At 42.4% G+C, this 139,878-nt stretch overlaps 1 protein-coding gene across 1 annotated transcript; it reads right to left on the bottom strand.

Moving 5' to 3' along the window:
- Positions 1-54,781: 54,781 nt before the first annotated feature.
- On the bottom strand, positions 54,782-123,037 carry LOC149435309 (transient receptor potential cation channel subfamily V member 6-like). Its single transcript, XM_089662804.1, has 16 exons — positions 122,820-123,037; positions 110,880-110,987; positions 105,928-106,025; positions 97,168-97,290; positions 93,199-93,339; positions 90,891-90,989; positions 84,342-84,514; positions 77,181-77,327; positions 72,748-72,960; positions 72,375-72,461; positions 70,475-70,551; positions 66,661-66,826; positions 63,808-63,874; positions 61,588-61,856; positions 60,856-60,962; positions 54,782-55,849 (listed from the first exon to the last, which is right to left on the bottom strand). Exons 2-16 carry the CDS (start codon positions 110,972-110,974, stop codon positions 55,600-55,602), a joined length of 2,112 nt encoding a protein of 703 aa, XP_089518930.1. The 5' UTR covers positions 110,975-110,987; positions 122,820-123,037; the 3' UTR covers positions 54,782-55,599.
- Positions 123,038-139,878: the final 16,841 nt, after the last annotated feature.

Below are 139,878 nucleotides of genomic sequence, written 5' to 3'. Positions count from 1 at the left end.
CTTCTATCTCTTCTCTCCTCTCTCTTCTCTCCTTTCTCTCTCTCCTCTCTTCTCTGGGTCTCTCTCTTCTATCTCTTCTCTACTCTCTCTCTCTCTCTTCTATCTCCTCTCTCTTCTCTCCTTTCTCTCTTCTCTCTCTCTCTCTCCTCTCCTTTCTCTCTCCACTCTCTCTCTTCCTCTCTCTTTCTTCTCTCTTTCCTTGCTCTCTTCTCTATTCCCTCTCTCTCTCTTTCTCTCTTCCCTCTCCTCTGCCCCTTTCTCTCTTCTCCCTCTCTCTTCCCTCTCTCTCTCTCTCTCTCTTCTCTCTCTCTCTCCCCCCTCTCTTCCCTCTCTCTCTTCTCTCCTCTCTTCTCTCCTTTCTCTCTTCTCTCTCTTCTCCCCTCTCTCTTCTCTCCTCTTCTCTTCTCTGCTCTCTCTCTTCTCTCCCTTTCCTCTTTCTCTTCTCCCCTCTCTCTCTTCTCTCCTCTCTCTTTTCTCTGCTCTCTCTCTTCTATCTCTTCTCTCCTCTCTCGCATCTCTCTTCTATCCTCTCCCTCTCTTCTATCTCTTCTCTCCTCTCTCTCTCGTCACTCCTCTCTCTCTCTCCGCTCTCTCTCCTCTCTCTTTTCTCCTCTCTCTCTTAGCTCATCTCTCTTCGCTCTCTTCCCTCTATCTCTCTTCTCTCTCCCCTCTCTCTTTCTTCCATCTCTCTCTCGTCTCTCCTTTCTCTCTCTTCCTCTCTCTCTTCTCCCACCTCTCTCCTCTGCTCTCTCTTCTATCTCCTCTCTCCTCTCTCTTCTATCCTCTCTCTCTCTCTCTTCTATCTCTTATCTCCTTTCTTTCTTCTCTCCCCTCTCTCTCCTCTCTCTCTCTCTTCTCCCCTCTCTCTCTCTCTCCTCTCTTTCTTCTCTGCTCTCTCTCGTCTATCTCTTCTCTCCTCTCTCTCATCTCTCTTCTATCCTCTCTCTCTCTCTTCTATCTCTTCTCTCCTCTCTCTCTCGTCTATCTCTTCTCTGCTCTCCTCTCTCTTCTATCCTCTCTCTCTCTTCTATCCTCTCTCTCTCTCTTCACTCCTCTCTCTTCTCTCCCCTCTCTTCTTTCCCCTCTCTTATCTCCTCTCTCTTCTCTCTCTCTTTGCTGTCTTGCCCCTCTCTTTCCTCGCTCTCTTCTCTATTTCCTCTCTCTCCTCCCTCTCTCTTCTCTCTCTCTCCCGTCTCTCTGCCTTCTCTATTTTACTTCTCTCTCTCTTCTCTCCTCCCTCTCTCTCTTCTTTCTCTCCTCTCCTCTCTTTCTTCTCTCTCTTCTCTCCTTTCTCTCTCTTTTCTCTCTCTCTCTTCTCCACTCTCTCTCTCTCCTCTCCTCTCTCTCTTCTCTGCTCTCTCTCTTCTCTCCTCTCTCTCATCTCTCTTCTATCCTCTCTCTCTTCCATCTCTCCTCTCTGTTCTCCCCCCTCCTCTCTCTTCTATCTCTTCTCTCCTCTCTCTTCGCTCTCTTCTATCTCTTCTCTCCTCTCTCTCTTCTCTGCTCTCTCTCTTCTATCTCTACTCTCCTTTCTCTCATCTCTCTTCTATCCTCTTTCTGTCTCTTCTCTCCTCTCTCTTCACTCCTCTCTCTTCTCTCTCTCTCTTCTCTCTCTCTCCTCTCTCTTATCTCCTCTCTCTTCTCTCTCCGCTCTCTCTTTCTTCTCTCTTTCCTCGCTCTCATCTCTATTCCCTCTCTCTCTTCTCTCTTCCTTTTCTCTCTTCTCTCTTCTTCCATCTCTCTCTTCTCCCTCTTTCTCTTCCCTCTCTCTCTTCCCTCTTTTCCCTCTTTCTCTTCCCTCTCTCTCTTCCCTCTTTTCCTTCTCTCTCTCATCTCTCTCTTTCTCTCTTCTCCCTCTTTCTCTTCCCTCTCTCTTCCCTCTTTTCCTTCTCTCTCTCATCTCTCTCTTCTCTCTTCTCCCTCTTTCTCTTCCCTCTCTCTTCCCTCTTTTCCTTCTCTCTCTCTTCCTTCTCTTTCTCATCTCTCGTCCCCCTCTCTCTCTTCTCTCTTCTTTCTCTTCTCTCTTCTTTCTCTTCTCTCCTCTCTTCTCTAGGCCTGGAACAGCTCCAGGCTGTTCCCTGGTCCTGGCTCATCAGCATCAAGAGGGAGAGGTACAGGAGCATCGCTCTGCAACTGCCCTCCCCCACATCAATCCTCTTGCTGTCCAGGCCACTGCAACAGTACCGAAGGTACCCCTCTGATGGCGGCCCTGCATGGCTCTGTCTGCCACTGCTCAAAAAGTCCCTTCTTCTAGGGGGCGGTGCCGCCCCCCTAAAAATTGCCACCCTAGGCAAACGCCTTGTTTGCCTCGCGGTAGATTCGCCCCGGCTCTTAGTCCAAATCCAATGCTTTTAGATGTATTATTAAACTGACTGATTGGCGTAGCTTTTTCTACTCTGGACTTTGATGGTTTTTCATTGTCAGTTTGGATAAGCGCTCCTATTATGGTTTGTTCTTTTTGGAGTTCAGTTGTCTGTAGGATGTATGCTGGTCAGCGAACGGATGTTAGCTGTAAGGGGCCTCCTGCATTTTAGCAACCTGGGTTGCTAGTTGGCAGGGGGACAGCTAACTGCAGAATTTTTACTGAACCGGGTCTAATCCCGATCAGCTTCTGATGCAGCACACATATCTCTCCATCGTTCACTGACGTATTCGAATCCATTGATGACTTGAGGATAACGTCTGGCGATACGATAAAAATCCTGTTTGATTTCTGCCAGCAAATCCTTCACGTCTATCTTGTTTTGCAGGTCCACCTTCGGTCTCTGGAGAGAGAAAAAAACACATTAGAGAGAGGAAAAAATTGATTTCAGATCATGCTTTATTATCACTATATTGAATATTAATATTGGGCAGCTTCTATTATTTGCTATGTGCTGCATGAATATATGAAAGAGAATCCAATTTAAATGGACCAGTCATGATTAGACATATTCATCAATATGAATCATCATTATATTGTTATAACTATACAGACATGTTTATAAATGATCTTTATATATTGCACTGATCCTAAATTCTGTGCTGGAACTTGTCAGTTGATAGGTTTCATGCTTCATAGATGCATGACTTGTAAATGATCCACTGTGGATTGTCTTTCCATCATAAAAAGTACACCTTCTTGAACAGCACTCATGCAACCCAAAAAGGAATGCGCATCCTACTATATGCCAGTAGGGGGCAGAACAGAGACTGCAAAACAGCAGGCATAGCAAAAATTACAGATGTGACCCCATTTCCCAGTCCAATACTTACAGCCTCCATGGTGTGTGGTGGACGCAAATTCCCAGCTTCGAGCTCATCCCAGTTTATTCCTGTGAAGAATGGGTGTTCTCGCAAACCGTCAGTTGAATGTTGACTCTGTGGGTTAAAAAAAAAATTATATTAAAAAGATAGATCATTAATATCAACAAACAATTTAATCTAATTTTTTTATCTAATTTTTATCTAATTTTATAGCGCAAATAGAAAAAGTAAACCTTTTCTGTCTCTGGCTAAAGGAAATCAATTCCTTACCTTTAAAAAGAGGTCCTTGATATGGGCGTAGTTTCCAGTACATTCTTGTGTGTCGCGGCATCTTCCCAAGTAAGAAAGTGCGCTGCGAAAAAACGTGTAGTCCTCTGAAATGGCTGAAAGCCTTTCCTCGATGGCCTGGAGAAATTAAAAAAAAATGTATTAGCTCATAATAAAATAAATACAAAAATACAATACATTTCTTATAGCAACCAAAGCGGAATTAAACCCATCACGGTAACAGTTTCCCATAATGTTTACATTCAAGGCACGCCCTGAGTGATGACTCTCAGAGTCAAGTGAACTGTCAAGCCGGCAAATGGCTGGTGGCATAACTGATCACATGTGCAGCACCGTGGCAACAACAGATCAAACAGAGGCTAAGATGGCAACTTCCTTGGCTGTAAATGAATAGGAGGGTTTAGTTCCCCTTTAATATGTATACACAGGGTTTTTATCAGTGGATACACAGTTCTGGCACCTCCAGAACTGAATATATGTAATGACAAGGGGTGGTGGGATGTGCTGGAGGAACTATTGATGCTGGCTGCTGGGGAATCTATTGTTACTGGGGGGGGGGGGAATTTTCTGATATGGGGGAATCTATTGTTGCTGGGGGGTCTATGTTGCTGGGAGGGTCTGTTGATGCTGGCTGCTGAGAGATCTATTGTTGCTGGCGGGGGAATATTGTTGTTGGAGTGGATCTGTTTTTGCTGGTGGATCTATTGTTGGGGGGGGGGGTCTGTTTTATTGCTTTTCTTGTTATTATTAACAAAATCCTTACAATTGCTTAGCACCACTCAATGATACTTGGTTCTGTATTCCCTAAAGGGGGCAGTACTGGGAGGCAAGTAGGAGCAGAACCAAGGAATGGAGTTTGAAGGTGGGTATCAGGGCGGAGATATGGAATGAAGCTCAGAGGTGGGTATGGGGGTGTAACCAAGGAATGGTGCTTGGAGGTGGATATGGGGGTGGAGACAAGGAATGGTGCTTGGAGGTGGGTATGGGGGTGGAGACAAGGAATGGTGCTTGGAGGTGGGTATGGGGGTGGAGACAAGGAATGGTGCTTGGAGGTGGGTATGGGGGTGGAGACAAGGAATGGTGCTTGGAGGTGGGTATGGGGGTGGAGACAAGGAATGGTGCTTGGAGGTGGGTATGGGGTGTAACCAAGGAATGATGCTTGGAGGTGGGTATGGGGGTGGAGACAAGGGGTGTCTTAGGAGGGGGGGATACCTGCACCTATTCTCTAAGATAAAAAGCAGCTCTGTGTATACATCACAACAGCAGTTGGCTATGTCATCATTTTGCAACACCAATCAGAGGTCCAAGCCCATTTTGTGGGTCGAGCCAAATTTCACCACCTTTTATTGCATTAATCTATTCAGCCCTTTTGGATCTATCTGGTACGTCCAAAGCCTGAAGAAGTTAAGCTCACCGCTGTTTCTGGTTTTAAGAAACCGGCTCCGGGCTTTACTATAGGAGTGATCTGGGTGGCTGTAGACCTACCTGCCCGATCACTTTTTCTGACTCATGGGTGATCCCCCCCCCCTACCAATGCTCTCCCTCAGTGGTTCCCTTGCTCTACCGCACCTCCCGGGAGACCCCTGAGGACCCCGTTAGGAGAACCTGTTACTTGTCCAATGATATCTCGCAGGGGGCTTATTAGCCCCCTTGTACCAGCAATAATGTTAAATACAAAAACAATTATAATAAAAAAGTTTAAAAGATGTGAAAAAGTTTAAAACACACACACAGATGTGTAGGGCGTGCACATGTAAGTAAATGTCAATTGCACAACCCAAATTGGGCCAGGCCACGTGCTCACCCTAGAGCAATAATTCTAGGTGCCTCATTTACATGTAGCCCGGGTTCAGACTGGATCCGCCTTTGAAATCGTAGGAGCTACGAGCAAGCAGATACACTGACAGGTCTGCAGGAGACCTGCATGGCATCAGCAATCTGGTGATCACTGGTGCAATGCTTTACAGGCTCCTAACACAAAAAAATAGTAAATGCGTTTTTTTTTTTAACATGCAAAAAAATGTGCTTTTGTTATTTTTTGTGAAAAGGTGAATTTAGCCTTTAAATCATTTCCAATCTGTAAAAATGCGAAAAAAAATGCTCTAGAGGGAAGGTGGTTAAAAACCTTTTTGGTGCCAATAGAACACTACATAACAGACAATAAATGGATATTGATTATCCTACCATTCGGTGACGTTCATTTCTGCCAGGTGGAATGTCTATCTTCTTTGCCAAACCAAAATCGATGATCTTGACATGTCCGGCGCTGTCCACGAGGATGTTGTTTGCATGTAAATCACTATAAAGAAGAAGAAGAAAAAGATTAGGTGGCGGTTATCAACTACAACAGGGGTCTTCAAACCTTCTAAACAAGGGGCCAGACTACTGCCATTCAGACTTTGGAGGACGGTGGGTGGACTGTGGCCAGTGGGAGTAGAAAATCCCCTGGTGTCAGTAGGAGAAAATAATGCTGCAGGCTTGGTGGTCAATGACAGTAAAGGCTGGTATACACAGACCGAAAACCTGAACCGGACGAATTTCGCTCTGTGCTGTGTGTACTGCTAGCTGTTCAACAGAAGTCGGTCATTGTATCAGCTTCTGTCAAACAGTCCTGTTGGAAAGCAAGTATTCGACCAGCACTTGCAGCCAATGGCTGCAGTGCTGATCTGTGTATTCTGATGGCAGGGAGTCCCCATTATCAGGACACAATAGCATGGTGGAGGAGAGCACTGTATCCACATCTCTTGTGTGGATGTGGGAATCTGTCAGTTTTTTTTTTGTGCAATCTACTGTTTGTACAACAAAAACCCCCAAAAAACTGTCCGTGTGTACCCTGCTGAATATTACATGGCACTTGTGATCAGTAGGAAGAGGAATAGTGCCCCATTATTGGTATCAGTGACAGAAAGGGTTCCCCATTGTTAGTGTCAGTGGGAGGAATAGTGGCCCATCGTTGGTATTAATGGGAGGAATAATGCCCTGTCATTGGTACTAGTGGGAGGAATAGGGTTCATGGCTGGTGTCAGTAGAAGGAATAGTGCCCTATCACTGGTGTCAGTGGGAAGAATAGTGGCCTATCGTTGGTATTAATGAGAGGAATAGTGCCCTGTCATTGATACTACTGGGAGGAATAGGGTCCATTGCTGGTGTGTCAGTGGAAGGAATAGTGCCCTATCACTGGTGTCAGTGGGAGGAATAGTGACCCATCATTGGTGTCAGTGGGAGGAATAGTGCCCCATCATTGGTATCAGTGGGAGGAATAGTGTCCCATCATTGGTATCAGTGGGAGGAATAGTGTCCCATCATTGGTATCAGTGGGAGGAATAGGGTCCATTGCTGGTGTCAGTGGAAGGAATAGAGCCCTATCACTGGTGTCAGTGGGAGGAATAGTGACCCATTGTTGATATCAGTGGGAGGAATAGTGTCCCATCATTGGTATTAGTGGGAGGAATAGTGTCCCATCATTGGTATTAGTGGAAGGAATAATGCCTTGGGATTGGTAGTAGTGGGAGGGATAGGGCCCCTTGCTGGTGTCAGTGGAAGGAATAATGCCCTATCACAGGTCTCAATGAGAGGGATAGTGACCCATCGTTGTTGTCAGTGGGAAGAATAGTGACCCATCGTTGATGTCAGTGGGAGGAATAATGCCTCTTCATTGGTATCAGTGGGAGGAAGTGCCCCACTGTTGGTGTCAGTGGGAGGAATAGCGCCCCAAGGGCTGAATAAAGGCAATCAAAGGGCTACATCTGGGCCCAATGGGCCAAGGGCTGCAGATTGGAGACCAATGAGCCAGTACAGTAAAATATGATGAAACGGTTACTTACCAATGCGCGATGTCTCTGGAATGAAGAACTTGTATGGCACACAGCAGCTCCGCAGCAATGAATCTGATAGAAAAAAAACCAAACATTTTAATTGAAAAACCTGTCCTATAGTAACCTAGGTCCACTATTAATATTACCCCATCCTAATGCTACTAGAAATTGCTATTTCTTTAAAGACGTGTTACAAATTGCCAAATCATTTTTAAAAACTTTTGCCATAGAGGAATTTAATTGTTTATATGCATATTGCCTTTTTATTTAGCTATAAACAAACCCTCCTGTATTTTCATTATGGATTTCAAAGTACCAAAGAAATGACTGCTGTCCACTTTAGGGCTATCAGCTAAGAGCACAACTAGGAATGTCTTCATTATACCAATCTCTTATTAGATCTTCCTAGATCCTATCCCATAATAGGTCATGTCAGTCTAAAGCTACCCATGGATTTTAGAGTATACTTTTGAAAAGATTGCTCTACAATCTCAGGTCTGATGAGTCCCTCCCATGGCTTTTGGCAGACGCCATTCAGGGTATGAATTCTGGCCCAATAGTTACCGTTGCTTCCCCCTGTAAGAGATATAGGCAATGTTTGGCATCTCAGCTATCCTCCTTCCCCATTCCCTCTGCATTTTCTAATTAAAATGCAGAATCAATACAAATATAGGAGCAAGGCTTCTAACTAGTGTACCTGGGGGCAGGGGCGGACGGACCATTTGGAAACTCGGGCAATGCCCGAGGGCCCGGGGTCAGTAGGGGGCCCCATGAGATGCCCCTGGTACCTTTTTCATAGGCTTTTTTGAGTTTGGGCAAGGACACAGGGGCCCCATGATCCCCTATTGCCCGGGGGCCCCATGAGTTGTCAGTCCGCCCCTGCCTGGGGGTGGTTAGATAAAGCAAGCTCCTCCCATCGCCACCTAAATACGAAGGCCCCCATAGCTTAAAAGTGATCTATCTACAATTGTACATTTTATTTCCCACCCCACTCCCAATGAGCCTCATGGCCAAGTACTTACCTTATGGTGTCAATACTCAGAGGGCATTTGCTCTCTATGAATTTGTTCAGGGTCACGCCGTCCACATACTCCATGACGTAGAAAAGGAAATCCTAAAAGAAGATAAAATAGAAAAACATTAGAATATATTCATTATTCACTTTGGGAGTCCATATTCAACCCTTCACCTTTATCTTCTCTCACTTGGAGGCTTCCAGTGAAAAATTTAGCAGCATGTCTGTGAAGAGTCTCATTTATACTGGTTATTATTTAGCTAGAAATTCACATTTATTGGGCTTGTTCTGTGATGATGAAGAGGTTATGGACCTTTTACAAGCAGCAAGAACCGAAGAACCTGCTTGGATGACCATCAAAAGCTCTTCAAGGCTACAGAACCCTCCCAATAACTGAAAGATAAAGATGCTTACCATTGTCTGGAAAGTTGCAAATAATTGCGGGAAGAACCTGCAACCCTCCGTCGCTATCATGGCGTGACGCTCTATAAACATTTTTTTGATCCGGGTAGGTTTTCTGGTAATTTTCATTGCCAGCATCTGATCGGTGACAGGATGTGATGTAAGGAAGACCTGAAAGGAGAAAAAACAATAGGATATTAGTATTATCAACTAAAGGTTGGCTCACCCACCCTTGATGTTTGTTTTTGGGTTAGATGTAAATATGCCAATCACCCGATGGCTCTTTACATCTCACATGGTCTCCAGTGGTGAAATATATCCCTTGAAGTTCCCATCTTCGCCCTCTTTTCTGAAAGCTTACCCGTTCCCTGCAATGTAAATTCAATTGTATATCCACCAGGGAGATTGAAACCCCTTTCCACCCATCCATCCCTATCCCGTGTTACATTAAAACATGGCATCAGGGCTTTTGGCTGGATTCACACTGTTTTAGTCTATTATCATGCATGCATTTTTTTAATGGGCTGCATAATGCACCATAGACACCAAAGTGGTGCATGCATTATTTTTTAGGAGTTGCGGTGTCCTGAAGCTCCATTGGAATGAATGACACCACAGTGCCCAAATGCAAATAGAATGTAAATAAGTCTTAATAAAGATACTTCATCTTAATAAAGCTATTAATTTGAACTCATTCACACACTGAGGCAACTTCAAAGTGCAAAAACATGTTATGTGCGTTTGTGAGCTGCAGATCATTCTTAAAGTAGAATTCCATCATAAACCTCACTGGCCTTAAAAATGTTCCCTGATTTTATGGGAAGTTGTAGCACTGTAGCATCCTACATATGCTGACTAACTTGTGTATACTAAACCATTTCAGTCCGCTCTGCTCTGGTCATGATATGGCTCCCCTATGTCATCCAGTGGGGGCTGCAGGGGAGAGGAGGGAGCGCTGACAGCAGCTGGAAGATGGAAGCCTATGGGAGGCATCACTGGTCCCAGGCATTGCCAGCCATTGTCGAGCGCTCCCTCCTCTCCCTTGCAGCTGCCGCTGGCTGACACAGGGGATCAGATAACAGGAGCAGGCAGAAAATAGGTAATTATACACATTTGTAAGACTAGTTAGATTTAAGCTGGAATTCTACTTCAATGGCACCCAACACACCCTAATAATACACCTGTTATGAGTAACCGTGGAGCATTAGGCTGACCATGTAAAGGAATGGGCTGCCTGAACACGGTGCACATTATGTCACAACTATAACGGGCATCAAAGCCCCACGCCGGTGTGAATCCAGCTTTAGGGTCAGTTCACACCACATGCAGTTCCAGTGCGTTCCAGTTCCAGAAATAAAAGTAGAGCATGCTGCATTTTGTCTGCACTGAACTGTACTGGAAAGTAGTAAAACACATACAAAATGTACCAAAAATGCACCGGGATGCACCTAAACGCACTGGAACACAAATGTCCCTATTTAAATTGAAGAAGAGGAGAGGGAAAAAATGAACCAGAACGCATCCAAAACGCACAGGAAAGCGTCAAAAGCGCAGTAAAAAGGCACCGGAACGCACCAACAATGCACATGCAGAAACGCATCTGGAACGCATCTGGACTGTGTTTCTATGGTGTGAACTGACAGTGCACTATCACTCCCCCCTTCTATATAGGGTCCCTATCTGTTATATGGCTATAAATTAAAGAAACTGTAAATCTGATCACTTACCTTTCCATACATTCCCTGTCCGAGCATTTTATAATAATCAAAGCTTTCTGGAGTCGGAGGAGGAGGATCATCTAAAGAGAAAAAAAAGAGATTAGTTTACCTCCACCTACATTTGTTTACATTATTGTTTTCCAAGTACAAATAAAGTTAACTGAACAAAAGTGTCCGTTTATGAACCAGCGGTAATAGATCGCTGCTCAGTTCTCCGGCATTCTCGGAGAACACAGTTCTCCTGTGAATGCAGTTTATGAAACAGTTCTCCAAACGAAGGGAGAACGATCTCCAAACGCTGGAGAACGGTCTACAAACTCTGAAAAACGGCTCATTTTACTATAATCTCGCGAGATTACAGTAAGAGATCAGTTTACTAAGCAGAGGTAAATTATCTCTGCTTAGTTTGCGGTCCCTCTGATTCTCCAGCTTTGGGCTGGAGAATCTGGAGGGAGAACACAGATCTCCAGAGAAGGGCTGACATGATCTCCTGAGTGTCATAAACTGTGAATGACCAGAGAATAGCTGAGATCCGTTGAATCGCAGCTATTCTCTGTGTCATAAAAGGACACCAAAGTGACTTCATACTCCTCCATTATTCCTATGTGTGAGCCGTATTCTGCAAGACAGTATTAAACATGGGGGCTGCACTCAAGGGGCTGGGGGGAGCTAATACCAGACATGCTCTTTCAAAGTTATTCTTTAAGGGCATTGTCCACTAACAGCCCCTGCAATAGAAAATAGAAAATTGGGGAATTTTTCACCAAGGCCCAATGTGAAGGAGGCCTTTAAAAGAGGCGGCTCTGAAAACTCTAAAAGTTAAAAGGGACTCATATTAAGGGGCACCAAACAGCCACCAGCAATGCAGGGTTACAGTAGATACTGCAGGGTGACCATTGAGGCAGGTGGTATATTATATGTCACTGTCCAACACTGGCAATAAAGGTTATAATTAAGGCAGTGGCGTCCCGAGGCAGGTGCGGGGAGTGCGGTCCGCACGGGGTGACAAAGGACCCGCTCCACAAAAAGGTAAGTTGTAAAGAAAGCCGACGATCCCCGCAGGATGCATCGGTTCCATCCTATGGGGATCGTCGGCTTTCTTTACAATTTACCTTTTCTTGGAGTAGGTCCGGTGTCACCCCGTATAGGTTGGCATGCAACCTATACGGGGTGACACCAGTGTAGCGGCAAGATGTGACTCCCATGTAGATGTCCCCCCTGAAGCAACTGCGAATGTCCCGGTTTCAGGCACGATCAGTCAATGATAGAACTACTGTTATCATCGATTGATCGCACCTGAAACCGGGACATTCGCAGTTGCTTCAGGGGGGACATATCTACATTGGAGACACATCTTGCCGCTACACCCGGACCCGCTCCAAGAAAAGGTAAGTTGTAAAGAAAGCCGACGATCCCCGCAGGATGGATCGGATCTGCGGACTGAGCATAATGGATCGGAGTCCGATCTATTATGCTCAATCCGCAGATTCAATTCATTCTGCGGGGATCGTTGGAGGGGGTGTCACCAAGTGTTACCGCACCGGGTGACACCAACCCTAGGGACGCCTCTGAATTAAGGTATGCTATATATATTGCTGGTCATCAATTAGATGAAAAACATCAAAAATTTTCTGTTGGGGCCCCGTGATTTGTAGATCATTTCTGGTCTATTCAGGCCCCACCAATATGGAACATCTCTAAATAAAATGGATCTTGTTCAGCCAACTTTTATATCATATTGTTCATGATTCTTACCATTCGTATCCTTTCCTCTCATTGTATTTATACAAGCCCGGACCTTTCTAAAGAATGACTGACCTATGCGCACAGAGATGTTAATCTGCTGGGCAGGTAGGACAGCTTCTTTGCTGTGTAGGGGCTTGTCCTCTTCAGGTTTCTTTTGGATGATTCGAGTCAAAGCCTTTCTTCTAAATGCTCCTTTACGAAGGTTTGGAGCTTTGTATTTGCCTCTGGTAACCACAGGCTTGATTTCTGAGGCAGACACATTAGCTGTAGTGGTGGTGATCTCAGCCTTGTGTTCTTGGATAGGTACGGCCTCTGTAGGGATGCTGTTCTTTATCCCATCTTTTGGCTCAGCCTCAGTCTCTGCAGAATGGGTGAACTTCAACTCATCTGCTGAAACATGGACCCTGTCCAAGCTGCTCGTGGTCTCAGTCTGGCCTACAAAGATGGACTTCTTCCCCTCAGTGATGGTGGACACCGTACCATCTCTGGGGGCAGGCACAGTCTCTACAATAGTGGTGGGATTGGTGTCCTTTTCTGAGGCATAGATATTCTCTGAAATGCCTAAGACTGTGATGCATTTGGTAGCTGCAGCATCCTCAGTCTTGTCTATCGGGGGGGCAACACTGGCTTTTAAATCATTCTTATGTGTACATTCTCCATCGACTTTTGTACGACAACAGAATGGACAGAACAAAGCCTTGCCCCGACCAAAGAATAGACGACGTTTGCCCTTAGTGGTGGAGCTCTGCTGGACAAACTCTCTGCTGGGGGGAGGCCCGTCCCCTGCAGGTTCCTCTTGGGTGGTCAGTTGAGGAACATTCGTCTTCTTTACAAGTCTGTACTGCCCTCTTGGAAGAACAGCACGATTTGCAGCACAATCTGTGCCGCTGGTAGCCTCAGTCTTCTTTTCTGAAGCGGGTACAATGTCCTTGACGCCGGTAGTCTCGATGTTGTGTACCAAGGCGGTCACATTGTCTCCGATGACGGCAGAAGGGATATCTGGAGAAAAAAAAATAAAAATTCAATTACTTTCCTTTCATATACTTGTTTTTCTAGACCATCAATTAGTACAGAACTAACCAAATGCATCACAAGACTGGCTGAACAGAAATAAATCCCAACTGGCCTTTTTTAAAAATCAATTTCTACATTTTTTTAATTTTTTTTCAGTAAAGTGTATGTATAGCCAAAACTAGAGCAGGAAAGAGTTAAAACCCCTGACAGGTTATTTTTTGCCATCTGTGTCCCCCTAAGGAAATTTTACTTCTCTTCCTGTTCTGGCCATGCAACAGGAAGTGAGAGGAAATCCCTCCAAAGTGAGGAGAAATTCCCATCTTGTGTAGAGGTTCCTAGAATAGGAGTCCCTAATGGAAGACCTACCCTGATCCTGGGCTCTGGTGACAAATCTAAAGGTTAGGATCACACCTGACTTCCTGTATCTGTTGCATCAGCACAAACATACATGTGACATCCCCAACAATAATCATCTGGCAGGGCTCCTAACCCATCACCACTCTTTCTTATTAATAAAAAAAATAAGTTTTGGCTCCAAATAAGACTAAACCTGTCCAATCCAACAATCCTACATGTAATACGACGCTGTCAGAGCTTCAAATAGTAAAGGCAGCAGATGGGACGCTGTCAGCCATCCCTTCTGTGCTGCCTTTCCCACATTCTGACAGTCAGTGTGGACATCCTCGCCAGAAGCCTGATTTGAACTTTCAGCCGATGTGCAGAGGATGCTGTGAATTGAATGTAAAGAAGTGCTGCAGCAGCTTACAGTATACAGATTTTGGATGTTTTCTTATAATGTGAATGCAAAACAAACTACTTGAAAGGTAAATGTACTTCCAATTGTCACTTCCCTTTTAAATGTTTAGGAAGGCTGTGATTGGTTGCTGCTGGAAGGTGTGGTCTCAGCTCTGGCACCTGCACCCCCCCCCCCCTTATGGAACAGAGTAGTTCTAACACTTCTGCTAGTTTGGATGACACCCCACTTTCTATATCTGGGGTAACGGCCACCAGGACACATACAGGGGTCGGCCAGTAAAGATCTGACAGGGCTTCTAACCCCTCAACATGCTTTCTTATCCTAAAAAATTAATTTGGGTGAGTATGAGCCGGTAAGACTCCTTCATTCCCATCTGACTGACAATTACTCCGCCATGCAGCACTGTGCACAAGTCATTTTATATCATGACATGAGACAGATATGCCTTGTTTACACAGGTGGCAGGGGGATTGGTAAAAATAGGCAATTGAGCTGTAGTTTAACCCCCCCCCCCCCCCCCCAACCACTGAGCTGCAAATTAACATGGCCATCTGGCAGGAAAAATTCATAGAATGAGTTGCATTTGGCAGATGGTGCCATTGCCAGACATAACCCATTAAATGGCACCAGGTGGGGGATTCAACAGGGGAGCTCAGATAGAAGAGATCACCAGCCCTGGACTGATGGGTTATCTGATACTTCTGGTGCCAGTGATTGGATGTAATATAAGCCACTGGCCACCAATAGGAATGGTGGGGCTATAATTAGGGGTGTGGTCTGTAAGCTGCAGTTCACCAAAAAGAAATTGGCATGGGGAGATTTACTAAAACTGGAGCACTCAGAATCTGGTGCAGCTGTGCATGGGAGCCAATCAGCTTCTAGCTTCAGCTTGTTCAATTAAGCTTTGGCAATAAAACCTGGAAGCTGATTGGTTACTCTGCAGAACTGCACCAGATTTTGTGTACAGCAGTTTGATTAAATTTCTCCCTCCATATAAAACGGATCGTGTTCAGCCAGCTTGTATATTGTACGGATCATAAATCTTACCTTCTAGATCCCTATCTGCTCTCTTCTTCTTCTTCTTTTGATGACGAAACAGATGATGGAAAAAAGCCCCAACCCGGCCAATAAATGGCCGACGCTTGCCCTCAGGGGTGGGATTCTGATGGGCAGGCTGGGCAGAAACTCTGCTGGGGTTGAGCTTAATTTCCATATCTTGTCTACTCTCTGCAGGTTCCTCTCTGATGATAAATGGAGGTACAAATGTATTCCGTGTAATCTTGTGGCTCATCATCTCCAAAGAACAAAAGTCTCTGGAAACACAAAACACACAACCTGCTCCTTCCTCTGTAGTCTGTAGACTGACAGACACTCCCCTGCAGCCTGCACTGTGATGTCATCACCTGGCCAGGCTGGCTAGCCGCACACGTTTCCGCATCATGGATTTGAATTTCCTAGGAGAGTGCTGATTGGCTGATCAGTTGCTCTGGCTCTATTGCTCAGGTCTGCCAAATTTAAACAGACCACTGTGCAGAGCAGTTAGCTTCACCTAACACTGTTATGATGTCATCACCTTTCCGGGCATGCTCAGTGCACACTTTTCCGTTGGAAGGATTTGAATTTCTTAGGAGAGTGCTGACTGGCTGATCAGTTGCTCTGGCTCGATTGCTCAGGTCTGCCAAATTCAAACAGTCCACTGTGCAGAGCAGCTCGCTTCACCTAACTGCCACCCGCCTATTACTGATAGAGATCATTCCTCTCCAGGTAAATAGGGGCTTCTTGCCGGGATATTTTTTTGCAAAATAAAGATTTTTTTTTAATGAAATCTAATGACAAGAGTAAGAAAAAATGTTTTTTTTTTTATTTTTTATTTTTTTTCCCCCCTATATTGGCCTGTATTAGTTTTCAGGGCCAAGGTTGGGATTTAGTGACCAGAGCAGCCTGGATAGGAGGACATAGGATGGGCTGTGTGTTTACTCACATTCATGTTTAAGGCGTACGCCACAAGTCCTAATAGTAATCATATTCCCCACAAAGAAGTCCATTTACATCTCATTTTTCATATTTCTCTCTCTGTGGGGGATATGATCATTATATATATGTATTGTACATTCAGCCTGGTGTATACTGCGAGAAGATTTGTGTTTTTCTGTTGTTGCTATGGAAATTGCAAGGTTGCTATAGACTTTCCCGATTGCTATGGGCTGTCTATGGGCATCTAGATGTGGTTTTGTGGTTATGGATTGGTGGTATATACTGTACACTGGGCTGTGTTGTTCATATATATTATATATATATACATAGTGTGTGTGTATTGTACACTGGGACTACGTTGTACACTATAATATATATATGTATTGTACACTGGGGCTACGTTGTACACTATTATATATATATGTATTGTACACTGGGGCTACGTTGTACACTATTATATATATATGTATTGTACACTGGGGCTACGTTGTACACTATTATATATATATGTATTGTACACTGGGGCTACGTTGTACACTATTATATATATATGTATTGTACACTGGGGCTACGTTGTACACTATTATATATATATATGTATTGTACACTGGGGCTACGTTGTACACTATTATATATATGTATTGTACACTGGGCTACGTTGTACACTATTATATATATATATGTATTGTACACTGGGACTACGTTGTACACTATTATATATATATGTATTGTACACTGGGGCTACGTTGTACACTATTATATATATATGTATTGTACACTGGGGCTACGTTGTACACTATTATATATATATGTATTGTACACTGGGGCTACGTTGTACACTATTATATATATATGTATTGTACACTGGGGCTACGTTGTACACTATTATATATATGTATTGTACACTGGGGCTACGTTGTACACTATTATATATATATATGTATTGTACACTGGGGCTACGTTGTACACTATAATATATATGTATTGTACACTGGGGCTACGTTGTACACTATTATATATATATGTATTGTACACTGGGGCTACGTTGTACACTATTATATATATATGTATTGTACACTGGGACTACGTTGTACACTATTATATATATATGTATTGTACACTGGGGGTACGTTGTACACTATTATATATATATGTATTGTACACTGGGGCTACGTTGTAGGGCTATGTTACACCATAATGTAGTGATATATATTGTACACTGGGGGTATGTTGTACACTATTTTATATATATATATATATATATATATATATATATATATATACATGCATTTTGCATTCAGTCTGTTGTATAATCAGGGGCGGACTTACCATTTGGAAACTCAGACACTGCTCAAGGGCCCGGGGTCAGTAGGGGGCCCCATGAGATGCCCCTGGTACCTTTTTCATAAGCTTTTTTGAGTTTGGGCAAGGACACAGGGGCCCCATGATCCCCTATTGCCCGGGGGCCCCATGAGTTGTCAGTCTGCCCCTGTTTTATATATATATATACACATAGTGTGTGTGTATTGTACACTGGGGCTATATTGTAGGGTTATGTTATGCCATAATGTGTGTGTATATATATATATATATATATAGTGATATATATTGTACAGTGGGGGTATGTTGTACACTATTATGATGTCATTACCTTTCCGGGCATGCTCAGTGCCAGGGTGGATTTGATTTAAATCAAACTGATTTAAATCACAATTTAAATCCCTATTTAAATCACTAGTCAGTAAGGCTTGATGTAAATCCTAGTTTTCTACATAAAGACTAATTCTTGCTGGTATAACTTTAATATACAAGTAGATGAAGATTTTTAGAATAACAACTTTTCATATTAGTTTTTTATCCCCAGTTTAATAGGTTAATCATTCATATTTGGACAACTTTTCTGTTGTATTTAGGAAGGAGAAAAATAATCATTACCTTAATAATAACAATTTAAATAGATTTATTCATCTGAAACAATAACATTCCAGCATATGGTATTTGCTTAAACATCCATGTTTGGTAACTAATTTGGCTAAACAAAATATATATATTTTAAGAAACTTAGACTGTCAGCCCCTTCCTCCTCACACTTAGTTTCACTTTCTTCTTGTGCAGATCTATTCCACTCCAAACAATCAGAAAAATATTGTTTCTATTCTATTCACTGAACTTCTTGAAACTTAGCACTGAAGGGGTTGATTCTGTATTCATAGGTTTGTAGAAGTTAGGATGAAGGTCTTTTTCTTAACTCTGTTCATGTTATAACATTTTTGCTGTGAAGAAGAGGCATGTGATCTCCGCTGAGTCACATTCAGTTTTGAGAACTGCAAAAGTAAACCAAACATCTGTGATAATATCTTGTAGGCAGAGAAACTGCCCAATAATCTTACAAAAACCTCTGGAAGAGCGACATTGTGAATGGAGTCATGGAATTTATTTACCAAAAAAATTAAACATAAACAGCCTTATTCTACATAATTAAAAAACTAATCTTTATTTCATGATGGAATAACCTTTGGATGGTAGTATTTCCCTCAAAAAGCATTTTATTAAAAAAAATCCGATTTAAATCAAAAAAATCTGATTTAAATAAAAAAATCCGATTTTTTAAAATTTTTTTTTAAAAAAATCATTGATTTTTATCCACCCTGCCTGGCAGTACTAGGGTCGCTGGTTCTAATCCCAACCACGGCACCACCTGCCTGGAGTTTGCATGTTCACCCTGTGCTTGTGTGGGGGTACTCCGGTTTCCTCCCACACTCCAAAGACATGCTGGTAGGTTAATTGGCCCTTTTTAAATTGTCCCTAGTATGTGTATGTATGAATGCAAGTTAGGGACCTTAGATTGTACGCCCCTTGAGGGTTAGGGACTGATGTGAATGTACAATATATATGTAAAGTGCTGCTTAACTTCTTGCCGACCGCGCATAGCCGAATGACGGCTTCACCGCGGCCGGCCAGTTCTGAGTGGACGTCATATGACGTCCTCCCAGAACGCGCTCTCCTGCGCGCCCCAGGGGGCGCGCACCCGGTGATCTCCGTGATCGCTGTGTGCTACGGACACAGCTGATCACGTGATGTGGTGAAAGGCCGATCCCACCGGCCTTTTACCACGTGATCAGCGGTGTCCAATGACACGCTGATCGCAGGGAAATGCAAGTGCCGGTTCTCGGCTGCACTTTCCTCACGCTGTCAGATCGTGAGGAAAGTACTGCCGAGAACCGGCAGTTGTCAGAGCGGGGATCGGCACCGATCATCAGGGCACTGATGATCAGTGCCCTGATGATCGGTGCCCAGCAGTGACACCCGCAAGTTCCGACCAGCAGTGCGCCCACTAGCCCCGCCCACCCGTTCCCAGCAGTGCCCCCACCTGTGCCCAGCAGTGCATCCACCTGTGCCCAGCAGTGCCCCCACCTGTGCCCAGCAGTGCCCCCACCTGTGCCACTCTGCAGTGCCACCTACCTGTGCCCAGAAGTGCCACCTACATGTGCCCAGCAGTGCCACCCACCTGTGCCCACCCACCAGTGCCACCCACCTGTGCCCACCAGTGCCACCCACCTGTGCCCACCCACCAGTGCTGCCCACCAGTGCCACCCACCAGTGCAGCCCAGCAGTGCTGCCAGTCAGTGCCACCAGTCAGTGCCCAGGGGTTGTGCCAGTCAGTGCCGCCAGTCAGTGCCCAGAAGTGATGCCAGTCAGTGCCGTCTATCAGTACCCATCATCAGTGTCACCTATCAGTGCCGCCTATCAGTGCTGCATATCAGTGCCGCCTATCCGTGACCCCTAATTAGTGCTGTCTATCAGTGCCGCCTATCCGTGCCACCTCATTAGTACTGCCTATCAGTGCCCTTTAGTGCTGCCTATCAGTGCCCATCAGTGCCGCCTATCAGTGCCCATCAGTGCCGCCTCATCAACGCAAATCAGTGAAGGAGAAAAAATACCTGTTTGAAAAATTTTATAAAAGAAACAAATAAACTTTTTTTTTTTTTTCAAATTTTTTGCACTTTTTTTAATTTATAGCGCAAAAAGTAAAGCGCCCAGTGGCGATTAAATACCACCAAAAGAAAGCTCTATTTGTGAGAAAAAAATGATCAAAATTTCATATGGGTACAATGTTGCATGACCGCGCAATTGTCAATCAAAGTGCGGCAGCGCTGAAAGCTGAAAATTGGCCTGGTAAGGAAGGGGGTATAAGTGCCTGGTAGGCAAGTGGTTAAAAAATTGACAGCGCTATATAAGTACCTGAAATAAATAATGACAAGAGTAAGAAAAAATGTTTTTTTTTATTTTTGAATTTCCCCCCTATATTGGTCTGTATTAGTTTTCAGGGCCAAGTTGGGATTTAGTGACCAGAGCAGCCTGGATAGGAGGACATAGGATGGGCTGTGTGTTTACTCACATTCATGTTTAAGGCGTACGCCACAAGTCCTAATAGTAATCATATTCCCCACAAAGAAGTCCATTTACATCTCATTTTTCATATTTATCTCTCTGTGGGGGATATGATCATTATGTATATGTATTGTACATTCAGCCTGGTGTATACTGCGAGAAGATTTGTGTTTTTCTGTTGTTGCTATGGAAATTACAAGGTTGCTATAGACTTTCCCGATTGCTATGGGCCGTCTATGGGCATCTAGATGTGGTTTTGTGGTTATGGATTGGTGGTATATACTGTACACTGGGCTGTGTTGTTCATATATATTATATATATATACATAGTGTGTGTGTATTGTACACTGGGGCTACGTTGTACACTATTATATATATATGTATTGTACACTGGGGCTACGTTGTACACTATTATATATATATATGTATTGTACACTGGGACTACGTTGTACACTATTATATATATATGTATTGTACACTGGGGCTACGTTGTACACTATTATATATATATATGTATTGTACACTGGGGCTACGTTGTACACTATTATATATATATGTATTGTACACTGGGGCTACGTTGTACACTATTATATATATATATATGTATTGTACACTGGGGCTACGTTGTACACTATTATATATATATATGTATTGTACACTGGGGTTACGTTGTACACTATTATATATATATGTATTGTACACTGGGGCTACGTTGTACACTATTATATATATATATGTATTGTACACTGGGGCTACGTTGTACACTATTATATATATATGTATTGTACACTGGGGCTACGTTGTACACTATTATATATATATATGTATTGTACACTGGGGCTACGTTGTACACTATTATATATATGTATTGTACACTGGGGCTACGTTGTACACTATTATATATATATATGTATTGTACACTGGGGCTACGTTGTACACTATTATATATATATGTATTGTACACTGGGGCTACGTTGTACACTATTATATATATATATGTATTGTACACTGGGACTACGTTTTACACTATTATATATATATGTATTGTACACTGGGGCTACGTTGTACACTATTATATATATATGTATTGTACACTGGGGCTACGTTGTACACTATTATATATATATATGTATTGTACACTGGGACTACGTTGTACACTATTATATATATATGTATTGTACACTGGGGCTACGTTGTACACTATTATATATATATATGTATTGTACACTGGGGCTACGTTGTACACTATTATATATATATGTATTGTACACTGGGGCTACGTTGTACACTATTATATATATATATGTATTGTACACTGGGGCTACGTTGTACACTATTATATATATATATGTATTGTACACTGGGGCTACGTTGTACACTATTATATATATATATGTATTGTACACTGGGGCTACGTTGTACACTATTATATATATATATGTATTGTACACTGGGGCTACGTTGTACACTATTATATATATATGTATTGTACACTGGGGTTACGTTGTACACTATTATATATATATGTATTGTACACTGGGGCTACGTTGTACACTATTATATATATATATGTATTGTACACTGGGGCTACGTTGTACACTATTATATATATATGTATTGTACACTGGGGCTACGTTGTACACTATTATATATATATATGTATTGTACACTGGGGCTACGTTGTACACTATTATATATATGTATTGTACACTGGGGCTACGTTGTACACTATTATATATATATATGTATTGTACACTGGGGCTACGTTGTACACTATTATATATATATGTATTGTACACTGGGGCTACGTTGTACACTATTATATACTGTATATATATGTATTGTACACTGGGACTACGTTTTACACTATTATATATATATGTATTGTACACTGGGGCTACGTTGTACACTATTATATATATATATGTATTGTACACTGGGGCTACGTTGTACACTATTATATATATATGTATTGTACACTGGGGCTACGTTGTACACTATTATATATATATGTATTGTACACTGGGGCTACGTTGTACACTATTATATATATATATGTATTGTACACTGGGGTTACGTTGTACACTATTATATATATATGTATTGTACACTGGGGCTACGTTGTACACTATTATATATATATATGTATTGTACACTGGGGCTACGTTGTACACTATTATATATATATGTATTGTACACTGGGGCTACGTTGTACACTATTATATATATATGTATTGTACACTGGGGCTACGTTGTACACTATTATATATATATATGTATTGTACACTGGGACTACGTTTTACACTATTATATATATATGTATTGTACACTGGGGCTACGTTGTACACTATTATATATATATATGTATTGTACACTGGGGCTACGTTGTACACTATTATATATATATGTATTGTACACTGGGGCTACGTTGTACACTATTATATATATATATGTATTGTACACTGGGGTTACGTTGTACACTATTATATATATATGTATTGTACACTGGGGCTACGTTGTACACTATTATATATATATATGTATTGTACACTGGGGCTACGTTGTACACTATTATATATATATGTATTGTACACTGGGGCTACGTTGTACACTATTATATACAGTATATATGTATTGTACACTGGGGCTACGTTGTACACTATTATATATATATATGTATATGTATTGTACACTGGGACTACGTTGTACACTATTATATATATATATGTATTGTACACTGGGGCTACGTTGTACACTATTATATATATATGTATTGTACACTGGGGCTACGTTGTACACTATTATATATATATGTATTGTACACTGGGGCTACGTTGTACACTATTATATATATGTATTGTACACTGGGGCTACGTTGTACACTATTATATATATATGTATTGTACACTGGGGCTACGTTGTACACTATTATATATATATATGTATTGTACACTGGGGCTACGTTGTACACTATTATATATATATATATGTATTGTACACTGGGGCTACGTTGTACACTATTATATATATATATATGTATTGTACACTGGGGCTACGTTGTACACTATTATATATATATATGTATTGTACACTGGGGCTACGTTGTACACTATTATATATATATGTATTGTACACTGGGGCTACGTTGTACACTATTATATATATGTATTGTACACTGGGGCTACGTTGTACACTATTATATATATATATGTATTGTACACTGGGACTACGTTTTACACTATTATATATATATATGTATTGTACACTGGGGCTACGTTGTACACTATTATATATATATATGTATTGTACACTGGGGTTACGTTGTACACTATTATATATATATGTATTGTACACTGGGGCTACGTTGTACACTATTATATATATGTATTGTACACTGGGGCTACGTTGTACACTATTATATATATATGTATTGTACACTGGGGCTACGTTGTACACTATTATATATATGTATTGTACACTGTGGCTACGTTGTACACTATTATATATATATATGTATTGTACACTGGGGCTACGTTGTACACTATTATATATATATATGTATTGTACACTGGGGCTACGTTGTACACTATTATATATATATATGTATTGTACACTGGGGCTACGTTGTACACTATTATATATATATATGTATTGTACACTGGGGCTACGTTGTACACTATTATATATATGTATTGTACACTGGGGCTACGTTGTACACTATTATATATATATGTATTGTACACTGGGACTACGTTTTACACTATTATATATATATGTATTGTACACTGGGGCTACGTTGTACACTATTATATATATATATGTATTGTACACTGGGGTTACGTTGTACACTATTATATATATATATGTATTGTACACTGGGGTTACGTTGTACACTATTATATATATGTATGTATTGTACACTGGGGCTACGTTGTACACTATTATATATATATGTATTGTACACTGGGGCTACGTTGTACACTATTATATATATATGTATTGTACACTGGGGCTACGTTGTACACTATTATATATATATGTATTGTACACTGGGGCTACGTTGTACACTATTATATATATATGTATTGTACACTGGGACTACGTTTTACACTATTATATATATATGTATTGTACACTGGGACTACGTTTTACACTATTATATATATATGTATTGTACACTGGGGCTACGTTGTACACTATTATATATATATGTATTGTACACTGGGGCTATGTTGTACACTATTATATATATATGTATTGTACACTGGGACTACGTTGTACACTATTATATATATATGTATTGTACACTGGGGCTACGTTGTACACTATTATATATATATGTATTGTACACTGGGGCTACGTTGTACACTATTATATATATGTATGTATTGTACACTGGGGCTACGTTGTACACTATTATATATATATGTATTGTACACTGGGGCTACGTTGTACACTATTATATATATGTATTGTACACTGGGGCTACGTTGTACACTATTATATATATATGTATTGTACACTGGGGCTACGTTGTACACTATTATATATATATGTATTGTACACTGGGGCTACGTTGTACACTATTATATATATGTATTGTACACTGGGGCTACGTTGTACACTATTATATATATATGTATTGTACACTGGGGCTACGTTGTACACTATTATATATATATATGTATTGTACACTGGGGCTACGTTGTACACTATTATATATATATATGTATTGTACACTGGGGCTACGTTGTACACTATTATATATATATATATGTATTGTACACTGGGGGTACGTTGTACACTATTATATATATATATGTATTGTACACTGGGGCTACGTTGTACACTATTATATATATATATATGTATTGTACACTGGGGCTACGTTGTACACTATTATATATATATATGTATTGTACACTGGGGCTACGTTGTACACTATTATATATATATGTATTGTACACTGGGGCTACGTTGTACACTATTATATATATGTATTGTACACTGGGGCTACGTTGTACACTATTATATATATATGTATTGTACACTGGGGCTACGTTGTACACTATTATATATATATATGTATTGTACACTGGGGTTACGTTGTACACTATTATATATATATGTATTGTACACTGGGGCTACGTTGTACACTATTATATATATGTATTGTACACTGGGGCTACGTTGTACACTATTATATATATATGTATTGTACACTGGGGCTACGTTGTACACTATTATATATATATATGTATTGTACACTGGGGCTACGTTGTACACTATTATATATATATATGTATTGTACACTGGGGTTACGTTGTACACTGTTATATATATATGTATTGTACACTGGGGCTACGTTGTACACTATTATATATATGTATTGTACACTGGGGCTACGTTGTACACTATTATATATATGTATTGTACACTGGGGCTACGTTGTACACTATTATATATATGTATTGTACACTGGGGCTACGTTGTACACTATTATATATATGTATTGTACACTGGGGCTACGTTGTACACTATTATATATATATGTATTGTACACTGGGACTACGTTGTACACTATTATATATATATGTATTGTACACTGGGGCTACGTTGTACACTATTATATATATATGTATTGTACACTGGGGCTACGTTGTACACTATTATATATATATATATGTATTGTACACTGGGACTACGTTGTACACTATTATATATATATGTATTGTACACTGGGGCTACGTTGTACACTATTATATATATATATGTATTGTACACTGGGGCTACGTTGTACACTATATATATATATGTATTGTACACTGGGGCTACGTTGTACACTATTATATATATATATGTATTGTACACTGGGGTTACGTTGTACACTATTATATATATATATGTATTGTACACTGGGGCTACGTTGTATACTATTATATATATATATGTATTGTACACTGGGACTACGTTGTACACTATTATATATATATGTATTGTACACTGGGACTACGTTGTACACTATTATATATATATGTATTGTACACTGGGACTACGTTGTACACTATTATATATATATATGTATTGTACACTGGGGCTACGTTGTACACTATTATATATATATGTATTGTACACTGGGGCTACGTTGTACACTATTATATATATATGTATTGTACACTGGGGCTACGTTGTACACTATTATATATATATGTATTGTACACTGGGGCTACGTTGTACACTATTATATATATATGTATTGTACACTGGGGCTACGTTGTACACTATTATATATATATGTATTGTACACTGGGGCTACGTTGTACACTATTATATATATATGTATTGTACACTGGGGTTACGTTGTACACTATTATATATATATGTATTGTACACTGGGGCTACGTTGTACACTATTATATATATATGTATTGTACACTGGGGCTACGTTGTACACTATTATATATATATGTATTGTACACTGGGGCTACGTTGTACACTATTATATATATATGTATTGTACACTGGGGCTACGTTGTACACTATTATATATATATGTATTGTACACTGGGGGTACGTTGTACACTATTATATATATATATGTATTGTACACTGGGGCTACGTTGTACACTATTATATATATATGTATTGTACACTGGGGCTACGTTGTACACTATTATATATATATGTATTGTACACTGGGGCTACGTTGTACACTATTATATATATATGTATTGTACACTGGGGCTACGTTGTACACTATTATATATATATGTATTGTACACTGGGGCTACGTTGTACACTATTATATATATATGTATTGTACACTGGGGCTACGTTGTACACTATTATATATATATGTATTGTACACTGGGGCTACGTTGTACACTATTATATATATATGTATTGTACACTGGGGTTACGTTGTACACTATTATATATATATGTATTGTACACTGGGGCTACGTTGTACACTATTATATATATATGTATTGTACACTGGGGCTACGTTGTACACTATTATATATATATGTATTGTACACTGGGGCTACGTTGTACACTATTATATATATATGTATTGTACACTGGGGCTACGTTGTACACTATTATATATATATGTATTGTACACTGGGGGTACGTTGTACACTATTATATATATATGTATTGTACACTGGGGCTACGTTGTACACTATTATATATATATGTATTGTACACTGGGGCTACGTTGTACACTATTATATATATATGTATTGTACACTGGGGCTACGTTGTACACTATTATATATATATATGTATTGTACACTGGGGCTACGTTGTACACTATTATATATATATGTATTGTACACTGGGGGTACGTTGTACACTATTATATATATATATGTATTGTACACTGGGACTACGTTGTACACTATTATATATATGTATTGTACACTGGGACTACGTTGTACACTATTATATATATATATGTATTGTACACTGGGGCTACGTTGTACACTATTATATCTATGTATTGTACACTGGGGCTACGTTGTACACTATAATATATATATATGTATTGTACACTGGGACTACGTTGTACACTATTATATATATATATGTATTGTACACTGGGGCTACGTTGTACACTATTATATATATATGTATTGTACACTGGGGCTACGTTGTACACTATTATATATATATGTATTGTACACTGGGGCTACGTTGTACACTATTATATATATGTATTGTACACTGGGGCTACGTTGTACACTATTATATATATATGTATTGTACACTGGGGCTACGTTGTACACTATTATATATATATGTATTGTACACTGGGGCTACGTTGTACACTATTATATATATGTATTGTACACTGGGGCTACGTTGTACACTATTATATATATATGTATTGTACACTGGGGCTACGTTGTACACTATTATATATATATATGTATTGTACACTGGGGCTACGTTGTACACTATTATATATATATATGTATTGTACACTGGGGCTACGTTGTACACTATTATATATATATATATGTATTGTACACTGGGGGTACGTTGTACACTATTATATATATATATGTATTGTACACTGGGGCTACGTTGTACACTATTATATATATATATATGTATTGTACACTGGGGCTACGTTGTACACTATTATATATATATGTATTGTACACTGGGGCTACGTTGTACACTATTATATATATGTATTGTACACTGGGGCTACGTTGTACACTATTATATATATATGTATTGTACACTGGGGCTACGTTGTACACTATTATATATATATATGTATTGTACACTGGGGTTACGTTGTACACTATTATATATATATGTATTGTACACTGGGGCTACGTTGTACACTATTATATATATGTATTGTACACTGGGGCTACGTTGTACACTATTATATATATGTATTGTACACTGGGGCTACGTTGTACACTATTATATATATATGTATTGTACACTGGGACTACGTTGTACACTATTATATATATATGTATTGTACACTGGGGCTACGTTGTACACTATTATATATATATGTATTGTACACTGGGGCTACGTTGTACACTATTATATATATATATATGTATTGTACACTGGGACTACGTTGTACACTATTATATATATATGTATTGTACACTGGGGCTACGTTGTACACTATTATATATATATATGTATTGTACACTGGGGCTACGTTGTACACTATTATATATATATGTATTGTACACTGGGGCTACGTTGTACACTATATATATATATGTATTGTACACTGGGGCTACGTTGTACACTATTATATATATATATGTATTGTACACTGGGGCTACGTTGTACACTATATATATATATGTATTGTACACTGGGGCTACGTTGTACACTATTATATATATATATGTATTGTACACTGGGGCTACGTTGTACACTATTATATATATATGTATTGTACACTGGGGCTACGTTGTACACTATTATATATATATATGTATTGTACACTGGGGCTACGTTGTACACTATTATATATATGTGTATTGTACACTGGGGCTACGTTGTACACTATTATATATATATATGTATTGTACACTGGGGTTACGTTGTACACTATTATATATATATATGTATTGTACACTGGGGCTACGTTGTACACTATTATATATATATATGTATTGTACACTGGGACTACGTTGTACACTATTATATATATATGTATTGTACACTGGGGCTACGGTGTACACTATTATATATATATGTATTGTACACTGGGACTACGTTGTATACTATTATATATATATGTATTGTACACTGGGACTACTTTGTACACTATTATATATATATATGTATTGTACACTGGGGCTACGTTGTACACTATTATATATATATGTATTGTACACTGGGGCTACGTTGTACACTATTATATATATATGTATTGTACACTGGGGCTACGTTGTACACTATTATATATATATGTATTGTACACTGGGGCTACGTTGTACACTATTATATATATATGTATTGTACACTGGGGCTACGTTGTACACTATTATATATATATGTATTGTACACTGGGGTTACGTTGTACACTATTATATATATATGTATTGTACACTGGGGCTACGTTGTACACTATTATATATATATGTATTGTACACTGGGGCTACGTTGTACACTATTATATATATATGTATTGTACACTGGGGCTACGTTGTACACTATTATATATATATGTATTGTACACTGGGGCTACGTTGTACACTATTATATATATATGTATTGTACACTGGGGGTACGTTGTACACTATTATATATATATATGTATTGTACACTGGGGCTACGTTGTACACTATTATATATATATATGTATTGTACACTGGGGCTACGTTGTACACTATTATATATATATGTATTGTACACTGGGGCTACGTTGTACACTATTATATATATATGTATTGTACACTGGGGCTACGTTGTACACTATTATATATATATGTATTGTACACTGGGGCTACGTTGTACACTATTATATATATATGTATTGTACACTGGGGCTACGTTGTACACTATTATATATATATGTATTGTACACTGGGGGTACGTTGTACACTATTATATATATATATGTATTGTACACTGGGACTACGTTGTACACTATTATATATATGTATTGTACACTGGGACTACGTTGTACACTATTATATATATATATGTATTGTACACTGGGGCTACGTTGTACACTATTATATCTATGTATTGTACACTGGGGCTACGTTGTACACTATAATATATATATATGTATTGTACACTGGGACTACGTTGTACACTATTATATATATATATGTATTGTACACTGGGGCTACGTTGTACACTATTATATATATATGTATTGTACACTGGGGCTACGTTGTACACTATTATATATATATGTATTGTACACTGGGGCTACGTTGTACACTATTATATATATATGTATTGTACACTGGGGCTACGTTGTACACTATTATATATATATGTATTGTACACTGGGGGTACGTTGTACACTATTATATATATATATGTATTGTACACTGGGGCTACGTTGTACACTATTATATATATATATGTATTGTACACTGGGGCTACGTTGTACACTATAATATATATATATGTATTGTACACTGGGGCTACGTTGTACACTATTATATATATATGTATTGTACACTGGGGCTACGTTGTACACTATTATATATATATGTATTGTACACTGGGGCTACGTTGTACACTATTATATATACAGTTGCAAGAAAAAGTATGTGAACCCCTTGGGATTACGTGGAGTTTTGCATGAATTGGGCATAAAATGTGCTCTGAACGTCATCTAAGTCACAACAATAGAAGAACACAGTCTGCTGAACATAATACTACACAAACATTAGATGTTGCCATGGTTTAATTGCACATAACATGTAAACATTCACAGTGCAGGGAGGAAAAAGTATGTGAACCTTTGGACTTAATAACTGGTTGACCCTCCTTTGGCAGCAATAACCTCAACCAAACGTTTCCTGTAGTTGCAGATCAGACCTGAACAACGATCTGGAGTAATTTTGGACCACTCCTCTTCACAAAACTGTCTCAGTGTAGCAATATTCTTGGGATGTGTGGTGTGAATCGCTCTCTTAAGGTCATGCCACAGCATTTCAATTGGGTTGAGGTCAGGACTCTGACTGGGCCACTCCAGAAGGCGTATTCTGTGCTGTTGCAGCCATTGTTTTGTTGAATTACTTGTATGCTTTGGGTCATTGTCCTGTTGCATCACCCATCCTCTGCGGAGCTTCAGTTGGCGGACAGATGGTCGTACGTTTTCCTGCAAAATGTCTTGATAAACTCTGGAATTCATTTTCCCATCAATGATAACAATCCGTCCAGGCCCTGAGGCAGCAAAGCAGTCCCAAACCATGATGCTCCCTCCGCCATGTTTTACAGTGGGGATGAGGTTTTGATGTTGGTGTGCTGTGCCTTTTTTTCTCCACACATAGTGTTGTGTGTTCTTCCCAAACAACTCAATCTTGGTTTCATCTGTCCACAGTATATTTTGCCAGTAGTGCTGTGGAACATTCAGGTGCTCTTTTGCAAACTTCAAACGTGCTGCAATATTCTTTTTGGACAGCAATGGCTTCCTCCGTGGTGTCCTCCCATGTACTCCATTCTTGTTTAATGTTTTCCTTATTGTAGATGTGTCAACAAAAATGTTAGAATGTGCCAGAGATTTCTGTAGGTCTTTAGCTGACACTCTGGGATTCTTCTTCACCTCATGCAGCATTCTGCACTGTGCTCTTGTAGTCATTTTTACAGGACGACCATGCCTAGGGAGAGTAGCAACAGTGCTAAACTTTCTCTATTTGTAGACAGTCTGTCTTACCGTGGACACATGAACATCAAGGCTTTTGGAGATACTTTTGTAACCCTTTCCAGCTTCATGCAAGTCAACAATTCTTGATCGTAGGTCTTCTGAGAGCTCTTTTCTGCAAGGCATGGTTCACATCAGACAGTGCTTCTTGAAATCAGTAAACTTAAAACAGGTGTGTGTTTTTTAAGGGCAGGACAGCTGTCAGCAACACATCCAATATCATCACACTGATTGGAGTCAAGGTTGGCTCACTCCTGGCTCCAATTAGCTCTGGGAGAAGTCATTAAGCTAGGGCCTCACATACTTTTTCCTCCCTGCACTGTGAATGTTTACATGTTATGTGCAATTAAACCATGGCAACATCTAATGTTTGTGTAGTATTATGTTCAGCAGACTGTGTTCTTCTATTGTTGTGACTTAGATGATGTTCAGAGCACATTTTATGCCCAATTCATGCAAAACTCCACGTAATCCCAAGGGGTTCACATACTTTTTCTTGCAACTGTATATGTATTGTACACTGGGGCTACGTTGTACACTATTATATATATATGTATTGTACACTGGGCTACGTTGTACACTATTATATATATATGTATTGTACACTGGGGCTACGTTGTACACTATTATATATATATGTATTGTACACTGGGGCTACGTTGTACACTATTATATATATATGTATTGTACACTGGGGCTACATTGTACACTATTATATATATGTATTGTACACTGGGGCTACGTTGTACACTATTATATATATATATGTATTGTACACTGGGGGTACGTTGTACACTATTATATATATATGTATTGTACACTGGGCTACGTTGTACACTATTATATATATATGTATTGTACACTGGGGCTACGTTGTACACTATTATATATATATGTATTGTACACTGGGACTACGTTGTACACTATTATATATATATGTATTGTACACTGGGGCTACGTTGTACACTATTATATATATATGTATTGTACACTGGGGCTACGTTGTACACTATTATATATATATGTATTGTACACTGGGGCTACGTTGTACACTATTATATATATATATGTATTGTACACTGGGCCTACGTTGTACACTATAATATATATATATGTATTGTACACTGGGGCTACGTTGTACACTATTATATATATATGTATTGTACACTGGGGCTACGTTGTACACTATTATATATATATGTATTGTACACTGGGGCTACGTTGTACACTATTATATATATGTATTGTACACTGGGACTACGTTGTACACTATTATATATATATGTATTGTACACTGGGGCTACGTTGTACACTATTATATATACAGTTGCAAGAAAAAGTATGTGAACCCCTTGGGATTACGTGGAGTTTTGCATGAATTGGGCATAAAATGTGCTCTGAACGTCATCTAAGTCACAACAATAGAAGAACACAGTCTGCTGAACATAATACTACACAAACATTAGATGTTGCCATGGTTTAATTGCACATAACATGTAAACATTCACAGTGCAGGGAGGAAAAAGTATGTGAACCTTTGGACTTAATAACTGGTTGACCCTCCTTTGGCAGCAATAACCTCAACCAAACGTTTCCTGTAGTTGCAGATCAGACCTGCACAACGATCTGGAGTAATTTTGGACCACTCCTCTTCACAAAACTGTCTCAGTGTAGCAATATTCTTGGGATGTGTGGTGTGAATCGCTCTCTTAAGGTCATGCCACAGCATTTCAATTGGGTTGAGGTCAGGACTCTGACTGGGCCACTCCAGAAGGCGTATTCTGTGCTGTTGCAGCCATTGTTTTGTTGAATTACTTGTATGCTTTGGGTCATTGTCCTGTTGCATCACCCATCCTCTGCGGAGCTTCAGTTGGCGGACAGATGGTCGTACGTTTTCCTGCAAAATGTCTTGATAAACTCTGAAATTCATTTTCCCATCAATGATAACAATCCGTCCAGGCCCTGAGGCAGCAAAGCAGTCCCAAACCATGATGCTCCCTCCGCCATGTTTTACAGTGGGGATGAGGTTTTGATGTTGGTGTGCTGTGCCTTTTTTTCTCCACACATAGTGTTGTGTGTTCTTCCCAAACAACTCAATCTTGGTTTCATCTGTCCACAGTATATTTTGCCAGTAGTGCTGTGGAACATTCAGGTGCTCTTTTGCAAACTTCAAACGTGCTGCAATATTCTTTTTGGACAGCAATGGCTTCCTCCGTGGTGTCCTCCCATGTACTCCATTCTTGTTTAATGTTTTCCTTATTGTAGATGTGTCAACAAAAATGTTAGAATGTGCCAGAAATTTCTGTAGGTCTTTAGCTGACACTCTGGGATTCTTCTTCACCTCATGCAGCATTCTGCACTGTGCTCTTGTAGTCATTTTTACAGGACGACCATGCCTAGGGAGAGTAGCAACAGTGCTAAACTTTCTCTATTTGTAGACAGTCTGTCTTACCGTGGACACATGAACATCAAGGCTTTTGGAGATACTTTTGTAACCCTTTCCAGCTTCATGCAAGTCAACAATTCTTGATCGTAGGTCTTCTGAGAGCTCTTTTCTGCAAGGCATGGTTCACATCAGACAGTGCTTCTTGAAATCAGTAAACTTAAAACAGGTGTGTGTTTTTTAAGGGCAGGACAGCTGTCAGCAACACATCCAATATCATCACACTGATTGGAGTCAAGGTTGGCTCACTCCTGGCTCCAATTAGCTCTGGGAGAAGTCATTAAGCTAGGGCCTCACATACTTTTTCCTCCCTGCACTGTGAATGTTTACATGTTATGTGCAATTAAACCATGGCAACATCTAATGTTTGTGTAGTATTATGTTCAGCAGACTGTGTTCTTCTATTGTTGTGACTTAGATGATGTTCAGAGCACATTTTATGCCCAATTCATGCAAAACTCCACGTAATCCCAAGGGGTTCACATACTTTTTCTTGCAACTGTATATGTATTGTACACTGGGGCTACGTTGTACACTATTATATATATATGTATTGTACACTGGGCTACGTTGTACACTATTATATATATATGTATTGTACACTGGGGCTACGTTGTACACTATTATATATATATGTATTGTACACTGGGGCTACGTTGTACACTATTATATATATATATGTATTGTACACTGGGCCTACGTTGTACACTATAATATATATATATGTATTGTACACTGGGGCTACGTTGTACACTATTATATATATATGTATTGTACACTGGGGCTACGTTGTACACTATTATATATATATGTATTGTACACTGGGGCTACGTTGTACACTATTATATATATGTATTGTACACTGGGACTACGTTGTACACTATTATATATATATGTATTGTACACTGGGGCTACGTTGTACACTATTATATATACAGTTGCAAGAAAAAGTATGTGAACCCCTTGGGATTACGTGGAGTTTTGCATGAATTGGGCATAAAATGTGCTCTGAACGTCATCTAAGTCACAACAATAGAAGAACACAGTCTGCTGAACATAATACTACACAAACATTAGATGTTGCCATGGTTTAATTGCACATAACATGTAAACATTCACAGTGCAGGGAGGAAAAAGTATGTGAACCTTTGGACTTAATAACTGGTTGACCCTCCTTTGGCAGCAATAACCTCAACCAAACGTTTCCTGTAGTTGCAGATCAGACCTGCACAACGATCTGGAGTAATTTTGGACCACTCCTCTTCACAAAACTGTCTCAGTGTAGCAATATTCTTGGGATGTGTGGTGTGAATCGCTCTCTTAAGGTCATGCCACAGCATTTCAATTGGGTTGAGGTCAGGACTCTGACTGGGCCACTCCAGAAGGCGTATTCTGTGCTGTTGCAGCCATTGTTTTGTTGAATTACTTGTATGCTTTGGGTCATTGTCCTGTTGCATCACCCATCCTCTGCGGAGCTTCAGTTGGCGGACAGATGGTCGTACGTTTTCCTGCAAAATGTCTTGATAAACTCTGAAATTCATTTTCCCATCAATGACAACAAGCCGTCCAGGCCCTGAGGCAGCAAAGCAGTCCCAAACCATGATGCTCCCTCCGCCATGTTTTACAGTGGGGATGAGGTTTTGATGTTGGTGTGCTGTGCCTTTTTTTCTCCACACATAGTGTTGTGTGTTCTTCCCAAACAACTCAATCTTGGTTTCATCTGTCCACAGTATATTTTGCCAGTAGTGCTGTGGAACATTCAGGTGCTCTTTTGCAAACTTCAAACGTGCTGCAATATTCTTTTTGGACAGCAATGGCTTCCTCCGTGGTGTCCTCCCATGTACTCCATTCTTGTTTAATGTTTTCCTTATTGTAGATGTGTCAACAAAAATGTTAGAATGTGCCAGAAATTTCTGTAGGTCTTTAGCTGACACTCTGGGATTCTTCTTCACCTCATGCAGCATTCTGCACTGTGCTCTTGTAGTCATTTTTACAGGACGACCATGCCTAGGGAGAGTAGCAACAGTGCTAAACTTTCTCTATTTGTAGACAGTCTGTCTTACCGTGGACACATGAACATCAAGGCTTTTGGAGATACTTTTGTAACCCTTTCCAGCTTCATGCAAGTCAACAATTCTTGTTCGTAGGTCTTCTGAGAGCTCTTTTCTGCAAGGCATGGTTCACATCAGACAGTGCTTCTTGAAATCAGTAAACTTAAAACAGGTGTGTGTTTTTTAAGGGCAGGACAGCTGTCAGCAACACATCCAATATCATCACACTGATTGGAGTCAAGGTTGGCTCACTCCTGGCTCCAATTAGCTCTGGGAGAAGTCATTAAGCTAGGGCCTCACATACTTTTTCCTCCCTGCACTGTGAATGTTTACATGTTATGTGCAATTAAACCATGGCAACATCTAATGTTTGTGTAGTATTATGTTCAGCAGACTGTGTTCTTCTATTGTTGTGACTTAGATGATGTTCAGAGCACATTTTATGCCCAATTCATGCAAAACTCCACGTAATCCCAAGGGGTTCACATACTTTTTCTTGCAACTGTATATGTATTGTACACTGGGGCTACGTTGTACACTATTATATATATATGTATTGTACACTGGGCTACGTTGTACACTATTATATATATATGTATTGTACACTGGGGCTACGTTGTACACTATTATATATATATGTATTGTACACTGGGGCTACGTTGTACACTATTATATATATATATGTATTGTACACTGGGCCTACGTTGTACACTATAATATATATATATGTATTGTACACTGGGGCTACGTTGTACACTATTATATATATATGTATTGTACACTGGGGCTACGTTGTACACTATTATATATATATGTATTGTACACTGGGGCTACGTTGTACACTATTATATATATGTATTGTACACTGGGACTACGTTGTACACTATTATATATATATGTATTGTACACTGGGGCTACGTTGTACACTATTATATATATGTATTGTACACTGGGGCTACGTTGTACACTATTATATATACAGTTGCAAGAAAAAGTATGTGAACCCCTTGGGATTACGTGGAGTTTTGCATGAATTGGGCATAAAATGTGCTCTGAACGTCATCTAAGTCACAACAATAGAAGAACACAGTCTGCTGAACATAATACTACACAAACATTAGATGTTGCCATGGTTTAATTGCACATAACATGTAAACATTCACAGTGCAGGGAGGAAAAAGTATGTGAACCTTTGGACTTAATAACTGGTTGACCCTCCTTTGGCAGCAATAACCTCAACCAAACGTTTCCTGTAGTTGCAGATCAGACCTGCACAACGATCTGGAGTAATTTTGGACCACTCCTCTTCACAAAACTGTCTCAGTGTAGCAATATTCTTGGGATGTGTGGTGTGAATCGCTCTCTTAAGGTCATGCCACAGCATTTCAATTGGGTTGAGGTCAGGACTCTGACTGGGCCACTCCAGAAGGCGTATTCTGTGCTGTTGCAGCCATTGTTTTGTTGAATTACTTGTATGCTTTGGGTCATTGTCCTGTTGCATCACCCATCCTCTGCGGAGCTTCAGTTGGCGGACAGATGGTCGTACGTTTTCCTGCAAAATGTCTTGATAAACTCTGAAATTCATTTTCCCATCAATGACAACAATCCGTCCAGGCCCTGAGGCAGCAAAGCAGTCCCAAACCATGATGCTCCCTCCGCCATGTTTTACAGTGGGGATGAGGTTTTGATGTTGGTGTGCTGTGCCTTTTTTTCTCCACACATAGTGTTGTGTGTTCTTCCCAAACAACTCAATCTTGGTTTCATCTGTCCACAGTATATTTTGCCAGTAGTGCTGTGGAACATTCAGGTGCTCTTTTGCAAACTTCAAACGTGCTGCAATATTCTTTTTGGACAGCAATGGCTTCCTCCGTGGTGTCCTCCCATGTACTCCATTCTTGTTTAATGTTTTCCTTATTGTAGATGTGTCAACAAAAATGTTAGAATGTGCCAGAAATTTCTGTAGGTCTTTAGCTGACACTCTGGGATTCTTCTTCACCTCATGCAGCATTCTGCACTGTGCTCTTGTAGTCATTTTTACAGGACGACCATGCCTAGGGAGAGTAGCAACAGTGCTAAACTTTCTCTATTTGTAGACAGTCTGTCTTACCGTGGACACATGAACATCAAGGCTTTTGGAGATACTTTTGTAACCCTTTCCAGCTTCATGCAAGTCAACAATTCTTGATCGTAGGTCTTCTGAGAGCTCTTTTCTGCAAGGCATGGTTCACATCAGACAGTGCTTCTTGAAATCAGTAAACTTAAAACAGGTGTGTGTTTTTTAAGGGCAGGACAGCTGTGAGCAACACATCCAATATCATCACACTGATTGGAGTCAAGGTTGGCTCACTCCTGGCTCCAATTAGCTCTGGGAGAAGTCATTAAGCTAGGGCCTCACATACTTTTTCCTCCCTGCACTGTGAATATTTACATGTTATGTGCAATTAAACCATGGCAACATCTAATGTTTGTGTAGTATTATGTTCAGCAGACTGTGTTCTTCTATTGTTGTGACTTAGATGATGTTCAGAGCACATTTTATGCCCAATTCATGCAAAACTCCACGTAATCCCAAGGGGTTCACATACTTTTTCTTGCAACTGTATATGTATTGTACACTGGGGCTACGTTGTACACTATTATATATATATGTATTGTACACTGGGGCTACGTTGTACACTATTATATATATATGTATTGTACACTGGGGCTACGTTGTACACTATTATATATATGTATTGTACACTGGGACTACGTTGTACACTATTATATATATATGTATTGTACACTGGGGCTACGTTGTACACTATTATATATACAGTTGCAAGAAAAAGTATGTGAACCCCTTGGGATTACGTGGAGTTTTGCATGAATTGGGCATAAAATGTGCTCTGAACGTCATCTAAGTCACAACAATAGAAGAACACAGTCTGCTGAACATAATACTACACAAACATTAGATGTTGCCATGGTTTAATTGCACATAACATGTAAACATTCACAGTGCAGGGAGGAAAAAGTATGTGAACCTTTGGACTTAATAACTGGTTGACCCTCCTTTGGCAGCAATAACCTCAACCAAACGTTTCCTGTAGTTGCAGATCAGACCTGCACAACGATCTGGAGTAATTTTGGACCACTCCTCTTCACAAAACTGTCTCAGTGTAGCAATATTCTTGGGATGTGTGGTGTGAATCGCTCTCTTAAGGTCATGCCACAGCATTTCAATTGGGTTGAGGTCAGGACTCTGACTGGGCCACTCCAGAAGGCGTATTCTGTGCTGTTGCAGCCATTGTTTTGTTGAATTACTTGTATGCTTTGGGTCATTGTCCTGTTGCATCACCCATCCTCTGCGGAGCTTCAGTTGGCGGACAGATGGTCGTACGTTTTCCTGCAAAATGTCTTGATAAACTCTGAAATTCATTTTCCCATCAATGATAACAATCCGTCCAGGCCCTGAGGCAGCAAAGCAGCCCCAAACCATGATGCTCCCTCCGCCATGTTTTACAGTGGGGATGAGGTTTTGATGTTGGTGTGCTGTGCCTTTTTTTCTCCACACATAGTGTTGTGTGTTCTTCCCAAACAACTCAATCTTGGTTTCATCTGTCCACAGTATATTTTGCCAGTAGTGCTGTGGAACATTCAGGTGCTCTTTTGCAAACTTCAAACGTGCTGCAATATTCTTTTTGGACAGCAATGGCTTCCTCCGTGGTGTCCTCCCATGTACTCCATTCTTGTTTAATGTTTTCCTTATTGTAGATGTGTCAACAAAAATGTTAGAATGTGCCAGAAATTTCTGTAGGTCTTTAGCTGACACTCTGGGATTCTTCTTCACCTCATGCAGCATTCTGCACTGTGCTCTTGTAGTCATTTTTACAGGACGACCATGCCTAGGGAGAGTAGCAACAGTGCTAAACTTTCTCTATTTGTAGACAGTCTGTCTTACCGTGGACACATGAACATCAAGGCTTTTGGAGATACTTTTGTAACCCTTTCCAGCTTCATGCAAGTCAACAATTCTTGATCGTAGGTCTTCTGAGAGCTCTTTTCTGCAAGGCATGGTTCACATCAGACAGTGCTTCTTGAAATCAGTAAACTTAAAACAGGTGTGTGTTTTTTAAGGGCAGGACAGCTGTCAGCAACACATCCAATATCATCACACTGATTGGAGTCAAGGTTGGCTCACTCCTGGCTCCAATTAGCTCTGGGAGAAGTCATTAAGCTAGGGCCTCACATACTTTTTCCTCCCTGCACTGTGAATGTTTACATGTTATGTGCAATTAAACCATGGCAACATCTAATGTTTGTGTAGTATTATGTTCAGCAGACTGTGTTCTTCTATTGTTGTGACTTAGATGATGTTCAGAGCACATTTTATGCCCAATTCATGCAAAACTCCACGTAATCCCAAGGGGTTCACATACTTTTTCTTGCAACTGTATATGTATTGTACACTGGGGCTACGTTGTACACTATTATATATATATGTATTGTACACTGGGGCTACGTTGTACACTATTATATATATATGTATTGTACACTGGGACTACGTTGTACACTATTATATATATATGTATTGTACACTGGGGTTACGTTGTACACTATTATATATATATGTATTGTACACTGGGGCTACATTGTACACTATTATATATATGTATTGTACACTGGGGCTACGTTGTACACTATTATATATATATATGTATTGTACACTGGGGGTACGTTGTACACTATTATATATATATATGTATTGTACACTGGGGCTACGTTGTACACTATTATATATATATATGTATTGTACACTGGGACTACGTTGTACACTATTATATATATATATATGTATTGTACACTGGGGGTACGTTGTACACTATTATATATATATATGTATTGTACACTGGGGCTACGTTGTACACTATTATATATATATATGTATTGTACACTGGGACTATATTGTAGGGCTATGTTACACCATAATGTGTGTGTGTATATATATATATAGTGATATATATTGTACACTGGCGGTATGTCTTACACTAATATATATATGTGTGTTATATACTGGGGCTATATTGAAGGGCTATGTTACACTATAATGTGTATATATATATATATATATATATATATATATATATATATATATTGTGAGCTGGTGGTATGTTGTACACTATTTTATATATATATATACATGCATTTGGCATTGAGTCTGGTGTATACATTGTGCATTCAGTTTGGTGTATAATCAGAGGCGGACTGACCATTTGGAAACTCGGGCAGTGCCCGAGGGCCCGGGGTCAGTATGGGGCCCCATGAGATGCCCCTGGTACCTTTTTCATAGGCTTTTTTCAGTTTGGGCAAGGACACAGGGGTCCCATGATCCCCTATTGCCCGGGGGCCCCATGAGTTGTCAGTCCGCCCCTGTTATATATACATATACACATAGTGTGTGTGTATTGTACACTGGGGCTATATTGTAGGGTTATGTTACGCCATAATGTGTGTGTGTGGATATATCTATATATATATATATATATATATATATATACTGTATATGTATATAGTGATATATATAGTACACTGGGGATATGTTGTACACTATTATGATGTCATCACCTTTCCGGGCATGCTCAGTGCACACTTTTCTGCTGCAATGCTTTGAATTGTCTAGGAGAGCACAGATTGGCTGATCGGTTACTCTGGCTCGATTGCTCAGATCTGCCAACTTCCTGTGATCCCTGATGGACAGGAGAAAGCCTCACACAGAACTGACATCTGCCTATTGATTTGCCAATCACAATCTCATACAGAGATCATTCCTTTCCAGACATTAAGGATATTTTTATGTACATTAAAGATTGTTTTAATGAAATCTAATGACAAGAGTAAGAAAAAATGTTTTTTGTTTTGATTTTTGATTTTTTTTTTCCTCCCTTATATTGGCCTGCAAGGATTTGAATTGTCTAGGAGAGTGCTGATTGGCTGATCAGTTGCTCTGGCTCTATTGCTCAGGCCTGCCAAATTCAAATGCACCACTGTGCAGAGCAGCTCGCTTCACCTAACTGCCACCCGCCTATTACTGATAGAGATCATTCCTCTCCAGGTAAATAGGGGCTTCTTGCCATGATATTGTCACACAAAATAAAGATTTTTTTTTAATGCAATCTAATGACAAGAGTAAGAAAAAAATGTTTTTTTTTTAATTTTTGAATTTCCCCCCTATATTGGTCTGTATTAGTTTTCAGGGCCAAGGTTGGGATTTAGTGACCAGAGCAGCCTGGATAGGAGGACATAGGATGGGCTGTGTGTTTACTCACATTTATGTTTAAGGCGTACGCCACAAGTCCTAATAGTAATCATATTCCCCACAAAGAAGTCCATTTACATCTCATTTTTCATATTTATTTCTCTGTGGGGGATATGATCATTATATATATGTTTTGTACATTCAGCCTGGTGTATACTGCGAGAAGATTTGTGTTTTTCTGTTGTTGCTATGGAAATTACAAGGTTGCTATAGACTTTCTCGATTGCTATGGGCCGTCTATGATTGGATTGGTGGTATATACTGTACACTGGGGCTGTGTTGTTCATATGTATTATATATATATGTATTGTGCACTGGGACTATGTTGAGCACTATTTCATTTAAAAAAAAAAAAAAAATTATAATAATAAAAAAAATTATTCACACACACACACGTATTGTGCATTAGGGTCCATGTACACGGGGCATTTGGAAAACACTTCTAAACAATGGAAACTGACTGCTGGAAAATGTAGGTTAAAAAACATCAGTTTAGCCGCGTTTGCATACCGCGTTTATGCTTGTTTGCGTTTAGAAGCGTTTTTAAAAAATAAACTGAGGAGACCTTCCGAAATGCCCAGAATGCACTGAAATATAGTAAAAAATGAACTATTTCAGACATTCTGAGAGAGCAGAAGCAGAGAGAGCAGTATGTGTTGAGATGATCGGTCTTTTCAGGTTGTATTCACTATGGATCCCATCATGAGCATAATGCGGCGCGTTCTACCAGTTTTTCCTTCACGCGAAACCTGGAACTGACTGCGCTGGTGTACCGGGTCCATTTGAGTACATGGAAAACGCTTTGCATGCATTTCTGATGATGAAAAAAGGATCTGGACAGCATCTGGACATGGAACAGTTAAAAAACGCTTTTAAACTCAAATGCTTATAAACGCGGTTAGCCGCGTTTACAAGCATTTGGCATTTGAATTGCCAGTAAACTCTACTCCTGAGCGCAAGTTTGGAGCGTTCAAAAAAACTGCCTGTAAATGACTGTAAACGACGATGTGTACATGGACACATAGGAAAACATTAGGGAGAGTTCAGGGGCTGCTGAAAAAAACACAGAACAGCTCCTGAAAGTCAGTTTATTAGCTGCAGTACATGGAGCCCTTAAGCCCTGGTTCACATATATGCGGCCGTGGGGGCCACGTTTTGCGCAGGCACAAGAATGGACTCCCGTGCCCTGTGACACGCAGGGAAGAAATCTCTGCTCTTCTTTGGAAACTCGGTTCCCAGTGCGGTTGCGATTTGCAGTGCGGGCGGCGTGCCATTAGAACTAATGGTAGCCACCCGCGGGTCCGCATTCCTCTGTGCGGGTGGTGTGCCTGTTTGGATTTTTGTGCGGATCTGCAGCGGCACCACCCACACAGATGTGAACCTAGGGTTAGTGTATACTATGGAGAAAAGACTTGTGTTTTCTTGTTGCTGCTATGGACTCTCCTGGTTGCTATGGATTGTCCATGGATATCTACATGAGGATTTATGGGTATGGATTGGTTGTACATTCTGTATACTGGGGCTGTGCTGTTCATGTGTAATATATATATATATATATATATATATAGATATATATATATATATATAGATATATATATATATACATACATATAGCACACCTGGACTATATTGTGCACTATTTCATATATATATATATATATATATATATATATATATATATATATATATATATATATTGTACACTGGGGCTATGTTGTACACTATTATTTATATTTATTTCTGTGGTTACTATGGACTCTCCCGGTTGCTATGGGTTTTGCATGGACATCTAGATGTGGTTTTATGGTGATGTGTTCATGTCTCTGTAATTGTATAATTAGATATACATACATAATATGAATGTTATACAGTAATATATATATATACACACACATGCTGTACACTAGGACGATGTTATACATGTTGTACTCTATAATACATACATATCACACTATAGACTACACATGGTTGCTATGGGTTACCATAGTCCTCTAGAGGTGGGTGGTGACAACGCTAAGCTGCTGCCTCATCATTTGTTATAGATTTTATTTATTTATGATATGAAGCGAGGCATCCCATAATCGGGGTGTATACAGTATATGTGGTTCAGGCGTCACTGATAATAAATGATCTGCGTACCAAGTGGGATCATTGCATGCAATCCTGACTTTCAGTGCAGAGTATGACGTGGAGGAGAACTTTTCCAGACTGCGGACAATTATCCTGACGCTGCGTCATAATTAATAAGGAGGGTTTTGATGCGTTCCGTCCAATAAATGAATGAGCCGCCATAACACAACACACAACACTGGATGGACTTTTGTCTTTTTCAGCCAGACTAACTATGTAACTATGTAACACAAGGCATGTAATTGAGGGGGTGTGAAGGGGCCGGATCTGTGGAGGATGAGGTCAGGAATCAGCGATATGACGCTCAGGGTAAAACTCTGGCAATGCTGATTGGCTGGCCTCCCACACATGCACAGGAGTGACAGCATCTTGGGCCGGCCAATTAAAATGGCCGCGATCGATACCTGGAAGCCGAGGGGAGCTTCTAAGGATCACACCGGTGGAGAACAAGGTGAGAATAGTTCCGCTTTAGGCTGCTTTCACACTGATGCGATTTTACTTCACTCTTACTATGCTAAAAGTGCAGAAAAACGCAATCCCATTAAATCCTATGAGGCGCTTCACACCATTGCATTGCAGGTGCGGTGCATTTTGAAAAGTCCTGCATGCTGCAAATGCAGGTCCCCATTGAAATGAACAGAAAATATATTCAAAAAAGTAACAAATGCATCAAAAATAAACCTCCGTTGCGTTTTTAGTCAGTTTTTTGAGTAGCATGTGGCCCCGTGCCATGTTCAATATCCCTGTTTTTGTTTTTTGTTTTTACATTTGCTAATTTCTTTTGAATGGTACAATGCCAAATTTGTCTGTTTTTCAGGTTTAGATTTTATTTACATGACAACATAGACCCTTTATTTGGAAATATGTTAAAAGACCGGAAAAAATTGCACCATCTTGATCAGAAAACAGTCTGATTTGTTAGATTGGGAATGTTTAAAACATTTGTAATAAATATTTTCATATTGAAATTAAATTATGAATTTAAAGCAAAAAAATAAAAGTGATTGAAAATAAATGAAATTGATTTTTTTTCCTATGTATAGAATTAGGTAACAAGGCTAAAAAGTACTTAATACCACAACTCCTATGCATGAGAACACCACATAATTATATTTTAGGCCTCATTCCCACATGGGGGGAGGTAAAACAAGGCAGCTGAGCAGTTTTACTGCTTCCCCCTCAGCTTCCCACCTAAACACTAGCCTGCATCCGCCAAATGCAACTAATGCAGGTCTATTTATGGGTTAAACAGTCATTCATTTCTATGGGTGGCTGCATGCATCACCTAGCTTCTAGGATGCAGAAAACCATCCAAATTTTATGTTATGTGGATGTGTGTGTATATATATATATATGTGTGTGTGTGTATATATATATATATGTGTGTGTGTGTATATATATATATATATGTGTGTGTGTATATATATATATATGTGTGTGTGTGTGTGTATATATATATGTGTGTGTGTGTATATATATATATATGTGTGTGTGTGTATATATATATATATGTGTGTGTGTGTATATATATATATATATGTGTGTGTGTGTATATATATATATATATATATGTGTGTGTGTGTATATATATATATATATATATGTGTGTGTGTGTGTATATATATATATATATAAATATGTGTGTGTGTGTGTGTGTGTGTATATATAGATATATATATATGTGGATGTGTGTGTATATATATAGATATATATCTATATATATATGGTGTGTGTGTATATATATATATATATATGGTGTGTGTGTATATATATATATATATGGTGTGTGTGTATATATATATATATATGGTGTGTGTGTATATATATATATATATATATATATATGTGTGTGTGTGTGTATATATATATATATATATATATGTGTGTGTGTGTGTGTGTGTATATATATATATATGTGTGTGTGTGTATATATATATATATGTGTGTGTGTGTGTGTGTATATATATATATATGGTGTGTGTGTATATATATATATATACTATATATCAGCCAAAGCATTGTGACCACTCACCATAAGCCTTCAAGGCATGGTTTCCCCTACTCCTCTGAACGTACACTGCTGTCAGTAGCAGATCCTTTAAGTCCTGTGAGGTGTGGCCTTCATGGATCGGAATTGTTTTTCCAGCACATCTCACAGATGCTCAATTGAACTTATACCTGGAGAATTTGGAGGCCAAGTCAATGCCTCAAACTCCTTGTGCTCCTCAAATTATTCTTGAAATGATTAGACCAGGCCACCTTCTTCCATTGCTCCGTGGCCCAGTTCTGATGCTCACGTGCCCAGGGGTGGACTGACAACTCATGGGGCCCCCAGGCAATAGGGGATCACGGGGCCCCTGTGTCCTTGCCTACACTCAAAGCACACCCAAAAAAACCTATAAAAGGTACCGGGGGCATTTCATGGGGCCCCCTACTGACCCCGGGCCCTCGGGCAGTGCCCGAGTGCTCGAATGGTCAGTCCGCCCCTGCACGTGCCCATTGTAGGCACTTTTGGCTGTGGACAAAGGACAGCATGGGTTCCTGACCGGTCTGCGGCTACAAAGCCCCATACACAACAAACTCTTATGCTCTTTGTGTTCTGACACCTTTCTATCTGAACCAGCATTCACTTTTTCAGCAATCTGAGTAGCTCTTCTATTGAATTGGACTACACAGGCCAGCCTTCACTCCCACCTCCATCAATGATCCTTGCCCGCCATGTCCCTGTCACCTGCTTGCTGGATTTCCTTCCATGGACCACTTTTGGTCGGTCCTGACCACTGCAGGCTGGGAACATCCCACAAGAGCTGCAGTTTTGCAATTGCTCTGACCCAGTCATCTATAGATATTACAATCTGGCCAAAGCCATGCAAATCCTTACACCTGTCCATTTTTTCTGATTTCACCACATCAACTTCAGGGACAACATGTTCACTTGCTGCCTAATATATCCCACCCACTTTTAGATGCCATTGTAGCTAGATAATGTTTATGTCACTTTACCTGTCAGTGGTCATAATGGTACGGCTGATTGATGTATCTACGAATATATATATATATATATATATATATATATGTGGCTTTTTTTCTCAGAGAATAGGTGCAGGAACTCCCCCCTTCCAAAACCCCCCGTGTCTCCGCCCCTTCTCATTATTATTCATTTGGGTGCAGCATTGCATCACCACGCAATTGTCAGTTAAACTAACGCAGCACCGAATTTTAAAAAAATGGCCTCGTCAGGAAGGGGGGGGGGGGATCCTCTGGAGGGCAAGTGGTTAAAGAATTATTATTATTATTATACAGGATTTATATAGCGCCAACAGTTTGCACAGCACTTTACAATATAAGGGAGGCAGTACAATTACAATACATTTCAGTACAGAAGGAATAGGAGGGCCCGGCTCGTGGAGCTTACAATCTAAAGGAAGGGGGAGGGGATACAAAAGGTGATAGCTGCGGGGGATGATCTGGTGGAGGTGACTCCAGTACAGTTCTTAGGTGGAGGTGGGGTAGGCTTCCCTGAAGAAGTGAGTTTTCAAAGTTTTCTCATCTCCAAGCACTGTTCCTTGGTTCCTCCCTCTACCCACCTCCCCGTACCGCCTGTTTTAGAGAATACAGAATCATGTATCATTTTGTGGTACTAAGTAAATTGTATGAAATTTGTTAATGATAACAAAGGCAGTAAAATAGATCTGACCCCCCCAAGCGACAATAGATCCATCACGGCAGTAATAGGCCCCCAAAAGCCAGCATCAATAGACCCTCCAGCAACCAACAACAATAGACCCCTCTCAAAAGTAAATCCCTCCCAGCAAGAATTGACCCCCCAGAAACATAAAACCCATTCCAAAGAACAATAGATCCCCCTCGAGCAACAATAGATCCCCCAGCAGCCATTATCAATATACACCCCAGAACCCTTTGCTAAGACTTATTAGTGCATTCCCCCTCATCCCCCCTGAAAAAAGCCATATATATCTATTTATATTTATTTATGTTTGTGTATGTGTATATTTTCTTTTTGTGTATTCATTTACCTAGAGTATTTTTTCATTTTTTTTCCATTTTACTTTCACTTTACTTTTCTTCTTGGGGAGCGTGGACCTGATCTGGAGATTTGATCCAGAGCCTCTCATGCAGCTTTGCACCAGCAGATCACTGCTATAAATAATCTATTGATCAAGAATTTATGATAAGAAAGCGCCAACATTATAATGTGTAAAAAACCCGATCAATCAATATATAAAGTAACAGACTCAATTCATCAAGGCAGCTGTGCTGGCCGTTTAAACGTCTTCACCATAAAATTCGATGTGCAAAGAAATGATGCAGCCATGTACAATACATCACATACGGTGTAACTACACTACGCGGTGTACATATTTAAAGGGCCAGCACCTTCTTTTGTACACGTATTGAATCATCTATTGATGGCTGCAATCAGCCTGCAACTGGTGCCTATAGCAGTGACCTGTATGGACGGCCTGGGCAGACCTCTGACCCCCTGTAGCCAATGGCATCACTTGTGACATTGCCAACAGGAAGTGCTGATTACTTTTGAACAAGACTGTGGGGTTGATTTACTAAAAGCAAATAGACTTTGCAGGTATATTTGCTCCAGAGCTTAGTAAATGAGAGGAAAGCTTCACTTAGTAAAGATTACCCAATAACGTGCAAGGAGGAAAAAACAGCATTTTTGCTTGTACATGATTGGACGATGGAAGTCAGCAGAGCTTCCCCTCATTTACTAAGCTCTGGAGCAACTGCAGTTGTAAAGTGCACAGTCTACTTGCCTTTAGTAAATCATCCCCAGTGAGTTGTTTATTCTGTATAGGGCTGCATTAAAGACAATGGGGTTGATTTAATAAAGGCAAATAGACTGCAGTTGCTCCAGAGCTTGGCAAATGAGCAGACGCTCTTCTGACTTTCAGCATCCAATCACGTGCAAGCAAAAATGCTGTTTTTTTTATTTCCTTGCACATGATTGGGTATTCTTTGCAAAATGGAGCATTACCTAATTTACCAAGGTCATTCTCGCAGCCACTGAGAAATACAGCGAGAGCTGTGATTGGTCACAGCTTGTCACATGGTACAAGGCTGTTGTGAATAGCCCTGTACCATGTGACCTCTGTGACCATTCACAGACTTCACAAGTAGTAAGCAATGATGTCAGGAATTGACATCTTGTTTACTACTGCTCATGTGATCACTGATTGTCCAATCAGTGATCACATGAATCGGGACCTCACACAGAGCACGCACAGGCAGTGAATACGGGTGACGTTTAGAAACGTCAACCCGCTTCGGCAGTATTATAGACATGGGCCGGACGGGAAGTGGTTAAGAGAGGAACACGACTTCCTTTTGGTACAGAGTTCGCCTCCAGTTCACACAAACATGTATAAAAAAAATAAAGGGCCAAAACCATGACATGGAGTAAATCCATTGAGAAATACTTTATTCAAATCACTTTAATTAATCACTTAAAGCGGAGTTCCACCCAAAAGGGGAAGTTCCGCTTTAAGGACTGCTCCCCCGCTCCCCATTAAGTATTGGGGAGCGGGGACGGGGGAGCAGGTACCCAAATTTGACAGGTACCGGCTTCCACTTCGGGTCCGATCGCCTAGGCGATTGGAAGCAGAAGGTGCCCTCCCTCCCCGTAGTCTTTTGGGACACGTGACAGGTCCCAGAAGACTACAGAACCATTCATGAAGCGCAGCGCGACTCGCACATGCGCAGTGGGTACCCGGCTATGAAGCCACAAGCAGTCACAGCCGGGTGCCCACACTGAAGATGTTGGCGCCTGGAATACAGAACGGCCGGTGAAACGGGCTGCGGGGGACACACCACGGGACCGAGGGACAGGTAAGTGGCTGTTTTTTTAAAAGTCAGCAGCTACAGTTTTTGTAGCTGCTGACTTATTTTTTGACAGGTGAGTGGAACTCCGCTTTAAGTAAAATGTATGACAGCGCTCTATGTAACAAAACTGGTCCCAACATAGCACAAGCCACTTCCAGGTTTTCGAGGTGTGGTGATGGAGCCGACATATGTGACGTCACCACGCATTGAGAACCTCTTGAGAAGTCTTGTTATACTTTTTAGTTATGAGAATAAGAGTGATTTTAATAAATTATTTCTCAATGGTTGTACGCAATGCAGCGGCTTTGGCCTTTCATTTTTGTATACATTTATGGAAACCGGAGGCGATCTCTGTACCAGAAGGAAATGGTGTTAGCCATTAAAGGCATACCAGACTCCAGATGATTAGAGCAAGCGCTTTATGACTTTTCTGAGTCTAGTCTTTATTTAGTCGGTAAGCCTTCTGCTATGGCATTGGGTGGAGGAATACACACAAAGTGTTTTTAATGGATTGAAGAGGCCCATTATTTGCACACATCTTCATGCAGGAGTAGGAGGTTCAATGGAAGATTTGCATGTGCAGTGTGGACTTTCATGTATGATAACATGGATATTGTCACTTTTGTTTTTTGTCATACGTTTTGATATAGTTTAAAATTTGATTCTTAGGTTTCATGTTTGTTTTCTCACTTTGGGGTTGAAGGCACATAGACTGTGCACTTTGCAAGTTCATTTGTTCCAGAGCTTAGTAAATGAGGGGAAGCTCTGCTGACTTCCATCAACCAATCACATGTAAGCAAAAATGCTGTTTTTTTATTCTCCTTGCATGGGATTGGGAATTCTTTGCAAAGTGAAGCTTTACCTCATTTACTAACCTCTGGAGCAACTGCACTTGCAGTGTGCAGTCAAGTGTGCAGTCAAATTTGCCTTTAATAAATGAATCCCTTTGCTGGTAGTGCAGTGCTGGTCATTATATAGCTATCTGCTCCCTGCTCAAATCTATGATCACAGGGCTTTGGGAGGTCTCCCATCATTGGCTTCCTATGAGATGTTATTTGACAAAACTTTGAAATGTGTTGTTCTCATGTGTTGAATAATGAAAACAAATATTTGTTACATAGTTAGTCTGGCTGAAAAAAGACAAAAGTCCATCCAGTTCAACCATTAAAAAAAAAAGTTATAATCCTATACCCACAGTTGATCCAGAGGAAGACAAGAAAACCCAGCAAAGCACGATCCAATTTGCTGCTGCAGGGGAAAAAATTCCTTCCTGATCCCCCGAGAGGCAATCGGATATTCCCTGGATCAACTTTACCTATAAATGTTATATCCAGTTATATTCTGTGTATCCAAGAAATAATCCAGGACTTTTTAAAGCAATCCATTGAGCTGGCCAGAACCAACTCTTGAGGGAGTCTATTCCACATTTTCACAGCTCTTACTGTGAAGAAACCTTTCCGTGTTTGGAGATTAAATTCCTTTTCCTCCAGATGTAAAGAGTGCCCCTTGTCCTCTGTGATGACCTCAGGGGGAATAACTACACCGAGTTCACTATATGAACCACTGATGTATTTATACATGGAGATCATATCCCCCCCTTATGTATTATACATGGAGATCATATCCCCCCTTATGTATTATACATGGAGATCATATCCCCCTTATGTATTATACATGGAGATCATATCCCCCCTTATGTATTATACATGGTGATCATATCCCCCTTATGTATTATACATGGAGAGCATATCCCCCCTTATGTATTATACATGGTGATCATATCCCCCCTTATGTATTATACATGGTGATCATATACCCCCTTATGTATTATACATGGTGATCATATCCCCCCTTATGTATTATACATGGAGATCATATCCCCCCTTATGTATTATACATGGAGATCATATCCCCCCTTATGTGTTATATATGGCGATCATATCCCCTCTTATGTATTATACATGGTGATCATATCCCCCTTATGTATTATACATGGTGATCATATCCTCCCTTATGTATTATACATGGAGATCATATCCCCCCTTATGTATTATACATGGAGATCATATCCCCCCTTATGTGTTATATATGGCGATCATATCCCCTCTTATGTATTATACATGGTGATCATATCCCCCTTATGTATTATACATGGTGATCATATCCCCCTTATGTATTATACATGGAGATCATATCCCCCCTTATGTATTATACACGGAGATCATATCCCCCCTTATGTATTATACATGGTGATCATATCCCCTCTTATGTATTATACATGGAGATCATATCCCCCCTTATGTGTTATACATGGAGATCATATCCCCCCTTATGTGTTATATATGGCGATCATATCCCCTCTTATGTATTATACATGGTGATCATATCCCCCTTATGTATTATACATGGTGATCATATCCCCCTTATGTATTATACATGGAGATCATATCCCCCCTTATGTATTATACACGGAGATCATATCCCCCCTTATGTATTATACATGGTGATCATATCCCCTCTTATGTATTATACATGGAGATCATATCCCCCTTATGTATTATACATGGAGATCATATCCCCTCTTATGTATTATACATGGAGATCATATCCCCTCTTATGTATTATACATGGAGATCATATCCCCTCTTATGTATTATACATGGTGATCATATCCCCCTTATGTATTATACATGGAGATCATATCCCCCTTATGTATTATACATGGAGATCATATCCCCCTTATGTATTATACATGGAGATCATATCCCCCCCCTTATGTATTATACATGGAGATCATATCCCCCCTTATGTATTACACATGGAGATCATATCCCCCTTATGTATTACACATGGAGATCATATCCCCCCTTATGTATTATACATGGAGATCATATCCCCCTTATGTATTATACATGGAGATCATATCCCCCCTTATGTATTATACATGGAGATCATATCCCCCTTATGTATTACACATGGAGATCATATCCCCCCTTATGTATTATACATGGTGATCATATCCCCCCTTATATATTATACATGGAGATCATATCCCCCCTTATGTATTATACATGGTGATCATATCCCCCCTTTATGTATTATACATGGAGATCATATCCCCCCTTATGTATTATACATGGTGATCATATCCCCCCTTATGTATTATACATGGAGATCATATCCCCCCTTATGTATTATACATGGTGATCATATCCCCCCTTATGTATTATACATGGAGATCATATCCCCCCTTATGTATTATACATGGAGATCATATCCCCCTTATGTATTATACATGGTGATCATATCCCCCCTTATGTATTATACATGGAGATCATATCCCCCCTTATGTATTATACATGGAGATCATACCCCCCCTTATGTATTATACATGGAGATCATATCCCCCCTTATGTATTATACATGGAGATCATATCCCCCCTTATGTATTATACATGGTGATCATATCCCCCCTTATGTATTATACATGGAGATCATATCCCCCTTATGTTCCTCTAATCTCTCCTCATAGCTGAGCTCCTCCATGCCTCTTATCAGTTTGGTTGCCCTTCTCTGTACTTCCTCCAGTTCCCCAATGTTCTTTTTGTGAATTGGTACCCAAAACTGAACTGCATATTCCAGATGAGGTCTTACTAATGATTTGTACCGGGGGAAATGATATCTCTCTCTCTGGAGTCTATACCTCTTCTAATACAAGAGAGGATTTTGCTCGCTTTAGAAACCACAAATTTGTGATAATGGCAGAGTATTTTATTTAGATAAGTCTATATAATTTTCATGGAAGAGCAGTCATCTTGTACAGTTCATAGAGTACGTCATCATTTACAATTCCCTTTTTTAGCATATATTATGGAAAAGGTATATTACAATAAGGTATATTCTCTTTTCACCAATCATTGCAGCACTGCAGTCCACATTCAGGGGAGATTTACTAAAACTGGAGCTCTCAGAATCTGGTGCAGCTGTACATGGGAGCCAATCAGATTCTAGCTTCAGCTTGTTCAATTAAGCTTTGGCAATAAAATCTGGAAGCTGATTGGTTTCTATGCAGAGTTGCACCAGATTCTGCACACTCCACTTTTAGTAAATAACCCCCACGGTGTGTTGCACTTTCTTTAGCCAAAAGGAAACCCCCCTCTACCATGAAAGGACCAGTTGGTTGTGCTTGCCTCTCTGGCCAAATGTTCCAAGTTTTCTACTGATACAAAGTGACCTTCTTTTCCATTTAAAAAAGTTGACAGGTTTGCAAGTTCAAAAGCCATCCTTAAAAATGAAATGGTTTGCCAAGGGATAACCTTGTTCTTCCTCGATGGGTTGAGCATTCTGTGTTCCTGCATGGTCCTGCCCCACGAAGGGTGTTTTCAGTAGTCCTGGAAAGGCACTTGAGGCCAAATGCTTGGACATAATAAAATCCATTGTCTTCGGCAGTGTGTGCTCAAACCAGCACCCTACATGAGAAAAAGTCCATGTGCATTCTACATTTGGGGTGTATTCAAGTGCATTTTCCCATCTAACGGGGCCTCTGGTTAGAATGAATCTGGACACACTAAATGTAGTAAACTTCTGGTTCTGAGTCTCTGTGGAGGGTAGAAGTGCCTTGTAAATGATCGATGGTGGCTTTACGAAGGATTTGCCAGCCCCGACTCGATCTTCTCATAGCTTGGGGATTTTGATCCTCCCCACTCTTCTTGCTGCTGCTTCTGGTAGAATTATCCTTGATGGCCTCAGTCTCTGACGATACACTGCCCTGTATAGGAAGGGTCTCCAAATTCCGCTCTTCCTGGGAGTTCTTCACACTAAAAGAAAAATCAAATGACAGGATGGCTAGATAACAGTGGAAATACATATAAACCAAAGAATTGTAAAATAAAACTCCCACTCTTGAGAGCTACTAACACTGAGGTACTATGGAGGAGATTTACTAAAACTGGAGCATTCAGAATCTGGTGTAGCTGTGCAAGGTAGCCAATCAGCTCCTAACTTCAGCTTGTTCAATTAGGTTTTGGCAATAAAAGCTGGAATCTGATTGGTTTCTATGCAGAGTTAAACCAGATCTTGCACTCTCCAGTTTTAGTACATAACCCCCTATGTGTTAGCGCGGGGGGGGGTCATCATTCTGTAGACTAGGTGACACTGCACCAATTCTTTCTTGTCTTTGGACTACTAGGCAGCATCACCACAGCTCTTACACCAACCCTGCACTTACCTCCTGTAAGTCCAGCCAGGTATTTTCTTCTGCTGTCCACAAGCCTACAGCAGGTTTTCTCAGCCTCCTTTACCGCAGAGGAACTCTTACAATAATTTTTAGGTCTTGGTTACAACATTAGGGTCGGGTCTTATATCGCTTGAGACGTTACAAACACTTTTCGATATCCCACTTTGTGAATACTATCGTTATCGGCAAGTAAGACATTTTTTCAACTCACATTTTGGTTTGATACCTTCGTCCCCGATTACGTTTTTCGAACGTATAAGCCGTGCCTCTCCTAGAGGTAGGGGTCTTATCTCAGATTTGTACCGTCTTTTTTGGCATCTATCTTTCTCTCACTCCCTTTATATAGACAGAAATGGGAAGTTGATAGTGGTGTCACCTTCTCAATGGAGGATTGGGACTCCATGGTAGATGACAAACGTAAGAGCTCAAGGTCCCTATCTGTCCGTGAGATGGCCCTTAAAGTATTAACCCGCTGGTATTATACCCCCTCTAGACTGCACATCATGTTCCCAGAGACATCCCATCTTTGCTTCCGGGGTTGTGGCCTAACTGGCACCCTTGTACATACATTTTGGGCCTGTCCAGGCCTTTCACTGATATGAAGTAAGATCTCTGCTGTGGCTGATGCCCCGGTGCAGTTGTCTATGCAGACTTGCCTACTGGGAGCCCATATCCTGGGAATACGGACTGAGGATATGAGGCTGATTCACACCATCTGTGTCTCAGCCCTATGGGCCATTGCCCTTCACTGGAAATGACCTACGGTACCACTGGCCTCAATTTCACGAAGAATCGATGCGGTGATGCTCATGGAACGTATTCACTTTATGTTACTGGATAGGATGCACTTATTTGATAAAAAATGGGATGTTTGGAAAACTCATAGACATTTACTGTCTGACCAATGCTTATTCATGCTTTAATTGATGGTGTGTTTTTGTTGGTGGCGTTATTGCTCTGCCTACTTCCCTGCCTACCTTGCTCATGTACTTAACTTTTATGTTCTACATAACTCTACTTATTTCAAATGAATATTACAGATGTGCCTTCTGTTGTATGTTATACTTTATGCTGTGAAGCTGTCTTTGCAGCCTATTTCTTGATAAATAAAAACATTAGGGTCATTGGGTCATGCCGCTGGTTTTGCCAAGTAGTCTTGGTCTTAGAACTATGCAGGTACCCAGATCAACTTGATTTTGTTCCGGGAGCAGGACAGGAAGTCCTTGTAGTGCTGCAGAACACAGCGCTGTATACTGTATGTAGCTGAGGCATCATGCAGTTCATACAGCGCTGACAGCCGCTGCATGTGTTAATGAAGGGAATAGTTTGTCTGGATCGGCTTGGTCTAAACAAGCTACCATATTTTTTGCTCCATAAGACGCACCTAGGTTGTAGAGAAGGAAAACAAGAAAAAAAATATTCTGAACCAATGGACTGCAGACATAGTACAGGAAATGACCAGAGACTGCGGACATAGTACAGGGAATGACCAGAGACTGCGGACACAGTACAGGAGATGACCAGAGACTGCGGACACAGTACAGGGGATGACCAGAGACTGCGGACACAGTACAGGGGATGACCAGAGACTGCGGACACAGTACAGGGGATGACCAGAGACTGCGGGCACGGTACAGGAGATGACCAGAGACTGCGGACACAGTACAGGGAATGACCAGAGACTGCGGACACAGTACAGGAGATGACCAGAGACTGCAGACACAGTACAGGAGATGACCAGAGACTGCAGACACAGTACAGGAGATGACCAGAGACTGCAGACACAGTACAGGAGATGACCAGAGACTGCGGACAGTACAGGGAATGACCAGAGACTGCGGACACAGTACAGGAGATGACCAGAGACTGCGGACACAGTACAGGGGATGACCAGAGACTGCGGACACAGTACAGGAGATGACCAGAGACTGCGGACACGGTACAGGGGATGACCAGAGACTGCGGACACGGTACAGGGGATGACCAGAGACTGCGGACACGGTACAGGAGATGACCAGAGACTGCGGACACAGTACAGGAGATGACCAGAGACTGCAGACACAGTACAGGAGATGACCAGAGACTGCAGACACAGTACAGGAGATGACCAGAGACTGCAGACACAGTACAGGAGATGACCAGAGACTGCGGACAGTACAGGGAATGACCAGAGACTGCGGACACAGTACAGGAGATGACCAGAGACTGCGGACACAGTACAGGGGATGACCAGAGACTGCGGACACAGTACAGGAGATGACCAGAGACTGCGGACACGGTACAGGGGATGACCAGAGACTGCGGACACGGTACAGGAGATGACCAGAGACTGCGGACACGGTACAGGAGATGACCAGAGACTGCGGACACGGTACAGGAGATGACCAGAGACTGCGGACACGGTACAGGAGATGACCAGAGACTGCGGACACGGTACAGGAGATGACCACAGACTGCGGACAGTACAGGAGATGACCAGAGACTGCGGACACAGTACAGGGGATGACCAGAGACTGCGGACACAGTACAGGAGATGACCAGAGACTGCTGACACAGTACAGGAGATGACCAGAGACTGCGGACACGGTACAGGAGATGACCACAGACTGCGGACAGTACAGGAGATGACCAGAGACTGCGGACACAGTACAGGGGATGACCAGAGACTGCGGGGACAGTACAGGGGATGACCAGAGACTGCGGGGACAGTACAGGGGATGACCAGAGACTGCGGACACAGTACAGGGGATGACCAGAGACTGCGGACACAGTACAGGGGATGACCAGAGACTGCGGACACAGTACAGGGGATGACCAGAGACTGCGGACACAGTACAGGGGATGACCAGAGACTGCGGACACAGTACAGGGGATGACCAGAGACTGCGGACACAGTACAGGAGATGACCAGAGACTGCGGACGTAGTACAGGAGATAACCACAGACTGCGGACAGTACAGGAGATGACCAGAGACTGCGGACACAGTACAGGGGATGATCAGAGACTGCGGACACAGTACAGGGGATGATCAGAGACTGCGGACACAGTACAGGGGAAGACCAAAGACTGCGGACACAGTACAGGGAATGATCAGAGACTGCGGACACAGTACAGGGGATGACCAGAGACTGCGGACACAGTACAGGGGATGACCAGAGACTGCGGACACGGTGCAGGAGATGACCAGAGACTGCGGACACGGTACAGGAGATGACCAGAGACTGCGGACACGGTACAGGAGATGACCAGAGACTGCGGACACGGTACAGGAGATGACCAGAGACTGCGGACACGGTACAGGAGATGACCAGAGACTGCGGACACGGTACAGGAGATGGCCAGAGACTGCGGACACGGTACGGGAGATGGCCAGAGACTGCGGACACGGTACGGGAGATGGCCAGAGACTGCGGACACGGTACGGGAGATGGCCAGAGACTGCGGACACGGTACGGGAGATGGCCAGAGACTGCGGACACGGTACGGGAGATGACCAGAGACTGCGGACACGGTACGGGGGATGACCAGAGACTGCGGACACGGTACGGGGGATGACCAGAGACTGCGAACACGGTACGGGAGATGACCAGAAACTGCGGACACGGTACGGGAGATGACCAGAGACTGCGGACACGGTACGGGAGATGACCAGAGACTGCAGACACGGTACGGGAGATGATCAGAGACTGCGGACACGGTACGGGAGATGACCAGAGACTGCGGACACGGTACGGGAGATGACCAGAGACTGCGGACACGGTACATGAGATGACCAGAGACTGTGGACACGGTACAGGAGATGACCAGAGACTGCGGACATAGTACTGGAGATGACCAGAGACTGCGAACATAGTACTGGAGATGACCAGAGACTGCGGACATAGTACAGGGGATGACCAAACACTGCAGACCTTTGGGGAGCAGAGGGGGGGGAGGGGGGAACCCGAATTTGACAGGTACCAGCTACCACTTCCATGGAGTTGCCCTCATTCCCCGTCGTCTGGGACACGTGACAGGTCCCAGAAGACTGCCGGACCATTCACAAAGCGCAACGCTTCTTGTGCATGCGCAGTGGGCACCCGGCTGTGAAGCCGCAAGCTGTTACAGCTGGGTGCCCACACTAAAGATGCCGGCGCCAGGGAGAGAAGACGGTGAGAACAGCGCTGGACTGAGGAACAGGTAGGACTGAGGAGCACAGAAGAGCCAAGCGGCTGGCCCGGTATTCTAACATGGCGGCTGTGAAAATTCCGGACCAGCCGCTCTATGTTCGCTCCATAAAATGCACAGACATTTTCTCCCGTTTTTGGGGGGGAAAAGCGCATCTTATGGAGCGAAAAATATGGTATTTAAAAGTCACTAAAGAGCCATCCACACATAAACTGACAGCTGCTGGACAGCAAACTGGAGCGGTTTACTGTCTGGTGGCTGTCTGTTCCAGCTGCAGTGAGGCGGCGGTATGGGGCGAGTGTAGTGAGCGATGTGATGGCTTTAACGGAAGATTCACCTTAACATCTGATGGCTGCAGACAAATAAAAAATCAAAACAAGATAAATATATGTAAAATGAAATAAAATGTATACATTTACCTAAAATACCAGCGGTCCCCAAGCCCGTATTCAGATCCACAAACACCGAGACGAGGTATAAAGTACTGAGGAAGTTTACTCTCCAGCATCACTGTGGTTGCAGCAAGCTGTGTGTTAGAAATAAATATACCAGTTAGTAAAGGTGTTACAAAACGTAAACTAAACCGGAGCCCCACCAAATTTGTCGTCCCCCCCCCTCCTCCCTGTAGTCTTCTGGGACACGTGACAGGTCCCAGAAGACTACAGGACCATTCAGAAACCGCAGCGCTTCTCGCACATGTGCAGTGGGCACCCAGTGTGAAGCCGCAAGCTGTCACAGCCGAGTACCCACACTGAAGATGCAAAAAGACAAAGAGGGCGCACAGGCCTAGTGCATTACCTTTCAAATTTGGTTTATTGTATAAAATGTGATCTACTCACAAAAGAATAAAAGTCAAAGGCACATCATAAGAAATACAGCAAGGTCCAATCTCCCTGGAAGGTGTCTGGTCGGGGACTATAGACCTCCAAATAACTGACGCGTTTCGAGGCAATGCCTCTTCCTCAGAGCCACTACCAACATGTGTTTCTTATGATTTGCCTTTGACTTTTATTCTTTTGTGAGTCTTATCGTCAAAGCTTAATTGAACAAGCTGAAGTTCAAAGCTGATTGGCTACCATGCTCAATTGCAGCAGATTCTGAGTGCACCAGTTTTAGTAAATCTCCCCCATAATGTCTTCTTTTCAACTGACCTGGGCCCTCCACAGCTCATCTCGTTCCTGCGCCAACCTCCAGTGTGTATCCCCCATCATGGCAATTAATAGGTTTAGCATCATGACGTTGGAGATTAAGGTGAATGGGAAATAAATCACACCATACATGACTGGGAGGTCTACGGCGTAGTTGGCTGGTGAGTTGATGACGTTGATGAAGAGTTGGTACGTGCTGTAAAGTGACATAGGATAGCTGTAAAACACCCCCAACTGTCTTGGATCCTCTGTCTGGAATGCTATGTACAATGCTATAATGAAAACAAGAATATGACTGTTAATTGAACAATACAAGGGACATTGTGAGTCCCATACAACCCCCAAATCAAGAGCTCTTTTTGGTAAACCATCCTTCCTTCATTGATGTCCTCTTGCCTCTCCTTTACCCGAAGCAAAGATGACTTCCTGCACCTTCCAGTGTGAAGCCTTCCTTCCCCTATGATGGTGCCTCAAATATATATTCCACATTTTCTATTTCCTTCAAAACACATGCTATTCTATAGGTTAAAATCCCATCTATGCTCACATGGATCTACTATATATCAGGGTGGATTTGATTTAAATCACGATTTAAATCACGATTTAAATCACTAGTCAGTAAGGCTGGATGTAAATCCTAGTTTTCTACATAAAGACTAATTCTTGCTGGTATAACTTTAATATACAAGTAGATGAAGATTTTTAGAATAACAACTTTTCATATTAGTTTTTTTATCCCCAGTTTAATAGGTTAATCATTCATATTTGGACAACTTTTCTGTTGTATTTAGGAAGGAGAAAAATAATCATTACCTTAATAATAACAATTTAAATAGATTTATTCATCTGAAACAATAACATTCCAGCATATGGTATTTGCTTAAACATCCATGTTTGGTAACTAATTTGGCTAAACAAAATATATATATTTTAAGAAACTTAGACTGTCAGCCCCTTCCTCCTCACACTTAGCTTCACTTTCTTCTTGTCCAGATCTATTCCACTCCAAACAATCAGAAAAATATTGTTTCTATTCTATTCACTGAACTTCTTGAACCTTAGCACTGAAGGGGTTGATTCTGTATTCATAGGTTTGTAGAAGTTAGGATGAAGGTCTTTTTCTTAACTCTGTTCATGTTATAACATTTTTGCTGTGAAGAAGAGGCCTGTGATCTCCGCTGAGTCACATTCAGTTTTGAGAACTGCAAAAGTAAACCAAACATCTGTGATAATATCTTGTAGGCAGAGAAACTGCCCAATAATCTTACAAAAACCTCTGGAAGAGCCTGACATTGTGAATGGAGTCATGGAATTTATTTACCAAAAAAATTAAACATATACAGCCTTATTCTACATAATTAAAAAACTAATCTTTATTTCATGATGGAATAACCTTTGGATGGTAATATATTTTCCTCAAAAAGCATTTTATTTAAAAAAAATCCGATTTAAATCAAAAAAATCCGATTTAAATAAAAAAAAATCAGATTTTTTTAAAAAATCATTTATTTTTATCCACCCTGCTATACATGTCCTTTAGTAACTGCCCACTCCACCCCTAATACCTTTCTGGTCTGCAATCCCATCTCCCATCTGCACCATCACAGTCATGCTACTACCCTGTAGACTACTGTCTACCATACCTGAACCTATCCTGCTCGACCCCCTTGCTGCCCACCTCCCAGTGGGTAGGTGCAGCGTGGTGGAGCATTGTAACTACACAGAGTCCAGTTGCAGATAATAACTTGTATTGAAAGAATGGCCCAACTTTACAAACAGCCCAGCGGGAGAGCACCATGCCAAGAAACACTCACAGCCCTTTATATTATTATTTATGTTTTTTTTAAAACATACTTTCACCTTAGCAGTACAGTGTCACCATGATGACACTGTACTACTTGTGGGGGGTGATGAAGATTTTTTTTTTTTTTTTTTTTTTTTTAACACTGATTGCTTTTACACCCATAAAGGCTGTAAAAGCAACAATTTCTCCTTCTCTCTGGTTGCATTCTTGCAGCCATTGAGAAATACTGTGTGAGCTGTGATTTGTCACATGGTACAAGGCTGCTGTGAATTCTAATGGCACGCCGCCTGCACTGGAAATCGTAACTGCACTGGGAACCGAGGTTCCCGTGCGGGCTGCGGTTTCCAAAGACGCAAAACGCGGCCCACTCATATATGTAAACCAGGGCTTAGTCAGGATTTGTGGAACAAATTTATAACCTGTGCCGAAGCCGATAATGACCACTAGCATGAGCCAGCAAAATCTCAGGAGGTCACCAAATATGATCTGAAAAGAAAAACAAAATGCACTTGTTAGGTGACTCCATTACAGAAACATCTGATAGAACCGAAAGACACACATAGGGGTTGATTTACTAAAACTGGAGAGTGCAGAATCTGATGCAGCTGTACATGGGAGCCAATCAGCTTCTAACTCTAGCTTGTTCAATTGAGCATTGGCTGGAAAAAACTGGAAGCTGGTTGGTTTCTGTGTAGATCTGCACCAGATTTTTCACCCTCCAGTTTTAGTAAATCAACCCCATAGTTATCATGTTCTATACCAAAGTGGTAGTCCAGCCAGGTCAGAGCAAACGCCCCACAATGAGGGAAATCTCAAAATCCGATACTCTTCACAGGACTGATGTTCCCATCAAAAGATAATGACTACATGAGGCTTACTTATGTCCCGGATGAAGAGTGATAATTGAAACGCGTCGGGCAGCTTCAATATACCAGACTATCAGGATTGCTGGATATGAACTCAAGAGAACCTCTTTAGGGTTTCCTTTTTTTTTCAACTTTCTTGATATCTTGATATGTCTGCGTGGGTTTCCTCTGGGTACACCGGTTTCCTCCCACATGCCAAAGAAATGCTGGTAGGTTCATTGGCCCCTGCCTAAATTGTCCCTAGTATGGGTATGTATGAATGTGAGTTAGGGACCTTAGGTTGTTCGCCCCATGAGGGTTAGGGACTGATGTGATGTACAATATATATGTAAAGCGCTGCGTAAATTGAAGGTGCTATATAAGTACCTGCAATAAAAAATAAATATGGGAGACCTCAAGTGTGGCCCTCTACATCACCCAAGGGCCGCACATTAAATTTAATGTAAGTGATAAAGGAAACAGGATACAGACTATGGGCACAATACAGGAGATGGTCAGAGACTGCAGGCATCATACAGGACATGGTCAAGGACTGCAGATATGGCACAAGAGATGGTCAAAAACTGCAGACATAATGCAAGAGATGGTCAGAGACTGCAGGCATAATACAGGAGATGGTCAGAGACTGCAGGCATGATACAAGAGATGGTCAGAGACTGCAGACATGATACAGGAGCTGGTCAGAGACTGCAGACATGATACAGGATATGGCCAGAGACTGCAGATATGATACAGGAGATGGTCAGAGACTGCAGATATGATACAGAAGATGGTCAGAGACTGCGGACATGATACAGGAGATGGTCAGAGCCTGCAGACATGATACAGGAGATGGCCAAAGACTGCAGACACGATACAAGAGACGGTCAGAGACTGCAGACATGATGCAAGAAATGGTCAGAGACTGCAGACATGATAAAGGTGATGGTTAGACACTGCAGACATGATACAGGTGATATTCAGAGACTGCAGACATGATACAGGTGATGGTCAGAGACGGCAGACATGCTACAGGAGATGGTCAGAGATTGCAGATATGATACAGGAGATGGCCAGAGACTGCAGATATGATACTAGATATGGTCAGAGACCATGAACATGCTATACAAGTTGTTGTTGAATGGGAAAATGCTTCACAAAACAGTCCTAGACTGGAAACATATTACATGGAACTAATATTATTATTATACAGGATTTTATGGTGCCAAAAATTTGCTCAGCGCTTTACAATATAACGGGAGACAATACAGCAACAATACAGTTCAATACAAGAGGGTTAGGAGGACCTGATCCTGGGAGCTTACAATCTAAGAGATCAATGCTATAACAGGTCAATAGGGAAACATAGATCAGTGTCTGCAGGGGCCACAAACAATGTGCCTAAAGGCCACAGGTTGGGCACCAGGGGTCTAAGCCTACAATATACATATTGATGAATATCGCCAAAATCCGCACGTTCCTAACCCCAGAAACCACTAAACAGCTCATCCACTCCCTCATCATATCACGACTCGACTACTGTAACTCCCTCCTCACTGGCCTGCCTCGCCGCTGGCTATCCCCGCTTCAGTCGATCCTGAATACGGCTGCCAGACTCATTCACCTTTCCAACCGCTCCATCTCCGCCACCCCCCTCTGCCAATCCCTCCACTGGCCTCCACTCAGTGTCCTCCACCCCCCTCTGCCAATCCCTCCACTGGCCTCCACTCAGTGTCCTCCACCCCCCTCTGCCAATCCCTCCACTGGCTTCCGATTGCGCAACGGATCAAATTCAAAATCCTAACACTGACATACAAAGCTGTCCACCATACTGCCCCGAACTACATCACTGACCTAATATCCAAGTACCACCCAACACGCACACTCCGCTCCTCACAAGACCTCCTTCTCTCTAGTTCCCTGGTCTCCTCCTCCCATGCCCGCCTCCAGGACTTCGTCAGGGTGTCACCCATCCTCTGGAACTCCCTGCCCCAACCCATCAGATTATCACCTACTCTCCTCTCCTTTAGGCACACCCTGAAAACCCATCTCTTCAGGAAAGCCTACCCCACCCCCTGCTAACCTGCCGACCTCCTCCACTCTTCCTACCACTCCATCCCCCACAGCTATCTCCTCCTGTACCACTATCCCCTCCCTCCTAGATTGTAAGCTCCAAGGAGCAGGGCCCTCAATCCCCTCATGTTTTGCATTGTATTGGTATTGTTCTGTCACATGTTCTGTCCCCCTTTGTAATGTACAGCGCTGAGCGAACTATTGGCGCTTTATAAATACTGTATAATAATAATAATAATAATAATAATCTTTCTTCATTGTAATAAATTGTTTTTATACATATCGCTGTTTTTGGACTTTATCTGGTGCCAATAAAGTCCCGCACACCCACGACAACTTCTGAGGGGTACTTACCTTGCGTACCATGATAGTGAAGGGTCCCAACATCTCAAACCCTCGAGCGAAATACAAAACATACCACCATCCGAACACCAGGGCCAGGGACATGGGAATCACCTCTCCTCCTGAGTTGGTCAGTCTGAGGGCAAGCGTTAGGAGGACCGAGCAACTGAAGAAAACCCTGTAATGGCAGAATGATTGAGCAAAAACAAACATTATGGCAATAGGTCAGAAACATAGGAAGCTTTATCTTAAACAAATGGCGCCCCAACACTTTAAACAGCAACTCCACTTTTGTTGAGAAAAAACCTTCCCCTCAGGGTGATCTGTGTGCATGGAAGGGATTATAACAACCTTTGTTGCAGATCCCTACCTTTCGTTGTTCTGAAGAAATAGCTGTTTGTTTGTCTGTGTCCATGTGAAAAGTGAATGTGAGTGACTTATATAATTATCAGCTGCTGTACTTGCAGGGCTCTAATGAGGAAATTGGCAGGATCTGCAACCCTATAATGATTCCCCTTTGGGAGTATCTCACCAAAAATTAAATTTTTGTTGCAGGGGATGCCAAAACTGACTTGATTCTTCTGCAAAAATCAGTGAGCCAATCACACAAGCACGTAATGACATTTCTAGGGGGGGGTGGGGGGCTTTGTACACCATCCGTGTACAGAATGCCTCCAGATTGCCAGATTGTATTTTTATAGCACTGCAGCTTGAAATGGAAAGGTCATTTTAATATCATTCAATTACAATATGACTTGTGTTGCAATTGTATATGCTATATTTTTTTTTTATTATTATTTGACTTTTTTTTTTTCAATGAAAGTAGAATTACCCTTTAAAATGACAAAAAAGCTGTAATATTCCTCCTTGCTGGCTCTGCCCTCTGCAGGGATTTCTTTCTGCCACTAGATGTCCTTAAGACCCTTTCACATGGTTATGTTTTTCCTGTGTTTTTACCTTCCATGAAAAAATTTTCCCTTTAAATTCTATGGGACACTTCACACCCTGCTCTGCGGGGGCGGTTTGGTGCATTTTGAAAAGTCCTGCATGCTGCATCTTTGGTTGCTGTACTTACCTTCCTGAAAACATCACAGCACCCTGCCTCAGTACTCCTCTCAAGAGTACTCAGCTCCAATGCAAGCAGTGGGGGGGATATATGTAAATATGACAATGTCTTGATGGGTGGGTGTCAGTCTGGGGCCCCCATGATTGACAGAACTGAAATCCAAAGAATGAAAGGGGCGGGCTATGGACAGGTTGGGGAGGGAGTAGCTAGATAATGCCTGATGTCCTCCAGTCAGGAAATAAGGCGGAGCTCTATCTGACGTGCTGCAACTTCTAATGTGAGAAGCTCACAGTGTGCAATGAAATCATCATTACGGGAAAGGAGAGCGAAGAGAATGCCAGATTTCAGCTTCACATCATCTTTGGGTTCTCCCCTCCTGTAGGCACGCTGCCTTTGTTAGATAAATTGCATTGTGCAGATCATGATTGGGCGACGCTACAGACACTTTTCTCTGACATCACAGGGATGTTTATTTTGTATCGCCCGACGCCCGAGACATGTAGATCTGGGTGCCGGGCAGGTTGTTTTTTAAAACCTTTAGTCCTGCTGCAGGCAAGCACCAGGCCTCACCTGCCACCTGGAAGCATTCAGCACTGACGCCGATTGCTTCCACTCAGCCCACTAAAGCGCCAGCCTCCCCTTGTAACTCCGTCTTGCCCGCTATGTCTGCCGGGCTCCACTTGCCCATCTGCGGGCCCAGGACCAGTTCAACGGGTGCCAGCCTGTAAAGGGGAGGGAGGAGAGCAGACACGTCCGCTCTCCTCCTTCCCTTGTCCTGACCCGGAAGTGACTTTATGACATCACTTCCGGGCCCCCATTGACAGATTTCTCGAGAAAGAATGTAATACAGTGCACTGCATCCAGTGTAGTGCAGGGGAGACATGCTGGGTCTTTTAGACCCTGGATGTCTCAATAAAGAGAACCTGTCACCAAAACTCATCACATAGGGGACTTTGTGTCCCTTATGTGATGAAGAAAAAAAAAGTTACAGTAAGCAAAATATTTTTTTTTTTTAAACCCATAACCTCCCCCAAGAAAAATTGGGCGGCCCCACACCCCAGCATATTCACATATACAAACGTAAAAAGCACATGCTGGGGTACCTACGCATAAAAACGTGGATTGCGATACACATATGACATATCGCCGCGCACGCCAGAGTGAGAGCAATAATTCTAGCACCAGACCTCCTCCGTACAATATACTGATGACCTATAAGGGGCTTTAAAAGCGTCAGCTAACGAAAATATAGGGTACTAAAGTGAGTAGCCATTCACAGGCGCACACAAATTTATGGTTTGTCATGTTGGATATCTATTTACTCGGTGCAACCTCATCTTTTATATTTTTACCCAAAAATTTGTAAATTGCTGTTTTGTGCCTTAAAATTAAGTGTATTTTTTTACTGAAATATTTAGTTTCCTAGACCTTTGTGGTAATATTGTGTGACATAAATTGGAACTACCATTATTTTATTCTCTAGGGTCTCTGCTTTCAGAAAATATATCATGTTTGGGTGTTTTATGTAATCTTCAGGCCGAAGATTATTTTTATAAACATGTGAATAAAAGACATGTGGGATAAAGGATAAGCCCGACACTCCCATTTCCTGCTGAGCACCCAATCAGTGCTCACTACACTGCAAGGTCTCTCCCATCCCTGCTAGTCCCCGGGTACGGTGCTGGAGACAGGTGGAGGAGGAGATAAACAGCGCAATGGTAAAAATATTAAATGTTTAAGTTGTCATAGAGCCCCTTTTGTTTTTAAAAGCCCCAGACATTACTGAGAGCAGATTTAACTTCCCTGGCGGTATTCCCACTCGGGCTTACCATGCAGCACTTACCTTGTCCTTCGCTCCCACGATGCGTCTCCTGCAGCGTCCCCGGCCATCTCCTCCGGCCGATGCCGGCATCCGGCTTCTGTGTTCCGGTCCCTGTGACGTCGGGACTTACGGGCGGCGGGAAATTTGAAAATTTTAAAAAATTTAATTTTTTTCAAAACAAATTTTTCATAGTAAAACATTGCTGTTTCAACCCACTTCACATATATTTTGTCCCGAGTGCTTTGTCCGGCGCCCTGCCTGCATTTTGTCTGTTCTTTCTGCCTGGAAACTGAGAAACGTCCATGGCGTCCAAAAAGCGTCCCTTTAGGTCAGACGCGGTTTTAGACCGGCTAGAGAACAGCGATAGTAAATCAGAACCACTTGCAGAATTGAGTGATAATGATTCGTGGGGGAAATTCATCATCAGACACTGAAAACGATTCTGCGACTGAGCTCAGCGATGTGCGAACTTGGCGCTCTATTTCACATTTCAGTGTTTTCGGTTTGATTATATTATTGAATTAAATGTATTATTATTATATTATTATTTTTTATGATTATTTATTAAATTATAATTTATGATTTCGTGTTTCAAATTTTATCATATCCAGAATGTTACTAGACTCTTGTTCGGACAGATTTCAGTGAGTTATTCCTAAAAATTACAGCCTACAATAAAAAAACTACATATTTCCATTCAAAATAATGGTACCGCTTTCAGCACCACAAATCTGAAATAATCAGACCGCCAGGGAGGTTAAATATGGTTTTGGTTAAAAAAATTTTTTTTTTTCAGGACAAATAGATTGCCATGAGGGACAAGTAGATTGGGACCCTGATTTAGTCCCTGGACAAGTATTTTTTTTTTTAAATTTCAACATCCTGAATCAACACGGATGAGAACTGGCAAAAACAAAAAACAGCTCAACTCTACTCACAGGATGAAGTGAAAAAGTCCTCCGGAGACGTTGTCTTGGAGTAAGGAGATGATTGGGGTGCTCATCAGTACGGGGATCTGTAGAACACCAACGACATGACAGCACCTTCTGTAAGTGAGGTGTAACATTCTGCGTAGAATATGTAAATCATATCGATTGTGCCAACCTTATCTGTTAGGAGGCTGTTGGAGGCTTTCCCACACTTCCTGATTGCTAAAACGTCAGCAGTAAAGGCATAACTATAGATCACAGGGCCCCGTAGCACCCCTATTTTCCCTCCCCTGTCTTTGGTTGCTAGGATGCTGGCGTTGGTTACTAATGACTGTGTGGCCCGTCCTCCAGCATCCTAGCAAGTAAAAATGCTGTGCATCATTGGTTGCTGGGATACTGGTAGCTGGTCTGCACAGCATCATCAGTTGCTAGGACACAGGCGGTTGGGCTGTACAACATCGATGGTTGTAATGGTGTAGGTGGAAATCTCCTCAATGGGACCAGGTGCCAAAAAATAAACTGACAGGAGTTATAACCCTCCCTTACTATATCCCAAAATAGAAAAAAAGTTTTGCCCATAGTTCTATTTTAACATTTGGTTTTGGATCAAATGTTAGTTCCCAAAAGAAAACACACACTGCTAGAAATTAAAGTGCTACTACACTCACAGCAGTACAATCAGTCTGTAGATGCAGTAAAGCATGCTTGTTATACTCACTGTGGAACCTAAGGGGCTAATCCTTTGCATGGTGTAAAAAACGCAGTTTGAGCCTGACTTCTCTGATCCTCCCCTTTTTCCAGTGTCCCCCTCTTATCTCCTGATAAGATATGTTGTGTGGAGACACTCTGCACATGCTCAGTTTGGTGTGTATTGCTAGAGAGGTTTTTTTTCTTTCTTGGGAGGGAGCATGTGATCAGCACAGGGCCAATCAGCACTGTGTATAAAGAGGTCAGGTTCTGCATCCTCCTAGAGCACAATGAAAACTCCTCCTACAAGCTTTAACCAGTAGCTCTGCTGGACACTGATAGAAGTCACAAGACTGCTATATACAACTGATGAGAAAAGGTGTTTAGAAGTTTATATTTACTAAAATAATTGCATTTCCATGTTCTGTGTACTGTGGGAGACCAGATATAGTGTATGCAGGGTCCAGGGAGACCGGATATAGTGAATGCAGGGTCCGGGGAGACCAGATATAGTGATTTCAGGGTCCAGGGAGACCAGATATAGTGAATGCAGGGTCCGGGGAGACCAGATATAGTGAATGCAGGGCCCTGGGAGACCAGATATAGTGAATGCAGGGTCCTGGGAGACCAGATATAGTGAATGCGGGGTCCGGGGAGAGCGGATATAGTGAATGCAGGGTCCGGGGAGAGCGGATATAGTGAATGCAGGGTCTGGGGAGACCAGATATAGTGAATGCAGGGTCTGGGGAGACCAGATATAGTGAATGCAGGGTCTGGGGAGACCAGATATAGTGAATGCGGGGTCCGGGGAGAGCGGATATAGTGAATGCAGGGTCCGGGGAGAGCGGATATAGTGAATGCAGGGTCCGGGGAGAGCGGATATAGTGAATGCAGGGTCCTGGGTTTAGTAACACTTTAATTTGTTTGAGAAAAATGTTCAATCCTTTGCACATTTGTACAAAAGTACTTTTTAGTTCCTAACTTACGATTTTAGAAGGAATGGATCTTACAGAACAAAAATCTTATGCACTGTTAGGCATCTAAATCCGCCACTCTGCTAAAGGGTGATCTCTTTTTCAATCACTTTTCAGAGGCGATTGACTGGTGGTTAAGAGTTATGACACCTCCTCACTGCAAATTTAACCCCATTTTTGCTGACAAATGTGCTGCAACTGCATGCATTCGCTTGAATGGGTTACAGGGGGTCGGGAAGTATGATTACCTCCACAAGTAACATTGCCAGCGCTCCAACAACTGAGATAATCTCCCCAACTAGTCGCAGCTCATCCCCCACCGTGTTATACGAGTCCTGAAATGAAATCTCAGTAAATAGCAGCAGTTCAAGGTAACATTTTCATAAAAAAGACATTATATATATATATATATATATATATATATATACACACACACACACATATATATATATATATATATATATATATATTTTTTTTTTTTTTTTTTTTTTTTTTTTATTCTGACCATAATGAATGGAAAATTGAAAAAATATTATTATTATTAATAATGAATAATGATGCAAAGCTCCTATACAACCTCTTTAAACTTATCTTAAATCTTTACATATTGGTGAGTCCTACCTGGAGATGCACCTGCTCCATAATGGTGATGTCTCGAGGGTTGGTTGAGAGGTTCCTCAGAGGCTGGAGGGGTCGGTTAGCACAGCACAAAGACACGCAGATCATGTACAGCACATAAACGGCTGCAAGGGACCAAAAATATGGCCGCCCAAACCTGTGCCATTTTTCACTCAGCAGCTCTTTCACGGGGGAGATATCCACAATTCGCCGTGCCTGTGGGAAGTGTTTGGGGTCAATGGTCTTAAAGAGGCACTATAATGCACAATACTGAAAACATATATTTAGTTACATATTCAATATAAATATTCAAAAGTTCAATTTACCATATACATGGCCATTTTATTAAATCACACCTTTTTAACTGATTTCTGTCTTTGGTAAATATCTACATTTATTGGAACATTCATTATATAGTAGCTATATATTTGCCCCACTCAGCATTCTCACCTTTTGATTCCCTGCAACACAATCCCACTTTAGGCCTGTTGTAAAGCAATAATTTTACTCTGTATGATCGCTTTGGTATATATGGGGAGTTTAAAGCAAAGACGAGCTACGTTCTTCTTGTTCGTCTACGTTCTTCTATGCTTTTTATATGCAGCTCACTTAAAGAGAACCTGGCCATCTCTGATCTCAATACTTTGAGTCACTGACCACAGAGCATGCCAAGATCTAAGGCCATTCAGTGCCCCCAATGCCAGGTTGTTAAGCCAGATCAAGCTGGTTCCAGGGCCTGCTGTAATTAGATTCTGGCAATAGAAGATCTGAAACCCCCGTTCTATCGATCTGCCTCTACACCTCCTGGCCTACTGAGCACATCACCAAACCCACCATCATCACTTGATAGTTCCAGTGGCGTCAGGCCTGGTCTGTCGGGGGTCATGCCTTGGCCCAGAAATCACCATGATTGTGGGTTTCATGGTACATGGTTGCACAGGAGAACACCTCTCACCACCATCAGGTCAGCCAACTTTTACTCGGCCACCACATTCCCCAGCAAGCCAGTCTCTGTCTTTGCTTCCTAGACAGAGACTTATCCTCTTCCCCATAGGATCAAAGAGACTTAGTGAAAATGCTTGTTTTCTCCTATTTACTACATGTAAAGTTGTTTAGTAAGGTCAATTGCTAAACATTATTCAATCTTGCACAGTTGGCCAACTCCAGGATTCTCGCCCACCAATAGGGTTTTCTTTTGTATTAACTTTCTGGTGGTGCCCACTTTAAGAAATAAGAGATGGCATTCTCCCAAAGGGAAAAACATAAAGGGAGTTTTATACCTGTTACATATTCACTGCTGGAGCCCCAAATGTCCTACAAGGGCTCAAATCTGACCTCCTCGTCTCCCTCAAAACTACTCAAGACTCTCCTCTACTCAGCTCTAACCTGAGACTGTGGCCACTGGTCCAACCCAAGCTACACCCATTCCATCCTACCTAGGTGAAGACCATGCCCTTTGCTACATGCGATGCTGCGGTGGTCATGCAAAGACACAGCAGCACATTAGTGCCACCTACACAGCATTGCTAAAAAATGTTCATGTGTGGTTTTTGGTTGGCTGTGGAATGGGCACACCCAATGAATGGCCTAACACTATGCATGCCAAGAACCAAGCAGGTGAATATCTAGCAAGTTCACCCTACTGACATATTTTCTTAGGCCAAACTTCTCTTCTGGTTTCAGACTGTGGAAGGGTCAGAACCTCTGCCAAGTTCTTTTTATTGCTACCTGTGTCCTCACTGGGGATATTTATGCTCATTATTTGTCTTGGTGTCTATGGCATATGGTTGTCATCAGAACAGGAGGAAGAGGGCAGCTGTGAAAGGTGGGAATTTCCCTCAAACTGGGCACAGACTGCAATAGACAACATTTAAGGATTCCAGCGTAGATATAATATATATATATATATATATATATATGGCACTGCACACATATCAGATATATAAAATGGGCCCAGGCACGCAGCAAAGTGTGTAGTATATATAATCCAAAAGAGAGAGCGGCATTCACGGGTCTTGAGATCTTGAGAGGTGAACACACAGTGAAGATTTTATTTCGAGCGGGGCACAAACTCGTCCTGAGGAAGAGCTTGTGCATCGTTGAAACATTGAAATAAAATATCTTACTCCTATGTTCACTTCTCAAGACCCATGAGTACAGCTCTCTCTTTTGGAATATATATATATACACACACACACACACACACACACAGTATATCATTCTATATACTTTCATTTTTTACAATATTATAATACTTTTATTTTTACATTTTTAAATGTTTGTCACTTTTGTTATTGTATACTCAATTGTATAAATTATGATATCATCATACAATACATTACATACATTATATTAGAATTGGTTTTCATTCTTTTATTGTATATATTTTTACATTATTTATACATTTATTATAGCCATGATTTATTACTTAAATGAAGATGTCCTCCTGCGCTTTATATGGATAATGATCCCTAAAATTATAGCTGCTGCCACTCGACTTAAACCAGTAAGTGTGAAATAAACATTCATACAATAGTGAAGCGCTATATAAACCCAAATCCTATTCATCAATAAAAATTCATACTTAATTGTGCAAAATGTGTCAACATATTAGTGCTCAGTGGTAAAGATGACCCGCTAACAGGAATAAACTATCCTTAATGTGAAACCACTACACAAAGAATATATATAAATAAATAAAGTTCAAGTGATATAAAGAAAAATATATCGTATGCATTAACAATATATTTAACAAAACTAATAACCACTCAATATTAAATGACATATGAATGTGAATCAATGCAAAAAAAACATCCGTGAATATTCAAAATATAAAGTCCATGCAAGTGAAACTGTCAAAAGGTGATCTTCACTCTGGTGAAAAAAATCCTCAAATGGCAGCAATGCCTGCTCACCTCCACACACTGACCCACACAGGGCCAAAAGGCTAGTAACCACCTCTGTAACAGATCCTCATAAATATGCTCCTCATCCAGGGACCACAAGGTAAATGGAGACTCCTCCCCCAGCGTATCTATTCCGCTCCACCTCCACTCAAGGGCATATAAGCGAGACACAAAAAGATCCTTCCATAGTGCAGTATTGTTTATTTTAAGAATGGATAAAAAGTTGTATTGCACTCACATGTAATTCCCAGACATATAAGCCTGTCACCACATCCTATGGGTGTACTGCATGGTATCTGTACTGTAAAGGCTGCGACTGTAAAGGCTTTTTTTTTTTTTTAAAAAAACATGCTATACGTGCCTGCTCTGTGCAATGGTTTTGCACAGAGCGGCCCTGAACCTCCTCTTCTGGAGTCCTCCACCAGTGCTCTGGGCTCCTCCTCTTCCTATGATGCTTCCTAAGATACTTCCTATGATGGTACACAAGCACACTCGTTCACAAGCCAAGGCTTGTGAACGAGGGGGATGAATTACTATATGGGGGATGAATTACTATGGGGGACAAGGCTGTGTGTGTCTATTGACACAAACAGTGTGACTTGGCCCCACCCTCACCCTCTGCTCCCTCATCATTACATTTGACAGACAGAAGCAGGAGCCAATGGCTGCACTCACTGAGTTCAGTGGAGACAGGGAGACAACATTGCCAATGCTCTTGGGAACAGCGCTGGGTCGAGATCAGGCTCAGGTAGGTACTTAGCAGGGCGAAGGGGAGCTGCACATAAAAGGTTTTTACCCCAATACAGGGAATGCATTAAGGTAAAAAAAAAACCCTTTATATTTACAACCACTTTAATAGTATTTGATCATGTTGTTAGAATCATGTATTACAACGTATATAAGAGACAGTTTTGTCTATTTTAGTTGTAGTCTAGCCCTAATTAAGGGGGGGGGGGGGGGGTGGATTGTAAACAATCTGTCTTTGGAGAAAACTTAATCTGGATTTAAGCCCAGGTTCACACTGATGGGGTGCGGAATTCGCAGTGTTTTCAGTGCGAATTCCACACCGCATCAAAATCACACCCCGTTCATGTGAACCGCTGCGGGTATGTATGTTAACACCACCCCAAAAGCGGTCCACAAAACACGGTGCGATGTGCAGAATCGGATCGCATAGGTGTGAATATCCATGCGATCCGATTCTAGTGTGGACCCAAAAAAAGGATCTTGCACCTTTTTGGTGCAGGTGCGGTCCGATTAGAGCCATACAAAATGTACGTCTCCAATTGCACCGCACACAAATCACATGCGATTTGCAGGGAATGCGGTGCGGTTCCTGTACAAATCACATGCGATATACCGCACCGCATATATGTGAACCCGGGCTAAATGTCATAGTGAGACTTGGCAATAAAAAAAAGACAAACAAAGGTTCAAACTCTTGCCCATTCTATCCACAACTACTAAAAAAGTTCTATTGGTCCCTTTCATTGTGATAGCCATTGGAAGTCATTTATAAAACATATGTACCTCTGCCTTCTTAGATGTCACCAGCAGGTGAAGAACGGAACACGAGCACCCCCAGGAGTCGATCTCAGTGAGGTCATAGAGCGTGTAAGTGTTTGGGCCCAACGTGTTAACAGTTCGGACTCTTTTTTTCAGAAGATGCTGAAACATCTAGAGAAAGGCAGGTAAGTACAGCAGGTGAACACACAGTCTTATTCAATTATTTTAAATTAATTTTAACCACTTCCCGACCGGCCATTGTATATAAACGGCCGGACGGTGGCAGTGCAGGGTCGGGTGGCCGTTTATAAACGGCCTCCCCGCACCGTGCTTGTGCGCGCACCGCAATCCGGTGCCCGCTGTGTCCTCCGGACACAGTGAAACACCGATCGTCGGACGGGACCTCTGTACGAGGTCCCGATCATGTGATCACTGATTGGCCAATCAGTGATCACATGGAAAGTAGTAAGCAAGATGTCACTTGTAACATCATTGCTTACTACGTGTGAAATCTGTGAATGATCACAGAGATCACATGGTACAAGGCTATTCACAACAGCCTTGTAACATGTGACAAGCTGTGACCAATCACAGCTCACTCAGTACTTCTTAATGACTGCAATAATGCAGACAGAGAGAAAGAGAAATGATTGCTTTTACATCCTATATGGGTGTAAAAGCAATCAGTGTAAAACAAAAAAAAAAAAAAATCTTCATCACCCCCCACAAGTAGTACAGTGTCACCATGGTGACACTGTACTGTTAGGGTGACAGTATGTGAAAAAATAAATAAAAAATAATAATATAAAAAAAAAATAAAAATGTAAAAAAAAATGTTTCAAAATTATAATTTTTGGTTATAAACTAATTTGGATTTTTTTTTTTTACTAAAAAGATAACGGAATAAATTTTGGCCAAGATTTATGCTGAAATATTATTTATTTGCAAAATTTTTATTAAAAAAACACTTTTTTTCAAAATTTGTGGACTTTTTCATTTACATAGCAAAAAAAATAAAAATCCCAGAAGTGAATAAATACCACCAAAATAAAGCTTTATCTGTCTCAAAAAAATGGTAAAAATTCATTTGGGTACAGTGTTGCATGACCGTGCAATTGTCATTCAAAGTGTGATAGCGCTGAAAGCTGAAAATTGCCCTGGTCAGGAAGGGGGTGAAAGTGTCCGGTCTGGAAGTGGTTAAACTGATTCGGTAAAAAAACAAAAAAACACCCCTCTGGGTGATCTATGTACATTGCAAGGATTCCTACCTATTATTCTGAAGAAATAGCTGTTTGTCTGTGTCCATGTGCAGAGTGACTATGTATGGGATCAATTTTACAAGGAGGATCCATGCACAAGGGGTGGTTTAATAACGCTGGTAACGTTAGCTGTGTAAAATCACGTTAAAAACCTGAGTTTTTCAGTGTTTTTTTTATCATTTTGGCATTAGTGTTTAGCGGCGCTTGCTGTGTTTTTTAGTGGCATTTTTTTACCCCCCCCCCCCAAAATGTTTTTATGCTCCAAAAAATTTCCAAAACACCGGTTTGCCGCTATTTACCGAGTTTTTCAGCGTTAGATCGTTTTTACAGCTAAAAAACTCCTCTAGAAACCCACTAGTCCTGGGTATTTTTTCCAGCCAGAAAATGTTGATTACAGTCTGTGTGTGTATGGATACATAGGATAATATGCTGGGGGGTTTACTTGCTGTAGAAAAAAACGTCAAAAGCTAAAAACAGCCGCTGTAAAAACGTCCCGTATGCATGAGGACTTATCAATCAGCTGCTGCACCTGCAGGTCTCTAATGAGGAAAGTGGCAGGGTCTGCATCCCTTCAGACGTGATTTCCCTTTGGGAGAATCTTTGCAAAAATGAAATTTTTGTTGCAAAATCTGACTTGCATCTTAGTGCAGACTTTTGGGAAATCAGTGAGCCAATCACACAAGCAGGAAATGACATTTCTGGGAGGGGTCACTATGTACACCATCTGTGTACAGAACGCCTCCAGGTTGTTATAGTGAATTTTACAGAAAATTACAGCGGCTACAGATTAAAAAGGAAAGGTAATTTTTAATAACATTCAATTACAATATCACTTGTGTCCCAATTGTATATGCAAGATTATTTTTTTTTTTATTTGTTTGTTTTTTCCCCCACAAAAGTAGAGTTACCCTTTAGCCTTCGGTCACACCGAATCCAACTTTGAAATGGTGTGTCTTCACTTTAATTTGCACGGTTTCAAAGTCGAATGTCAGTCTGATTTCAGGTGCGAGTTGGAAGACATTTGTGCAACTTCATACACAGATCTATGCAAGTCGCACCTCAACTTGCAAAATGTAGTGCATGAAGTACTTTCAAAATCGGTGCGACTCCGAATCGCACTGATATGACCGCTTCCATTACGGACAATAGGGTGCAAATTGTCATCCGATCTGAAACTCAGATCACATGACAAAGCCACACCGGTGTGATCAGGGACTAAAACTCAGAACAGCTCTGAAAGTTAGTCTATAAAAAACAAGAGCGCCAACTTCCAATGAATTTGTAGTTGGAAATTGGATAGAAACCTGTTAGGAAATTTTAAATATTTAAAAATACTTTCTAAATGCAGCCACCACCAGATGCCGGCTGAAGCACTTCCATTGGCCGCACATCCAGTTATTAGGTGTTCCTGCATGGCGACCACTTCCTGTTATCTCACATATATATTCTTATTATAGCCAAATTTACCACCCTAACTCCTCCCACAGTTTTTACACTACATAGACAGTAATATACGGAAACGTGCGGATTGTTCCCGATTGGATCGCTATTACTTTGTGGAACGTTTCGCCGAATGGTTCACGAAATATCGGCGTTTTTGTGGTGAAATTGGTCCCATAGGAATGAATGGCGGAATGTTCAAAACCAGAGTGGGAGCTGACAAAAGCTAGCGTGTGAGCTGAAAAATCAGGACATGAATTCTAAACTGCCATCACTCCCTCATTTTCAAGCCAACCTACACATATCTTATATCAAAACGTTCAGCTATCCCTGCTGCCACTAAAAATGTCCACAACTAAGCCATGGTCCTGATAGTTTTCACAATATGACTATTTGTTTGCAACTCACGCCGCCCATTGACATTCATTGAAACTCTACTCTAGACACCTGAAATTTGAAGGGCAATTTCTAACCTGCGACTGTGCCTTCATTTTTAATATTTCAGAGACATACTATGCATCATAATGTAGGTCTGTGTCTTGTGATTCTCACAATATAAAGCTCTTCACTGTAGGATTTATAGTTGTAAAACTACAACCGTTTGAAGATGGCAACCGCCAGTGAAGTGAGCAAGTTGGAGCAGTTTGTTTTTAACCGCTCCTCTGCCCTTGCTGTAGACTGAGTTGTCATAGGAACCCAGGTGTGTGAGCAGCCAGCAGAGTGACAAAAGCTACTCCGCCCACTCCAGTTGTAGACTACTGGTGGAGGCAAGAACACTTCACACAATTTCCCCAGAAATTGTAGATTTTCTAGTTATTATTATTATACAGGATTTATATATTATTATTATTATACAGGATTTATATATTATTATTATCCTGGATTTATATATTATTATTATTATACAGAATTTATGTATTATTAATATTATACAGGATTTATATATTATTATTATTATCCCGGATTTATATATTATTATTATACAGGATTCATATATTATTATTATCCTGGATTTATATATTATTATTATTATACAGGATTTATATATTATTATTATCCTGGATTTATATATTATTATTATTATACAGGATTTATATATTATTATTATTATCCTGGATTTATGTATTATTATTATTATACAGGATTTATATATTATTATTATTATCCCGGATTTATATACTATTATTATACAGGATTTATATATTATTATTATCCCGGATTTATGTATTATTATTATTATTATACAGGATTTATATATTATTATTATTATTATACAGGATTTATATATTATTATTATTATTATTATCCCGGATTTATATATAACAGTTTGCTCAGCGCTTTACAATATAACAGGAGACAATACAGCAACAATACAGTTCAAGACGAGGGATTTGAGGGCCCTGATCCTCAGAGCTTACAATCTAGTTAAAGTCATCTTTATTTCTTCTTCTGACATATTCCACAATACATGACCGGGAAGCAGGACTCAAGCTTGTGTTTTGTGGAATATGTCAAAAGAAGAAATAAAGATGGTTTTCAGTGGATGTGCGGCCATTGGAAGTGTTTTGTCTACTGACGTCTGGAACGGACAGGGCTGGCACCCGGTACTTGGTGTGTGAATGGTAGTGGATGAAGGGGCTGACCTAGAGCGGTGTTCACTGACCAGATGCCAGCTGTTGCCTTTGTTAGGCCTTCATCTGTGCACCCCCCTGAAAGTAGTTTCATCTTATTTCTAGGTAAGTGGCTCCCCTGACGTCAGGGCTGAGCCCCACCAACCGCCATCCCCTATCTGTCCAGTGGTAGTTCCTTGGTGGGCCATAAAGGCACTCTTATTAGAAATGGGACTGGCATTTGATGGAGCCTAGTAGCGAATAGTTCTGAAGTCAAGGAAGACAAGAAGCCCTTAAGCTGGCAATAAAAACTCCTGGATTTTTACAATTCAGTCTGCTAACAGCATGGATGGACGAATCTCCCTGATGAGCTATTGTACCCGAGCATCTGATTGGATGCAGCCACTGTTAGGCTAATTCTCCAACCAAAGGATGTCAGATCGGAGAGTGCTGATAGGGCCACCTACCTTCATCAGGACAGAATGAGATTCACAGTGTATGGTCAGCTTAAATAACAAGTTAAAACCAGTTTTATTGAGATACTATTAGATGGGGCTTTTCCAACAAACCAAGGCATGACTATAGACATAGGAGACCATGCAACTGCTCTGGGGTCCAATACAATAGGTTTACATATAGTTTGCCACCCCCCATCATATGAAAGCTGTTATTCTGCATCAAGAGAGAAATTGCCAATGAGATGGAGATACCAGAGGAAGGGGGTGCTCATGGTTTTTATTCAGGGCCCCATCTCACACAGTTACGACAGAAATTGTTCAGCAAGGGTACTGATTGCAGACACAGACAGAAAATGTACAGGCCTGTCTATACAAATATATGGATATTTGAGTTCTGCAATTTTATACCATTTAAACCTGCTTAAAGCAGGCACCACAATATGTCTTCTGTTACCCTTGTGTGTCTGCAGTCAGTACCCTTGTTTAACAATTGCTGAGATTAAACCAATTACAGAAAAAAAACATTTATGGGATATGTTATGACTCTCTATGGATCTCAGGTGGCCACAGACTTGCACCGATATCAGACTTAGCAAACCTCAATCACTTTGCTGCATTAGCAGGCAGGAAGCACAGCAAGACTATGTGATCACACCACCTCCAAGTAGATACATAGCTAAAATCTCCACACAGAAACCATTTAAAAAAATAAAATACAATGATTTCTAAAGAATTGTTTATATTAGGGCTATGCAAACATATCTAAAAGAAACTGCATGTCTCCTTTAACACTATACTGGTTTTGATTTGTGTTATTTTTTTGTTTGTAGACGTAAGCTTGAGCTATCAAGTTCTGTAAACAGTCTCAACAGAGCAGCTAGTAATAGACAGGTGAACATGTAGGAAAGTGCCTGAAGCACCACCTGCTAGATTAACCATTTCAATACCGGGCAATTTTGCACCTTCCTGCCCAGGCCATTTTTCAGGTTTCAGCGCTCTCACACTTTGAATGACAATTGCGCGGTCATACAACATTGTACCCAAACTAAAATTTTATCATTTTCTTCACACAACTAGAGCTTTCATTTGGTGGTATTGGTAACTGGGGTTTTTATTTTTTGCTAAATTAACAAAAAAAGACAAAAAATTTTGAAAAAAAACAAGTTTTTCTTTGTTTCTGTTATAAAAGTTTGCAAATAAATAATTGTTCTTCATAAATTTAGGCCGAGATGTATTCTGCTACATGTCTTTGGTGAAAATAACCCAAATTAGGATGTATTATTTAGTTTGTAGGAAAGTTATAGAGTTCACAAACTATGGTATAGATCTGAATATTGATCAATCCTGAAGTACTGACAGCCAATCTAATTTCTTGAGGTCCAAGAATGTCAGAATAGTATAGATATCCCCCAAATGACCCCTTTTTGCAGAGTAGACAGTCCGACGTACTTCATAAGAGGCATGGCGAGTTTTTTGAAGTTGTATTTTTTTTGTCATAATTTTTCGGAAAATGAAAAAATTTAAAAAATAATTTTCACTATTTTTTTTTTTACATACTGTCACCAGAGCGTCATCATATAACTGGCATGGCGGTGAACAGGGACACTGACTGGTGACAGTATGAAAAAAAAATATATATATATATTTTTTTTAATTTTTTTAATTTTTTATTACATTTTTTTTTGTTTTTAAGATTTTTTTTTCATATTTTACTATGACCAAAGTAGTACAATGTTACCATAGTAACATTGTACTACTTTGGGGAAGTGATCAGTATTTTTTTTTTTTTTACACAATTTGCTTATAGCAAAGAATTACTTTGCTATAAGCAAGCATTTACCAGAATGAAATTGATTCATTCAGGTTTTTTTTTTTTTTTGTGCTTAGCTGTTTTTTGTGCTTAGCTGTGATTTGGCCACAGCTAATCACATGACATGTGCATGTGATCGCTGTGACCATTCACAGCTAGGCAGTAGTATACAATGGATGGCATGAATGAAGCCATCCATTGTATACAACTGGCATGTGACCTGCTGTGATTGGTCACAGCAGGTCACATGGCAACGGGGGCCGGTACTCAGATCTGTCATCGGCCGTGTCCGAGGTACAAGGCCGGTGACAGATCGCGCCGCTGCGCGGTTCTTCAACCGCACGAACTGCGCATGTGCGGGAGCACGCCAAATGGCGTGCACCTGGAAAGGTGAAGCATTTTTGCCGCCGCCAAACGGCTATAGGCCGGGCGGCAAATGGTTAAAATGTAAGTATTTGGATGCAGTATTTTATAAATACTTGACAAAAAAATAACTGAAAACCTTTTCAAAACATATTTTTTAGACCCCAATATAAATAAATGAACAAAACAGAGGTAAATAAAACACTACATGTTTCTATAAAAAAAGGTTTGGAAAAAGTACACACAGTGACATTGCCTTCGGCTGCGGCCATCTTGAATGGTGTCAGGTCTTCGTTGTTCAAGATGTGGTCCAAACACGGGCCTTTCTGATTGGTGTCGAAAGACATGATGAGGTCATATATCTGACAGGAGAGCGTCTTATTGTGCTGCAGAGTCAGAATGTGCAGCGCTGTGTTCCCTGTAATAAACAAATTGAAAGTGACCAAGTATGTGGGATTTACATTTCCTGAATACATAAAGGTTTATGGCAATCAAATGAGGGTTTGAAGGCTCATATACCCAGGATTACCATGTAGAGGTGATCTATTGCCTGTTCTTGGATGTTTTCTATATATATTTCATAACTTGTCTCTAAACTGCGGCCCTTTGTTTGTCTTTATCTGGCCCTTGGAGCACTATTGCCCCACTGCTTCAAGGGACTATTCGTTCCACTGGACATTAACATTGAGGCATAATTCTTGCCACTGACACCAATGGTGGGGCACTATTCCTCCCATTGATGGCAATGATGGGGCACTATTCCTCCCACTGATACCAATGATGGGGCACTATTCCTCCCACTGACACCAATGATGGGGCACTATTCCTCCCACTAATATCAATGCTGGAGCGCTATTCCTCCCACTGATACCAATAATGGGGCACTATTCCTCCCACTGATACCAATGATGGGGCACTATTCCTCCCACTGATACCAATGATGGGGGACTATTCCTCCAACTAATATCAATGATGGGGCACTATTCCTCCCATTGATGGCAATGATGGGGGACTATTCCTCCCACTAATACCAATAATGCGACGCTATTTCTCCCACTGATACCAATAATGGGACACTATTCCTCCCACTGACACCAATGATGGGGCACTATTCCTCCCACTGACACCAATGATGGGGCACTATTCCTCCCACTGATACCAACAATGGGACACTATTCCTCCAGCTAATACCAATATTGGGACACTATTCCTCCCACTGATACCAATGATGGGACACTATTCCTCCCACTGACACCAATGATGGGGCACTATTCCTCTCACTGATACCAACGATGGGGTACTATTCCTCCAACTAATATCAATGATGGGGCACTATTCCTCCCATTGATGGCAATAATGGGGGAATATTCCTCCCACTAATACCAATGATGGAACATTATTCTTCCACTGACACCAATGATGGGGCACTATTCCTCCCACTAATACCAATGATGGAACACTATTCCTCCCACTGATACCAATGATGGGGCACTATTCCTCCAACTAATACCAATGATGGGGCACTATTCCTCCCACTGATAGCAATGATGGGACACTATTCCTCCCATTGATGGCAATGATGGGGCACTATTCCTCCCACTGATACCAATGATGGGGCACTATTCCTCCAACTAATACCAATAATGGGACACTATTCCTCCCATTGATACCAATGATGGGACACTATTCCTCCAACTAATACCAATAATGGGACACTATTCCTCCCACTGATACCAATTATAGGACACTATTCCTCCCACTGACACCAATGATGGGGCACTCTTCCTCCAACTAATACCAATAATGGGACGCTATTCCTCCCACTGATACCAATGATGGGGCACTATTCCTCCCACTGATACCAATGATGGGACACTATTCCTCCCACTGATACCAATGATGGGTCACTATTCCTCCCACTGACACCAATGATGGGGCACTATTCCTCCCACTGACACCAATGATGGGGCACTATTCCTCCACTGAAACCAATGATGGGACACTATTCCTCCCACTGATACCAATGATGGGTCACTATTCCTCCCACTGACACCAATGATGGACACTATTCCTCCCACTGATACCAACAATGGGACACTATTCCTCCAGCTAATACCAATATTGGGACACTATTCCTCCCACTGACACCAATGATGAGTCACTATTCCTCCCACTGACACCAATGATGGGGCACTATTCCTTCCACTGATACCAATGAAGGGGCACTATTCCTCCCACTGATACCAATGATGGGGCACTATTCCTCCAGCTAATACCAATGATGGGGCACTATTCCTCCCACTGATACCAATGATGGGACACTATTCCTCCCACTGACACCAATGATGGGGCACTATTCCTCCAGCTAATACCAATGATGGGGCACTATTCCTCCCACTGACACCAATGATGGGACACTATTCCTCCTACTGACACCAATGATGGGGCACTATTCCTCTCACTGATACAAATGATGGGACACTATTGCTTTATTTCCATTGACCACCACGTTTCAGGCATTTTGTACTCCCAGTGATGCCGGGACATGTTCTACTCCCACTAACCACAGTCTGACCCCTGTAAAGTCTGAGGAACAGTAAACTATCCCTCTATTTAGAACATTTGGAGATTTCTCATATACATCATAGTACAACCTTCTTAATTCACATATGGTGGATTTGGACACAATTTGGCAGCCTCCTATCCAGGTCTTTTTGGGGGGAGAGGGGAGCGAGTACCTGGTTTTGACAAGTATCCACTACCACTTCCGGTCAGATTGCTGTGGTGAAGTTCGGCACCTCCTTTCCCCCGCAGCCTTCTGGGACACATCACAGGTCCCAGAAGACTGCAGGACCATTCAGAAAACACAGTAGAAACCGTCTGTGAAGCCAGAAGGCTTCACTGCCAACTTCACTTACCTACGGTGTCATTGCCTTCACCTGAAGCTGATTAAAGAATTGGCTCAGGTGAGGACATCACTGGATCCCTGGACAGGTAAGTGTCCTTATATTAATAGTCAGCAGCTACAGTATTTGCTGACTTTTAATTTTTTGGGGGGAGCCTGAACCTCCTCTTTAATGTTTTTATATTTTACTATATGGGAAGAAAATACTTCAAATATATATTTTTGGGTATATTTTTCGTATTTGTTTGTTGTGAGCGACTTGATCCTTAAAAGTTTTGAACCTATTTTATAAAGCTATATTGTAGAAGATCACAACTGGTTCCAGTTGCAAAGAAAGCCCAATTTACTGAGAATATCGGCCGCATAATAATTTATCTTGGACAGCCATTCTTAACCAGGGTTCAATGGAACACTAAGGTCTTCCAGAGGTTGGTAGGGGTTCCTTGACCCGTGGTTGAATGACCTCCCATTTAATGGTGTCTGTATAGTTGTGGGTCCAACACCACTAGTTAGAGCCAGCTGTATGACACCAGAGATCTTTTTAGCTGTCTGTAAGAGTGGTATTTGGACCACCACTGTATAAGGGGCATTCTTCCAACAGTCACTAATTTAAGGGGCATTTTCTCACTGACCCCAATAGATTGATTTTAGTAGTGGTTCCTAGAGACCTGGAAGTTATTCGATGGCTTCCACTGGAGTTCAGGGCCGGTTCACACCATAGAAACGCTTTGCTACGTTTTTTATGCGTTTCTGCGTGCACGTTTTTGACACGTTTTTGGCATGTTCCGGTGCATTTTTCATGCTTTCTGGTTCATTTTTCCCCTCTTTTTTTTCTTTAACCTCCCTAGTGGTCTGATTATGTCCATATTTCTGTGTTCAAAGTGGTACATTTTTTTGTATGGAATTATGTATTTTTTTTATTGTAGGCCTGTAATTTTTAGGAACTCACTGAAATCTGTCCGAACAAGAGTCTAGTAAACATCCCGGGTAGGTTAAAATTTGAAACACAAAATCATAAATTATAATTTAATAAATAATCATAGAAAATAATAATATAATAATAATACATTTATTTCAATAATATAATCAAACCAAAAACACTGAAATTTGAAATATAGCACCAAGTTCGCACATCGCTGAGCAAAGTCGCAGAATCGTTTTCAGTGTCTGATGAGGAATTTCCCCCACGAATCATTATCACTCAATTCTGCAAGTGGTTCTAATTTACTATCGCTGTTCTCTAGCCGGTCTAAAACCGCTTTTGACCTAAAGGGACGCTTTTTGGACGCCATGGACGTTTCTCAGTTTCCAGGCAGAAAGAACAGTAAAAATGCAGGCAGGGCGCCGGACAAAGCACTCGGGACAAAATGTATGTGAAATGAATTGATACAGAAATGTTTTACTATGTGATTTTAGTGAATTTAGTGAATGTCACTTTTTGTCATTTTCAAATTTCCCGTCAGTTCCGTCCCCCGTACGTCCCGACGCTTACAGGGGACAGAACCCAGAAGACAGATGCCGGCATCGGCTGGATTACATTGCTGGGGACACTGCAGGAGGGACATCGCGGGAGCGCAGGACAAGGTAAGTGATCGAGGGATCCTGGAGTAACACCGCATGGTAAGCCCAAGTGTAGCTCGGGGTTACTGCTTCTGGTACTGAAACTTTACCCCGAGCTACACTCGGGAATACCGCCAGGGGGGTTATTTAAATAGGAACATGTGCGTTCTAGTGCGTTTTTGGTGCATTCAGGTGTGTTTTTGATACAATTTACCGTGTCCCAGTGCAGTTCTGTGCAGGAATAATGCAGCCTGTTCTACTTATTTTTCTGCAACCGGAACGCACTGGAACTGCAAGCACTGATATGCATTATGACATTGACAACCATATAACCTACTTTCTGTGTATTTTAGATGCAGAAAAATACAACTGAAACGCATGTAGTGTGGACTGGCCCCAAAAGGTTGGGAAAGGATGATCTATTCAAACAGCTAAATATCCAGTATATATGGGAGATCCTTACAATCAAGTGACCTGGAGACCTGGTTTTTCCCTACTAAAGTTAGGGCCCATTCACACCACTGCCTGTTAATGCACCATGTGCCATGTGTTTACCTGTTTTGCATTTAGGCAGCCTATTTATTTCAATTGGCTGCTTAAAGCTTCAGAACAGACCAAAAGAGGTCCATGTACCATTTCTGGCAGCACACCTTAGGGCTGTAATTCAAGTGCATTTGTAAGATAAATTGGGGTTCCATTTACAATGAATAGCACCGCACTGCACCAACACAACGTTGCTGCAACCCAATAGTATGGATGGGTCCTTAACCACTTCCCGAGGTAGGCCTTAGTGTATGCTGCCAAATACACACGTCGCTGTTTGATGTCAGGACCATGTTCATGCAGTCACAGTGTTGGCAGTGTATGGTCCCTACACAAAACAATGAGAAATATATATGGCAACACAGAACTGGGCCCACCTCTGGGCTGCCACATATATACAAACAGCAGGTAGGAAGGGAAACACAGATTGGTCACCTCCCTGCCCTCTGCCTGTGGTTGGAGAGTGAAGAAGCAGCAACAGACTGATGAGGTAATCTCTCAGCTCTCTCCTCCTGCCAACATGCTCTATGTTAGCATATGTTCATGAAGCACTCCTGAATTGTCCCAAGTATAGTAGTATAGTTTTTCCTTCCCATCTGAGATCTGCTAGACAAGAGGTTAGGAGGCTGAAATCAAGTCAAATTCTGTTTTTTGCACTAACTCCAATTTAAAAGGATTTTGAACAGATACTATATATGTGTGTGTGTATGTGTGTATATATATATATATGTTATATCAGCTTGGAGTTCATTATTACAATACTGTACTGTTCTTGCAGTCTGTCACTAGCATTAACCCTTTTACTGCCACTGCTGAATGTCTTACAGCGGTGACAGCGGGGAAGGGCATCGCTTTCTAAGTGAGCTCTGAAGTCAGCAAGACCCCTCCAGGCTTCCTGGGTTCCGCTGTCCCAGGACCTGCATGGCAGATGTCTCTGAGTTTTCTATTGGATGATCTGGATGGTCGTGAGTTTTTGAGTCTTTTTTCAACCAGACTAACTATGTAACTGTGTCATTTAAGCTGGGCTTATTCCCTCAGGCATTGCTTGAGCAATAACTACTGTTCCTAGTGCCAGATCCCTAGAAAGTCCCTGACTTTCCAAGAAGATTCTGATTGACCCCCTGTGCTTCCTAGTGTTCCTGGTTTTTCAGGTTGATTCCAAATAACCCCCAATGCTTCCCAGTGACCTTAATTTTCCAAAAAGATTTAGAGTTACCCTCAGTGCTTTAGAGGGACCCCCTGTGCTTTAGAGGGACTCCCTGTGCTTTAGAGGGACTTCCTTGTGCTTCATAATGTCCCCTGGATTTCTGAAGAGATGTTGAGTAACCCCCAGAGCTTCCTTGTGTCTCTGACTTTCTGAGAGGATTCAGGGTGACTCCCAAGACTCGTATGGTGAAGGGGGGGATTTACTAAAGGAAAATAGACTGTGCACTTTACAAGTGCAGTTGCTCCAGGGCTTAGTAAATTAGGTGAAGCTTCACTTTGCAAAGAATACCCAATCACATGCAAGGAAAAATAAAAAAACAGCATTTTTTCTTGCACACGATTGGATGATGGAAGTGAGCAGAGCGTCTGCTCATTTCCTAAGTTCTGGAGAAACTGCACTTGCAGAGTGCACAGTCTATTTGCCTTAGTAAATCAACCCCTGAGGGCTTCTGTATACTAGATGTTGGCTGATAATATTATTATTGCTTATTTGTTATTTATCCATTGAGCAGGAGTTGGCCTTTAAATCTCTCTTATTTTCACTGATCATGCAAAGGTATGACCCAACCATTTCACTCACCCCAGCAGTCCTGAGCCCGTAGGTTTGCTCCGTTCTCCACCAGTAGTTTGACAATGTCAGCATTTCCCACGCAAGCAGCAAAACTTAAAATATGCTCCCCTGCAGAGGAAAAAAAGCAGCTTATCAATACATGTTGTTTCAGACAGATGATAATCTCAGATCAATGGGCACATGAAGGCAAAAAAATGAACGGTGCGGAAGTACAAAGTAGGTATCAGCAAATGGGAGGGAGTCTTATCAACAGATCATATCACTTTTGCGCCGAATAGAGAAAGTGACAAATTTACTATAAATCCTGTATAGCTTCTCTGTCAAGAAAGATGTTTGCCATTACTTTCAAAAATGAAGTTTTTGGGCAGTGTGTACAACATTCTAGTAGATCTCTCAATAAACCCTCTAAAACAGCCATTCTCAACCAGGGCTCTGTGGAACGCCAGTGTTGCTCTAAAGATTGCTGGGGGTTCCATGAGTTGTAGCTCACCAACCTCCCATCTGCTGGGACATTATGCCTACGTTATGCGACCAAGTTAGTAAATGCTCATTGAGCCACTCAAGGTAAAAGAGGAACATCATCTTTGAATCCTCAGGAAAACAGGGTGCTGGCGTATCTGTGTACCAAAAATATATATATAAAGAAAATGCAGCGCTGTCTGATGTTACTATATTGCGGGCAGATATAAATAATAAATGAAACCAAGGCAAATGAATAAATAAATGAATAAATAAATAAATCACAGTCCAGTAATGGTGCTCGCTGATTCCCAGTGCAAAAGTTAGAAATGCGCACTAACCAGAAACGTATTAATAATACGCACGTGTATATGATATCATGGAGATTCCCCTCTCTTTTCTGGTCTGGTAATGGGCAGGAGCTGAAGATAGTAGAGATGAAGCGCCCTCGTGTGGCGAAATGGAGGTCCAGCAGGTCACAGAAATCCTTACAGAAGTGTGTGAAGTGGGCGTAGTGTCAATGGCTCCACCTCAGGACGCCATTGACACTACGCTGCCGGTGCCACGTGGTGGCCCGGCGGCCATCTTTAATCTTAAAGGCCTTTTCAGCTTCTGCAGACCCAGATTGATCCCTGTACCAGCCTTTGAGAGGAGGAATTTCCCACTTCACACACTTCTGTAAGGATTTCTGTGACCTGCTGGAACTCCATTTCGCCACACGAGGGCGCTTCATCTCTACTATCTTCAGCTCCTGCCCATTATCAGACCAGAAAAGAGAGGGGAATCTCCATGATATCATATACACATGCGTATTATTAATACGTTTCTGGTTAGTGCGCATTTCTAACTTTTGCACTGGGAATCAGCGAGCACCATTACTGGACTGTGATTTATTTTTTTATTCATTTATTTATTCATTTATTCATTTTCTTTGGTTTCATTTATTATTTATATCTGCCCGCAATATAGTAACATCACACAGCGCTGCATTTTCTTTATATATATATTTTTGGGACTTTTATGTGTTTTCCTTGAATGTTCAGCTGCTGACCATTGGAGCGCTCACTGTATATTTTTTATACTCTCATGTATCTGTGTACCAATCCAAAGGTAGAGCTATGTATGTGTGGAATGATTGCCGCTCTCCCGTCCAGCCAGTGTAGACTATAGAGTGAGGAGCTTCCTCAACCTACATGTCTCTGTCAAACCACGCCCCTGATGTGTTCCGCTCCACCCACTCGGGCTTAGTCATAGGGACCCAATGAATAAACCCCAGTGGACAGCGGGAACCGCATCAGAGTCATGGTTTCGAGGAGACATGTAGGCTGAGGCAGCTCCTCACTCTATGGTCTACACTGGCTGGACCAGAGAGTGGTGTTCATTCCATACATACATTGGTGGCTATACTATGCTGCGGCCAAGGCCACTTGGTAGAACCAGGGACACGACACCAATGATTGTTTTTCGCTGCCTGTAAGGGGGGCCTGCTAACCAGCATTATAATACGAGCCTTCTGCTGACTATCAATGTAAAAGGCATTTTTCCCATTGACACCCCATAAATTCATTTTAGCATGGGTTCCAGGAGACCTGAAATTTTTCTCAAGGGTTCCTCTGCGGTTAGGAGGTTGAGGAAGGCTTTTCTACACACTGCTTTACACTCTTAAACACTTTGCATAAAATGGATTCTTGGTTCGCATATATATCACAATACATGTTCAAGCTAGATACAATTCATACAGGTAGTGTCCTCCAGCTTGTTGGTTTCATCTGCACCGAGTGAGAGTGGACCTGCCAGCTATAGATATGTTGATAAAAGGCTCCTGATTATTAGTATCTGTATGACATTGTTGCTATACCGAAATAGAAGAGGCATTTTGGTTTCTTAACGAAGAAGCTGCCAGTAGCCCTCGGAGAGGACACATCCGCTCCCCGTTGTATCAGCATCTTCACCAAGTTCATGTTCTGATTGACAGTGGCGATATGCAGCGCTGTCTGTCCTGTTGGGAAAGAAAAAAAAATCTTCAACAAGAACTCATCATCACTAAAGAAATTAAGAGGCACTTGGACTTCAATCTCTATTTCATTTAGAAGAGTGGAGAAACCAAAGCTATTCAATGAGCCAACTTTCTCATGTAAAACAAGCCGCCCTTTCAGTTAACTATAAAGTTCAAAGCATAAATTATACAACAGATGTCCCGGACCAAAATGGTAAAGGAGTCCAAAGTGCTTTAATTGTTCATCATACGATCCAATAAAACATCCAATGCATTTTGGGGGCCAACAATACTTCATCAGGGCTCAAAATCTATGGCAAAATGTAGTAGTAGACGGGCACTGGATGTAAATTTTCACAGGCTATCAACATGTGGACAAAACCATTACTTGAACCCAATTGGCCTGTATTTGGCAACTCACCACAATGATGGGGATCCCCAGGAGAGGACATTCACCTGAGCTGAGTAATCCAAGTGTAAAAGGTCCAAGTGAGGGCCAAATTACAAATCCTTAGGAGTCCAAAGTCTTTACTGTTTAAAGCGGAGTTCCGGCCCCCGCCACTTACCCCCACAAAAAATTAAAAGTCAGCGGCTACAAAAACTGTGGCTGCTGACTTTTAATAGTAGGGCACTTACCTGTCCATGCATCCAGCGGTGTCCTCCGTCATCTTGACTAAGGGAAACTGGCAGCGAAGCGCTATTGCACATGCGCAAAGCACACTGCGATTTGTGAATGAGCTGCAGTCCTCTGGGACCTTGGAAGTGTCCCAGAGCACTGCGGGGGGGGGGGGGGGGCAAACGTCCGACTCGGTCTGCCGGCAAACTCAGCCGGAAGTGGGAGCAGGTACCTGTCAAGACCAGGTACCTGCTCCCCCTTCCCCCCCAAAAGGTGCCAAATGTGGCAGCGGAGGGGGGAGGAGGCAGAAACGCAGAGCTTTTTGACCTGTAATATCTAAGGCTTTCTCTGCTTAAACTGACATACGATGCATAACAATTCTTGCCATTTATAACCAAACTAAAGATCTATCTGATTATTCATTTCACTTGTCCATCTAAGCCTTGTTACAGTTCATGGACTCCTAATAGAGGGGGAACGTTTTTGACCTCCGGAATGCATGGGGGGAGGTGTGATCATATGACAAAACCCTAAATCAGGGGTGTCCAAACTTTTTTCAAAGAGGGCCAGATTGGATGAAGTGAACATGGTGGAGGGCCGAACATTTTTCCGAACATTCTTTGAACCATTACAATTAAATGCAAATAAATTATTTTATGCCAAGTTAATTGCAAACGACATACTTTTCATTTCATAACATTAAGATCAACTGACAGCTGAGTTTTCACAATGTATTGAAAATAAATTTTAAAAAAACTTACCTGCACTAATGTGAAGGGTGAAAAAGGTAGCTGGAGCTGAAGTCTCTGCTCGGCAGCCGGGAGGGGAAGAGAAACACACTTCACGCTGGAAGCCCGGCCCTGACGTCACCGCCCTCTGTCGCTCCCAGCGCGGCGCAGTCACGCATGCGCACTGCTCTCAAGCAGAAGACTGTCTGCCACAGAAGGGAGGGCCGTGCGACAGCCGCATTTACACAGACCAGGGAGAACGCGCCGCAGTCAGGCATGCGCACTGCCCTCTGCTCTCAAGCAGAAGACTGTCTGCCATAGAAGGGAGGGCCGTGGGAGGGCCACATTAGACAGAGCAGGGAGGGCTGTTGGAGGGCCGTATTAAACCGACCCCCGGGCCGTAAATGGCCCGTGGGCCGGACTTTGGACATGCCTGCCCTAAATCTTTTTTTGAAACTTTTTGGCATCATGCCTCTCCTTAAGTCACTTCCATGTTCTAGATCACATGTATCAAAGGATCGAATTCAACCCGCCAGGCCATTTCATGTGGCCCTCGTACCCCCTGTAGCTGCAGGACCTGCTGTGTGCGGTGGTTTTGCACAGAGTAGCCCTGATGCTCCTCTTCTCGGGTTCCCTGATGGCGCTTGTTGCCCCTCCCTCCTGTCGGGTGCCCCCACAGCAAGCAGCTTGCTATAGGGCAGTGCTTCTCAATTATTTTCTGTCATTCCCCCCCTAGGAAGAAGAAAACATTTTGCGCCCCCCGCGCGACTGTAAATAGTATCATTGGTCTATAAAATTGTTATAAGTACACCTCTGCATAACACTGTATCCTTATTAACGTATAAGAGAATAAAAAAAGAAAGAAATGTGGATCAATTTACAACAAATAATAGCTTTATTAACTGTAGCAGAAAAGATTTAAAGTGCATTAGAAATTAAAAAAAAATTTAATCCTTAATTAAACTATAAACATTTTTTGATTGGACATGTCAAACCATATGATACTGAAAAAAAACATAAAATCAATAAATAATAATGAATTCAAACCGATCACCAACATTTACTTAGGACCTAATCATTGGCGCCCCATCATTGGTGTCAGTGGGAGGAATAGTGCCTCATTATTGGTGTCAGTGGGAGGAATAGTGCCTCATTATTGGTGTCAGTGGGAGGAATAGTGCCCCATCATTGGTATCAGTGGAAGGAATAGTGCCCCATCATTGGTATCAGTGGGAGGAATAGTGTCCCATCATTGGTGTCAGTGGGAGGAATAGTGCCCCATCATTGGTATCAGTGGGAGGAATAGTACCCTGTCAGTGGGGAGAGGAATAGTGCCCCATCGTTGGTGTCAGTGGGGGGGGGAGGAATAGTGCCCCATCATTGGTGTCAGTGGGAGGAATAGTGTCCCATCGTTGGTGTCAGTGGGAGGAATAGTGCCCCATCGTTGGTGTCAGTGGGAGGAATAGTGCCCCATCGTTGGTGTCAGTGGGAGGAATAGTGCCCCATCGTTGGTGTCAGTGGGAGGAATAATGCCCCATCATTGGTATCAGTGGGAGGAATAATGCCCCATCATTAGTATCAGTGACACCAATGATGCGGCACTATTCCTCCCACTGACACCAATGACACTTGCTGACCCCTGTTGCAGTATGGTGCTGCTGCAGCCAGCATATGTGGTTGCAGCAGCACCTCTGCACTGCACACTTACCGGCTTTTCCCTCACTCGATTTTCGCGGGTCCGCTCGGCTCCGCCTCCTCGCCCGTGATTGGCCGCCTGTGTACCTTTCCTGAGCTACAGTTCTGGCGGCCAATCACCGGTGAGGAGGCGGAGCCGAGCGGCAGGAGTGAGGGAGTGGCCGGAGTGACGGAAGGAGCAGCGCTTCCTGGATGGATCATCGTGGGAGCCAGGTAAGAGACAGCAGCCCTCTGCCCACCCCTGTACTTAGTGTCCCTTCTGTCGGAAGGGGGGGGGGCGGCGACGCGCCCCCCTTGACGGAGCCCCACTATTTGAGAAGCACTGCTATAGGGGGACCCAAGCATGCGCACTCCCTAGCTACTGCTCTGTGTGTCGATTCACACCCAGAGCCGTGGCTCGGCCCCGCCCACTCTCTCTTCTCCTTGGCTCACTGGCTGTGATTGACAACAGCAGGAGCTAATGGCTCCAGCTGCTGTCTCAGCCAACGAGGAGAGGGAATCCTGGGCTAGCTGAGTCTCCAGTGCACATTGCTGGATCGAAAAGGACCTTAGGTGAGTATTAGGCGGACTGCTGCACACAAAAAGTTTTTAACCTTTATTCATTGAATTCATGAAGGTGAAAAACCTTGAGCCTTTATAACCACTTTAAGTTGCTCCAGATAGTGCAGCTAATGCTGTACTCCCCCCCCCCCCCCCACCTACACCAGCGCTGCGGCCATGTCTTCTACCCCATCTACCCTTCGCCTCTCACAAAACGCTGCCTATGATGAAGTTATAGACATGAATACCGACCTTGGTAGAGCTCAGAGGTCATGGGGAGGTTCAGAAGATATGGAGCCTCAGTTAGTAGGATCTCAGCTGCTTCCAGGTTGTCATACAGTGCCGCCATATGAAGAGCCGTTTCTCCTAGTGCACCTAATACAGAGAAAGTGCAAGAAGAAAAGTTCATAAAATATTAATGAACAGTAGAATCTGAGTAAAAATGTGTTTATATTTTAAAAGGAGTGCTGTGAGAATCCATGAGAGCACACAAGGCTTTTAAAAGTCTTCTCAACGAACCTTTAAAGTAGATCTTAACCCTAAGTGAGCAATATTTGGTTAGCTAAAGCACAGATATAAAAATGAAATGTCATTATTTTCCACAAAAACTGTTTAAAAAATGTTTTCATCAGTTTTTCTATCTCTGTGGGGATGATCTCATCCAGCCTATTACAGCCATTTCCCCTCTGCCTGCACTTACTCCAATGGTCGCTGCACATCATTGGTTTCATGATAGTGATAAAGAAAAATGCCGGTAAGTATCATGTATTTTCTGAATAACTAAGTGCTTATGTTAAGTTCTTTGTATAATAACAGACTTGCTTACTAGAATGTCAGGACCCAGGTCCGAACCTGCGATCTCTGCTGTGTCTCTTCTTGCTGAGCAATCTGAGATGCAGCACAGTTGCCTTCCTGATCTCTTAAAGTGTTACTGAACCCCAGACCCTGCATTCACTATATCAGGTCTCCCCGGACACTGCATTCACTATGTCTGGTCTCCCCGGACCCTGCATTCACTATATCTGGTCTCCCCGGACCCTGCATTCACTATAGCTGGTCTCCCCAGACCCTGCATTCACTATATCAGGTCTCCCCGGACCCTGCATTCACTATGTCTGGTCTCCCCGGACCCTGCATTCACTATATCTGGTCTCCCCGGACCCTGCATTCACTATATCTGGTCTCCCCGGACCCTGCATTCACTATACCTGGTCTCCCCAGACCCTGCATTCACTGTATCTGGTCTCCCCGGACCCTGCATTCACTATATCTGGTCTCCCCGGACCCTGCATTCACTATATCCGGTCTCCCCGGACCCTGCATTCACTATATCCGGTCTCCCCGGACCCTGCATTCACTATATCCGGTCTCCCCGGACCCTGCATTCACTATATCCGGTCTCCCCGGACCCTGCATTCACTATATCCGGTCTCCCCGGACCCTGCATTCACTATATCTGGTCGCCCCGGACCCTGCATTCACTATATCCGGTCTCCCCGGACCCCGCATTCACTATATCTGGTCTCCCAGGACCCTGCATTCACTATATCCGCTCTCTCCAGACCCTGCATTCACTATATCCGGTCTCCCCGGACCCCGCATTCACTATATCTGGTCTCCCAGGACCCTGCATTCACTATATCCGCTCTCTCCAGACCCTGTATTCACTGTATCCGGTCTCCCCGGACCCTGCATTCACTATATCCGGTCTCCCCGGATCCTGCATTCACTATATCTGGTCTCCCCGGACCCTGCATTCACTATATCTGGTCTCCCCAGACCCCGCATTCACTATATCCGGTCTCCCCGGACCCCGCATTCACTATATCTGGTTTCCCCGGATCCTGCATTCACTATATCTGGTCTCCCCGGACCCTGCATTCACTGGGATGCCATTAAAGTTCATGTGCGTGTAAAGGCAGGCGGCCCGATACTTTTGGTAATATAGTGTATATACGCACAAAAACGTTGATAGCAATGCACGTTACATATCGCCAGAATAAGAACACAAATTCTGGCACCAGACCTCCTCTGTAACACTAAACTGATGACCTATAGGGAGCTTTAGAAGCGTTGCCACAGAAAATATCGGGTACTGAAGTTTGTCGCTATTTCACGAGCGCAAACAAATTTTAGGTTTGACATGTTTAATATCTATTTACTCGGTGCAACCTCATCTTTTACATTTTACCAAAAATGGGTAATTAATTGCTGTTTTGTGCCCTAAAACTAAGTGTATTTTTTACCTTTGTGGGAATATCGTTTGGCATAAATTGCAACTACCGCTATTTTATTCTCTAGGGTCTCTGCTTTCAGAAAATATATAATGTTTGAGGGTTTTATGTAATCTTCAGGCCTAAAATAATTTTTTTAAACGTGTGCAAAAAATGCAAAACCGTCTCTGGCAGTGAAAGGGACAAAGGATAAGCCGGACACTCCCCTTTCCTGATGAGCACCCAATCGGTGCTCATTATACTGAAAGGGCTCCCCCTTCCCTGCTAGTCCCTTGGTGCGGTGCTGGAGACAGGTATGGAGGGTAGGAGGAGATAAACAGCGCAATGGTAAAAATATTAAATGTTTAAGTCGCCATAAAGCCCCTTTTTGTTTTTAAAAGCTCCAGACTAAAAGCACCTCAGATTTAAATACGATTTTGGTTAATATTTAGATTGTCATAAATGGTAGATTGTGATGACGGACAAGTAGATTGGGACTCTGATTTAGTCCCTGGACAAGTAGACTTTTCAAAAAATATCCCCACCCCTGTAACTATGCTGTCTGGTAGGAGTAACGGACTCTCAAAAATGGCTGAGCAGAATTACAAAACAGATAATAGATACGAATTCAATCAATGTATTTAGCTGCTTGCCTATAGATATGCTTTAACCACTTGAGTATCAGGCTGTAATACTAGTGGTGCACCAAAATGAAAATTCTGGTGCCGAAACCGAAAATTCAAAATGCACTTGGCCGCAAACAGAAAGCGAAATGCGCAGTTTATAAAAAATTAATATGTATTCTTTTGTAAAAAAATACACTGATTAAGAAAAACAAAAAAGAAACAATATATACCCCAATTTTTGTTGTAAAATATGAAAGAGGATGTTACGGCGAGTAGATAGATACCCAACATGTCACGCTTTAAAATTGCGCACGCTCGTGGAATGGCATGAAACTGCGGTACTTAAAAATCTCAATGGGGGATGCTTTAAAAATTTCTACAGGTTGGCATTGTAAAGTTACAGAGGAGGTCTAGTGCCAGAATTATTGCTCTTGCTCAGACGTTCGTGGCGATACCTCACGTGTGCTTTGAACAAAGTTTAAATATGTGGGCGTGGCCTACGTATGCGCTCACCACTACGTGCAAGCACGCGGGGACGGGGCACTTTAAACTTTTTTAAAAAATGTATTTCATTTATTTATTTATATGTTTTAATAACTTTTATTCTTATCACAAGAAATGCATGCATCCCTTGTGATAGAAATAATTAGTGACAGGTCCTCTTTATGGAGAGATATGGGGTCAATAAGACCCCACATCTCTCCTCTGCAATGTAAAGCATTGGATCAAATAAAAAGTATTGATCTAGTGCACAGGTAGGCAACCTGCGGCTCTCTAGCTGTTGTGGAACTACATTTCCCATGAGGCATTGCAACATTACAAAACTGACAGTTACAGCTATGACTTGCAGAGGCATGATGGAACTTGTAGTCCTGCAGCAGATGGAGAACCGCAGGTTGCCTACCCCTGATCTAGTGCTTTAAAAAAAAAAATGGTTGGAATGGGAAGTGACATGACTCCGATCTTCCAAGGGCATAGAGATGAGTGGCAGCCATCTTTTCTTCACACATCTCTATGCACAGCACCAGGATCGATGGGTTCTCAGGTAAGACTGAAAACTACCGAGAGGCGGCAGCGACGGTGGGCGGGCGACGGCGTTTTTTCGGCACCTGTATTGGTGGTTTCTTTCATTTCAGCCAACGGCCATAAGGGTTGTTTTCGGCCGAAACGTTTCGGCCAACGAAATTTTGATGCATCCCTATGTAATACCCAGGGGCGGACTGACCATTTGGAAACTTGGGCACTGCCCGAGGGCCCGGGGTCAGTAGGGGGCCCCATGAGATGCCCCTGGTACCTTTTTCATAGGCTTTTTTGAGTTTTGGCAAGGATACAGGGACCCCATGATCCCCTATAGCCCGGGGGCCCCAGGAGTAATACCCCTTCATTACCAGGCCATTGTTCAGTTTTCATCGTTGTGATAATTTGACTGACAATTACTCTGTCATGCAACACTGTACACAAGTGACTGTTATATCAATTTCTGAGACGGATAGACCTTCATTTTGGTGGTATTTAAAGTGGAAATTCACTCTCTCAATCAACACCAAACATTTTTAATCCGTATACTGCAGGTTTAGTAAATAGATAGAGAATTTCACATTTACTTGTTTTAAACTTTTTTTTTTTAACATTTCTTTCAGTTTCTTCCCGGTTTCTGGCCTAGACAAATGACGTCATACATTTCAGTAGTCTTCAGGAGAGGAGGAGGAGCTTTCCGAGCTAAGCACACCCTCCTACCTAAGCTAGGGGCAGATGGATTACAGGAAGTAAATGCTACATGAATCATGTGCCCTTACTCAAGATGGCCATGACCAGAAATGCTAGGGTGGGGGAAATAGTGATTTCTCAGGAAAAAAGCATGGAGACATGGATGGATGGGGGAGCGCGCTTTAAATATTAAAAATTAATTAAATAGCGTTTTTGGTTTATAGTGCTCAGTTGTAGTGACGTTCCACATTAATAACCAATCGGGTGTTTTTTATTTTTTTTACTATGATGCTGCATTTTTGGTGCATGTTAAAAAACTGCACCAAAATCACACTTCCCCATGGAAATGAATGGAAAACACATCAAAAACTCACCGCGTTTGCATTTTTGGTGTCCATTTTTTCACAGGTGCAGGCAGGTGAAGCTCATCGCCGGACAGGAGCTTCTTTTAGACAACAAACGTCACGTGATGCGGTTTGCCGCGAATGCAGCGCGATTTGTTTGGCAGCCATGAAAATAAATGGCATCTGAAATCTGCGTCATTTTTGCTGAGCGTTTTGAGTTTGCGGCGATTCTGCCTGCGATTCACAGCGCCCAGTGTGACGGCTGAACACAGGTGTGGAATCAGCAGGATGGACAGAAATGGGATTTCTACTCTGTGATTGGATGGCTGCTCTTCCTGGAAGAACTATAATCACAGAACATTCCTTCATCCTACAATACCAGCCGGCTAATCACATGACATGAATCCTCCTACCATGCTCTCACCTCCTTCTGCCCGCCTCTTTCTACAACTTCCGGGACTCCCAGCATGCCTTGCAACCTCTCCTCCATTTCTGAGGACTACATATCCCATGGTACCATGCTTCTTGTCGGCACAGCTTCCTGTCCTGACTCCGCCACCTGAAACACACCCATATTGGACTCGCGGCACTGCAGGAAGGAGGCCTGGGGAGAGTACTGAGGATCGGAGAGAGGAACTAAGAGAGTTGGTGATCTGTGAGTACAGGAGGATGGGGGGCAATGCTAATGTGTGGAGGGGCACCAGATGTAAGAGGGACTCTGATGGGGGCACCAGATGTAAGGGGGACTCTGATGGGGGCACCAGATGTAAGGGGGACTCTGATGGGGGCAGCAGTTGTAAGGGGGACTCTGATGGGGGCAGCAGTTGTAAGGGGGACTCTGATGGGGGGCAGCAGTTGTAAGGGGACTCTGATGGGGTACCAGATGTCAAGGGGACTCTAATGGGGACACCAAATGTAAGGAGGACTCTGATGTGGACACCAGATGTAAGGGGGACTGATGGGGACTTTGATGGGGGCACCAGATGTAAGGAGGACTCTGATGGAGATTGTGATGGGGACACCAGATGTAAGGGGAACTGTGATGGGGACACCAGATGTAAGGGGAACTATGATGGGGACACCAGATGTAAGGGGGACTCTGATGGGGACACCAGATGTAAGGGGGACTGTGATGGGGACACCAGATGTAAGGGGAACTGTGATGGGGACACCAGATGTAAGGGGGACTCTGATGGAGACTGTGATGGGGACACCAGATGTAAGGGGGACTTTGATGGGGACACCAGATGTAAGGGGGACTCTGATGGGGACACCAGATGTAAGGGGGACTGTGATGGGGACACCATGTGTAAGGGGGACTCTGATGGAGACTGTGATGGGGACACCAGATGTGAGGGGAGCTGTGATGGGGACACCAGATGTCATGGGGGCTCTTATGGGGACACCAGATATAAGTGGGACTCTCATGGGGACTCTGATGGGGGGCACCAGATGTAAGGGGGACTCTGATGGGGACACCAGATGTAAGGGGGACCCTAATTAAGACACCAGATGTAAGGGGGACTCTGATGGGGACTGTGATGGGGCACCAGATGCAAGGGAACTCTGATGGTGACATTTATGGGGCACCAGATGTAAGGGGGAATCTGATAGGGACACCAGATGTAAGGGGGACTCTGATGGGGACTGTGATGGGGCACCAGATGCAAGGGAACTCTGATGGTGTCATTTATGGGGCACTAGATGTAAGGGGGACTCTGATGGGGTCTTTGATGGAGGGACAAGATGTAAGGGGGACTCTGAGAGGGACACCTGATGTAAGGGGGGACACTGATGGGGGCACCAGATGTAAGGGGGAATCTGATGGAGATGCCAGATGTAAGGGGGGCTCTGATGGAGATACCAGATGTAAGGGGGGCTCTGATGGAGATACCAGATGTAAGGGGGGCTCTGATGGGGGCACCAGATTTGAGGTGATTTTATTTTCTTTTACTCGAACTATGGATGTGATTGGATTACTTTTCTGTTATATTGGAGAACAATTCACACCTCGTCTGGAAGAACATTTTATCAGCCGGAGCTCCTTGGGTCTCCATGTCTCCCCGGCTCTAGGTAGCTATTCCCTATGTTGCAGGGATGTGTACAATGCCCCAACACACACAGAGCTCTATTCCAGTGTTCAGTGGTGCCGTTCAGTCTTAGTAACCTCCCACCTTGCTTTTGCGCTCATTCACCTGCAGCAAAACGTATGCTAACAAAAGACCATGCACTTTGGTGCAGCACAATTTCAGTATTTTGGAACGCAGCTCTCCCGTACTTCATTCCAGTGTGAACAAGCACTAAAATTTCAGCTTTTTGAATGGCTGTAGAGAAGAGAAGACTGCAGATAAACAGGTACAACTTATGTAGGAGGTTTATCAGTGCCTTTAATGAGTATATGTAAGGGTTTACAATTACTTTAACCACTTCCCTTCTGGCCCATGTACTTAAACGGCCGGACTGGAGCAGTGCAGGAGCGGGTGGCCGTTTATAAACGTCCTCCCGCTTCCCTGCCTGTGCGCGCTCCCTGGGAGACACCAGACACAGTGGAACACCGATCGCTGTACGGGTCCTCTCTATGAGGTCCCGATCATGTGATCACTGATTGGCCAATCAGTGATCACATGAATAGGTGTAAGCAAGATGTCACTTGTGACATCATTGCTTACTACATGTGAAATCTGTGAATGATCACAGAGGTCACATGGTACAGGGCTATTCACAACAGCCTTGTACCATGTGACAAGCTGTGACCAATCACTGTATTTCTCAATGGCTGCAAGAATGCAGCCAGAAAGAAGGAGAAATTATTGCTTTTACAGCCATTATGCGTGGAAAAGCAATCAGTGTAAAAAAATAAAAACAAATCTTCATCACCCCCCACAAGTAGTACAGTGTCACCATGGTGACACTGTACTGCTAGGGTGACAGTATGTTAAAAAAAAACATAAATAATAATATAAAAAAAAATAAAAATGTAAAACATTTTTTACAAAATTATAATTTTTGGTTATAAAGTAATTTGGGTTTTTTACTGAAAAGATAGCTGAATACATTTTGGCTAAGATTGATGAAGAAAGATTATTTATTTGCAAAATTTTACAAGAAAAACACTTTTTTTTCAAAATTTTTGGATTTTTCATTTACATAGCAAAAAAATAAAAATCCCAGTGGTGAATAAATACCACCAAAATAAAGTGTTATCTGTCTCAAAAAAAGTGCGGGAAAAAAGTGTGGGTACAGTGTTGCATGACCGCGCAATTGTCATTCAAAGTGTGATAGCGCTGAAAGCTGAAAATTAGCCTGGAGAGGAAGGGGGTGAAAGTGTCCGGACTGGAAGGGGGTGAAAGTGTCCGGACTGGAAGGGGGTGAAAGTGTCCGGACTGGAAGGGGGTGAAAGTGTCCGGACTGGAAGGGGGTGAAAGTGTCCGGACTGAAAGGGGGGGAAAGTGTCCGGACTGAAAGGGGGGGAAAGTGTCCGGACTGGAAAGGGGGTGAAAGTGTCCGGACTGGAAGGGGGTGAAAGTGTCCGGACTGGAAGGGGGTGAAAGTGTCCGGACTGGAAGGGGGTGAAAGTGTCCGGACTGGAAGGGGGTGAAAGTGTCCGGACTGGAAGGGGGTGAAAGTGTCCGGACTGGAAGTGGTTAAGGTCCTATTCACATATCGCACAGTGGAAACAAACGTTCCCACTTGTGATTTTTGTTATTCAGTTTGCATGCAATTTCACGTGTCGCACATCAGACATCCTATTAACTTCAATGGACTGCCCTACACGTGTTTGTCGCCCAAATGAAGCTCCTGAACCTTTTTTCGGCAACAAGATTAGTGCGATTTTTAAATGCACATTTTGCTGCAATTGCCATGTAATTCTGTCGCACAACAATTGCAGCCGGATCACTCTGTATTTGGGTGCCGTTAAGAATAATGGCACCCAAACACGCATTGCACGTTTGTGCCGCGATTTGGAGTCACAGGCAGAATGGCAGAAATTCCAAATCGCCAAGTGCGAATGCAGCTTATGAGTTCCCAAGAAACGCAACTCCATTCTGATTCACCGCTCCCAGTGATCACACAAGCGTTTTCTATGCATTGATTTCCAATAATAGCTTTTTTTTTCTTTACCTCTCTGGAAAGGGTCACATTTCTCTGATGCCAAGATTTCCCTGAGAAGTTCCACATTGTTTTCTTTTGCAGCCTGAAGAATTGGCATCTCCTGGATCCTGGAACCCAAAGATAATCGCATATTTAGCCAGATTCACAATCTCGTTGCTATTTTCATTATAGAAGAATTTCAGGTATGGTATGTTTGTAGGAACTTACATTGTTCCAGATTAGATCAATGTAACTATGTGTGTATATATTATATATATGTATATATACAGTGAAGGAAATGCGTATTTGATCCCCTGCTGATTTTGAATGTTTGCCCACTCACAAAGAAATGATCGGTCTAAAAATCGAATGTTCGGTGTATTGTAACACTGAGAGACAGAATAGCAACAACAAATTCAGCAGAAATGCATGTCTAACAAATGATGACTGATCTGCATGTTCATGAGGGAAATAAGGATTTGATCCCCTATCATTCAGCAGGATTCTGGCTCCCAGGTGTCTTTCATACAGGTAACAAGCTGAGATTAGAAGCAGTCTCTTAAAGGGAGTGCTGCTAATCTCATTTTGTTACCTGTATAAAAGACACCTGTCCACAGGAGCAATCATACAATCAGATTCCAAACTCTCCACCATGGCAAAGACCAAAGAGCTGTCCAAGGATGTCAGGGACAAGATTGTAGACCTACACAAGGCTTGACTGGGCTATCAAACTATGGCCAAGCAGCTTGGTGAGAAGGTGACAACAGTTGGTGCAATCATTCACAAATGGTAGAAACACAAAACAAGTGTCAGTCTCCCTAGGTCTGGTGCACCATGCAAGATCTCACCTCGTGGAGTGTCAATGATCATGAGAACAGTGAGGAATCATCCCAGAACTACACGTGAGGATCTTGTCAATGATCTCCAGGCAGCTGGGACCACAGTCACCAAGAAAACAATTGGTAACACACTACGCCGACAAGGACTGAAATCCTGCAGTGCCCGCAAGGTCCCTCTTCTCAAGAAAACATGTCCAGGCCCGTCTGAAGTTTGCCACTGAACATCTGAATGATGCAGAGGAGGACTGGTGGGAAGTGTTGTGGTCAGATGAGACCAAAATCCAGCTCTTTGGCATCAACTCAACTCGTCGTGTTTGGAGGAGGAGGAATGCTGCCTATGACCCCAAGAACACCATCCCAACTGTCAAACATGGTGGTGGAAACATTCTGCTTTGGGGGTGTTTTTCTGCCTAGGGGACAGGACAACTGCACCGCATCAGAGGGACAATGGACGGGGCAATGTACCGTCAAATCTTGGGTGAGAACCTTCTTTCCTCAGCCGGGGCATTGAAAATGGGTCGTGGATGGGTGTTCCAACATGACAATGACCCAAAACACACGGCCAAGGCAACAAAGGAGTGGCTCAAGAAGAAGCACATTAAGGTCTTGGAGTGGCCTAGCCAGTCTCCAGACCTTAATCCGATTGAAAATCTGTGGAGGGAGCTGAAAGTTCGAGTTGCCAAACATCAGCCACCAAACCTTAATGACTTGGAGACGATCTGCCAAGAGGAGTGGGCCAAAATCCCTCCTGAGATGTGTGCAAACCTGGTGGCCAACTCCAGGAAACGTCTGACCTCTGTGATTGCCAACAAGGGATTTGTCACCAAGTACTAAGTCATGTTTTGTGAAGGGGATCAAATACTTATTTCCCTCATGAACATGCAGATCAGTCATCATTTGTTAGACATGCATTTCTGCTGAATTTGTTGTTGTATTCTGTCTCTCAGTGTTACAATACACCGAACATTCGATTTTTAGCCTGATCATTTCTTTGTGAGGGGCGAACATTCAACATCAGCAGGGGAGCAAATACTTATTTCCTTCTATGTATGTATATATATATATACACACCATACCTGACTGATGCCTCTGGAAGCTGGAAATGACTGAGGTAGACACTGCTAGTACACCACTACTACACTGATCTCCACCAGCATCCAGGTCCTGTGCTCAGTGGAGAACATTTTGCATTCATTCAGAAAATGCCTCATAGGACAGTCGGGAGAATGAAAACTCCTACAATAGTAGCCAGTGTTCTGCTGGACACTGATAGAAATCACAAGACTGCTATATACTGCTGATGAGAAAATGTATTTAGCAGTTTATATTCACTAAAATAATTGTATTTACATGTTGTGTGTACTGTATTCCTCCTCCTAACACCAATGATGGGGCACTATTCCTCCTAACACCAATGATGGGGCACTATTCCTCCCACTAATACCAATGGTGGGGCACTATTCCTCCCACTGACACCAATGATGGGCACTATTCCTCCCACTGACACCAATGATGGGCACTATTCCTCCCACTGATACCAATGATGGGACACTATTCCTCCCACTAATACCAATGATGGGGCACTATTCCCCCCACTGACACCAATGATGGGGCACTATTCCTCCACTGATACCAATGATGGGGCACTATTCCTCCCACTGACACCAATGATGGGCACTATTCCTTGACTAATACCAATCATGGGCACTGTTCCTCCAATTAATACCAATGATGGGACACTATTCCTATCACTAATACCAATAATGGGGCACTATTCCTCCCACTAATACCAATGATGGGGCACTATTCCCCCCACTAATACCAATGATGGGACACTATTCCCCCCACTGACACCAATGATGGGACACTATTCCTCCCACTAATACCAATGATGGGGCTCTATTCCTCCCACTGATACCAATGATGGGACACTATTACTCCCACTAATACCAATGATGGGGCACTATTCCTCCCACTAATACCAATGATGGGACACTATTCCTCCCACTGATACCAATGATGGGGCACTATTCCTCCCACTGATACCAATGATGGGACACTATTCCTCTCACTGATACCAATGATGGGGCGCTATTCCTCCCACTAATACCAATGATGGGACACTATTCCCCCCACTGATACCAATGATGGGGCGCTATTCCTCCCACTGATACCAATGATGGGGCACTATTCCTTCCACTGACACCAATGATGGGGCACTATTCCTCCCACTAACACCAATGATGGGGCACTATTCCTCCCACTGACACCAATGATGGGGCACTATTCCTCCCACTGATACCAATGATGGGGCACTATTCCTCCCACTGATACCAATGATGGGGCACTATTCCTCCCACTGATACCAATGATGGGGCACTATTCCTTCCACTGATACCAATGATGGGGCACTATTCCTCCCACTGACACCAATGATGGGGCACTATTCCTCCCACTGACACCAATGATGGGATACTATTCCTCCCACTAATACCAATGATGGGGCACTATTCCTCCCATTAATACCAATGATGGGGCACTATTCCTCCCATTAATACCAATGATGGGGCACTATTCCTACCACTAATACCAATGATTGGGCACTATTCCCCCCACTGACACCAATGATGGGGCACTATTCCTCCCACTAATACCAATGATGGGGTACTATTCCTCCCACTAATACCAATGATGGGATACTATTCCCCCCACTGACACCAATGACGTGGCACTATTCCTCCCACTGATACCAATGATGGGGCACTATTCCTCCCACTGACACCAATGATGGGGCACTATTCCTCCCACTGATACCAATGATGGTGCACTATTCCTCCCACTGATACCACTGATACCAATGATGGGGCACTATTCCTCCCACTGATACCAATGATGGGGCACTATTCCTTCCACTGATACCAATGATGGGGCACTATTCCTCCCACTGACACCAATGATGGGGCACTATTCCTCCCACTGACACCAATGATGGGATACTATTCCTCCCACTAATACCAATGATGGGGCACTATTCCTCCCACTAATACCAATGATGGGGCACTATTCCTCCCACTAATACCAATGATGGGACACTATTCCTCCCACTAAAACCAATGATGGGGCACTATTCCTCCCATTAATACCAATGATGGGGCACTATTCCTACCACTAATACCAATGATTGGGCACTATTCCCCCCACTGACACCAATGATGGGGCACTATTCCTCCCACTAATACCAATGATGGGGTACTATTCCTCCCACTAATACCAATGATGGGGCACTATTCCTCCCACTAATACCAATGATGGGACACTATTCCTCCCACTAATACCAATGATGGGGCACTATTCCTCCCATTAATACCAATGATGGGGCACTATTCCTACCACTAATACCAATGATTGGGCACTATTCCCCCCACTGACACCAATGATGGGGCACTATTCCTCCCACTAATACCAATGATGGGGTACTATTCCTCCCACTAATACCAATGATGGGACACTATTCCCCCCACTGACACCAATGACGTGGCACTATTCCCCCCACTGACACCAATGACGTGGCACTATTCCTCCCACTGACACCAATGACGGGGCACTATTCCTCCAACTGACACCAATGATGGGGCACTATTCCTCCAACTGACACCAATGATGGGACACTATTCCTCCCACTGATACCAATGATGGGGCACTATTCCTCCCACTGATACCAATGATGGGGCACTATTCCTCCCACTAATACCAATGATGGGACACTATTCCCCCCACTGACACCAATGACGGGGCACTATTCCTCCCACTAATACCAATGATGGGGCACTATTCCTCCCACTGACACCAATGACAGGGCATTATTCCCCCACTAGTACCAATAATGGGGCACTAATTCTCCTAATAATACTAATGATGGGACTCTATTCCCCATCCTACTGAATATAGACTTTGTCATTTTTTACTCCCACTGACCACCAAGCCTGAGACATTTTCTATTCCCACTGATGCCCAGGCCTTTTTTTTTACTTCACTGGCCGCAGTCCAATCCACCTACAGTAGGCCTTTAAACTGGTCCTTTGTTTAGAAAGTTTGAAGACCCCTACTTTACACACCTCAGAAAATATTTAGGGACAGTTTTACCTCCTTTGTTGTAAGAGATCCATACTGGCCTCTTCCTCCGTCCATTCTAAGCATCCCATATGAAGGCATAGCTCGTTCATTGTCCTCTTCCTCATGGTGATGCCAAATCTACAATAGTCAAAAACAGCCGTCTAAGACTTCATAGCACCTCAGTCTTTCTGCTTTTATCTTTACAGTATTCTATGTATTCACCTCATGGCCGAAACACAATAGATCTCACTCAGTCCTCATTCCTTCCAGACATGACCTTCAAAAACGTTTTAAACTTTTAACAAGCAAGGTAAGTGACATAACCTGTTATATTGACAGGTTGACAAATCGCGCTAAGCATTCGTAAAGTTAAAGTGATTGTAAGCCTCAGACATGAAATATGAACAAAGAATATCCCTCTATAGTATGTTCTTGTCTCAATTAAGAGCACAAAGTGTCATCTCTGTCTGCTGCGTCATTCCTCTGCTATCAGCATGAGTCATTCCTGACAAGTTCTCCTGACACCATGAGAGAAATGGTGACGGGGGGGACCTCCAGCAGATTGACAGTCTCAGCTGTGTTCCTGTGAGCTGTGTGGAGAGGGGTGTGTCCCTTCTCTCCAATCAGCTCTCAGAGTTCTCCCCACTGAGCTCTGCAGAGTGTAACTTCAGTTCTCCACACCTTTTTTTCTAAACTCTCAGACAAACTTTATAAATGCAGCACTTTGACAGCTGTGGACAAGGGAAGACTACAGATAAATGGGTACAACTTATATAGAAGGATTTGTCTCATCTCTGGACCTTTGGAAAAAGTTTAAGCCGACCATACATGGCTTGAATTTTTGTCAAATGTTTTCAAGCCATGGGTGGCCCTCCTGACACCACCTGAAGCCAAAATCAAAGAAGCTGGGTGGAAAAATTTGGCCAAACCGTGACTGGCAATTAGTTATAAATAAACAGCGCAAAAATAGATTTCTAAATCCACTCATAAAAAATTATTATATAAAGTGCATAAATCAATAGTGTGTATCCTCAATTATATTGTTATAAAACACCAAAAGTCCATGTGTAATAAAGATCAAAAATTCCAGAAATTCTTCAAATATAAAGAAAAACTTCCACCTTCCACCCGTGCAAAAACCAACATCAAATGCACTCACCAGAACTTGGGGAGTGAGAAGCCATTAGGGAATTTTAAAGGGATCCTAAACCCTCTGTAGCATCCACTCTATAGAATTCTTCACCATCCCAATAGGCTCCACCGTTCAACCAGGAGAAAGAAATCTCAAATAGTGTAATATTGCCTTTTGGTGTTTTATAACAATATAATTGAGGATACTCACTATTGATTTATGCACTTTATATAATAATTTTTTATGAGTGGATTTAGAAATCTATTTTTGCGCTGTTTATTTTTATCTCTTATTGTTTGTGTTTTTTCACAATTTGCACAGCAGCAGTTTAGATTTTGTAGTTTTTGGCGCAGGAATAATTTTTATTATTCTTCGTGACTGGCAATTAATCTATAGTTAGTGTTTGGGTATTCTGACAGCTGTGGCTGCTGACTGTCAGGATACAAGAGCTGATAGTGGCAAGTTCACCCATCCATGCTATTTAGAGTGGATGGAGGAATTACATTTTTTTTTCTTTAGCCTGAGAGCTGAATGTAAGTGGAATAAACATGTTTGGCCAGCTTAAAGTGGAGCTCCACTTAAAAGGGGACGTTCCGCCTTAAGGACTGCTCCCCCGCTCCCTAATAAGGATTGGCACCTTTGGGGGGTGACTTTGACAGGTACCCGCTCCCACTTCCGGTCCAATCGCCTAGGTGACCGGAAGCGGAAGTTGTCCTCCCTTCCTGTAGTCTTTTGGGACACATGACCGGTCCCAGAAGACTACAGGGCCATTCATGAAGTGCAGCGCTTCTTGTGCATGTGCAGTGGGTACTCGACTGTGAAGCTGCAAGGATGGCCGGTGTAATGGGCTGCGGGGGACACACCACGGGACCGAGGGACAGGTGAGTGGCTGTTTTTGTAGCTGCTGACTTTTATTTTTTGACAGGGTTAGTGGAACTCCACTTTAAGTCTTAGTGTTGCTGTTGTAGGTGTTCTGTTTATATTTCCATTTTTGCTATTACTATTGCTGGGTGTCCTCAGTTGTGTTGTGACAGCATAGTGTCGATGTGTCGGGGGCAGGGATTGATGTTATCTACACCTTGACAGAGAACTGCAGTCTTTTTTTTTTTTTAAGTGCACTACATTAGCTGTTGCTATCTGCGTAACGCAGAATGTGTGACGCCAAATACGTAAACGCCCATACACTGCAGATATGCGTCCATTGGCAGCATAGGTTGCTATACTGAGAGCATGATTACTTCAGAGAACCCAGCACAGAGACCAAAGACAACTCCTAGTCTCTAGTAATGACCAGGAGCCGGCAGGACTGGTTCCTGATCATGTGACCACTATAACAGCCAATCACAGTGATCAGGGAGACCTTACCTCCTCCCCAGGCATATTAGCCCAGTTAAAGGGCTTGTATGGAAGGGGTTAACCACTTCCTGTCCGGACACTTTTACCCCCTTCCTGACCAGGGCAATTTTCAGCTTTCAGCGCTACACACTTTGAATGACAATTGCGCGGTCATGCCACACTGTACCCAAATGAATTTTTTACCATTTTTTTGAGACAGATAAAGCTTTATTTTGGTGGTATTTATTCACTGCTGGGATTTTTATTTTTTTTGCTATGTAAATGATTATGTCCAAAAATTTTGAAAAAAAGTGTTTTTTTTTTTTAAATTTTGCAAATAAATAATATTTCATCATAAATCTTGGCCAAAATTTATTCCGTTATCTTTTTAGTAAAAAAAAAAAATCCAAATTAGTTTATAACCAAAAATTATAATTTTTAAATATTTTTTTTTTACATTTTTATTTTATTTTTTTATATTATTAGTTTTCATTTTTATTTTTCTACATACTGTCACCCTAGCAGTACAGTGTCACCATGGTGACACTGTACTACTTGTGGGGGGTGATGAAGATTTTTTTTTTTTTTTTTTTTTTTTTTTTACGCTGATTGCTTTTACACCCATATAGGATGTAAAAGCAATCATTTCTCTTTCTCTCTGTCTGCATTCTTGCAGTCATTGAGAAATACGGAGTGAGCTGTGATTGGTCACAGCTTGTCACATGGTACAAGGCTGTTGTGAATAGCCCTGTACCATGTGATCTCTGTGATCATTCACAGAATTCACACGTAGTAAGCAATGATGTCACAAGTGACATCTTGCTTGCTACTTTGCATGTTATCACTGATTGGCCGATCAGTGATCACATGATCGGGACCTCGTACAGAGGTTCCGTCCGACGATCGGTGTTTCACTGTGTCCGGAGGAAACAGCGGGCACCGGATCGCGGTGCTGCGCGCTACCAGTGAGCGGGCACAAGCAGGGTGCAGAGAGGCCTTTTATAAACGGCCACCCGACCCTGCACTGCCACCGTTTATATACAACGGCAGGTCGGGAAGTGGTTAAAGGCCATTTAAAACTTTCTTCTTTTTTACCGTAAGGCCTGATGCACATGCGCACAAAACACTGCATTATGATCCACATATCTTTTTTTTTTTTTTTTATTTAATGGATCTGAACTCCGCTGTACCATAGGCAATGTTTCCATACACATGGCAGCTTTTAGACACATATTCTAAAGCAGCATTCAGATCCATAAAAAATGGCCAAATTCCACATTCGGAGGCTAGTGTTTGTGCTTTACATCCACTTAGCACATGGTGCAGATGCATTCTGTTGGAGCCGCCTGCCTCCTTCTCAGTGAAGGACACTAGCGGGAAGTGCTAGGGAGCAGACGGTTCAAGCCTGGTATCCTTTGTCGCTAGGAGGCAGTTGGTGCTATTGGCTGCGGTCGCTGCACAGGGCCGACATCTTTATATAAATGTGTAATTATGGGATGTGGCCACCAACGACATATTTACCACAAGGCAAACAAGGCATTTGCCTATGTCACAAATAGAAGAGAGACCACAGCGGCGCCACGCTAAATGTAGACTTTAAAAGCAGGCAAATGTAATGATTTATAACATGCAAGTGTAGGATAAAAGCAGGAATCTCAGGTAAAATAGGTCCGGTGATGCTGATAGTCCTCTGCTGTCCTCATCACCGTCCCCACCGCTCTGGTGGTTTCCCGGGCTTGGGGTGGCAGAAGGGCGCAGGGAGGCTGTAGATGATGGCGTCACTCATGACCGGAACTCCAAATATGGTGCGCGTTCGGAGCATGCATGCTCCTTCCTCAGGCCGATCCGACAGCCATCATGGTTGAGGCTTATATGGGCAGTGAGGATGGGAGGAGGATAAGACCGCAGACCCGCCTATAATGCAACATCAGATGAAATGTACTATATGCACTCAGGTGATCAGATGGTTATAGTGTACATGACTATGGACATGCAGCAATAAAATATTTAAAAAGATATATGAGATATTTACAATCAAAGTTTTCAAACAAGAAGCTTTCATAAAGGGGCGGTAACATTATCAAGAGAGGGGGGCTGTAAACATAACAGACCATAAGGGTCCTGTGGAAATTGAAATGGAAACAACATAAAAATCAGAGCAATGGCATGATGAGACCCCAAAGAATTAGAACAGGAAAAATAGGAATGTGAGGGATATGATCCAATAGATCTAATAGCATCTAAGGGAATATAAATGGGATTATATAAATGAAGCTGTAACTGATGGCGTGTATATTAAATTATCCAAAAGCAGCATTCGCTCATTTCACAATTTCTGTAACATCCTAGTGAGCGAATGCTGCTTTCGGATAATTTAATATACACACGCCATCAGTTACAGCTTCATTTATATACCGTATTTTTCACTCCATAAGACGCACCTGACCATAAGATGCACCTAGGTTTTAGAGGAGAAAAACAAGAAAAAAAATATTCTGAACCAATGGACTGCAGACACAGTACAGGGGATGACCAGAGACTGCAGACATAGTACAGGAGATGACCAGAGACTGTGGACATAGTACAGGGGATGACCAGAGACTGCGGACATAGTACAGGGGATGACCAGAGACTGCGGACATAGTACAGGGGATGACCAGAGACTGCGGACAGTACAGGGGATGACCAGAGACTGTGGACACAGTACAGGGGATGACCAGAGACTGCGGACAGTACAGGGGATGACCAGAGACTGCGGACATAGTACAGGGGATGACCAGAGACTGTGGACACAGTACAGGAGATGACCAGAGACTGCGGACACAGTACAGGAGATGACCAGAGACTGTGGACACAGTACAGGAGATGACCAGAGACTGCGGACATAGTACAGGAGATGGCCAGAGACTGCAGACACAGTACAGGGAATGACCAGAGACTGTGGACATAGTACAGATGACCAGAGACTGCAGACATAGTACAGGAGATGACCAGAGACTGCGGACACAGTGCAGGAGATGACCAGAGACTGCGGACAGCACAGGAGATGACCAGAGACTGCAGACATAGTACAGAAGACCAGAGACTGCAGACATAGTACAGGAGATGACCAGAGACTGCAGACATAGCACAGATGGCCAGAGACTGCAGACAGTGCAGGGGATAACCAGAGACTGCAGACAGTACAGGAGATGACCAGAGACTGCGTACCTTTGGGGAGGGAGGGGGAGTGGGTACCTGAATTTGACAGGTACCCGCTCCCACTTCCGCGGAGTTGTCCTTCCTTCTTCTTCCCGCGGCGGCTTCTGTGACAGCCGGGTGCCCACTGCGCATGTGCGAGAAGCGCTGCGCTTTGTGAATGGCCCGGAGCCTTCTGGGACCTGTCATGTGTTCCAGAAGACACCGGACCATTCACAAAGCGCCGCACTACTCGCGCATGCGCAGTGGGCACCCGGCTGTCACAGATGCTGCCGCGGGAAGACTGCAGCGCTGGAGCGAGGAACTGGTAAGGTCCTGCAGCAGAGAAGAGCTAAGCGGCCGGCCATATATTCTGACATGGTGGCGGCAGAAATACCGGACTGGCCACTTTACAATTCGCTCCATTAAACGCACTGACATTTTCCCCCCTTTTTTGGGGGGAAAAAAAAGTGCGTCTTATGGAGCGAAAAATACGGTAATCCCAGTTATATTTCCTTAGATGCTATTAGATCTATTAGCCCTGGAAACCACCAGAGCGGTGGGGACGGTGATGAGGACAGCAGAGGACTATAAGCATCACTGGACCTATTTTACCTGAGATTCCTGCTTTTATTCTACACTTGCATGTTTTAAATCATTACATTTGCCTGCTTTTAAAGTCTACATTTAGCGTGGCGCCGCTGTGGTCTCTCTCTTCGATTTGTGACATAGGCAAATGCCTTGTTTGCCTTGTGGTAAATACGCTTTTGGTGGCAACACCCCATAATTACACGTTTTATATAAAGATGTCGGCCCTGTGCAGCAACCGCAGCCAATAGCACCAACTGCCTCCTAGCGACAAAGGATACTGACACAGTCCCTGAGACACAACTACACTCAGTAGCAGTCATTCTCAACCAGGGTTCCTCCAGAGCAGGGGTAGGCAACCTGCGGCTCTCTAGCTGTTGTGGAACTACATTTCCCATGAGGCATTGCAACATTAGAAAACTGACAGTTACAGCTATGACTTGCAGAGGCATGATGGAACTTGTAGTCCTACAACAGCTGGAGAGCCGCAGGTTGCCTACCCCTGCTCCAGAGGTTGCTAGGGGTTCCTTGAGCTGTGGTTGATTGACCTCCCATCCAATGGTGCCTGAATAGTTCTGGGGCCAATGTCACTTTGCAGAGCCAATTGAATCCAATATTCTTTTTGGTTGCCTGTAATTGGGGAATTCTTTCCATTACTGTAAGGGAGATATTATTCCTATTTAGCACCAATGTAAAGTAACAGTCTTCCCTATGTTTGCAATTAAAGCCCGACTCTGGGAAACTTTAAAATTATCCCTTGCAGTGGGGCTGCATCTGCTTTAGGAGGGTTAATTGCTTTTATAGGTCGGGGGGGGGGGATATATAATATACTTACCTGATCCTCTGCTCCTCTGGGCTCCTAGACCAGTCTCTGCAGTGTATTCTCCCCTATGATCCAGCAGGACCTGACATCATGAAGACCAATGCAGAGCTCATAGCCCTGCATTTAGCATGATGACGCCAAGGGACATTCCTCTGCCGGAGCATGCAGGAGCACATCTCCCAAGGGAGTAGAGTATCTTGTAAGGTAAAGTGCAAAAAATTCTCCCCCAGCCTTAAAGAACAGTTAATTTTTAAATTTTCCAAAGTTGGGTTTTTATCTTTGCTGGCATTCTCTGGAAGTATTTTTGCTCAATTTGTTAAAAAATGTTAGTGCTAGCTCAAGTAAAAGAGCATCACATAGGTCAAGTCATTCAAAGATCATAAGTACAAATGTAACACCCTCCTGGAGCAGTGTAGGTTATTAGGTAAATTTAGTTGGCTCCTTTGTAATCAGTGGAGCAAGGGGGTGATTGTTCAGGCCTGCTCAGTGTCTCACAGGCTGCTGCTCTGATTGCTTTCCCCTATATTTTAGAGGATTCTAGAATAAGGGGAGGAGTAACAGAGTAATCAGTCTAAATTTTTATGAGACTTCAGCCAATCCGTGAGGAGGTGTGCCCAATACGTGGGTGGAGAGCCCATAAATAGTGGGGACCTGAGACAGGAGCAGTAGAGTTCCTGGGTCCAGTCTTGATAACGGAGACCCCTGTGCAGGGGCTTGAAGCCTAAAAGTGCCACTAAGAAGACTTTGGGGTCCCAGCTAACCCTTAGCTGGGTGGCCTTTTCACAAGCTTAGTCTTGAACTCAGTTTGGGTCCCAAGAAAGAGGAAGTTGGGTGAAAATGTCCAGCTGTCCTATGGTGGTGTGAGTCTGTGTCTCCTTCACTGAGCGGAGCCTGATGGATATCGAAAGGAGGCAACCGTGAGTAGATGACCCCTGTGCTGCAGAGTCGGTGACTGTGTGAAGTCATAGTCACCGTCAGCACTAGAGATTCTGTGGGACATTTTTGTACAGTTGAGCAAGCAAGAGAAGAGTCTTCCAAGTGTACACTTCATCAGTTTTGGGAGTATCCCATGCGCCCTTTACCCATCCAACGTTTCAATAAAACCCCTAAAAACACCCCTAGACTGTTCCTTCGAGCCAGTGAAAGTGCGCCTGGCTGTGAGTGCATTAATCTGTGGAAAATCATGAGTTCCACCAGCTGTCTAAACAAAGGAAACCCAGAGTGTTCACATGCAAAGTGTGCACAAAATGTTCTGTACATTATAGCACTGCCATAACAATGGGTCAACTAGAAAAGAGAAGGTAGTGAAGGGTTTGGGGGTTGGGAACGGGAGGGAGGATTCAAGAGGAAGAGGGTGGATGAGGGTTCCTGGAGGACAACAATGAAAGGCTGTTATAGGTAGGAGGTGGTGGGACCTGCCATGAAGGGAACAAATCATGGCTCAAAAAGTGAGGAGTCAAAGCCTGGTAGAAGGTAATTATCCTTACATGGTTGCCAAATGTGCAGATTTTGTCTTGAATTATGACCTTGATTTTGCTTGGGTAACCCTATGCTTGGTTTTTGTAAGCAGTTTAGGAGTTTTCTAGGTTTTAGCAATTGTTTGTTTGAAGGCGATCATGACTGCAGTAAAAATCTGAATTGGGCCAAAGTGAAAGGTTGGTCTATAGAGCAGCCTTTCTTGACCTTTTCAACACAAAGGAGATCTTGAAATAACGTTCCAATCTAAGGGAACCCCTGCTTAAAATGACTATATCTACAGCTCATGATACCTTAGTCTGATAGAGGAGTAACTAGAACCTGCAAGAAACCATAAAGGGGCCCGCTGACCCCCAGTCAGTCCCACCTCACGGTGGGGGAATGCCAGGACCAGTCGCAAGTGTGACTGATTGTTCCGCCATGGGTGTCAGTAGTTTTTTTATATTTTACTTTATTTTGTTCAATTTTTTAGGATCCCCGTTGGGGGGCTTTGGTGAGATCTTAGGGGTCTGACATACCTCTGATGTTTCACCTTTGAGACAGAAAAAGGACATTAAAGACTCAGCCCTCAATGTCCATCTCTGTAGCCTTAGCTGTGCAGAATGAATGGACAGGAATAGTTCAGTACAGAGCTTCTCATTCATTCATAAACTGAAGCATAGGAAACACAGTTTGAATGAACAGAGTTGGTGATCGATATGGATTACTGACTAATAATGAAGACAAAGAAGGGACCAGTAAATGACACATTTACCGCTACCCTTCCCCCTTCTTCATCTTGACAGATCCCCCGCAGCAATCGGCGGGAGAGGGGGACCCGGTAGTGCTGCAGGGGATGAGGGTGTCCGATGGAGAACACAGGAGCCCGATTACAGCAGGAGGTAGATAAGTGGGGCATGTAGAGGATCCCATATCCTTCATTTTCCTTCTGCAACCTTTCAGCGGCTGCAGGGGAAAAATGGAGGGGATCTGTTTCTCTATATGCTGCCCCCGCCTCTCCAGGTGTACAGGGGAGCCGCACGGGCCCCTGGAGCATGGGACCAGGTCGCAATTGGGACTTCTGTATGTATGTCTCTGCTGATAGTCATTGGGAAGAATGCTCCTTACACTTGTGGTCATTGAGATTGCTATTAAGATCAATAGTATCAGTGGGATCTTATCTGAGTGGCAGACATTTCTCAAGGAACCCCTAGCTACCTCTGGAGGAACCCTAGAGTTCCATGGAACCCTGGTTGAGAAACCCTGCTGTAGAGTATTAGTAGATATGTGCGTTTCGTTACAATTAGTTTTTTGGGAAAAATTTCATTTTTGGACATTCGTATGTATACGCGTCTCCAAATGAACATAGTAATAAATGTAAATGAATCTGAAAAAACTTATAACGAAATTATTATTTATTTCAGGTACTTATATAGCGCCATCCATTTACGCAGCACTTTACATATATATTTTACATTCACATCAGTCCCTAACCCTCAAGGGGTGTACAATCTAAGGTCCCTAACTCACATTCATACATACACATACTAGAGCCAATTTAGGCAGGAGCCAATTAACCTACCAGCATGTCTTTGGAGTGTGGGAGGAAACCGGAGTACGCGGAGGAAACCCACGCAGGCACAGGGAGAACATGCAAACTCAAGGCAGGTGATGCCATGGCTGGGATACAAACCAATGACCTTAGTACTGCCAGGCGGAAGTGCTAACCATTTAGCCACTGTGCTGCCCATAATGAATGCATTTGTTTCATTCGGATGATGTCACATGATGCGATAGTAGTTCAGGCCCATGGGGAAATTCATTTTTCGCATTTGTTCGATCATTCAAATCAGAGTGGATTTGATTTAAATCACGATTTAAATCACTAGTCAGTAAGGTTTGATGTAAATCCTAGTTTTCCACATAAAGACTAATTCTTGCTGGTATAACTTTAATATACAAGTAGATGAAGATTTTGAGAATAACAACTTTTCATATTAGTTTTTTTATCCCCAGTTTAATAGGTTAATCATTCATATTTGGACAACTTTTCTGTTGTACTTAGGAAGGAGAAAAATAATCATTACCTTAATAATAACAATTTAAATAGATTTATTCAACTGAAACAATAACATTCCAGCATATGTGATTTGCTTAAACATCCATGTTTGGTAACTAATTTGGCTACACAAAATATATATATTTTAAGAAACTTAGACTGTCAGCCCCTCCCTCCTCACACTTAGGGGTTTATTTACTAAAGCTGGAGAGTCCAAAATCAGACTCCCTTCTGCATAGAAACCAATCAGCTTCTAACCTCAGCTTGTTCAATGAAGCTTTGGCAATGAAACCTGGAAGCTGATTGGTTTCTATGCGGAAGTGAGTCTGATTTTGCACTCTCCAGCTTTAGTAAATAAACCCCTTAGTGTCCTTTCTTCTTGTGCAGATCTATTCCACTCCAAACAATCAGAAAAATATTGTTTCTCTTCTATTCACTGAACTTCTTGAAACTTAGCACTGAAGGGGTTGATTCTGTATTCATAGGTTTGTAGAAGTTAGGATGAAGGTCTTTTTCTTAACTCTGTTCATGTTATAACATTTTTGCTGTGAAGAAGAGGCCTGTGATCTCCGCTGAGTCACATTCAGTTTTGAGAACTGCAAAAGTAAACCAACATCTGTGATAATATCTTGTAGGCAGAGAAACTGCCCAATAATCTTACAGAAACCTCTGGAAGATCATGACATTGTGAATGGATTCATGGGATTTATTCACCAAACAAATTAAACCTATACAGCCTTATTCTACATAATTAAAGAACTAATCTTTATTTCATGATGGAATAACCTTTGGATGGTAATATATTTTCCGCAAAAAGCATTTTATTTAAAAAAATCCGATTTAAATAAAAAAAAATCCGATTTTTTTTTTTACATTTTTTTAAAAATATCATTGATTTTTATCCACCCTGATTCAAATTCAGATAATGAATGGATCTGAATTTTGTTCCATTCGTTAATTCAGGTGTATATGATGCCAGTCAGTATTTTCCGATCGGCTCATGCCATTTCTCTTGGTGGGTTGAATAGGGTCTGAAAATATCAATTCTTTCTGATTCAAATCCATCCAGATCGATATTATATCTAATATGTAGCAGTCTTACGGAAAAACTGCAAAATTCTTGTAATCCACCCAGGCCAACAAATATACAATATGAATGCAGAAGATATGAAACCAATTCTGAAAACAAATAAGTTCAACATAACAATATGACGAAACAAAATTCTTCAATTAACAAATTCATCTGAAAAGAAACAAAAATTTCTGTTGTGCACATGTCTAAGTATTCGTGTTCTGTTCCTTACAGAACAACAAATTGTTAGAACAAAAGAAAATGACAATTGCATGGAGGGTGGTCAGTGACTGGAGGTGAAAGGATTAGGAGATTTTGCATGCACTCACCTTTGCTGAGATGTCAGTCAATCCGTTAGTGGTGATGGAACCTACAGATCATGGATTAGAAGAACAAAGTATTCCAGCCTAGATGATGGACCTGTATGACATGATTCCATAATATGAACATGTAGAAGACCAGAGGTTGTCAGGGATAAGTCCTTTTAATGATTAGGGCAGTGCTTGTGGATCTTCAGGAAGACATGGTCCTATGTGTGTATGGAAAGGCAGATTCTCTAGGCGGGCCTACTGTCTGTAAACCGAGGAATGCGGTCATACCTGACTAGGCACTAGAGTCCAGTACATCACATACTGTACACAGACAATCCGCACTGCACCAGCCTGATTCTCAGGATTTTAATTTTTTTAAAGGGAAATTCCTCTTTTGTTAAAAAAAATAATAATTTGGCATATAAAAGCAAACTCAAAAAAGCCTATGAAAAAGGTACCAGGGGCATTTCATGGGGCCCCCTACTGACCCCGGGCCCTCGGCAGTGCCCGAGTTTCCAAATGGTCAGTCCGCCCCTGCCTGAGCCCCATCTCGGTCCAGCAATGTGCACGAGAGCTTTCCGGTGTCTCTCTCTCCTCATTGGCTCACAGGGCAGCAGGAGCTATTGGCCCCTGCTGCTGTCACAGTCAGTGAGACAATGATGAGAGAGCGGGGGGCAAGGCCGAGCCACAGTCGTGTGTGAATGGGCTGACACAGCGCGGCTCAGGAGTGAGCCTGCTCAAGTGCCGTCATAGCAAGAGGCTGTCTATTGGGGGCACTTGGCGGGGAGAAGGGGCCAGGGGTGCTGGCGGGGGACCCAAAAAGAAAAGGATCGGAGCTGTTCTGTGCAAAATCATTACACAGAGCAGGTAAGTATCATGTTTTTTTTTTTTTATTTTAAAAAATTTTTTGCTTTTATTATTATTATACAGGATTTATATAGCGCCAACAGTTTGCTCGGATCTTTACAATATAACGGGAGACAATACAGCATCAATACAGTTCAATACAAGAGGGAAAGGAGGGCCTGATCCTCGGAGCTTACAATCTTTTAGAATCACTTTAATGTTATTAAACATTAAGTTTCCATTTTAATCTTCAACTGCTGCAATTTTCTAACAATTGTAAAAACCTGGAGGCATTCTATACAATGCTGGTATATGAACTCCCCCCCAGAATGTCATTTATTGCTTATGTGATTGGATTACTGATTTTCCCAGACGTCTGCTGCACTAAGATACCAGAAACATCCAAGGCATCCCCTGCAAAGGGAATTTCATTTCTGGTTAGATACTCCCCAAGGCTTGTCTATCTCTGTCAAACACTGAGATTTTCTCAGGTGGTTATAGTGAACATAGACCCTCCCATTCAGGAATCAGCTGGATTGCCTTGATTGCTTTGCCGGAGAGGAGGTAAAACAGGTGGCATAGCCATGGTGGCATACGCTGTCAACCAACAGATTTTTCCATCCACACAAACGAGGTGGATGGAGGAATCCCCCCAAAGTGTCCCTTTGACAGAAGTCAAATGATCGACTTATGTAAAGGGGAAGTTACACACTGCTTATATTTCTCCTGGACCCTGCCGAAGTGTTTGAATTTCAGTCAGTGTGTGGCTAGCCATACGTAGATAGAAATTTGGCTGGAGCAGCAGGGATTGACCGAATTTCAATCCATCGGGCAGCACAGTGGCTAAATGGTTAGCACTTCTGCCTGGCAGTACTCGGGTCGTTGGTTCGAATTCCAACCACGGCATCACCTGCCTGGAGTTTACATGTTCTCCCTGTGCCTGCGTGGGTTTCCTCCGGGTACTCCGGTTTCCTCCCACACTCCAAAGACATGCTGGTAGGTTAATTGGCTCCTGTCTAAATTGTCCCTAGTATGTGTATGTATGAATGTGAGTTAGGGACCTTAGATTGTACACCCCTTGAGGGTTAGGAACTGATGTGAGTGTACAATATATATGTAAAGCGCTGCGTAAATTGATGGCGCTATACAAGTACCTGTAATAAATAATAATGTGTGGGCAGGGTGGTCTTACAGAAGTCGATCTACCAACTGACTTTTGCACAACCGCCCTGTTGAAAAATTTCCGCTTGATCAGTGCTGCCAGCTATAGGAGGGAAGTCTCCTTGCTGTCGAAATACAAAGGCTTAGTGAGAAGGATTCCCCCATCCACCTCGAATGTATGGATGGAGGAATCGAGTCCTTTTTTTTTTTTTTTTTTCATTCAAACAGAATAATCTATGGACTACCTAAGTCTTTCAGTGTTTGGACAACTGTGTTCGATGTTCCTGATGCTTTATTGCAGATAATGGTTGGATTCACAAGGCTCTAGTCATCAAATCCCAGGTTCATTTCAAAGAGAAGATCCAGATCTTCAAAAAGCCACATCCGGTAGAGAAATTGGTTATCTCCAAGAAACAGGTACAGTGTATTATATGTTTTTAATGCAAGTGTAACAAAGCAAACCTGAAGTCTCAGATAATTATCTATATCTGCACATAGACCTTCGTGCCTACACCACAGGCCACCTATGTAGTAAGGTTCATGACAGATGTTGCCAAGCCCCGGTTCACACTAATGCGGTGCGGCACATCGCATGTGATTCACACAGGAACCGCACCACATTCCTGTGCAAATCACATGCGATGTCTGTGTGGGGCGATTTGAGCCGTACATTGCATTTATTGGGCCCGTATAACCACCCTAGAAATAAAAACAGACATTTGGTAGCGGCCAGATGAAAAAAATCAATTGCTAGTTGTTCCAAGAACGTTGTTGTTGCTTTACCTGTTAACAAAGAAAAATTCCCGGCTCACTTACCAGCCAGCCTGCAACAAACCAATATGTCCTCCTGTCTAACAGTTTACATTAAAAGCAGGGGTTTAGTTTGCACACATTTGCAAATATATGCATAAGCTGCAGCGACCACTTCACGGTACCCCAGTGTACTTCAGTCCTATGAATTTTGAGAGCCTCCAAAGTTGGAGCACATATTTACCAATGGAGAAGTTAAGGGCAGGTATGCCTGGAGGGAGCCCACCCCTCCTTTTAGGCTCCATTCACACTTGAGCGTTTTGTAGTTTGAAGCTCCAAAAACACTCGAACTTAAAAAAATCTATTTTTCTTTATGGTTCCTGTTCGCGCGATCAGGTGTGTACAGTCACCAGAGAGAACAATTGTTTTTTTAAGTTTGCACCAATTAACCAATAGTTAAAGCAAATGGCAACCACCGCAACCTATAACTGGCCTTTGCAGCGAGGAGTACATGGAAGGGTGACACATGTCCAACAACAACAAAGAAAAATTCCCGGCTTACTTACCAGCCAGCCTGCAACAAACTGATTTGTCCTGTCTAACAGTTCACGTTAAAACCAGGGGTTTAGTTTGCACACATTTGCACATACATGCCTAAGCTGCGGCGCCACTTCATGGCACCCCAGTGTACTGCAGTCCTAGCTCTATAAATGTTTCTTTGTTGCGGTTTAACATGCGTCACCCTTCCATGTGCTCATCGCTGCAAAGGCCAGTTATACAGTAGATTGGGGTGGTTGCCATTTGTTTCTACTGAAGAATTACAGGTATACTCAGCACATATGAAAACTCTAATCGGGTGTGGAAATTTTTTAAAAAGCTACTTTTCCAAGGACAAAATCGAGGTCCCAATCTAGTTGTCCCTCATGACAATCTACTTGTCCAGATAAAAAAAATACATTTTAAACAAAACTGTATTTAAATCTGGGGCTTTTAAAAACAAAAGGGGCTTTATGGCGACTTAAACGTGTAATAATGTTAACATTGCGCTGTTTTATCTCCTCCTCCCCTCCCCTGTCTCCAGCACCGCACCCGGGAACTAGCAGGGAGGGTAGAGACCTTGCAGTGTAATGAGCACCGATTGGGTGCTCATCAGGATAGGGGAGTGTCAGGCTTATCCTTTATCCCTCTCACTGCCAGAGCCCTTTTTGCGTTATTTTTTGCACCCGTTTAAGAAATCATTTTAGGCCTGAAGACTACATAAACCCCCAAAAACATGACATATTTTCTGAAAGCAGAGACCCTAGAGAACACAATAATGGTAGTTCCAATATTTTATGTCACACGATATTACCACAAAGGTCTAGGAAACGCAAAATTTAAGTGAAAAAATACACTTAATTTTAGGGCACAAAAAAAGCAATAAATTCCCCAATTTTTTTTTTGTAAACTATAGAAGATGATGTTGCACGGAGTAAGCAGATATCCAATATGTCAAACCTTGAATTTGCGTGCCCTTGTGAAATGGCAACAAACTTTAGTACCCTATATTTTCTATAGGTGATGCTCTTAAAGCCCCTTATAGGTCATCAGTTTGGTGTTACGGAGGAGGTCAGGTACTAGAATTATTGCTCTCATTCTGGCATGCGTGGCGATATGAAACGTGTTTTCATGCGTAGGCGCCCCAGCGTGTGCTTTTACGTTTGTACGTGCGTATATGTGGGGGGCTCAAAATGTTTGCACATCACACTGCATTACATTCTGTCTGGGCCTCGATGGCCAGGAAATCTTTCAGTAGGGACCTGGGAGTGACTTCATAACGTCACTTCCGGGTCAGGACAAGAAGGGGAGCGGAGCGAGTGTCCGCTCTCAGCATAGAAACTCATTGAAAACTGAGCATGTGCAGAAGCTGCCAACACTGCTCTGCAAAATCCCCAACTGTACTGGGGACATGGACAGATGGGGAAGATAGAGAATAGCAGGATCAACAATTTAAACTTGGGCTTCAGAGTTTGACAGGCAGCATCGCCTGAGAGACTTGCCCATTGAGATCAAGAAGGCCACAACCGTGAGCCAAACACTTGCAGAGTGGTCCCGCAATGTAATACCGTCATGCTGCAATTTAAAGCAAAGTAAAAAAAAAAAAAACCCTGACAGCTGCTACTAAAACGCCTTCTAAAAAGCAGTCTACCTCAAATCACTTTTCAGAGGGTGGTAAGCATTACAGCCAATGTGAAAGAGCCCTATCAGAGGGATAATGACTGTAAATTGTCTGGACAAGCCATGTAGATGTTTAGACATTTATTTGAAGCTGAACACCTAAATGCATAATTTTTTTTAAATACCAAAACCTAAGTACTGACGTCTGACCTGGTGTCAGCCTCTCACAGCCTCTGTACAGCAGAGCTCAGACTGGGGGCGGTGGAAGCAGCATTATAAGTCAGTTGAGTTTTAGTGCTCATGGACTAACAAAGAACATACTGATTGGAGGAGACAGCAGAGTAACAGAGATGAGTGTGTGTGTGTGTGTGTATATATAATATAAATAGTTTTTTTGCTTGTTAATAACTTTTTATTTTTTAAATAAATATTTTCTTAGGACCGTTTTGCACTGCTGTGCTGTGGTTGGCGCTTGGTTCTCACCTCTTCCTCTCCATTCCTGTGGCCAAGGCTGCGTGGTTATCGTTGGAAATTGCCGGCTCCCATCTCGAGGTTCCCAGTGTCGCTACGCTCCCCCGCCAGAGATTTGAGTGCAGTTTTGTTGATCTTAATATACACGTTTTTAACGATTTACTACACTGTGCAGAGTTTGTGATGTTTCATTTGGTGTCTTTGTGCTGCAGTGCGGGTGTACATGCGGTTTTCCTGCGGGTTACCCATAGTTTCTCGTAGACTTTCTATCACGTCCCGGATTTTTGGCACATTTTCTGAAAGCTCACCAAAGATGCAGCATGCAGGAATTTCTGTGATCTTTCAGAAAATGAGCAAAAAACACAGGACAAAATACATTGCAGAAAGTCTATGGGAAACCACAGGTAACAGTACAAAAACCGCATGTACATCCGCGCTGCAGCCATACTGTAGCAGTGTGAAATGACCCTTACCTGAAATGTGTCATGCCCAGGGGCGGACTGACCATATTTAAACTCGGGCACTGCCTGAGGGCCCGGGGTCAGTAGGGGGCCCCATGAGATGCCCCTGGTACCTTTTTCATAGGCTTTTTTGAGTTTGGTCAAGGACACAGGGGCCCCATGATCCCCTATTGCCCGGGGGCCCCATGAGTTGTCAGTCCGCCCCTAGTCATGCCTTAATAATTCACATTCTCAAAGACTAATACCTTATTACACCTGAACCTGTACTTTCCTTTAAATCCCCATTTGAGCCTAAAACGCTGCCTCTGCCGCATGGAAATCTTAAGCAGTGTGGTCAGCCTACCTGAGTTCCCCACTACTGGACTACAGAACACCACCCTTTATGTTTTGGGGATGAGGAGGGGGAGATGTTCTGTAGTCTAGCAGAGAAGGCTGATAACATTACTTTGAATTTTAGGGCAGTAGAGGAATTGTGTTGTCAGCTCAAAAAGGAAATTAAAAGCTCACTGGATTTTTGGTAGCTGAAGGGGTTTTCAATACTTGCAGCATTTTTATAGATAAAACACGGATACTTTGTATATACTGCAGAAATGTAAAAAATATTTGTAACCGCAGTTCGCAGCACAAGCGAAGGAGCAGCCACGTGGACAGGGCTGTCATTAGTGATGCCGATGCTGCAGCTGCTCTCCCTCTCCCCGCCCACAGTGAGCGGAGGAGCAGCCATGAAGGGAGAGGAGATGAGAGAGAGATATGGACACGGGACACTTGGATGGGGCTGTGTTTGCAGTCACAGTGATCTGGAGGTGAACCCCGCCCACCACCCCAGGATACAGGACAATGTGATTGGTCGCTTACACATGTTAATGTTAAACTGCTTCTTGTCCAATTTCATTGAGTGGCCACGTGTCCTCTTGAGTGACCTGAGACTGAACAGTTTCCTCCCAATGGTGGAATCATCATTTAAATATTTGTATATTGCTACCAGATCCCCTCTTAAACGTCTCTCCCCAGGCCTCTTCATCTCGGGTCACCTACCAGCGCTCTTGGCTCCTCTCCCTTTACCAGTGCCCCCAATAACAAGCCGCTTGCAATGGGGGCACTGATGTGTGCTCGCTCCCATGGTCCCCTCTATGCTTCAGTGATCAGCCCCTCCCCCCCTCTCCACACTGGCTTACTGGCTGTGTTTGACAACAGTGGGAGCCAATGGCTCCAGCTGCTGTGTCACAGCCAATGAGGAGAGAGAGAGACCCAGGATAGCGGAGGCTACCGTGCACAGCACTGGATCAAGAGGGGGTCAGGTGGGTTTTCGGGGGCTGTACATAGAAGGTTTTGTATCATCATTCATAGAATGCACGAAGGTAAAAAAAACCTTCAGCCTTTCCAACCACTTTAAAGTTAAACCGCTTCTCCTCCAATTTCATTGAGTGGCCGCGTGTCCTCCTGAGTGACCTGAGACTGAACAGTTTCCTCCCAATGCCGGAATCGCCATTTAAATATTTGTATATCGCTATCAGATCCCCTCTTTGGCGTCTCTTCTGCAGGGAAACCAGGCTTATAGTGTGTAGCCTTTCCTCATAACTGAGCTCCTCCAGCCCCCTTATCAGCTTTGTTACCCTTCTCTGGACTTTCTCCAGTTCTAGCACATCCTTCCTGAGGACTGGTGTCCAGAACTGGACGGCATACTCCAGATGTGGCCAAACCAGAGCTCTGTAAAGTGGAGGAATTATAGATTTATCTCTTGGTATTTCTCCTTTTTAATAATCCCTTGGCCTTGCTTGCTGCAGCTTGGCACTGCATGCTATTGCAGAGTCTGTCATTAACTGGGACCCCCAGATCCTTTCCATCCTTGATCCCCCCAGAGGTCCTCCCCCTAGGGCAGGGGTGGGCAATGTGCGGCTCTCCAGCTGTTGCAGAACTACAAGTTCCATCATACTTCTGTCAGTTTTGCAATGTTGGTCTTTGCAATGCCTCATGGGAAATGTAGTTCCACAACAGCTAGAGAGCCGCACATTGCCCACCCCTGCCCTAGGGAGAAGTTTGCATTTATAATTTTTTCTCCCAAGTACGTTACTTTACATTTAGCAGTGTTAAGCCTCATCCGTCATGTAACTGCCCTCCCCTCTAATTTGTTTAGGTCTTCTTGAAAAGTTTCAATATCCTATTGCAGTGTTTCTCAACCTTTTTTCAGTCAAGACACCCTTTATAATTATGGACAGTCCTGAGGCACCCCATTCTAAAATGTTAAAAAGTATTCTAATAGTTTTACATAACACAGCAACATCCACACATGTAGGACACCCAACATTAGAGGTGATTTATTCTTTCACAGCAAATACACTTTTGCACACTGGTACTGACTAGTATTCCAATGTTTCTCTTCTCCCTCAGTTTTTCTCCATCACTGAGCTAATGTGACCCCAGCACTGGGGAGGGCCAAACCAAGATGCTTTACAAGCAACCGACATGCTCCTTATGAACTGGTCATTGGTTGTCAGTGTGCCGGGGGTTAGAAGGCTGTAATGGCGCACAATGAAAACCTGTGCCTTTGTGTAACTAAAAGGTTGGCATATTCCACCTGATGGCTTGTATAAAAGTTTTCAGCAATTTTTAGACATATTGCCAAGGCACCCCTGAAGAAACCTCAAGGCACCCCAGGAGAAACCTCAAGGCACCCCAGGGTGCCTAGGCACCCTGGTTGAGAAAGGCTGTCCTATTGTGCAGTTATCACCCTGCTTATCTTTGTATCGTCAGTAAATACCGAGATTGAACTATTTATACCGATCTCTATATCATTTATGACCAGGATAAACTGAACTGGTCCCAAGACAGAGCCCTGGGGTGCCCCACTTACTACTCCAGACCATTCTGAAGATACGTTGTTCATCACCACCCTCTGGACGCGTCCCTGTAACCTGTTTTCCATCCAGGTACATACACTATCATCAATGCCAACAGACCTCAATTTGTAAATTAAGCGTTTTTATGGGGTGCCGTGTCAAATGGTTTGGCGATATGTAGATACTCCACATCCACAGGCCTTCCTCTATCCAGATTGCAGCGCACTTCATCGTAGAATTTTAACAGGTTGGCCTGGCAAGGAAGATTTTTTCATAAACCCATCCTGGGTACTGCTAACGATACTATTTTCACCAACAAATTCTTGGACATGGTCCTTATCATCCCCTCTGATAGTTTACAGACTATTAACCCCTTCAATACCCGGCACTTTCACCCCCTTCCTGCCCAGGCCAATTTTCAGCTTTTCAGTGCTGTCATACTTTGACAATTATGCGGTCATGCAACACTGTATCCACTTTTATCATTTTTTTCCACACAAAGCTTTCTTTTGGTGGTATTTAATCACCACTGGGTTTTTGTTTTTTTCTAAATAAAAAAAGAGCCACAAATGTTAAAGAAACAAGTTTTTATTAATTTCTCTTATAACATTTTGCAAATAAATAATCTTTCTTCATAAATTTAGGCCAACCATATATTCTGCTACATTTCTTTGGTGAAAATAAGTGTTTAATATTTAGTCTGTAGGAAAGTTATAGAGTCCACCAACTATGGTGTATATATCTGAAAATCGATCAATCCTGACAGCTGATTTAATTCCTTGAGGCCCTAAATTCTCGGACAGTACAAATACCTCCCAAATGACCCCTTTTTTGTAAGGTAGACAGTCTGAGGTATTTAGTAAGATGCACGGCAAGTTTTTTGAAGTTGCAAATTTTTTTGTCACAATTTTCTGGAAATGGAGAATTTGAAACATTTTGGATTTTTTCACTTTTTTTTTTTTTACAAATTTTCACCAGTGCAGTACAGCGCCATCATATAACAAACTGAGCAGAGCAATATAATGTTACCATAGTAATATTATACTACAATCAGGATTTGTTTTTTTTTAACACATTGTGACTGCTTATACCAGTTATATTCACTGATGATTGGTATAAGCAACCATTATTACTGAATTACATTGATTCATTTAGTGTTTACTATTGTGGTCCGCTGTGATTGGCCCTGTCTTTACCAAATGATATGTGACCAATCACAGAGATCATGTTCAATCACAATATTCCCAACACACATGTTCCTGCTGATCACTATTTGTTATAGCTGGGTGCTGCAGGGATCACAGGCTGGGAACCTTGTACACTCAATGTGAAGAAATGTCACCGGCACACCAAGGGTTCCTCAAACAAGTCCAGAGTTTTATTCTGTGGTCACATAGTGCAAGCAAAGACAATGTTTTGGAGCCACGCAGGGCCCTTCGTTGGGCAATAAAACTTTGGACCTGTTTGAGGAATCCTTGGTTTGCTGATGACATTTCTTCACAATCACAGAGATCAACACAATAGTCATGTGATCTGCTGTGATTGGTCACAGCGATCACATGGTACCGGCAGTGGCTGGTACACTGATCGGGTGACAAATCTCACCCCAGTCCGGCCCATTCCTGGAGGATGTTATATGACATCCACCGGAAATGGTGAATGTCCTTCCCGACCGGGCAAGAAGTGGTTATCAGGTTGGTCTGGAATTTTCATAAACCCATGCTGGTTACTACTAAAGATACTATTTTCATTAGCAAATTCTTGGATATGATCCCTTCCCTCCTATAGTTTACATACTATTGATGTAAGGTTGATTGGCTTGTAGTTTCCTGGTATGTATCTCGGTCCTTTTTTGAATATTAGAACCACGTTAGCTTTCTTCCAGTCTGCTGGTACCATTCCTGTTAGTAAGCTGTCCTTAAGGATTAGGAATACCGGACCAGCAATGACTTGGCTAAGTTCTTTGAGGACTCTCGGGTGTAAGCTGTCTGGTCCTGGTGATTTGTTCACATTAAAGGATAAGTTCACCTTCTCATTTCTCTCTCATGTCTTCTCATTTAACCACTTTAATACCAGGCGTTTTCTGACACTTTTTGTTAGAAAATATCTTAGAACCCCGAATATTATATATAATTTTTAAAGCAGAGGCCCTAGAGAATAAATTGGGGGGTGTTGCAATTTTGTAATGTGACATGGTATTTGCACAGTGGTTTTTCAAACACAATTTTTTTTTTTGGAAAAAATTCACTTGTTTGAATTTAAAAGCACAAAACACAATATAATACCCAATTGTTGATAAAATGAATTTAAAATTATTTACTACAGGTATTGTATAGCGTCAATGTACGCAGCGCTTTACATAGACATACACACATATATATATATCTTGTACATTTGCATCAGTCCCTAACCCTCAAGGGGCTTACAATCTAAGGTCCCTAACTCCTATTCACACATACACATCCTAGGGCCAATTTAGACAGAATCCAGTTACCTACCAGCATGTCTTTGGAGTGTGGCAGGAAACCTGAGTACACAGAGGAAACCCATGCAGGCACAGGGAGAACATGCAAACTCCTGGCAGGTGGTGCCGTGGTTGGAATTCAAGCCAATATAAAAGATTTTATGTTGATTAAATAGATACCAAACATGTCACGCTTTAAAATTGCTCTGACGACAAACAACTTAAATTTTACTATCCATAGGTGGCGCTTTAAAAGCCTTTACAGGTTACCACTTTAGGTTTACTCAGGAGTTCTGGTGCTAGAATTACTGCCCTTGATCTGACGTTCAAGGTGATGGGTGGGACAATCACTATTTGCATGCGTGTTGGACCTGCTTGTGCGTTCTCCTTTGCACGCAAGCATGGTGGGATGGGGGGTGCTTTAAAATATTTTAATATTTATATTTTTACACTGTTGCTTTAAGTTTTTTAAAATCATTTTTATTGTTATCACAGGGAATAGCCATAGGCAGTGACAGGTACACTTTATGGAGAGATCTGGGTCTATCAGATCCCAGATGTTTCCTCTCCACATAAAAGCATCTGATCGCACCAAGATCAGTGTGAGCGGACACTTTCCCTATTTAAAAATGGCTCTATTTACATCCAGGAAAACTAGAAGTGATAAATACTCTTCTCTTCTGGTTTCCTATACTATAGAGGTGATCAGAGCCGTTCTGGTCTCTGATTACCTCTAAGGTCAGCAGGTGGCCGGTGGGACAGGAGTGTCCAAAAAAACTGTGCAGGGGGAGGGGGGTTAGGAGGGGGTTGGGAGGAATGTCACCTCCTGCCATCCAGCGGCTAATTAGCCTCTAGGATTGCTTTTATGAGAAAGCTCTAAAAAAACATTACCGGGATGATACCTGCAGCTGTGGGCATCCACCCGGTATGACCAATGGCAGTCCAGCGATGTATGGGTACGTCACTGTTTATCAAGTGCTTAATGTACACGTCCTACCCTCGTGTCTGCTTTTCCTGTGCTTTATGGTGAGCACAACTGCCCTGTGATCAAGGTGTTATCCCATGTGTAAGTTATCCCTTCTTCCACTTCTGCTGTCAGCTCTGTGTTGTTTGTTATTAGTAGGTCTAGCAGAGCCTTGTTTCTAGTTGGGGCATCCATCAACCGGCCCATAAAAATTGTCCCGCGAGACATTTAAGAAGTGCCAAGCCTTAGAGGAGTGAGCAATTCCATCTGCCCGGTCAATATCTGGATAATTAAAGTCCTCCATTATGATGTCATTGCCCTACCTCACTACCATTTCTAACTGTAAGAGGAGATCAGTCTCCTCTTCATTAGGGTGGGGGTCCTGTAGCATCCCCCCACTATTACATTCACCACTTTGTAGCTCCAGCCACAAAGATTCCACCCCCTCCATTGCTCCGTTAACAATATCATCCCTTGTGTTCACTGGCAAATCACTCTTGTTGTACATGCATAACCCTTCCCCCTTCTACCTACCATTTCCCTTCTGTACAGGGAGTACCCCGGGACAGTCGCCAGCCAATCGTGAGCTATCAAACCATGTCTCTGTTACCCCCCCGAAGTCAAAATCGTCTTCATGCATCAGTAGTACCAGTTCCTCTTCTATGCTCCCACTTGCTTATTAACCTTACTAACGGTATTCCCGAGTGTAGCTCGGGGTAAAGTTTCTGTACCAAAAGCAGTAACCCCCCCGAGGTACACTCGGGCTTACCATGCGGCGCTGCATAGGGAGTCCCTGCAGCACTTACCTTGTCCTTCGCTCCCGCGATGTGTCCCCTGCAGCGTCCCCGGCCATCTCCTCCGGCAGATGCCGGCATCCGCCTCCTGTGTTCCGGTCCCTGTGACGTCGGGACCTACGGGAGCCGGCGGCGGCGGGAAATTTGAAAATTTAAAAAAAATGTCATTTTTTTCAAAATGATTTTACATAGTAAAACATTGCTGTTTCAACCAATTTCACATACATTTTGTACCTAGTGCTTTGTCCTGTCCCCTGTCTGCATTTTGATTGTTGTTTCTGCCTGGAAACGTAGAAACGTCCATGGCGTCCAAAAAGCGTCCCTTTAGGTCAAAAGCGGTTTTAGACCGGCTAGAGAACAGCGATATTAAATCAGAACCACTTGCAGAATTGAGTGATAATGATTCGTGGGGGAAATTCCTCATCAGACACTGAAAACGATTCTGCGACTTTGCTCAGTGATGTGCGAACTTGGCGCTCTATTTCACATTTCAGTGTTTTTGGTTTTATTATATTATTGAATTAAATGTATGATTTAGACCAGGGGTGGGCAAACTTTTTGACTCGAGGGCCGCAATGGGTTCATATATTGGACCCGGGGGCCGGACCAAGAGTAGATGAATGATGTGTATGTGTCATCCATAGTAAGTATAGTAATATTCCCCCATAGTAAGCATAGTAATTCGTCCCCCATATAGTAATTCGTCCCCCATATAGTAATTCGTCCCCCATAGTAATTCATCCCCCATATAGCAATTCATCCCCCATATAGTAATTCATCCCCCATATAGTAATTCATCCCCCATATAGTAATTCATCCCCCATAGTAATTCATCCCCCACATAGTAATTCATCCCCCATATTAATTCATCCCCCATATAGTAATTCATCCCCCATATAGTAAGTCCCCCATATAGTAAGTCCCCCATATAGTAAGTCCCCCATATAGTAATTCATTCCCCATATAGTAAGTCCCCCATATAGTAATTCATTCCCCATATAGTAATTCATTCCCCATATAGTAATTCATTCCCCATATAGTAAGTCCCCCATATAGTAATACATTCCCCATATAGTAAGTCCCCCATATAGTAATTCATTCCCCATATAGTAAGTCCCCCATATAGTAATTCATCCCCCATATAGTAAGTCCTCCATATAGTAATTCATTCCCCATATAGTAAGTCCCCCATATAGTAAGTCCCCCATATAGTAATTCATTCCCCATATAGTAAGTCCCCCATATAGTAAGTCCCCCATATAGTAAGTCCCCCATATAGTAATTCATTCCCCATATAGTAAGTCCCCCATATAGTAATACATTCCCCATATAGTAAGTCCCCCATATAGTAATTCATTCCCCATATAGTAAGTCCCCCATATAGTAATTCATTCCCCATATAGTAAGTCCCCCATATAGTAATTCATCCCCCATATAGTAAGTCCTCCATATAGTAATTCATTCCCCATATAGTAAGTCCCCCATATAGTAATTCATTCCCCATATAGTAAGTCCCCCATATAGTAATACATTCCCCATATAGTAAGTCCCCCATATAGTAATTCATCCCCCATATAGTAAGTCCCCCATATAGTAATTCATTCCCCATATAGTAAGTCCCCCATATAGTAATTCATCCCCCATATAGTAAGTCCCCCATATAGTAATTCATTCCCCATATAGTAAGTCCTCCATATAGTAATTCATCCCCCATATAGTAAGTCCTCCATATAGTAATTCATTCCCCATATAGTAAGTCCCCCATTAAGTAATACATTCCCCATATAGTAAGTCCCCCATTAAGTAATACATTCCCCATATAGTAAGTCCCCCATATAGTAAGTCCTCCATATAGTAATTCATCCCCCATATAGTAAGTCCCCCATATAGTAATTCATCCCCATATAGTAATTCATCCCCCATATAGTAATTCATCCCCATATAGTAAGTCCTCCATATAGTAATTCATCCCCCATATAGTAAGTCCCCCATATAGTAATACATTCCCCATATAGTAAGTCCTCCATATAGTAATTCATCCCCCATATAGTAATTCATCCCCATATAGTAAGTCCTCCATATAGTAATTTATCCCCCATATAGTAAGTCCCCCATATAGTAAGTCCCCCATATAGTAAGTCCCCCCTGTGTCAATTCACTTACCTTTGCTCCGCGCGTTCCTCTCGTATTCCCGCGCCGTTCTGGTCTTCAGGGAAGACTGTGAGGAGAAGAGTTCGTCACGCTGCCCCGCCTACATCCTGGCTGCCCCGCCTACATCCTGACAGCTGTAGAGTCCTGACGCCCGAGAGGAGGGAGGGGGCGGCCATCCGAGAGGAGGGAAGGGGAGAGGAGGAGAGGAGGCCGCCCGCCCGCCCGAGAGGAGGGAGGGGAGCGGGCGCCCGGCACACAGGAGAGCCGCATCTAAGTTTGTAAAGAGCTGCGGCTTGCCGACCACTGGCCTTGCGGGAGCCTAGCTCCGCGGGCCGGATTAAAAGGTCCGCCGGGCCGTATACGGCCCGCGGGCCGTAGTTTGCCCATTGCTGATTTAGACTCTTGTTTGGACAGATTTCAGTGAGTTATTCCTAAAAATTACAGCCTAAAATAAAACAACTACATATTTCCATGCAAAATAATGGTACCGCTTTCAGCACCAAAAATATGAAATAATCAGACCGCCAGGGAGGTTAACCACTTGTCCTCTAGAAGATTTACCCCCCCCCCCCACCACCATGACCATACAATTTCCCACTATGCGGCACTGCGCTACTTTAATTGACAATTGCGTAGTGAAGCAACGCTGTACCCAAACAAAATGTTTATATTTTTTCACACAAATAGATCTTTCTTTTGGTGGTATTTGATCACCTCTGTTTTTTTTTATTATATAAAAGAAAATAGACCAACAATTTTGAAAAAAAAAGCAATATTTTTTACTTTCTGCTATAAAACATATCCCATAAAAAATCAAATCTTGAATAAATGTAGGCCATATTGTATTCTGCTATGTCTAAAGTGTGTATTGATAGGTTTGTGTGAAAGTTGCAGCGTCTACAAACTATGGGATATATACTGGAATGTTTATTTACTTAATACTACTTATAACGGGACGGCAACACTGTGGTGGTCAATCAGACACTGACTGATGCTGGGGGGAACTAACTGCCACTGCAATCACCAGTTCCATTATTACAGTGATCGGTGCTAATAATATGACCGTCACTGTACTAATGACACTGAGCAGGAAGGGGTTAACATCTAAGGCAAACAAGGGGTTAAATATGTACTTAACTTGTGTTTGTGTGTTCTGTGTGCTGTTTTTACTGTGGATCTAGTTGTTTTCATTCCCTACTTAGCAGGGAATGAAAAATCAGCTAGATCACCTGTCACTGAACACAGCTCTGTGCTGCTTATATTGACAGAGCTGTGTTCTATGAGTGTCAGAGCCGATTGCCGGGTGCCGGCAGCCAATCAACAGCCACCACCCGGTGATTGGCATGTGCTGTGACAAATCAAGCTCCGATGTCCGCTTCGTTTACCACTTACTGGGCCAGTTCTGGCATTCCTCTCTTATATATAAACATTTTTTTGCTAGAAATTACTTAAAACCCCCAAACATTTTTTATATATATATACATATGCAATAACCCTCTTAATTGTGTTCCACTAAAAATCCACCCATGCAGCAAAAACATCCCAATATAATACACAAAAAATCCTCATAAAAAATCACCCATGCATCAAAAAACATCCCAGTGTAATAAACAAAAGTCCTCTTTCCCATAAATCAGCTTCAATCAAATGGATTAATTCCAGGTTTCCAAGTTCCTTATAGCAACACTGCTGCTCTATTCTGCGCTCACCTCAATTCACAGCCTATCAGGTTAATAAATGCAGTTTATCCCACATGAGGATGAAGGATCCCTTGGATGACCACCACCTTCTTTGGATCTCCACACTCCACTGCGTTTATTAGCCTGATAGGCTGTGAATTGAGGTGAGCGCAGAATAGAGCAGCAGTGTTGCTATAAGGAAAATTTCATATGGGTACAGTGTTGCATGACCACGCAATTGTCATTCAAAGTGTGACAGCACTGAAAGCTGGAAATTGGCCTGGATGGGAAGGGGGTATAAGTGCCCGGTAGGCGAGGGGTTAAAGTCCCCTATTTTTGGAC

Source organism: Staurois parvus, unplaced genomic scaffold (genome assembly GCF_062004578.1).
Source record: "Staurois parvus isolate SC_StPar_1 unplaced genomic scaffold, SC_StPar_1.0 ptg001551l, whole genome shotgun sequence".
Taxonomy (NCBI): domain Eukaryota; kingdom Metazoa; phylum Chordata; class Amphibia; order Anura; family Ranidae; genus Staurois; species Staurois parvus.
Note: the sequence above shows the minus strand (reverse complement) of the source record. Positions and strands in the feature narration are given on the sequence as shown.

Excerpts from the sequence above, each read along its gene's own strand:
- LOC149435309 (XM_089662804.1), bottom strand. The coding sequence starts at position 110,974 with ATGAGGAAGAGGACAATGAACGAGCTATGCCTTCATATGGGATGCTTA. Across the intron at positions 106,026-110,879 it reads GATCTCTTACAACAAAGGAG|GATCCAGGAGATGCCAATTC; the intron begins GTAAAACTGTCC and ends TTTGGGTTCCAG. Across the intron at positions 70,552-72,374 it reads TGGCAATGTTACTTGTGGAG|ATCCCCGTACTGATGAGCAC; the intron begins GTAATCATACTT and ends GGTGTTCTACAG.